The 144179-nt window shown below is 40.8% G+C and overlaps 6 protein-coding genes across 13 annotated transcripts; 4 read left to right on the forward strand and 2 right to left on the reverse strand.

Moving 5' to 3' along the window:
- The first annotated feature begins 11912 nt into the window (after window positions 1-11912).
- Window positions 11913-26646, forward strand: LOC308333004 (testicular acid phosphatase homolog). Its single transcript, XM_080789165.1, has 12 exons — window positions 11913-12021; window positions 12558-12686; window positions 13543-13638; window positions 15061-15147; window positions 18069-18227; window positions 18655-18753; window positions 20190-20285; window positions 22013-22145; window positions 22833-22915; window positions 23122-23228; window positions 24894-25075; window positions 26075-26646. Exons 2-12 carry the CDS (start codon window positions 12597-12599, stop codon window positions 26182-26184), a joined length of 1242 nt encoding a protein of 413 aa, XP_080645291.1. The 5' UTR covers window positions 11913-12021; window positions 12558-12596; the 3' UTR covers window positions 26185-26646.
- Window positions 26647-26990: 344 nt separating this feature from the next.
- Window positions 26991-69581, reverse strand: LOC308333003 (myosin-binding protein C, fast-type-like). 8 transcript variants are annotated; one of them, XM_080789157.1, is made up of 32 exons: window positions 69470-69581; window positions 60863-60880; window positions 60697-60714; window positions 56539-56562; window positions 52786-52809; window positions 52666-52686; window positions 45992-46057; window positions 45467-45615; window positions 45156-45273; window positions 45012-45063; window positions 44573-44632; window positions 43894-44057; window positions 43340-43472; window positions 42123-42247; window positions 40864-40969; window positions 39243-39406; window positions 38196-38361; window positions 37865-37971; window positions 37747-37776; window positions 36739-36881; window positions 35772-35931; window positions 35341-35445; window positions 33823-34011; window positions 32956-33090; window positions 32583-32750; window positions 31879-31967; window positions 31176-31371; window positions 29886-30025; window positions 29526-29685; window positions 29118-29254; window positions 28706-28892; window positions 26991-27176 (listed from the first exon to the last, which is right to left on the reverse strand). In XM_080789157.1, exons 1-32 carry the CDS (start codon window positions 69489-69491, stop codon window positions 27139-27141), a joined length of 3414 nt encoding a protein of 1137 aa, XP_080645283.1. In that variant the 5' UTR covers window positions 69492-69581; the 3' UTR covers window positions 26991-27138. The 8 variants fall into 8 exon arrangements, with proteins under 8 accessions (XP_080645283.1, XP_080645285.1, XP_080645284.1 ...); XM_080789159.1 differs by lacking the exons at window positions 52786-52809; window positions 56539-56562 and adding an exon at window positions 47693-47710; XM_080789158.1 differs by lacking the exons at window positions 52786-52809; window positions 56539-56562 and adding an exon at window positions 50657-50680.
- A 13933-nt stretch (window positions 69582-83514) lies between these two features.
- Window positions 83515-87581, reverse strand: LOC308333588 (tripartite motif-containing protein 16-like protein; the record flags this gene model as incomplete). The annotated part of the gene is made up of 7 exons (XM_080790047.1): window positions 83515-84231; window positions 84476-84618; window positions 84753-84815; window positions 85031-85174; window positions 85291-85353; window positions 86387-86470; window positions 87542-87581. 7 exons carry the CDS (start codon window positions 87579-87581, stop codon window positions 83809-83811), a joined length of 960 nt encoding a protein of 319 aa, XP_080646173.1. The 3' UTR covers window positions 83515-83808.
- Window positions 87582-87641: 60 nt separating this feature from the next.
- Window positions 87642-92615, forward strand: LOC308332727 (stonustoxin subunit beta-like). The gene is made up of 6 exons (XM_080788763.1): window positions 87642-87778; window positions 87865-88031; window positions 90543-90575; window positions 90665-90727; window positions 90799-90941; window positions 91983-92615. Exons 2-6 carry the CDS (start codon window positions 87989-87991, stop codon window positions 92403-92405), a joined length of 705 nt encoding a protein of 234 aa, XP_080644889.1. The 5' UTR covers window positions 87642-87778; window positions 87865-87988; the 3' UTR covers window positions 92406-92615.
- Window positions 92616-100517: 7902 nt separating this feature from the next.
- On the forward strand, window positions 100518-106597 carry LOC308332988 (tripartite motif-containing protein 16-like protein). Its single transcript, XM_080789142.1, has 5 exons — window positions 100518-100696; window positions 101277-101318; window positions 101403-101465; window positions 101559-101698; window positions 105421-106597. The coding sequence occupies exons 1-5, from the start codon at window positions 100651-100653 to the stop codon at window positions 105862-105864; spliced, it is 735 nt and encodes a 244-aa protein (XP_080645268.1). The 5' UTR covers window positions 100518-100650; the 3' UTR covers window positions 105865-106597.
- Window positions 106598-120009: 13412 nt separating this feature from the next.
- plekha4 (pleckstrin homology domain containing A4) lies at window positions 120010-143823 on the forward strand. Its single transcript, XM_080789526.1, has 25 exons — window positions 120010-120242; window positions 120625-120681; window positions 123648-123714; window positions 124547-124645; window positions 124925-124997; window positions 125608-125708; window positions 125800-125918; window positions 126258-126467; window positions 127092-127407; window positions 127614-127673; window positions 129934-130083; window positions 131302-131361; window positions 131582-131662; window positions 132093-132245; window positions 132849-132947; window positions 133304-133412; window positions 133588-133673; window positions 134312-134419; window positions 135443-135536; window positions 136392-136447; window positions 137138-137278; window positions 137889-138254; window positions 138932-139053; window positions 139526-139647; window positions 141055-143823. The coding sequence occupies exons 1-25, from the start codon at window positions 120202-120204 to the stop codon at window positions 142314-142316; spliced, it is 4152 nt and encodes a 1383-aa protein (XP_080645652.1). The 5' UTR covers window positions 120010-120201; the 3' UTR covers window positions 142317-143823.
- Window positions 143824-144179: the final 356 nt, after the last annotated feature.

Genomic DNA, 144179 nt, shown 5'->3' on the forward strand with positions numbered 1-144179 from the left:
ACTGCCTTCAAAAGCATACAGTACCGTCCAACTTTTGTCCTTGTGTTGTGATTTCATCCAGAACTCCACTATTAACTAAAAGAGAAATGGGTTAAAAAGTAAAAAAAAAAGTATGTTTCACATAAGTTATTGCGTGACATTTTTATAAAACAAGTGAAAAAGACATCAATACAATAATTGTGTTTTTGTTGCATTCTGTTTTTTAATTTCATTTTTATTTGAATGAATATAGTGAGACTGACATACACACACTATACTATACTGTATAATGTGTTGACTGTGTACCTTAAAATCGTTATGTCAAAGTTACATTAATGAAAATACTAAACAAATATTCTGTATAGTGGATACATGTATTAATATTAATTATAGAGAATAATGCCCAAAAATGCAGAAACGTGAACATTATATAACAAAATCTTTCTCACTTTACGGTGAAATTAATTCATAATATTGTCATTAGATGGGGTTTAATTTCAATCATATTAGGTCATATTCATGATTTGTTTAATGCCAGAGTTGGGCACAGAAATAAGTCATACAACATGGAATAAATTTAAACTAACTTATTGACCTAAAATATATAGTTACATGAGGATCAAAAGTTTAAAAACATTAATTATGAATAGCTTACAAATTTACTAATTACTAATTGACTAAGAGGAGGCATTTATACAGTAACATAATAAATTCACAATCCCTTGATTACATCCTCTAATCGGCAACAAAGCGGTAACAGCCTAAATACATTTTCCCAGTCACTTTACATTAGTGCAATTTTACCACAAATTTGCTATGGCATGTTTGATTATCCATAGCTTGTGCGCTGCACAAAAACAAGCAAAGGGTGAAAAAAGAGGTCTGTTTGTATCCCAGGTTACTAAACATCTCCAATGCACATAGTGTCAATCCATCTCCCTGTGAAGTTGGGTCAGTTATTGGAGGTTTTGTCTACAATGTCATTCAGTCAGGAGATTTCGACATAGTAAAGAATAGTACCTCAATAACATCTACACCATAATCCTCTATGGTCAACTCTGAGGCTGGTTGCACCAACACAGATTCATATTTAACCTGGATTTACTTTAAGCCATAAATCACTACTCCACTACTTTAAATTAACTGTAGGTCAAGGTTTTAATCACACGTTAATGTTTTGTCACTGGTAAAGGTTTTGTAAAGCAACGCTTAAAATGTAATGGTGCAATGCAACTGGAATCAGATTAAACCCTAGATCAACAAATCCTTAATAGGCACTAAGCTATGTTTAATTTAATTCTGTTGGTGCAACTCACCCTCCGTGTGACTGTGTAACTAACTGTGCACAGATTAAATGGGCTACAGTTACAAGACGATGACATGGAACAGATAACAGCTTTCTGAATCATTATTCCCACTCTGCATATAGTTTCCTTTCTTTTCTTTTGTGTGTGTTATTTATATTTTTATGTCGTTGTTCAGTCTATCCGTTTATTGTCATGGATGCCACTTGACATCTTATTTGCTTCATATATTTTAAACAACGCAATAGTTTTAACTGCCACACATAATCTTTATTATAGTATCCTGTCACAGATGTCCACTGCTTGCTATACACGTCCGATTTACAGCACATCGCAAGCCAGCAGCCTCAGGGGACTCATGTAATAACAAATGCATCAAGCATGCAGCTACAGTAGATGAATTTGAATTATTTGTTAGATGAAGTGTTAAGGCAATAAAGGGCAGATATTGTACATTCACAGAGTCTTAGGGGACACGACACAGCCTAATTTCCTCAAGTATCATTGTGCTTGGCTGTCCATTTCGGTCTCCAGAGGTCTTTCTGGTCCCTTTGAGATACACTGGAGGTATTGCTAAAGGGGCTGCAAAACGAAATGGCTACACACACAGACGACAGCTGCATTGTAGTCACAAGTTGAGCTGCCAAGGATTGTTTTCTGAAGAGCAGAACCTGGAGCCAAGGAATGACATGAAAGCAATTGTACCAAAACACCTTGAGGCTACTCTAAGTTTCAACATGTATTCACAAAATGTGTATGCTTTGAAATGCTGTTATTTAGCCTACTGTATAGAGAGTGCAAACATATGGTAAAATGTAAAAAAGAAAAAGAGAAACTACTTGCATCTTTCTTATGTAATAGCTGTCTTTGAAGTTGAAGAGAATGGGAATATTTCAACATTTTAAATTGTAATACCCATAGAGAGAGGTCATAAAAGTGAACAAAGAGTGTACAATGCAGCATGAAGGAATTCATTTAACATACATATTCATCAAGGCAGAAAGTGAAATGCTTGAATGCAAATGCGATTAGAACAGCAAATGATCTTCATGTGAACATATGTGATGGAGCAATGTGACGAGACGGGGAGTAGAAAAAACCCCATCTCCAGGCCTGGCAGCAAAAGACAATCATCCACTGCATTTACCTCCCGGCATAAATCCCATTGATTTAAACTGATCCATCAAACAAAAAAGAAAGAAAGAGCTATTGTGTGTGAGTTTGAAAGATTGCTTCCTTGGTGGGATTATGGTGCAGTCATTTTCTAGCAACTCACTGTGCCTGCACTAACCCCCCCACCCCGCCCCCTCTATGCTGTCTCTTTCCTTCAAATTCAATAACCTCCCAGTAGTGTGTTTCTCCAGGGAATCCCCCTAGTTCCCTTGGCCCACAGACAGACTGAGAAGCTCTGCGGGGAAACTGACACAACATGAACTCCACTATGAAGTAGAGATGTCACAGTCTCTAGGCTGCATCTCAGATGATTGAGGCAACATGAAAATGTTGTGCTTCTTTCTTTCTTTCTTTCTTTCTTTCTTTCTTTCTTTCTTTCGCTCTTTACATGCGGTGAAGAATATATATTACAAATTAATAATACATTCTAATGTAGCAAGACTCTGAACCCCTAATTGCTCCCGATGAGCAGCTTAGTGCCTTGCATGGTTTCCTCCGCTATCGGTATATGAATGTGTGGGTGAATGTAATGAATTCACAATCTATGTAAAGCGCCTTGGATAGGCACTATATAAATGCACCAGTTACCATTTACCATATACATGTGAAACACATCATTTTTATTTTCTGTCTGCAATACCAGTTAGGATTAAATGCATATAGGACAAATTCCACAAATGTATGCCTGTGCAAATACTGTGACAAAAATACCCCTTTCCCTTTTCCCAGATCTGGTAGTTAAATTGTTCTCCATCTCTTATGTGCATCCAGTTCCATAGGGTATTCCCTTGTGGCTCACGTCAGTCATAACATGCAGAGTTGTACTAGGCATACTGTACTAGTATGTCAGTGTTCTAACATTTTCTTGACGTTACTCAATGTATTATACATTCCAGTTACACATGGGAATGGCGTACGTGGGTCCAATGTGGGTCCTATGTGGGTCCTGCCGCTGTTCAGTAGGGAATGAGGAAGGATATAGTGCTGTTCCTCAACATGGATGTTTTCCCGGTGAAACTCCTCACTGGCACATAAAAAGTTGTGGCTGGCAGCAACATATACCGTATATGGATACATATACATAAGGGAGACATATTGGTTGTCCACCCTCCCCTTCGACCGTAGCGGGCAGCAGTGACAGGGACGAGCCTTAGAGGGGGGATTTAATTGGGAATAGTCATAATGAGATGAAAGAATTCCAGTATATTGGTCTCGTTCCCCCTCAGTCTTGGTATCACTCCCGACCCCCCATTTGTCTCAGTCTTGAATCGTTCTCTCCCACCTCTGCGGGCTCACCCGGGTCCCCCATGGTCTCCAAAACAGCACTACTAAACTTCATGCTGGCATTAGAAACACCACAATGAAACAGTAGTCCCATAATTAATGTATCACCTTCAGTTGAGTTTACATCTAAGATATGACAAAATGTCCTCTGTAAAAAGGATCCATGCAAGAGTGGCAAGTTATAGGAAAAGGAAAGCTGTTTGTGTGAAGAACCCGGCTTAACCCATATCCATCCAGTTTATGCTTCCCAATAGACCTTGTAACTACAGGCAGATCTTCACCTCATGTGAAGGGGCTTATATGAGGCCTGTTTGTTGCTTCCTAAATATTTCAGCAATTTACAATTTGCGTGCGTGCGTGCGTGCGTACACGCTCGCGCTTAATTGGTTCATGCCTGTCTGTGTGATGTGTACATGCTTTTTCATCAAAATAATAAATAATTGGGTAGGCCTGATTAATATTAGGAATGAACTAAGGGGAGGTTCCTGGACTTAATCAAGAACAACATCAGAATTGTCGGTCTTCGCCCCTGTGTGTGTGTGTGTGTGTGTGTGTGTGTGTGTGTGTGTGTGTGTGTGTGTGTGTGTGTGTGTGTGTGTGTGTGTGTGTGTGTGTGTGTGTGTGTGTGTGCGCGTGTGTGTGTGTGTGTTTCCATGTGCATGTGATGTGCCTCTGCACACAGCTGATCTCAAGGCCGATCAGCATCAAACTTTGCATGCCTCAAATCCATGGAGGGGTGCCCTGCAGGGTGCAGCCATTACTGAGGTGTACCAGTGGCCTAAAGGGCACTGCTCCATGGCCCTGGGTGTAACTAACAGTGGTGGAAAGTAACTAAGTACTTTTAATTGAGTACTGTACTTGTATTACCTCTTGTAATTTTGAGGTATTTGTACTTTACTTGATTATTTCCAATTCCAAAATTTGTACTTTTACTTCACTACAATTATTTTTAAACTTTAGTTACTAGTTACTTTGGCGATTAAAATTTGGATTAGAAAACATTTTGGCCATTTGAAAAGCTGATCTACAAGCTTGTAGATCGGCTATTTTCAATAGATTTTCTACACATTTTTAACTTGAAATGAAATGAAAATGAAATGGGACATTCTGCAATATGAATACTTTTACTTTTAGCTTTAAATACATTTTGATGCCGATACTTTTGTACTTTTACTCAAGTAGGCCTACATTTTCAATTCCAGTACTTGGCGTAGGTGTAGGGCAACGGAAATGGTGGACATTTTATTTTGAAGTTTTAGCTTCAAACGCTGGCTCTGAGGTTTCTGAACCAATCAGAGCGTCGCATCCCTCCAAGCTATGGGGTCTCAAAGTCTGTGACTTCCTGCACATGAATTTAGTTTGTAAACAAAGTGACAGGGAGACATATAGGACAAGTCAGGATTATTTCTAACCTATACACAACCTATACATATTTTAGCGTGATGATTAAGTTTAAAACAAGTAATACACTGATGTCATCTTGAAAAATGGAGTAGGCCTAGTTCTTTAATCAAAACCAGCTGTGTGGAGGAGGACAAGAAGCATGGGAAACAAACTGGTGAGCTTCATTTTTATTGGCTTTTATCGATGTGTATCTCTACACGTCTGCTAAATGCCTAAATTGTTGTAAATTGTACACGTCATCACGCAACACGTTTTGGTTTTCGGGAAGTAATTAAAAAAATATTTTATGGACTTTTGATATAAAAACACACAAATGAGAATTTGCTAATTTTTTTGCCATCCATTGTTAGGTATGCCCATATGATGACCACGGATATGGTCTAAAAGTGTGAAAAACATTTTTTTCCCCCTACGCCTTTAGTTACTATGTTTACCCAGGGAACTTGTTTACAGCCAGGCCCTGCTCATAGAACATTTCATGGTAGGAGTTCAATGCCTTGCTCAAGGGCACTTCTCAGTACAGCTCAGTAATGGTTGCGCCCAGGGCACCCCTCTGTGGATTTCATCTATACAGGTCACTTTACATTTTGGCCTAGAGTGCATCTCCATGGTCCTTTCTCTGGACACAAATGCAAACAGGTGAACCGTATTAAATGTTATTCCTCGCGTCCTGCCAACTGCAAACACTGAATTATGTAAACTAACGTTGGACACTATAAACACACAGTACAAAATGCATTTTACTCTGTCTGTTACTGGTAGTGCAAGTATTTTATGTTTTGGAATAATAGTGTTCCAGCTCCAATTTTGCCTGCTAATTTCTTTGTGTCACTACTTGTTTATCCTGTATGAGTTAGCTATCTTTTGATTGGATAACATTTTATTTACAAAAGAGCTGGAGAGACAGGGAGATGCCTATTACTGAGCAAACACTCTATCGCAATGATTACTATCAGAATATAGAGCTATATTGAACATGTTTTGTTAATCACTTACTGCACCTTTTAATAGAAGACATTAATGTAGTTGAAAAGACTCTTAATCTGCAGCAATGGGTCAAAGACAAAAATATCTTTTCCAGGCGCTGAATCCTCAACACGTTCTAAAATAGCTCATGCATTTCAAATGCACCCGTGCATTACTCGCTCATTTATAATGCATCTAACCATGTTAGATGTTACCAATACAGAAACTCTACAAGCAGTTGGCCCATGAATATCTCACAGCTTCATGTTGTATAAAATGACACTTAATCCTTCAGAATGTAACTCTGGAGACTGGAACTCACTCCGTGAAGATGTCGATCATTCTGCAGCCACTCTGATTTCCCAGACAAAAAATACAGCATACAATCACAATGTTGATGTGGTTATGGTAATACTAAAATCACAATGTTGATGTGGTTATGGTATTACTTGACTGACAAGATACCCAACGCATACATGTCGTCCTACTGTGTTCCTTGTTCTACAATCATGGCTTGGAAATTGATTAAAAAAGAAAAGAAAAAAAAGATTAAGAGTCATGTCCCACTAATGGCCCCAAGCTGTACAGCTTGTTAGGGTTAATCCTTTTTTTAATTGTATTCCTTTTCAACTTTTTCCAAACATTTCTCTGTTGTTCCTGCTGTTGGATCCTATACCGACTCACCTCCCAGTGAGGATCCCCCAAAGGGAGGACTATACTCCTCCCGCCCTGCTGACAGATGCTGCCACAGCCCGTAGCGGGAATGCACTATCCATGCAGTGATACGTTTAACACCCTCCATACGCCGGCTTCCCTCCCCTGAACACGGGCCAATTGTGTTCATAATAGACACTCGACAAAGCCGGATGCACCACAGTGGATTCGAACCCACAAGGGACTTTACCACCATGCGCCACCCGAGCACCCCGTTAAGGTTAATCCTGCAATCAAGATTATGGGAAATGTTGACATTTTGGTGTAATGGTGTCGCTAGAGGAAAGGCCATGGGGTCACCAGAACCAGTTGGGCTCATCCTCAGGGGAGCATGACTGCTCTTAGCAAGTGTCATATGACAAGTCACCCATTAGATTTTCAGATATTCTGTGCGTGAGTGGAAAAGTGGGCCTATAATAATGTTTCTTCTACGTACATTTTGCTATATCCCCCCCTCCCCCCAATCAAGGTCAGAACAAGACAAATAAAACAAACAAAGACAAACAGTACAAGACAGTAAAAGTAATTAGTAAACTAGTATTGAAAGTACTAATGAACATATAATAGTAAGAAAAAAAAATAAGAAAAAAATAAAATGTGTTTTAAGTTACCCACTTAAAACTTATATATCAGATATTTGAAAACATTCGATCTGCAACGCATTGCATCTTGACGCATTATTAAAAGCAGATTACCTGTCTAATCTTTCTCTCTGTCACCAGTCTGTAGATGTTGTTCTGTTCAGAAGGGGAGGAGCGTATCGCTGGCTACTGTATGCAGGGGACAGCAAGCGAAGAGTCAAGGTAAGTCACAGGGAATTCTTCCTGTGGCTGATACTGTATGCACAACATGCTGAGATATGAAGTCAGAACAAACCCATCGCTCTTTGTCTTTCGTTGTCGTGCTTTCTTTCATCTCTCATGCATTCTCTATTTGTCCTAAAGAAGGACATTTCTGTCCCATGGGGGGACAACGGTATTGATGTCGAGAGATGAGATATTGATTGAGAAAGGAGGCTAGCAGGACAGTTGACATGCAGGAGGCTATGCAGGGCGATACACCACCATCCATCCATCCATGTATGCGCCATGCATAAGAGAATATAAAATATGGCCATATACTGTACTTGTGAGTACACACACGCACGCACGCACGCCCGCACGGACACACACATACTGTTGCACACGCACACACATGGATAGATATATTCTTGTCTGTGAAGTACCACATGGGCTTTGGAGCTATAGCTCCACGTCTTTACTAGTTAGTAAAACCGACGTGATGCAGCTTTGTTCTACGGACTCCGAATATTTACAGATAATGAGACTGCATTCTGTCCCGATAGAAGGGGATGATGACATCAGTATGAAATAGCTCAGACCTTCGCAGGTCTTCCTGGTGTATCTCATTTACTGGATTCATCTTCTTGTCAAGTGGGGGCCTCCGAGTCTCCAACCTGCCCTGGTTTGCACTGATTGAATGAAAAAGAAATAGGCACCCTCCCCAATTCAGCCTCTAATAAATCCCCACGGTGCAAATATACTGCATGACCGTGGCCTTATGTATTTCCTTAGGAAAAAGAGCCTATGTATCCAGTTGAGGGAGACATCAATAAAGCATCACCAGGGGTCACCAATACAGTGTCTTGGTCTTGTCTGTGTTAGATTATTTTTTTGGACACAATTATAATGTTCGTATTTTGATCACAAGACCCAATTACTGAATGTCAGTCTCCAGGTTTTCTTCAGAATATGTATGACACATTAACTCTCATTAACTCTGAGAGGGTACAAATGGAACCAAATGGACCCTCATTTGAACACTCAGAGTTACAGACCTGCTATGGTCATTCAGGGCTATATATCTTTATAAGTTTCTGGTTATTGTCCACTCATTTTGTATGTCCATGATAAAAAAAAATGAAAAAAATGTCCACCACAAGCCAACATGTCGATGACCCCTGACTCTGAGTATACTGTCAGATGATATTTATTTCTTGTTTTTATACATCAATGCCATTGTTCACACTTTACGTCTGTGGGTTTACAAGTTTAATTACTTAAAAAGCTAAAAGAGCAAATCTACATGCTCACCACACCATGGAATATAACGTGTTGTGAGCATGCTTGAAACTATTTGAAAAGTTTCACCTATAGTAATGACATATCCAAAAGAATAATACTTTAATTGGTCCAATGAAAAGCATTAGAGCTTGACTGAATCTCACAATCACAACAATCATTTCTTTTTTTCTTTTCGCGAAAATGAATGTTACATAGCCTATAGGCCTACAAGGTTGCCACCAGACAGCTATGCGATATTCTATATTCGCATCAACAATTATGCAAATCCTGGGTGGGATGTGGAGGGTGACGAGAGGGGAATTCGCCATCGGTCAGGTTGCTTCACGCCGCTAACATTAGCATTAGCATTGTTCACACATCCCCTCATCTTCTTAGGCCTATTCTGCCCCTCCCCCTCTTCTCTCTCCCCCTCTCTTCTCTCTCTCCCTCCCCTATCTCTCCTTTTTCTCTCTCCCTCTCTCCACTTCTCCTCCTCCTCCTCCTCCTTCGCCTCCCCCTCCCCCTCTTCCTCCTCCTACCCAGCCTGCGTCCTCCCTTTCTTTTTCTCGCTGCAGTGTTGCTATAGCAACGGAGAAATGTGGGAATACCTCCGTCCTTCAGAGAGGGGGAGAGATGGGGAGAAAGCATAAGAGAGACAGAGAGAGAGAGAGAGACACAGCGAGACAGAGAGACATGAGAGAGAGAGAGGCAGAAGGAGGATGGGGGGTTTGTGGAAGCGTCGAAAAGACTGTTAATTAAAAGACGTGGCGCGAGTGGCTGTGATTCACTGACTGAATGGACACCATTGCTTGTCACTTAGCCCCCTGACTCCCAGCATTTGTCCCTTTGCTAAAGGCATTGATATTCAGTCTATGTGAAAGACACCGGCGTAGTGCAGTGGACGTGTTGGGGGACGGACGGACGGATGTTGGGGGGTGGGGCCCGTGGCAGTGGCGCTGGTGTTTGCGGGGTTAATCCGGCTGATGGCTGGTTCATATAGCCTACTGGTACTTCATCTGGTTCATATAGGCTACTGGTACTTCAGGCTACTGGTTCATATAGCCTACTGGTATACTTCATTGCGCTGAAAGCTATACAGATTCTGGAGTGGGGGAAAAAAACTGTTCTTTGGGGGGCGAGCGATCTGTACGGCGAAGCAGGGGCCCGGCGCGGCACCACACACACGGCCCTACACACACGGCCCTACACACACGCCCCTACACACACGCCCCTACGCACGCCATTTGTTTGTCGATCCATGTGGGTTCTGGATGTCTCCATTTGTAGTGAGGCTGCTGTTTCCATGACAACGCCCGGCCTAAAATAGCACCGCGCTTCTTTCTCTCTCTCTCTCTCTCTATCTCTCTCTCTCTCTCTGTCTTTCTCTCTCTCGTCTCTCCATCGCTCTCCCTCGCTCTCTCGCGCTATACACAACATAGCCCAGTTCCCTGTCCATCTCGGGCCGCGCTCTATCAGGCTGAGATGTCCCGAGCTGTCTGCTAATCGCCATTCATCATATGGATCACACTATCTGTTGTACATCCCCCCCATCCCAACACATGCACACGTGCAGACATATACGCATGGACGTGAATACACACACACACACACACACACACGCACACCCTCTCCTCCCACCCTCTTATCATCCATTTTCAGTCTCTCAGTCGCCCTGCAACAGATTCTGTCAACATGCATCAACCTCCACGTTGCCATGACGACGGTCGCAAAAATCACGGCAATTATTTCAACAAAGACAAAAACACTAAAGCCATTGGATGGGGGGGGGGGGGGGGTGGCTCTCCTTCCTCCTTGCAGTCCTTTTTGGTGTGTGTGTATGTGTGTATGTTTAGTCAGGCATCAGTGAACCGGTGTTTAGGAAATGTGTTAGTGTGATTATAGGAGATTACAATGAAGTGCTGAGTACATCTCTGCATCGCAACCACATGCAGGTGACTGGCTGGACTGACTGGTTTCTAAAAGTGCATATCCTTTCAAACGTGGCCTGCGTGTGTGTGCGTGTGTGTGTGTGTGTGTGTGTGTGTGTGTGTGTGTGCGAAAAAATAAATATCCAATCTACAAGCTCACAAAGTGTATAGCGCAACAATGCAGTGTGAACGTCTAGATCAGCTCAGTTTGGCTTTAGCTTTAGGGTTAAATCAAATGGCAAAAAGAAAAACACGCGCGTGCTCCGTGCGTACACGTATTGAGTGGCAGAGGTATCCTGCGGAACAGAGGGAGAAGAAAGAAAGAGAAGGTAAAAATATAAAGAAAAACGAGAGCTCCAGCGAGAATGCGAGAGGGAGCGAGACTTCTGCATGATGTCCATTCAACCAATAGACATGACCTTGGTTTTGTGTGTGCATGCGTGTGTCTGTGTTTGTGCCCACGCAATTACCCAGATGTGGTTGTCTTAAAAAATATTTGAAAAGAAGGCATTGGTGAGTTTCATGTTATAAATATTACACTCAAAGTCTGGGGGGGGGGGGGGGGGGGAGAGTAGGCTACTGCTTTTATCATGTATGGTGATGTCAACACTGAACAGCTCTGAATCTTGGCACGTGCTAATCCAGTTGTATCCCATTAAGCTGCTTTGATTCCAACAGATACTTACACATGTGCCGAGTCAGGGAAAACACACCAGGCCCTGTAATTGTGGGCCCAAACCCATGGTGAATGACATAGCAAGTTATAATGAGTGTTTGTGGCCCACATTCTCTGTGTGTGTGTGTGTGTGTGTGTGTGTGTGTGTGTGTGTGTGTGTGTGTGTGTGTGTGTGTTGTTTGTGTGTGTGTGTGTGTGTGTGTGTGTGCGTGCGTGTGTGTGCGCGTGACTGTGCGTGTGTGTGCGCTCGCGCGCGTGTGTGTGTTTGTGTGTGCGCGCGTGTGCGTGCGTGTGCGTGCGTGCGTGCGCTTAACCAGCTTTGTTGTTATACTCTCAAAGTTATGGCACCATGGGTTTTTAAATGGAGTTACCCACCATGAGGGGCCAAACAGGCACGCCAATGATCTGCCGAGAAGGGCTGTCAAATCAGCGAACAGACAGGAATTGACAGCGACAGTGATTTGGTATGTGGTTGGCCATGGAGTAGACTGGGACCAGCAATCCCTGGGGGACGGAGAGGCATACGTCAGGTAGGTTGGACTATAAAAGCCATGTACTTTAGTGGTACATGCACTTAATGTCAAATCACATCTGGTCATGGCAGAAGACATGGGATTCACTGCCGAATGCCACTCTCTTACATTCATTTGACTAAAACAGCAAAATGTGTGCTGAGGTAAGTGAGCATGTTTAATTTCCTGATCTGGAACAATTTTGACAGGTCACAATTTATTTGAGCTTTATTGCATGTGTTAGTATTCATGAATCCTTATCAAGTATTTAATTTGACCTAAATCCTGGTGTAAATATTACAGGACTTTGCCAAATGGATTGATGACACAGCATGCATATTTCATGAGGAACAATGACCTATTTATGAGTTAAAATGATGTGATCTGAAAGATCAATAATTGTGGTGCTACTTTTTGCTCTCAATATGTTATGATGGAACTTGCAAGTCCAAAAGAAGATATAATAATCCATATTTATTTTACGTTTATTTATAGATGTACAATAATAAACTGTTGATGCTAATTAGTGAACATTCCTTTTTGTTGATATTAAGGGAATTGTGTGAAGGAAGCGACGACGGACAACTGAAAACATGTGGAAGTTGAAGAAGAGTTTAGCATACCTGCTCCTTCTCTGTTGCTACTCGCTGACTGAAGCCCGTCTACTGAAGTTTGTTGTGGCTGTGAGTCTTGCCAAGTCTTTCCTTTTCCTCACAAATCGATGATGTTTTTTTGTCATTATGTCAAAAGAAAGAAAGCGTTCACTTTCGAGGTGATGCCATAACAATATTGATTATTGAGTTGATGAGTGTGAACTGTGAAATGCTGTAGTCTCGGATTTCATCTGGATTGCCATGTCAACCCATCTGGGATTATGTTGCTGCACTGCTCTTTTTAAACGAGTATTTACTTGCTCAAGGAGCATTATGTTCACACTTTATACAATAAAGAACTATAGGAGACTAAACAGACAGTTTCTTTTATAAACCTCTTTGCTTATCTGAGTACTACTGCTAGTTCAACAAAATAATTTATATAATATTTGGCATAGGCAGAATATTTTTTTGTTTTGTTTATTGGCCCTATTTTCTTGTTTTAAACAATATTTGTTAAACAAGGCACCAAAGAACAAAGGTTCTAATCTGTGATTCAGTGAAGAGACAAAACTAAACCTGGAGCTGCTCCAGTGACAATGAATAGAATACTGTCTTTGTGGGCTAGTCCTTTTTGAACTCTTACACCCAAATGATCTTAAAGCCATTGTAGTTCAACTTCCAGCACGAATGGACCGGAAAATGGGCCATTATCCCCATCTAATCACCCTGGGTGCCACCCAATGACTGCGTGTGCCACCACAGTGTGAGCTACGTCAGTCCTCTATTTAATGTCCCTGGACCAACTCTGGAAATGCCACAAAGCATGAAGGCCTCACATCTTGGAGACGTCATCAAAACATGTTTTTGAATTGAGCGTGAAGACTGTAATAGCTCTGTTACATCACTGCATGACATAAGTTGTTGTTGTTGTGCATTGTGTAAGGTATTCCGTCATGGGGATCGATCTCCCATTGAGTCGTATCCGAGGGATCCTCATGGAGAAGAGGTGTGGGCTCAAGGATTTGGACAGCTGACTGAGGTACTGCCCAGGATGGAACCTGGAGTTGAGCTACAGTATATTTTTGTGTGTCTGCCTATTTCAAGATATCATCAGCAATAGTGCACAGCACTGTAGAATCCTATATTCCAAATAAAACAAATTAATAGATCTTTATTTAACCTTTATAGTGCCTACTGTATTTGGTCTACAGTGGTGTTCAAACATTTTGTGACCAATTTGCAAGAAAAAATTTCAAGAAACATTCATTGCGGAAATTGATCATCAAAATAGAGATGCCGGGTTGAAAGTAGTTAAAATATATATTTTCAGTGTATGGAATGTGTCTCTGTATTAGGACAAGTGCACACAAAGTAGTAGTAGATTAAAAACAAATTCATAACATTTTGTATGAAATGGTTGCTGTAATAATAATGTTTGGTTGTCACACAATCCCAAGGCAAACCTGGATGTGTGTTCTGTTGTAAGTAAATCTAGCATAGGGGTCTTTATATTAAAAGTCCACCAATAAAAGGCACTTTGTGCCTGAATGTCGAGGTGTAGTAGTATAGCTTAGGTGGAATTTGTCATTTTGATGGATGTTACAGCATAAAAACAGGACGACTCACACATTGCTGATCAGCATGTGAGAAGGCCTAAGGCACAGGGATATTTTCTCAACTAAGTTGTTGTTTTTCTTGTGCGAGTTAAAATCAAACACCTTCCCTGCGGCTGTAAGAGCTCCTGTTCCTGCGTCACTATCAATCTTCCTATAGTCCTAGTTTCTATCCATACTATATTTTCTTCATATTACTAAATAATAATAATAAAAAACAAAATGTTGGAACCAAAAAATAAAGGGACCCATGAAAATGCATCCGCGACCCACAAATGGGTCCCGACTCTGCAGTGTAAATGTTTAACGTGTTGGGACCAGCAGAGTAAACGGGTCCATGTCCTGGTCTCTTCCTATGTTCTGGGTAAATGTTTAACGTGTTGGGACCAGCAGAGTAAACAGGTCCATGTCCTGGTCTCTTCCTATGTTCTGGGTAAATGTTTAACGTGTTGGGACCAGCAGAGTAAACAGGTCCATGTCCTGGTCTCTTCCTATGTTCTGGGTAAATGTTTAACGTGTTGGGACCAGCAGAGTAAACGGGTCCATGTCCTGGTCTCTTCCTATGTTCTGGGTAAATGTTTAACGTGTTGGGACCAGCAGAGTAAACAGGTCCATGTCCTGGTCTCTTCCTATGTTCTGGGTAAATGTTTAACGTGTTGGGACCAGCAGAGTAAACGGGTCCATGTCCTGGTCTCTTCCTATGTTCTGGGTAAATGTTTAACGTGTTGGGACCAGCAGAGTAAACAGGTCCATGTCCTGGTCTCTTCCTATGTTCTGGGTATGTTTAACGTGTTGGGACCAGCAGAGTAAACGGGTCCATGTCCTGGTCTCTTCCTATGTTCTCTCAGCTGGGCATGAGGCAGCAGCATGACCTGGGCAGGTTCCTGAGGAGACGCTATGGACACATTCTCAGTCAGGAATACAATAACAAAGAGGTATGTGTACAGTATGTGCGTGTGCGTGTGCGTGTGCGCGTGTGAGTGATGGAGGAAGAAGTATATCCTACAATTTTTCAAGTCAAATTCCGGAATTCAAAAGTGCAATTAAAGTACAAATTGTAGAATACTGTATACTCATATGCATTGCAGAAAGTCACATTTCACAAGTTTTTAAATATGAAACTCTTTTGAAAATAGCAGATCTACATGCTCACAGATCTACATGCTCACAGATCTACATGCTCACAGATCTACATGCTCACAGATCTACATGCTCACAGATCTACATGCTCACAGATCTACATGCTCACAGCGTTGCATATCCACACATTTCAAATAATTGTAGTGGCGTAAAAGTACAATATTTTCCTCTGAGATGTACTTAAAATTGGAAAAACTCCAGTAAAGTAAAAATATCTAAAAGTTGTACTTAAGTACAGTACTTGAGTAAATGTAATTTGTTACATTACACCACTGTGTGTGTGTGTGTGTGTGTGTGTGCGTGCTCGCGCATGTGTGTGCTTATGTACAGTACATACACATGTATTCCGTATGTCTGAATGTATTTTTACAGTGTGATTGCCAAATTTCTTCGCCCACGCTGCCAGTAGGCAAGGAGTAAATCCCGTAATTTCTTCCCTCACATATTCACAATGCATTAACATTTTGTGAATTCATAAGCTCAGATGCCACTGTCCCACCACTTCGCCAGTCAGTCCTGCCCAAATATGGAGTTACACAGTAACATCATCATAATCATCATCATCATAACCTTTATTTCAACTCAGAGTACAGTTGAGGCCCCTCATGTTCAATGTAACCAAGATACAGAACACAATAATGGTACAATACAGGTATTGGATGCATTCATAGCATGAATCAGAAGACACCCAAAATTGAACAAAGCAGTTACAATCTTGGCCGCAAGTGTTTGAAAGTTGAAACCATTGCCTGAATTGAACCAAAGAAGGAGGTGAACCGATTTTCCAGGACCTCTGGACTGGAGCTCATTCCAAGCAGATGGAGCACTGACAGAGAATGCTCCATCAGGAAGTCACTCGAGCGTGTCTGGTATAGGGACTATAAAGGTTCTTCTGATCTAACAGAATCATCAACATGACATAGATCCACAGGGTCTCTGTCCACTTTATATGTGTGTGTATGCAACATACTGTATGGTATATACGGTATATCAGTTTTTCCCATACCCGAGGCGGGGTTGACAAAAGGGCCTTTCTGTGTGGAGTTTGCATGTTCTCCACGTGTTCCCTAGGGTAGGTACCCTCACAAAAAACATGCAGTAATCCTGGTCTCTAAACTACCTCCCCCTGGCCAGCCTGATGGAGGGGAATGGAACCCACCAGGTTGGCAGAGGAAGTGTAGCGCCCAGGATTACATTAGATAATTGACACTGGGTGAAAAGAATGGGATGCGAAATCGTGGGATAAAAATGATATATATATAAAAAAAAAAGCATGATTGTACTTTTGGCTATTTGATTACTTTCCATCTTCAATGGCTATGACCTTTTACACGCGTGTATGACATGTGTGAATGAGAATGCATGTGTACAATACATACAGTAGGCCTATACTATGCACGTGCAGTGTAGCTGAACTTTCGCGTGAGCCTGCATGTTTGTGTGCATTATGTGATGTGTGTGTGGGTAGAATTCATGACTGTGAGTAGATGTATATTTACTATATCGTTGCTGTCGGGCAGAAACCAAGTTGTAACTCCATATTTCAACAGATAGTGTCACACAAAAGTTGTGAAAATGTGCTGCTGTTGTGAGCTTGTAGATGGTTCGGGAATGGTTTTTGACATACAGTACAAGGCAACTGCGTGTGTGTGTGTGTGTGTGTGTGTGTGTGTGTGTGTGTGTGTGTGTGTGTGTGTGTGTGTGCGCGTGTGTGCGTGCGTGCGTGCGTGCGTGCGTGCGTGTGTGTGCGTGCGTGCGTGCGTGCGTGTTTGTGTATATGCTGTGATCTACACTATCCTACAGTATGTCTTCTCTTCTCTTCTCCCTCGAATGCCTAACGTCACATCTTTGTTCACGTGTGGCCAGTTTGCTGTCTGTAATGGCTGTAAATACATAGGTTAATGAACATGACTCACGTTGATGATATCGCCTCCATGGCCTTGTAATATGATGTAACACGCAGGCTAATCTGGCCCTGGAGGCCCTTGTACAGTGGAGTAGGGCTGCATGCATGTTGGCTCAGTGCGCCCCAGGGCAACATGCTCAGCCCACTGTGATTATGAAGATCAGATTTTCCTTCTTCTATTCCTGTCTGCCCGCTTTCTCCACTCAAGTGCTTTTCCTTTTCTTCACCCTTTGTTCTCCTCTAGTCTCTTCAAATGTGTTTGTGTTCCTAATCTCTCTCTCTCTCTCTCTCTCTCTCTCTCTCTCTCTCTCTCTCTCGCCGTCACTTAAATAACATGCAATTACCACGGAAATAACAACGTTCCTAAATGGCTGTCACTGGCAATTTGTCGTCAGAGGCCGCAGTCAACTTGTGCCTGTGCATCTACCTACCTGCGCTGTCATGTTGGCTTCAATTTAGAAAAGGAAAGAAAGAGAACATTCTTCAGCATCACATCACAGATCCAACCTTATCACTGTGATTTATTTTACGGCACACAAAAACCTGACACGGGGTGACAGAGAGATATACAGTAGACGAGCAAAGGCTGATGTCAGAAAAGATCACAGCGAGACGGATCTCTCTCTCATCCTTCCTCTCATCCATTCGATTCTCTGCAGACTCTTCATGTTGTGCGAGCACCTCAGTTGACTCAAAGATAAATACCACTTACTTGTGATACATTACTGCATTAGCACTGGCTCCATTTATTTTGAGCATTGCATCCTCAGACATCCTCAGTCTAAAGTAATTCTCCCCGACCCGGCACAGGTTTACGTGCGGAGCACCGACTACGACCGCACACTGATGAGTGCTCAGGCCTGCTTGGCTGGCATGTTCCCCCCAAGCGGCAGACGGCCCCCGCCCATAAACCCCCAATTACTCTGGCGACCCATTCCGGTCCATACCGTCCCCCGGGCACAGGACAGGGTAGGTGCCTCTGATCCATGCAAGAAAACTGCATCTCCTTTACTTAATATCACATTCAACATCTTGGAAATATCCTGCTGGTCAGGGCGGGGGTAATCTACCTTCTGTCAGAATTCTGTATAATGCATACATACTAGTTACAGTAGATGTTATAGAATGTGTGCTATTAGAAATATTAGTCTTGTATTTATGCTGTATGAAAAGGCCTATACCCACTAAGGGTGCTACCTAAACCTAACCTTTGGCTTAACCCATGTCTAACCAATGACGAGTCTAAACTAAGTAGCCTATGCACCCCCCCACTAATTGACATGTGAATACTTTCCATATGAATGCACATTTTAGCTGTGCAGAATTCACAATACAGAATGTGTTTTACACATTAAAAGTTGTGTGTTTATCTTTATTATTATATTTTGGTGTCAAGCTGTTGAGGTCCCCGGGGAAGGATTGCCCCAAGTTCAGAGAGCTGATGACTCAGACCTTTGACAGTGAACCGTACCAGAGGTTCATCAGGTCTAACCAGGTAAGAAGCACCAGTACTGTACACTGTACTGTACCTCTTGCATTATGGTCAACAGTTTGATATAAATCATTAGCGGTAGCCCTCAAAAATGACCGTATGTAAAAAAGAACCTGCCAGATGCAGAAAATGCATTGGTTCATATATTGAAAAAATAAAAACATCATTGCCTTTTGCGTTGATATCAAAAGTACAATATTGCGGAGAATACTCTAATACTGCAGACATTTTAATTAACATTGAAACACGTGAGTAAGTGAGTTGAAATACATACTTCACAGTTATCTGTGCTTCAGTGTCCCTGTTAGTTCTCCTGGAAGACATGTCCTCTCAACTTTATATTTTCTCAGGCATGGGTGGCTCCAGCGCCTCCAAATCGCTGCTCGCAGTGCAATTTCTCTCACATTCTTTGCAACACTAATTAACAGCAGGATTGAATTAGATCGAGAATTACAATGAAAAGGTTTTAATTAAACTCAGTCCCTCGCTGCCTATTAAGGAGGTGATTGACATCAACCAGCAGCCTCCTACATTGAATTTGATCACCCTCTACTGGTGATTTTGAACCAGGAAGTGAAATGCAGGAAAGCAAAATGGTGGCATGAGCTAGCTTTGTCCTGTGACTGTCCTGTTTTTTGACCACAGGTGACAGAGTTCCACTGGTAAAAGAACGTAAGTTAATGGTCTGTCCTCACAATGTGACTTGTACAAAAGTATTGGTATAAAAATATAGACCTACTACTTACTTACAGTACCAAAGTAAAAAACTAAAATGTTTCAGAATTAGGTTCTTCTTAAAAAATAGCAGCTCTACAAGCTCAGTCACAATGCGACGCACATGAATAGCCGAAGCATTAAAAAGGACCTCAGTTGATGGCCAGAGCATGTTCTTTCCCACTGTCCGGTTTCCTATGTCTCAGATTGGGCCAAGAATGTACAACACTGACCTGACATTTTGTTCTTCCACATAATCCCCTTGGCCTTCGACCAAGATAGATAAATCTGACTATTTCTTCACTGCAGCACTTGCTCAACATTAAAATATTTTGAAATCACATCACAAAGCCAGCTGTTCCCAGGCCAGCTAAGTCACATACAGTAGCAAGTACTACAAAAGAGTAGTAGGCTACCGGCTACGTAGTTACTTACAACACGTACTGCAGAGTCCCCTCCCTCCTTCAAAGGACATTTATGGTTCATAACTATAACTACGCCCACATGCAATGTAGAACAGAAGGAAGGATTGAATATTTATTTCGGTTCTGTTATAAAGCATAAATTGTATGCTTTATTAGTATACAGTACCTGGAGAAAGTGTCTATGCTGGCCAAATGTCAAACAAAGTTTATAATATATTCTATTCATTCATTACTTCAAAATGTATCACTTAAAGTGAGGAGGAGATTAACATCTGTAATATCATTCTTTTCACCATACAGTATTTTGTGGAGGAGCTTTCCAACAACACTGGCTACCCCGTGTCACGACTTGTTGGGAGAAAGATATGGCGTGTTTATGACACCCTGACCTGTCAGGTACAGTATGCTCCTCACTGTGTTTATGACACCCTGACCTGTCGGGTATGCACCTCACCGTATGACACCCTGACCTGTCGGGTATGCACCTCACCGTATGACACCCTGACCTGTCGGGTATGCACCTCACCGTATGACACCCTGACCTGTCGGGTATGCACCTCACCGTATGACACCCTGACCTGTCGGGTATGCACCTCACCGTATGACACCCTGACCTGTCGGGTATGCACCTCACCGTATGACACCCTGACCTGTCGGGTATGCACCTCACCGTATGACACCCTGACCTGTCGGGTATGCACCTCACCGTATGACACCCTGACCTGTCGGGTATGCACCTCACCGTATGACACCCTGACCTGTCGGGTATGCACCTCACCGTATGACACCCTGACCTGTCGGGTATGCACCTCACCGTATGACACCCTGACCTGTCGGGTATGCACCTCACCGTATGACACCCTGACCTGTCGGGTATGCACCTCACCGTATGACACCCTGACCTGTCGGGTATGCACCTCACCGTATGACACCCTGACCTGTCGGGTATGCACCTCACCGTATGACACCCTGACCTGTCGGGTATGCACCTCACCGTATGACACCCTGACCTGTCGGGTATGCACCTCACCGTATGACACCCTGACCTGTCGGGTATGCACCTCACCGTATGACACCCTGACCTGTCGGGTATGCACCTCACCGTATGACACCCTGACCTGTCAGGTATGCTCCTCACCGTGTTTATGACACCCTGACCTGTCGGGTATGCTCCTCACCGTGTTTATGACACCCTGACCTGTCGGGTATGCACCTCACCGTATGACACCCTGACCTGTCGGGTATGCACCTCACCGTATGACACCCTGACCTGTCGGGTATGCACCTCACCGTATGACACCCTGACCTGTCGGGTATGCACCTCACCGTATGACACCCTGACCTGTCGGGTATGCACCTCACCGTATGACACCCTGACCTGTCGGGTATGCACCTCACCGTATGACACCCTGACCTGTCAGGTATGCACCTCACCGTATGACACCCTGACCTGTCGGGTATGCACCTCACCGTATGACACCCTGACCTGTCGGGTATGCACCTCACCGTATGACACCCTGACCTGTCAGGTATGCACCTCACCGTGGCAACCATGCACACAAACTGTGACGACAATTGGGCCCAAGTAGTGACACCTGCATACTGTACAGTGTGTACACCATCTGTACAAAATGGAGAGAGAGAGAGAGAGAGATAGAGAGAGAGAGAGAGGGGGGGGGGGGAGGGAGGGAGGGAGGGGGAGAGAGAGAGAGGGGGGGGGGGGGGGGGGGGGGGGGGGGGGGGGGGAGGGAGGGAGGGAGGGAGGGGAGGGAGGGGGGAGAGAGAGAGAGAGAGAGACACAGAGAGACACAGAGAGACAGCAGAGAGACAGATGAGCAGGGAGAGGATTATTGTAAATATATCACAACACAGTGAAGTGATAATTGAGGCAGATAGGTGCATTCTGGCCCAGGTTGCATACACCCCCATTTACACATAAGCAAAAATGAGCATCTGTTATTTTCAAACACATACCAAAAATAGTCGGCGAAAAAAGAGCAATTTAAATTCAGCTGCTTTTCCAAATTGTGACTCATGTGTTTGTGCAATGTGGTTATCTATTATGAGAGTGATCACTGATGCGGTGTAATGAACGTTGTTCTCTCTCTCTCTCTCTCTTCTAGATGATCCACAATCTGACCCTGCCGCGCTGGGCCAATCAGGACGTGCTCAACACCCTGAGGAGGATTGCATCTTTTGAGGTCATGTATAGCATCCTGAGTCATAGGAGGAAAGAGAAGGCAAGGCTCTCAGGGGGTGAGAAGTCAAGATTCACAGGTTTTATCGTGGCACGTGCTTAGCTTACTGCTCATATATGTGTACTTTACTATTGTTACTGTACGTACTGTGTGTGCAGAGAAATGTCAAACATGGAGGATGGGTGTGGGAGCTTTATTACAGTAATAATGATAGAAAATGAATTTAAACACTTTCACCCTCATCTTCATAATTGTGCCTCACTAAACATTATACATATTTCTGTCTCAGAGGTGGGCTGTACAGTTCAGAAACCTGCCTACCAATAACATAATTGGTCTTGCCATTGATCTGTGCACACGGCTATTAGTTAAATAAACTTAAATAAATATAATGGAAGTACAGTAAATGGGACTTGGATCGGCTGCATGAAACCTTGCCCAAATTCAGGTATGACTGTCACATGCAGGCTGGTCACATGAAATCTGTCATAACACATTGGAGCCACACTGCTTTGATTCTGTTTTTCTAAACTGTTCTTAGTGACGGTCAGCTACAGGTTTTACTCATGCTCATGCTGTGGTGTAGGCCTATAGTCTTCGGCTCCAAAAGCACAATAGAGCTTCTAAAAAGCTAGTGTGAAACTCCTCCACCATGTTCATTGCTCGCTAATGTGTAAGTGCCATGTTGATTCGCGTCAGCAAGCAAAATGTTATTTCGACTGCTGATACAGTGTTTATTTACCAGGGTTACTGCTGAATGCAATCCTGAGGAATTTCTCTAAGGCCATGGAGCAAGGGAGCACTCTCAAATTCATCATGTATTCGGCTGTAAGTTCAGTGCTTGGACGAGTGACAAAAGTACACACAGAAGAACACACGAACCTTTGTCATATACATGTATTATACAAAGCCCTTCTGCGTATTTCCTCACTCGTACATTATCCATCCACATACTGTAAGTACACATGTAAGCGCACGCTTGCCGTTGATGCAGTGCTATTGTATTTGATAGAACGTGTGCTTTCTCCTTCCAGCATGACTCAACACTCATCACCCTGCAGGCTGCACTCGATGTGTACAACGGCCTTCTTCCGCCTTACGCTGCCTGTCAGCTCTTCGAGTTCTACCAGGAATATGATGGGTACAGCGCTAATTCTATTGTCCCTGCATGCACATTTCTGTTTGCATATTTAGCCCATTTAGACCTGAGGACGATTCTACAAATGTCTTCTAAATCCTGACAGTTTTCCTGACAGTTCTCAAACATTTTCATGTCAAAGACCCCCAAAAATATATGTAATTGGCCGCCGACCCCCAAATGAAAATATGTTGTTCCAGGGACCCCACAGAAGCAAGGCTTTGAGTTAAAAACGTTCGCTCTGAAAGAATATATTCAAAGATTTGTGCCACATTTTGGCGATTTTTAGATTTTTCGTAGCGCGGCACTGTGCTATGATCTGGTAGATCTGCTATTTTTCAATAGCTAAAGTATAACATACTGCTTAAAACAAAAGGGGTTCCCGCCCAGAATTGGTTAGAGTGGGTGATCCTCTCCCCCTGTGTTGTCGTCGTTGCTGAGACAGATTAGTAGGGATGCAGCGAGGTAGGCGGCATTAAAAAGACAGAGGACGGAATGCTGTAGCAACCGGTGGTGGAAAGTAACAAATTACATTTACTATAGTACTATATTTAGATATTGAGGTCATTTCACTTTACTTGAGTGTTTCCTATTTTATATGTGGGCTGTTTGAAGATAGATGATCTACAAGCATACGACAGTCACACCGCGACACACTGTGAGCTTGTAGATCTGCTATTTTCAAAGCATTTTTGCTCAATGAAAATCTGGTACTTTAAATATATTTTGATGCCAATACTTTTATACTTTTACTCAAGTTTGATTACAGGGCTTTTACTTGTAACAGCTGAGTCTATAATGTGTCATTGATGCTTTTGTAGATACTCTTGAAGAATGAAGAAGTTAAGAATGACGGACAAGTTGTATTTGAGTTTGTTGCCGTTTATTTCACACAGAAGCGACCCATGGCCATGGGCATAATTAGCTAAAGCTTAAGTCTCATGAACAGCGTCATGTATTTTATCCACAGTAGTTTCCCCACCTTTCTTCTAGAACATAGTTTGTCTGACCAATCGAGGATAAGCCTATCCTTAGCAATGTGTCAACTCATTATTAACACACTTCATCGGTTCTTTCCCACTGTCCGGTTTCTTATGTCTCAGATTGGGCCTAGAATGTACAACTCTGACTTGACACTTAGTTCTCCCACATGATTCCCTTTCGGCCTTCGACCCAGATAGATAAATCTGACTATTTCTTCACTGCAGCACTTTATATTGCTTAACCTTAAAGATGTTGAAATCACATCAAAGCCAGCTGTTCCCAGGCCTGCTAAGTCACACACGATAGCAGTATTGCATGGAATATCAGTTTTAACAATGTCCGGTTTACTATGCCTCGGATTGGGCCAAGAATGGACCACTCGGGCGTAGCATTTAGTTTTCCCACATGATCCCCTTCGACCAAGATAGATAACCATTACACTGTCCCTCTGGCTGGTCAGTCCCAACCCTGCAGTGTGGAGTGTTCATCTCACATGTCACCATATCAACACTTTTATACGACACACCAAACACAATCCCACACTTCCTCTTTTCAATCAATTACATCGGGAAACCTGGCGCCAAGCCAGGGCTGCAAATGAGCAATTAACTGAGCTATACAAAGCTGTTTATATAACACTGTGCAGGAATGTGTGTCAGCTCATTGTTCCCCATAATTCCCCAGATCCTATTCTCTGGAGCTGTATTACCGCAACGACACCTGGCGCGAACCTTTCGCTACCCCTGTGCCAGGCTGCAACGGGCTGAGCCCCTGCCCTCTGAACCTGGTCAAGGACCTGGTGAAGGGCGTGGTGTCGGACGACTGGGAATGGGAGTGTGGCCTCAAAGGAAGAATGTCAAGTGCAGGTAGGCAGGTTGCTGGTCTGACTATGTGCCATGCTGTGTTGACATGCTTGCTTTGTATTGTACAGTGGTGGAAAGTATCTTTGTCTGTACTTAAAGGATACTTCACCCTCCTCACTATAATGCTCATGATGATATGGTACCATTTCTGTGTGTGTCTGTGTCTCAGAGGAGGGCTTTGGAGAGTTCAGAAACCCTGCTTACCAGTGACATCATCGTTTTAAAATATATATACTGTATATTTAAAAAACATTATATAATATAATGGCTTCCATTATAGCATGCTAACTTTACAGGAATTGAAAGCCTGTCGTTTGTTAGCTTGGATTCCCCATCGATGATGTGACTGGTACGTAGGCAGGTTTCTGAACTGTCTGCAGCCCTCCTCAGACCGAGTAGACAAAATGGTACCATATTATCATGAGCATTAGTGAGTTCAATATGACGATAGGTTGAAAATGGCTGAAGTTGTACAATTGTGAGGTAGCCTACTTTTATTTCACCGATACTTTCATTTACTCCACTACAATTATTTGAAACATTTAGTTACCGTACTAGGAAAAACATTCTTTAACCAGTTATTTGAAAATTGCAGATCGAAAATTCTAGATCTATTTAATGTGTTGTGAGCTTTTAGATCTGCTTAGAAAATACAATTTGAAAGAATTTGTGAAACAAAATATTCTGTATGTATTTCTGCACAAGTAGCCTACTTTTACTTTGATATTGTTATGCCAACACATTGTACTTTTACTCAAGTCAAATGGTGAATACAGGCCTTTTACTTTTTGTATTGTATTTACTTTTACTTCAGTACTTGGGTAAAGTACTTCTTTCACCACTGGTATTGTATTTGACCTTGCTTTAGCATGGTTACAATTCTTCTGACTTCTCTGTGGTGTACTATATACTTGTACAGTGATCTTTGCAAAATGTGACACTCACTACTCAACGAATGATGACTGCTGAATACCCTGTAATTAAACCACTCTCTTCCCACAGGTATCATAGTGACTCTTGCAGTAGCTGTTGCTTTCCTGGGGGTGGCGCTGTTGATTGCAGCAGCAGTGGTATGCATCAGGAGACGAGCACACTACTCCAGGGAGGTGTAGTGCAGAAGACAGTCAACACACACCAATCATCTGGAATATGGTGCTTCACAGTGATAGTGTGCTTACAGTCAGTGTGATGCAGTGGTTCTCAAACTTTGTCATGTCAATTAAGGACCCCCAAATCGGCGGCCCGCGGACCCCCATCAAAAACTATTTGGTGCCAGCAGGGACCCCCGTTCAAGATTTGAAAGGTTCCCAAAATATTCTTTAAAAATTTGCATGATTTCTTTTTAAAAAACAGCCGAATCTACAAGATATTTTCGAATAGCCGATGTATAGTTTTAAAGTGATTAAACTGAATTTAATGCAATATTATTTAATCTATCTAGGGATCCACTGATACCCCCTAAAGGCCTAAACCAGGGGTTCTCAACATGGGGGTCGCAACCCCTCTGTGGTTGCCAAATTATTTTGGGGGGTCCACAGATCTTTTTTTCATTTTGTTTTTGCAACTGAATGGCTGGAAAATGGTGAATTTTGTCTATTTTTAAGTTTATTGTAGCGGTCAATTTGTATTGGGGTGAGGACCTATAGGGGTCCCCGGACCCCTCTTTGAGAACCACTGGTATAATGTGTATGTGTTTTTATTATTATATATATTTTGTTGTTGTATTGTACTTTGTAGCTCTTCTTAGCAACTGGGTGCTGTTTTTTTTTACTGGCTCTTCGAATTTAATACATTTGATTTATGTAAGGCTATTTAAGATGTAATACCTACATTTAAATGGTTACATGTATATTGTTTAGAAATAGTACTATAACTAGGAAGCAGATTTGAAAATAAATAATAAACATTTGCATCAATCAACACTTCAAGGTATTTTTATTTGACTATAACACGTGTCAAGTTTCATTCGGTATACATAATATATGTATGTATAGTCTATAGTATCTAGTCTATAGTATCTAGTAACATATGTATCTATAGTTTGACATTCAATGCTGTTGGGCTTCTCACTGCTCCTTCTCCTCGTCACCCGGCTCTTTGGGAACTAGACAGAGGAGAGAGTTTGTGTTATGAAGGGTAACATAGCAAAGTCACACAAACAATGTACCTTATTATTAGGTAGTTAGGTAAAGGTCTCTGGTGGCTCCAAACATGTTTAAACTTTGACTGTTTGGTTATTGCTGTGGAATTAAATTATAGGTCGTTCTCAAGCTGTGGAATGACCCTCTGTTGGTCAGCAGGGCAGAGTCACTCCTGAGTCCCCACCTTCCACTGCAGTCCATCTTCAGATTCCAACTCATCGCCTACTGTAGTTGTCAAGGTATGTGTCTCAACCATAGAATGACCATGTTTATTAAGGTAATACAGTCTAGGTGAAGTTGCAGGCCCAAATACATGGACCTCTATGGAGCTATGGGGTTTTTTGGGCCCAATGACAGCGCCACAACAGGACATTATATGAACTTTCAGGAAGTCTGGATTTCCTACTGGCTTGGCTTCAATGCCCCCCTGGTCTCCACAGACACTTCAGCCACTCCCACTTCCCATTGCAGCTCTGCTAGTTACACACCTGGTTCCACTCTCTTGAGCCCAGCCCTTTACAAACCTGTGGACGCTACGATCAGAAGAGTTTGCATTCTTGGACTTCCTGATTTGTGCTTCATGCTTCTGAAAGGTTTTGCATTCTTGGATTTCCTGCTTCGTGCATCTGTAAGGTTTTTTCTTTTTGGACTTGTTTATTGCTTTGCAACTGCTACTTATTTTGTGAGCTTGACTTTCTGTTTAAGAAACCAGTTAAATTGACCTTTCTGCTTGTGGCTCATGCATTTGAGTTCAGTCCTTGACTAGTGACTAGTAGCCTACATTTTTACATCTGCATTTTATGCTCATTGACAATTTCGATTTATGTCATTTGGACGAAGAAATTGCCTAATTCTTATCCTGTTTACTTTGTAGTACACTCTACTTTTTAATTAGCCCCTTTCTCAAATATGAATATGATGTGAGTGGCATCCTGCCCCTGCCCCCCACTGTTTTCTGTAAATCTATTGCAATTACTGTTTAATATGATATGTAATGCATTGTCTATCATGATGATGACTTGAGGTCACAGGTCTCCGCCAGGTCAGGTAGGTTATTGTGGTGGTGCTATAGTAGGCCAATGTGCCATTTCCTCCTCTGCCTTTCACAACAATCGGTTCATGAGGCATTTTGTTAAAAGAAAATGTTTTGCAAAAAATGTCCCGGCTGTTGGTGCTATAACAGGCCAATGTGGGAATGTGTGTGCAAAGTTTTAATGAAATCGTATACTGCGTTCATGGTTCGTTCAAAACGAGACACTTGTGCAAACTTTAGATGGCAATCTTGAATATGAAACATCGTACACCTGGTGGCTCTATAACGGCCCAAACTGCACACACACTCCCTGGATGCGTGCACAGCTTCCATCGGGCTAACGGTGCCGTAGATTATCTGTTCACAGGCGGACGGACGGATAGGGGCAAAATGGTTTTGCCTGGCGGAGAATAAAATACAATTACATTCATTTAAACACTACCAACTACTGCTCCCCACCTCGAATCTCAATCTTGCACTCTACTTCATCGGTACCCAGGTCGTTGACAGCCCTGCAGACGTAACAGCCCCCGTCCCACTGGCTGGGCTTACGGATGTTGAGGGTCAATACCCCCTGGTTGTTGAACATCATGTACTTGGGGTTGTCAGCAAGGATCATTTTGTTCCTCAGCCAGACGATTTTCGGCTGGAAGAGGAAATGTGTGGGGGGGGGGGGGGGGGGGGGTTACAAGTTAATTCTGTTTGTTACCTCCACTGATATAGTTGAGCAGGGGTTATCAGTCAGTTTTCATTCTATAGTTGGTTTTTAAAAAGGTAAATGACACTCATGTGTGGACAGTGGACACATTCAAGTTTGTGTTCTACGCTAGACAGTCTTATTTTACTTACTTAGCCAGGCATGCGCACATACCTTGGGAAAGCCTCGGACTGAGCAGCTAATAGTCGTGGTGTAGCCGGCAACCAAAGATCTGTCCACCAGAGGCTGGGTAAACTTTGGCTGGCAGGCCGGGTCCTTCTCCTTAAAGTTAGGGGGCTTGTACTCCAGGGCTAGCAGCAGGAGGGAGGGCAAGGTTTGTCAAACACCGTAAATCAGGCGCTGGTTTGGACGGCATGTCACACTTGATATCTTGATTTTGCAACACATGAGTTGGGGAGCATGTTTCCCTGAGTGTAGTGTAGTTAAACCACCATGAGTACGAAGAAATCAATATCACAGCTATAATAATAATCACCTTCGTGGATATGTATAGCCTACATTTTACACACACACACACACACACACACACACACACACACACACACACACACACACACACACCTGTCTTGGTAATTAGGGCTGTGTTCTGGCTGAGGCCAGGATCATCACTCGAGCCACAGAGGTTTTCGCTGTAGACACGGAACACATACTCGTTGCCCATGATCAGGTCTGAGGCTGTGCAGTTTGTCCGTCTGTTGTGCTCATAAACCGTGAACCACTCCTAGAGATGTAAACAATGGGAGAGTGAGAAGGAGACAGAGTAAGACTGAGAGAGACCAAAGATAATTGCATGCTGGGAAAACAAATGCATTCCAAAATATTCTTTGTTAAATACAGTACACTTATGTCTGGCACTGTTAGAATACTAGACACAGGCAGGCAGGCACTCTGAGCTAGTTCTTTCCATCCTTCCACCCTCACCATGGTCTTCTTGTCTGCCTTCTGGATAGTGTATCCGGTGATCTCACTGTTGCCATCATCTGTGGGAGGTTCCCACTCCAGTGCTGCGTTGAAGCCCCAGACTTCCACCACATTCACCTTGATAGGAGGCCCAGGTTTCTCTTATTGGATTTAAAAAAGAAGAAAACAAATATGATGGTTTCATCCACTGTTACTCTCAACTGTGTGGATAAATTTCATACTAAATACTCTTGTTTACAAAGAGGTATAGGTGGTCGGTTTCGTCCTTGCACAAGGCAATGACAAATCTTTTACCTTCCTACTCCTTTTCACACTAGATCAGAACATTTAAGTCATTTCATTCCAAAATCTTCATTACAGACCAGGGTATGGGCATTTTCCTCAATGCATACTGTCACGGGGCAACCCGTGCCCTATAGACACTAGAAGACTCCACAATATAAAACTGGTCATGACAAACACACACTGCACAGATGCTTCCATTAATTGACTGTCATCAAGCTCCTTGGAGAGGTGGCCATGTGTAGCATCATATACCCTTATCTGTGTTGCCTAATTCTATTGTAATTGTTTTGTGTGAGGTGATGCCTTGGAAAACATTCAGACTCTAAATGTGTAATTGTATAGTTGGTCTAACTCATGGGTCATGGTTTACCTGGTTTGAGTAGATTGGTCCAATTACTAATCATTGTGGGTGGGGTCTCACCTGGTACATAAGGGAGGCTTGTGGAAATGTTTGGGAGGGAATCAGTTTAGCTTGAGACTAACAAAGGAGACAACTCCAGGGGAGAGCTGGCAGGGCCAGGAAGGCATAGCCTGTTGTTTTGTTGTTTTTCCTTAGTTGAGTTGTCAAGTGTTTTCTTACTTTCTGTTATTTGAAAGTGTATTGTAAGTCTTTATTCGTGAAGTATTATTTTTGCCTGCACAGTCAAATCCAGCCTGGGTCGGTCACTCTGTGTTTTGAGGTAAATAAAATACCAAAAAAGATCTACATTCTTGGCCTGTCGATTCTTGGAGCCTTGGCCGTTCGGGCAACTTCACACATACAATAGTTGTCATTCATTCTCCTCAAAGGCATCATCACTTGCATGAATAATGCCGCTATCTCTGTGGTCGTTTTCTGCACTTACTTTGTTCATTGTTCATCACATGTTTTTACATACTTTGTTCACTGTGATCAATCATGAATTATACGTTGAACCATGTTTTGTTTATTTTCTCCAGTTTATTTTCTTATTTTTCTTCAGTTGAGGCTTGAACTTGAACGCTGTGTAAGCACTGGTTTCTTACCAATAATTCTGATGTCGATGTTGGCCCTGTCTTCCATGTTCTCAATCTTTAGAACCAGCTCATACTTTCCAGAGTGATCTCTCTCTGCTGAGCGGATGAAGAGGATGGAGTCCACGAATGAGTTCCGGACGCCCACCTTCTTCTCATCAACGGGCTCGCCATCCTTGAACCATGTGGCAACAGGGCGTGGCTTACCCTAAGAGGGCAGGTAATGAAGGAACACATATAACACCATTCAGGAGACAACAGAGCATTTTAAGTGTAATTATGTCCCCCCCATTGTAATCATGTGGATGTTGGGATATACTGTATTTAGCACTCACTAATGCTCATTATAAGATCATCTATATAAGATGGTACCATTGTGCCTTTAGAAACAAAATAACCGAGGAAGCATGAGGTCAGTCCGCTGCCCCCCCCAGGTTGGCAGAGGAAGTGTAGCGCCCAGGATTACAATAGATAATTGACACTGGGTGAAAAAATGGGTTGCAAACTCAAAAATATAAGAAAAAAAAATAAACCAAATAACCAATGACATGGGCAGTTATTATTATTATATATATTTTTTTTAAGAAGACATAAAGACATAGTGGAGGTATTTCTGTGACCTACTGTCATATAAAGTTTGGCACTGATGGGTCCAGTGGTTTGTGAGATTATAGCTCTGGACAAGTTGAGTTGGGAAATGGATCACGTTACAAACCTGGAAGGGGATGGTCAGGTTGAGCTTCTCTCCAACTCTTCTGATGTACTTGGTCCTCAACTCACGCGGCAGGCGGATCTTGGGCAGTTCTAAGGGAGGATTCTCATTTTAACTTCTTCAATACTTATTTAATACTTTAATACTTAATTTAATATTTAAACTTTACCAGAGTTGGCTTTGTACTTAGTCCACTGTTGTTTCCCTCTATACCATCTCTTTGCTGAAAATGTGAGCTTGTGTTGTATGCTTGTAGATCGGCTATTTTGTGAGTGTACCCACAGAATAGGGATGTGGTTATAAATAAATGTGTTATTAGGATGGAATCACTACTTCATGGGTTCACAATCATGGAGCACGGAAGCAACAGATGAAAATCACTTATAGTATAAGGCCAGCCCAACGTTTAAAATGACTTTGCCCATATATGTGGGGTTTACTATGACGATTAGGAATGTAGACAAAACAGTATGACTTTTTGTCTAAATTGACTTTCCTTTCAATGGCTTGGGGGAAGGCACAACATATGCTGCACAGGATTGGACACAGCAGAGTGAGTGAGCGAGTGAGTGAGGAACTAAGTACGTCTAAACTACTGTACATGTTTCAAATGTCTTGGAAAAAACAATTGGTAATCGTCATCCACAAGGGCATAAATGTATTTTAAAATGCTGTTTTACTCATACATCTCAGCCTAGATAACTCACCCATGATCTCGCGAATGGTGACAGGCTGGGCCAATGTCGCAGGGGGGCTGGCTCCGGCCATGTTCTTGGCTATTACCCTGAAGTTCATCTTCTCTCCAACAGGAAGATCGCGCACCTTGTAGTTCTGCTTCTCACAAAGTTCAGCGTTGGCCACCACCCACTCTGTGTCTGCAGTAACATAATTAAACAGTGAGAATACGGGATTTCACTCCTGCAGCGTTTCCCATTTTGGCTATTAATTCTGGTTAATTCTTCATTCTTTTAAGCTGCCCGCGGGACAGCGCCCACTCTGTCTCTGCACTTGATGGGAATTAAATGATGTGTCAAAGTAAGACTGTGAATGTGGTCTTTCCACCATGGCTAAGTTCTTTACCTCCTTCCTTGCAATATTCAATAACGTAGCCGTCCAGGCCTCCAGCTCCTATCTTCTCTGGGGGAAGCCACTTCAGAGTGCATGTAGTGTCTGTCACGTCATGCACCCTCAGACTTGAGGGCTCGCTAGTTGGGGCTGCCGGGGAGAAAAAAGAAGAGCAGCACCACTAATTATTAACACTTTTTTATAACGGGGGAGGTAAGAGAATCACTGGGCTGCATTGACAAAGGCCAGCGGGAGAGAGAGATGGAAAATTATAGAAATAACAAGAAAATATATAGTTTATAATGTCTCTACAGTCATTATTTTGGCATAATGTATCATTATGCCACAATTATGAGTGTAGACATACTCACAGATTCCTCAAAGATGGTGGCCCCATCTTTTGTAACATACTGTAGCATGCTCTGTGTTATTTATGGTGCCACATTTGCAGTGCTGCAGTACTTTCCATTGAGTGTGAGCTGTCTCAGCTGATGGACAAAGTAATCACAAAGGACTTATCCAGGCAGACAAGGACGAAAGGAAACAGGATTTTGGGGTGTGCTCTGGCTATAGATGTCAGACAGCGTCAGACTGATTTGTGCATTGCTGTATGTTATACGAGTGTTAAATGTTTGTTTTCCACACCTACCTACAGTACAGTACGTGTTTATCAGAGCGAGATTATATACATTTCTATTACAATCTTGTTTGTCATGGCAATAAACAAACCGCGTGTTGAATGTGGCTGAGTTATGGGTTCATTTATACACACCGGAAATAGCCAATGTACATGCTCACAACGTATCAGATTGTGAGCTTGTAAATGTGCCATTTTCGGCATGCAACATATTGCTGTCGTAGGGAGTATAAATCAGGCTTTACCGATGGGCATGAAAGGCTTGGAGGTGGCACTGGGCCCTGACATGCCAATGCTGTTGATAGCGAACACCCTCATCTCGTAGAGCACGCCTTCAATCATCCTCTTGGCTTCGTACGTGGTCGACTCATACACGTCAAAGTTGAGCTTTGTCCATCGGGAGGAACCCTTCTTCCTTCTCTCCATGAGATAACCTGATGGATGGATGGAAAAGTATGTATTTAGGAAACATCTCATGGTGCAAAAACATCAATATAAAGAAAAGAACAAAGATACATTGGAAGAGAGGGGCATTGTTTTTGAGCAGTACCAATACGCAGCTGTGTGTGTGTGTGTGTCCATTTCAGCACGGACAGCAGAGTTCTGCAACGGGTCGGATACCCACGGAAACCCTGTGGGTACCCGAGTTGACGTGTGAAAATGGGTGGGAAAATATACTTTTATAAGTTAACGGGTGCAGGGACAGGTGGAACGCAACGAAACGCTGGTGGGTGACCTTTTTAATCGGAATGCACAACATAAACAGCAGCTGGATGCTTCTCAACAGCGGAGACAAGTTAAGTCTGTCACATGCCCAAGGAATCGCCAGTGATGTCACATCACTGCCGATTCCTTCATAATGGCGTTCTGTTTCTGCTGCTGTGCTTAGTGTCCTACTTCCTTGTTGCATAGAAGTGACATCACGGCCGAATCCTTGCTTCCTTATCGTAGCATTTCATGTGTGGTGTTTATTTATTACCAAAACTATCATCGATCTGACCATTATAAAAGCGGAGGTGAACAGCTAGTGCTATGGTTGTTTTGGTACCATGCCGGTACCATGCCGTTTACTGTATACATTTCAAAGTATAGATTAAATGTTATTTTTGATTAAATGCTTGATTGTGTTCCATAACTGTAATATCCAGTCAAATTTGGTGACATTCTGATAATTATTTCCAATGATACTGTAGTGTCTCTCTGTCTCTTCTCAATTTTTCTCTCTTGGTTGGTTCCAATTATCTATGCTGACTCCTGTTTGGTTTTCCAGCAGTGTCAAGTCTGGGCCCCGTCATTGTGATGGTTGCCATCTGAGGAGGGAGTAGCTTTCTATTTCCGTCTTGGTCTAAATCTGCTCCTACAGAGTGGCAGGATAATAACCAGGAAGCAATGTTGAAGTTCTATAATTTCTTTGATGAGTGGAGTTTATGCTTGATGAAACTCAGTGTGAGTTTAGCTATGGCAGACAGTGAAATCGATACACCAGGGACACATTCTGGAAATGTGTCCCTGGTCCCTGGGGTCTGGAAATCAGAAGGCCACCTGTTTGCCTCCCGGTCAAAGTGTCCCTGAGCAGGACACTTAACCCCTAACTGCTCCCCCGCAATCACATCATAAACACATCACTAAGGTGGACCAGCTTAGTGAAGCTGAAAACCAAATGTAATTTGTGTGTGTGCGTGTGCGTGCGCACATGGTGGTTGAAGTAAAATGTAGGGAGGACCCACTTAATTTTTCTGTTCAGGATACAGCCCATGTCTTACCTTTGATTGGCGCACCACCATCAAATGTGGGTGGCTCCCAGACAATGTCGGCAGTCTCCTCTCCCACTCCGGTGCATTTGACATTCTCAGGGGGGTCAGGCACATCTAAGGAAAAAACAAAAACACTCAAGTCATTGCATACAAGGAAAACATTTCACAAATCCTGAGATTGCAATATGTTTTGGGCCCTATTAAAATTCCATCATAAATGTAACCCATCATCATGGCAGTGCCATTGGCCAATATCTTGTCTCTTTGAGCTATATAGTGTTCATTATTAGCAAAGGTTCTTGTGTTTTATCCTTTTCATAGATATGTACAAATGTATGGTAAAGTAAACGAATCCATCAATCAATCAATCATACTCAACATCCATTGTAGCTTCAGTCACCCATCAATCCATACACTATATTTGGAGCTCTGACACTCACCCACAATCTTGACAAACAGCTTAGCCGTGTCTGTTCCAGCGGGGTTGGTGACAACGAGGGTGTAGTTCCCCTCATCCTCCCTCTCAGCTCCCTCTATGACGAAGCAGCTCAAGTCTTTTCTCGCCTCTACTCTCACGCGGCCTTCAGCATCAGTGATTGGCTGTGGGACAAGACAGGACGAGTAAAGTTCAGTGAAATCTGGCTCTGCAAATAGTAATTATACCGCCACCAGTGGATGCTATTGTACAAAAAGTCCACCATTTCCTCTCAAGAACTTACTAATGCAGACAGTAATACATACTGTTTGGGTATACTAAAGGACACGTGGACATGTTATCTTACGTTAGTAAGAGTAATAATGATCCTGTGGAATTCAAAGGGTACATCATGCCACTAAGACGTGCCTGTCTGATACCATAAGTATCTATTATGAGCCAGGTCTTTTCAACCTGGAATTTATAACTGTGTTTTTGATTTTGTGTGAGAAATAACTAATAAGCAACCAGGTCAGCGACTATAGGTCACATGAGCACTTTAAACCTATATGCATTAGATATTTGAAAATAGCCAAGCTAACTCACACGAAGTGTGAGCTCGTAGATCACTGGTTTAAACAAGCCCAAATAAACAACTACATTTTACAAACGAGCCGAAAACGTGCAATTCGCAACTACTGATAATTTTCAAGCAACTTTACAGAAACACAAGCCCAAGTCAATTATAGTCAATTATATTAAGCAAACATGGAAAAAAATACATTAATTTCGGGGTCCTTGACATGAAAATGTGTCCACTGGTTTAAACAACTTTAGTAAACGACCCCAAATAAGCAATAAACAAGCCCGAGAACCTGCAAACCCGCATCTACCGATAATTTACCAACAAGACTATACTTTAAGAGCCCAAAGTCGCTTATAATAAGCAGACATATGGCAACGCTGGTTTAGGCGTATCCATTCTTCCGTACTGTGTCTCCCTTTGACCACACGACCGTGGGCGGTGGCTCCCCTGAGATCTCAACGTCCAGACGCAGCTTGTTGCCTGCCACCACAATGATGGTGTTCTGCGAGACCATGTTGCCAGTGGTGTCCAGGTGGATCTTGGGAGGATCTTGGATCGAGATCGGACAAATGGAGGGAGTCAATCATACAGTATCAGTGGTGGAAAAGTACTTGCGTTTTTTATTTGCAAAAAATATTTATATTAATGATGTTTAGAAGATTTAGAACACTTTCCTGGGGGTCTTTATGTGTGTAATATGTGGTTTCACTGTAGATATTTTACATTTTAGCCCAGTGTCCATGACATCAGAGACACTGGGCTCACTGCTAAAATCTAAAATATCTAAAACCACATATTACACACACAGACCCCCAGGAAACTGTTCTAAATCTTCTAAACGTCATTAGCGTATCTTTTTTGCAAAAAGGGTGAAGTGCCCCTTTAAGTAAAAGTACAATACTGCAATATAGAAATTCTCTGTTACAAGTAAAAGTCCGGAATTCAAAATGTACTTGAGTAAAAGTACAAAAGTATCAGCATCAAAATGTACTTGATGTACCAAAGTAGAAAGTACTTATTGTACGTAATGTCCCATTTCAAGTTTTCAAATGTATACAAATCTTTTGAAAATGGCACAATACAAGCTCACAATGTGTGGCATCGCGACACATTGTGAGCTTGCAGATGGGCTATCTTCAAATGGCCAAAATGTATAGGGTTGAAATGGTTACTGTATGTTTTGTCATAATAATCAAAATCGTGTGTTCAAATAATTGTAGTGTAGTAAAGTACAATATTTGCATCTAAGATGTAGTGGAGTATAAGTAAAAGTACTGAAAATTGGAAATACTCAAGTAAAGTACAAATACCTCAAAATTGAACTTAAGTACAGTACTTTAGTAAATGTACTTTCCACCACTGACAGTAGTAGACAGTGCATGAACTGTTTGATGTAGTTTGTCAGCTACTGTACCTTGTCTGGGTACGTAGTCAATCTTGATCTCTAGTTTGGGAAATAAAATGTGAGTGTTAGAAAAATTATCAACGGAATTTCAATGCATCCGATATTCTTTGCCATCCGTTTCTCTCACCCAAGAAGTTGAGTTTGGCAGAGAGCGACAGGGCATAACCCTCGGGAACAAAAGTGTAATCGCCAGCGTCTGCAGGCAATACATCATCGATGACCAGCTTATGTATCCTGAGAGGATGGGGCAAAAAAATTGTAAATATTCCACCTTCCTGTTGACAGCATTGTACAGCCCTGTGGATTCAGTTTGTTCAACATTAATGTTCTTTTCATTAATGTCCCCCAGATATATTCTTGTTTCAGAATCTTACAGTTAAACCTGTGCAATCATCTGCAATTCTGCGATAACTGATTCTATAGGGCAGCACCCATATTACACATGCTTCGTACGGTACCTTCCAATGTGGGTCATTTTGATACGTTCACTTGGCAGGACCTCCACGCCATCCTTGAACCACTTCCCTGTCACCTTATCGTCCGACACCTCACACTTGAACACAGCCTGGTCTGTTGCTTTGACAGTCAGGTCAGCGATGTCTTGTAACACCTCCAGTTCCTTTTCTGAAGGAGATCACATTGGGGGCAACGGTAAGGGGAATTCAAGGAAGAGACAATAAGACAAAACATGTTAAGTTCATATCATGTTGCATCTACAGTAGTCCTGGTCCAGTGCGTTAGCGAGTTCTCTCTAACGGTCCAGGAACGCCTCTGCTTCACAACAACAAAAACAATCCACTGCTATGCGAGGGGTCTGACTTTAGTAAAAAAAATAACTAAACTACTTTGCTACTCACCGAAACAAAGACTGTTTTGTGACCCCAGCTTCTCTGTATAATATACTGGGGCATAAACAAAAATCATTTTATTTAGTGCGCCCTCTACAGATCTGGTCAATGGGTAATTTGCATTGACCAGATCTGTAGAGGGTGCTCTAGATAAAATGTCTGGCGGACATTTTACTTTCTGCCCTCAAAAAGTATATTATCCAGAGAAGCTGTGGTCCTGAGAGGCTTGCCAGTCTAGAGAATAGACTTTCAACAACAACACAAAGTAGTCTTCGTTTCGGTGAACAGCAAAGTAGTTTTGTTTATTTTGTACTAATGTCGGACACCTTGAATGGCAGTGGAATTGTGTTGGTGTGCACTGCAACAGAGGTGTTCCTGTGTTGGTGTGCACTGCAACAGAGGTGTTCCTGTGTTGGTGTGCACTGCAACAGAGGTGTTCCTGTGTTGGTGTGCACTGCAACAGAGGTGTTCCTGTGTTGGTGTGCACTGCAACAGAGGTGTTCTGAATTGTGTTGGTGTGCACTGCAACAGAGGTGTTCTTGGCAGGGCGTAAGAACACACTGGAACAGGGCTACACAGTACAGTAGAGTTGTACACTCTCAGAGTTAAATCAACATTGAGGATTTTACTGTGTAGCTGTGGCTTATAATGTGGTACCTTCCACCTCCAGCTCTCCTTTGGTATGACCCCCGTTTGTCCAGGCGTGGTACATTCCAATGTCATCTAAGGTAGCCTCCAGAATAGTGAGAGTGTGCTTCTTTCCATCTTTCTTAATGCGAATCTTTTCTGTATTTTTTGTTAGCTCCACGTCCTCAAAATACCTGGATGAAAAGAAAAACAAATCCAGCGATCATTGAGACACGGAAGGCAGAAGATTTAATATATAATCCCCTCTCTCCATGTCAACTCCCCTCACTCTCATTCGCTGCCAGCTAAGTCACTCACGACTACATTCAATCAGGTGTTTTTTTAAGCAGTCACCCTGTCCTCAGTCTTCTTGCTAGCTGACTCTGTCTCTGTTGTTCAGATGTCAGCGTTCAAATTTTCTCCACCTCCCCAGCCTCCTCCCTGTAGCAATAGTTCTGTAATGGGTGATTCTGTGATTATACATGTGATGTATGGATTGTACCACATGTGGTATCTAGTTCTGTTATGGGTATCTGTGATTATTATGTGTTTTATGGAATCTATTATGATCATGTGATATATTCAGTATCTATATACAGTATGGAATGCATTGAAGTTATGCTGTTGATGTAGCCTAATGTCTTTGTTATTATGCTCTGCTCTGGGGGTTTGTTGTTGATATCACAGCTGTGTCTCAGTGCACAGATAATCTGAGATATCAAATGTGATATGATATTAGATATCAGATCTGTGTCTCGATGCACAGATAATCTGAGATATCAGATGAGCAAAGCCACACCACCATACTAAATGCAATAGCTTTGCAATAAATGGTTAATGATCATTCTAAGCTGAAGTGTTTCAAATAATTGAAACTAGAAAAAGTGCCCCTCGGGGCACAGGTCTCCACCAGGCCAGGTCGGGTTGTGGCCTCCTGGTGGCGCTATAATAGGCTAATGTGACGCCTTTGATGGTAATTGGATGATTTGAGGCATTTTGTTCCAAACATTTGTTTTGCAAAAATCCAACTGTTGGTGGCACTACAACTAGAAAGTGGGTGAAAGATTTCACGTAAATTGCACACTGCATGCGTTCATGATGTAAGGCCTTTTGTCCAATCCTGCAAACTTTGAAAGCCAATGTTAGCCAATTAGGATTGAATATGAAATATCAGACAGATCCATCTTGAGCACATGATTATAGAGATACTATGTAATGATTTGCGGACAGAATCTGGAGGAGTAATATAAAAAAATGCAACGTGCAACGTTTCACTCAGATCTGTGCAGTCGTAGGTAAAAAAGGGGAAGAGGAGATCGGTGAACCAATATTCTCCAGCGGTTGCTCCATGCGCGCCCGCCCCTCTAGACAAGAAAGCATGCTGGCTGGGTCAGGCTAGCAGTAATGCAATACAGTGAGGACATGGATAACAGCAAAGAATTTAAAAGATCAACTAAAAGCAATAGTGTAGAAGTATAGGTCTGGCTGCTGCATTTTGGACAAAGTTGTGATCTGCCAGTTATTTTCTTTGGCAGTCCAGAATAAAGTGCCTTGCAGCCAGTAATCAAGCCGTGAAAAAACGAATGATATGAAATGTATTGAGCATTATATAACAGACACCACTGCGTAATGGGGAGGGATATTTTCTGACCACATCACATGAGCGCCTTCTTCCGACACCTCGATCTCGAACTCCACCCGCTCCCCCACCACCACATGGTAGTCATCCATCAGCATCACCATGGTCACAGGGGGCTCTGTTCAGAAACATGTCATATTGGTCAGAACTTAAAGCTATACATTCTGTGAATTGATCTAGTTTATAGCCAAATGTCCGGAGATTGTTCGCCGTATCGATGATGCGTCATGTGATATCAAAATGTAGAGGTTCAAATGTGTTCAGTGGCATCATTTGAGGTTCCATGCTTTCTCATTTAAAGGTTTCATAACATTTTCATTTTTCGTTTTTCTTTTGGGTTTTATGACCTCAATTACACCCACACAACCTGAACCTTTTTTCTCTGTGTTCTGAAGTATTTTGAGCTGCAATGAAAACAGGCAAATTCTTATGTCATATATGGGATTTGTGGACCCTTACCTCACAGTCCACAGGCAAATCAGAGCACTTGTTTGAGCCAGAAAACCCCAGACCACAGAAAATCTACTGAATTTTTAAAGTTCCGATTTTTTTGGGTGCAACTGAGCTCAGAAAACCAACAAAATAAATAAAAAAAATTACTTTTTTTAAAGATGGAGTACCACCATTTTTTTTCCACCCTAAAACATGATCATCAGGTATTATTACAATATAAGGGGTAAGAACTTTTTCCAAAAAGTGTACAGTATTTGTTAAAATTATGCTTTTATGTTGACACGCCCACCAGTTCATTAAGTATGCCTGGTTTGCCTGGTGGGTGGTGATGGGTGCAGCCGCACCCACAGCTGTAGTTGTATGATAAAGTGTTAGGGGAGGGGCTGATAGTGTGGTGTCACTATACTGTTTACTTCATTGGCCCGTTTGACTGTCAAGGGTTCAGCCTCCAGGAAGAAACCCTAAATACAAAGTTAATACACCATTGCACATAAAAACAACTCCAAGGTGTCTAATGAAGTACTGTCACCTCATAGACACATGAAAAACTGGAAAAATACAAAAATTGTGGCACTCCATCTTTAATGTCACGATCCCTTTAACCTAAAAACTCAATGCGAAGCCGGTGTCACGATGGCACTTCAAAGCAGTGGGTGTATGTTTGGTAGCAGAATGTTTCTCTACTGTTCAAGCCAAATTGTGATTTCCCCAGACGTATTGGTTGGTAATATGTCTGGTTACCCGAGAGCCGAGTAGTACTGTAGTAGCAATACAAAAAGCTAGTGCTATAATCTGGATTTGGAACTGCTTCTGCTTACCTTTCACAAACACCTCAGTGAAACACTTCTCCTCGCCAACCACACACTCGTATGCAGCATCGTCAGCCAGGGTTGTCCTGTTGATGGTCAGAGTCCTGACGTTTCCAACTGACTCCATGACATACCTGGCAAAGTGACAAGACGGGAGTGTGAAAAAACACAAAAATATGCTCATTTTATCTCTCGCTTTGGTTGGATATAAGGGGAATTCTAGACTGAAGGAAGGATAATGGAGTTCCTGAGTGAGCACTGCCATCATGCATGAAGTAAACTTAATGTGGCTGCAAATTGGTCATCAAATCTATCAATTTGTGTATGTGACACGTTCAACCAATCACTTATTGACATACAGTACGTATATGTACGTGTGTGGAGCATATCACTTTCAAATCTGGTGCTGTCTGCACAGAGATTGAATTCAGACCAGCTCTTTGAGGTGGTCTGACCTTTTCTGGACCCCCACCCAGGATGCAAAACACCTTTCACTTGACCAAACATCAGGGCAACTTCCCTCAGGTCTGGAAAAAAAACCCTGCAGAAACACCCGTAACAGGATTTGGGCTGAATTTTAACAATATGCTTTAGAAAGAAGAGGGCATAGAAACGGCATGGACGACTGGCGTGGGGACGCATTAGCACCACACGTAGCTTCAATGCAGCCAGATAACATCAGTCAGTCTTTCTGACATGATAACATAAAATAAAATAAAATAATAATAATAATAATAATGAAAACATTTTTTTTTGTGACCCTGTTTTTTGGCCCACCCATAATTCAATGAGAACTTCATACATTATTACTTTCTAAATGCAGTTTATACTGCCAAACACTACATGATAGTACATACGTTTGATCTCAAAAGTACTGTAATAAATAATAGGTCAAAGTGACCAGTCAGACCTTAGAGATCTTTGACCATGAAGGCCCATGAGACGTCTTAGCAATGTGCAACTAAGTATCCATGAGGCTAATTACAACCTCCTATAAATACAAAGTGTTGATGGAAGTGTCATCTGAAAATATGACGTTGTTGTGGCATGGATAATTTTAGCTCGCTATTTTTCCACAGTCAGCTACTGCCATCTTAGTAAAGGAGGGAAAAAGATATGGGCTAACTGTCTAAATAATCAAATCTTAGTGTAGTAAAAAAGTACCCTATTAAAGGTGTGTGTGTGTGTGTGTGTGTGTGTGTGTGTGTGTGTGTGTGTGTGTGTACTTGGCTGAGCCTTTGATCTCCTGGCCGTTCTTCAACCATTTGACTTGGACATTGGGATCAACCACCTCGCAGGTCAAAACAATCTTCTTGCCCTTCTCCACCGAGTAGCAAGATTCAAGCCTCTTCAGGAACGCTGAGGGTGCACACAGATAGCACAAAATAGATAGCATCTTGTGTCCTTCACACATGGCAAAATCTGTGTTGTTTTAGTTAGTTGAACCAACTCTAACTCTCAGTGTAGCTGCCATGAGTCAGATAGAATCAGTGTCTGGGGCTTTGTCAGCGTACCCGTTGTGAATTAATATGTGTTGTATTTGTTTTGTGTTCTTCTCACAGCATTTTTATGGCATTAAGGCATTGGTTTTAAATGTCTGTAGCAAAAAGAGTAGCTTGTGTCCGTGATTGTTGACCAAGGGGAGCTTTTCTCAGAGTAACTTGACCTCTCAGAGTTAAATGATTATTTGTATTTCCTTTTATAAATGGCCATTTCATTCTCCTTCTTTCCTGTCTTGTATTCTACATTGTTATTTTTCCCAAAACCCACGTCACCCTACCCTCCATTGGCTTGATTTCAACAGTTTTCATCTTCTTCAGACGTTTGAGCATGCCCCTCAGGTCGGTGATGCCATACTCAAAGGCAATCTTCTCATAGTCGTTGGGATGGGCAGTCTTAAGCAGTTCCCACACATCAATCTTTTCCGGTTCAGGTCTCTTCTTCCTGTTTGTTAAGGAAAAGAGGTCTTGAATGCGGGGGTTTACAAAGTGTTGCCAAGCATACAGCTGTGGATAAGACAATGCTTAAAGATGGAGTTTTTCTATGAGGTGATAGTACTTCATTAGACACCCTGGAGTCGTTTTTATGTGCAATGATGTATTCCCTTTGTATTTAGGGTTTCTTCCTGGAGGCTGAACTCTTGACAGTCAAACGTGCCAATGAAAAAAACAGTAATATAGTGACATCACATTATCAGCCCCTCCCCTAACCCCTCCCCCTTTGTCATACAACTACAGCTGTGGGTGCGGCTTAAGTTCAGGTGGATCACCACCCATCACCACCCACCAGGCAAACCAGGCATACTTAATAAACTGGTGGGGGTGCCAACATAAAAACGACATTTTAACAAATACTGTACACTTTTTTGAAAACCTTCTTCTTCCTTATAAGACCTGATGATCATGTTTTAGGGTGGAAAAAAATCATGGCACACATCTTTAATACTTTTGTAACCTCACTTCTTGGCAGCTTTCAGCAAAGCGCTGAAATCCAGATCTCCGTCGTCCTCCCCAGCACCTCTGTGTTTGGAAACAGACAGGGTGTCGGGTGTAGCTTAATGGATATCAAACATACAGTATCTGCTGCACATGAGACAGTGCCAAGGACAGTAACGTATCATATCCCACATGTGCTGAAAGATACAACCACACACATGCACTTGACACACTAAACGGAGGCACATTCACACATGTCTGTTGTGGTGAAACAGTTACTGTAATTAAACAATCGTCAGAAGATTTATCTGACTTAATATCGAATAATTGTTTTTTGTAAAACACCCTAAACTCAGTGCACTGCCACTGGCCCGGACCACTGGCCTTGTGGTCCTGGCACCTATAGGCTCCAAAGGAACCTGACAGTGCATTGCGGGTTCTCAGTTCAACTCGGTGCACTTACGACCTCTTGAAGGCAGCCAAATCATCCACCGGTGCCTGCTCTTGCGCTGCAGCTGGAATGAGAGAGTTTGAACACATGATAAGGCTAAATGGGTTGAAGAGAACTCTCCCCCCGAGACAGCACCCAGTGTTTGCTCCCACTCACCATTCACGGTGATCTCGAAGGTAAAGCTGTCACACTTGTCTTTGGCTGTCACCTCACACCTGTAGCCCCCGGCGTCACCAGGGACCAATTTGATCATCTTCATCTCATAAGTATAGATCTTTGAGTGGGATTAAGTTAGTTTAATATTAGCAGCTGTTAACATAATGCACACTTTTACACACTTGAGATTGTGAACAGTCCGTCTGTCACACACACACACACACACACACACACACACACACACACACGCGTGCGCACACACAGTGCGCACACACACACACACACACACACACACACACACACACACACACCTTAGTGTTTCTGTCGTAGGTTTCCTTGAATTGGAAATGTTTCCCGGCCTTGCTGCAAAGGTCCATCCACTTCCCCTTCAGCCACTTCATTGTAGGCTTTCTTACCAGAGTGGTCGAGTCCACCTTGATTGTGATCGTCACATCCTGGCCTGTTGCCCACAAACGCATATGATAGACCGGTAACTACATAATCAATCACTAGCATGATGAATCAAAGTTCCAGATCAATGTCATCTTAATATGTTATATAAGGAATCCACTGCTGGGTTGTCTGTCTAATTTAGATTAGATGTGATACAATTTACAATTTAGGCATTTAGCAGACGCTCTTAATCCAGAGCGATTTACATTAAGCAAGAACAAAAGCATGGGAATACATCACATAATACACTTATGTCATGCTTACATGACATATATACATTTATTAAATATACACCACAATTAAAACACCCAGCAAAGTACTTCAATTCTGTAAGCTAATTCTACATTTAAAAGGGTCTTTAAAAGAAAGTGTCTGTTTCTCACCTGCAACACCTGTTATGTTTGCTTCGGGTTTGTCCACGAAGATCCCTGAAAGCTCAGTCGCTCCGTCTGAAAGGTGGAACAGAAGCTGTAATCTCAGTCATTCTCTTATGGAAGATGGCCCTGCCCATTAGACCACATGTAGAAACATGCTCACATATTGCATGACAAGTCATACTGTAGTAATGGACAAAACAAAAAATACTCTTAAAGTTGTCATTGAGAGTACATGGACGATTCAACACTAGAACATATAGGAATGAACAATCCTTCGTCAAACGTATGCAGACATACATTATCAAACATTGGAACAACCAAACAAAGAACCAACCACAGCTTTAACTAGTGAGAAGGATATCAGGCAATTAAATACAAACATGACCATGTGCTTCAAAACCAACCAGGTTGGAGAGATGCTTCAGCAGGGACCATAATCTCACTAGCTATTGTGACTCATTTGTCTCGGAGAGAATCTTTAAAATATGTAAAGAATGATAAAATCGCGGGTTCATGTACATTTGTATTTGCATTGTACCGTAATCCCCATAGGGGGATTTTAGATCGCCTCATATAAGAATTGTGTTTGAAAAATAAACAAATCATCCTGGCCGTTTCACTGACAGAGAGAAAAGGCAAATGTTACTGCTGCCGAATTAGTTAAATTTTCGCTAGAAACGGACAATATGATCAAATATCATATGTCATGAATGACTATCATAAACAATACAGAGATACCTCCCTGACAATATCGCCTGGATAGTTTGTTTATTTCTGTACCACAATTCACAACACAATGAACACAACATATGAGACGATTTTAAGATGACCCCTTGTTATTCTCCATAGAGAAATTACTTCCGTGAACCAGGGGTTCAGGACTTCGGCGCTCTAAAAGAACGTGATCGGGAGGAAGTGTCCTATAAAAAATATATATATATCGGATCGGGAAAATCGGTATCGGCAGATACTCACAATCACATCTCTACAAAAAAATGTTACAATCTTAGGTTAAACAACTTTTTAGGTTAAGGGTTTTGCTATCTTATTCAAATGTGAGCTGATGAGAATGCGCTTCTATCATAGCTATCACTTTTACTCATTTGTGGCCATTAAGACTTTAGGTCACCACAAATCTACATACATATACTGTGGGGTAGGTCGTTCATCACAGAGAATTGTGAGAATCAATTACATTACTTTCTTCCCAAGGTACTGTAAACCAGAATGAGACGCATTTATTACACAATGAGACATTTATGTCAACAGCAAACTTCTCCATGTCCTTGGCTCAAAGCACAAAAATAAACAATGGAACGCAATCATGCATCAACAAAAACAACTGGATAGGAAAGTAGTGTGCTGTTGGCATAACAAGGTGGTTCCAAGGAAATTCACAAAAAAAAAGTATTATTCCCAAATAAAGTAGTCTTTGAGAATCTTGGTCTTTCAGTTATGTACTGTACAGTACAAAAAACTGGTGTAATGATTAAACACGTTTAATCATTCAACACACAGGCAAACACAAATAGACCTTGTCAATTCACATCAACCTAACATCCACGATAAAATAAACATCAGACCAATCCAAACAACAAATGTTACATTATTTCAATTGTCATCTACATATAGAAACTGCATTTCATAACATTTAATCTCCATGCAATTCATAATCATATCCCCACACTGTCTCCAGCTATCTCTTACCATACTGTTGAGGACAAGCTGAAAAATACAACCCCAGTTCAACATATGGAAGGATAGCAATGCATTGTTATACTCTGTCAGTGTAAATTAGATAAAACAAAGGAATAATAAAAACAATAAATAATTATATCAACGTAATCAGAAAAAAAGCCTGTACAATGAAAATAATCAGACTTGTCTGAAGTGAGTGGTGCAACAGCGCCCCCTGTTGGTACCCTACATACATGGGAACGGACGGACGGACAATGCTGGTTTTTGAGTGGTTGCACCACAAATTATTATTCTTTTTACAGTGGGGGAAAGGTGACAAAGGAGTAGTTCACCCCAAATCAATTATACACCCTGAACACATGCAGCCTTGCATTTGTGGAGATTTTTTGTCACATTCCTAAAGCCAATAATTTGATAACCGGTGAAGTCGACTTGCACAGTCTCACTCCATTGAGTCTCCTGCATGAGACTCTGCTGGTCATCAAAACGATTGACTTAGGAATGCAAGAAAAACTTCACGGGGTGTGTAAGTCATTTTTTGCTTTTCCTTTAAGTGAAACAAGTCTACATTTCTCAGACCACCATCTCATGGTGGTCTGATAACCAAATACTTTATCCCTACTATTTCTGATTACGTTGGCCTATTATTCTGGCCTCTTGTACCTGCAGTCCACACCTTAGTATAAGATTAAGCTTTATATATGATTTAATTATTATCACACATGACAATATCATATCACAGAAGTTATGCGGGAACTCCTGAGTGGCAAAAACCTATTAGATTGCATTAAACGACGTTAAACAATGTTAAATAAATTAAAACTCACTTTGCCACTCAATTTGCCACTCACTTTATGCATGCGCATAACCTCGCTATACTTTCAAAATGGTTTTTACTTATTGTAGAAGTAAGAACACAACTGTTAAAAAAGAAAAAGTTATACAATCTTCTGATTACTGTATTTTCCATTATCAGACATAGGACAAAGTATTTGCAAAGCTTCTGCTGGACTGAATTGTGTTTGGTCCAAAGGAACCAATCTACCCCATACAGTGACCAATCTCTACCATGGTATGCTGAATCTTTTTATTGGTTTTGCACAGATGGATATATCCACATGTTTCCATCATTGTCAATATTGCTTACAACCAATTCTGGTGTAGAAAATGAATGGCATTAATTTAGTTAATGCCAACTAAGTAAATTAGTTGCTGTTGGGCTGAAACAGTGTATGTCCAAAACGGTTACTTTTCAGAACTTGTGTTCCAATGGATGCAATGTAGTAATTGTTTTGTCACAACTAAGAAGTTCAATAATGTAAAATTGTTAAACTGTATTACTTAAGTTAACTTCATTTACAAGAAGTCTAGATCGACAATTAGAGAATGTAGAGTAGTTATTTTGATCAACGTTTGCCTATATCTCTCCTAATGGTACCAACATCAATACAGCATGGAATTGTGGATGCGATCTATCCAACGAACGTGGTTCAAATGCCAATTGAATAGTGGGCCTTGAGTCCTTTACATGAAAAAGGTTGAAAACCACTAATTTAAAGGAACATCATATCCCTTTCATTACAATATGTCAGCAGTATAAAATGGCAAACTGCCTCCAGTTGTTTTCAGCTGGAATTTACGGTATAAATATGTCTATCTAATTGGATTTAATGGTAAAACTCTTGTTGTTGTGAATTTGGCAATATCATGGCTTTTTGTGTTAAGGACATTTAAAAAAAAAACTGTCTTTGTCTTGGTACTGATGCCATTTTAATGAAAATAAAACGGCTCAAAATGATTTACTGTAGATGGCTGTTGGTTGTGACATCACAAAGGTTGTGTTGTACAAACAACCTGACCTTGACTTGAGTACAATGTGAACATACCTCGTATCTCCATATTTCAACTTTTTCTTTTTGTACATTAATGCCCTAAGAACTAATCTACAAGCTTGCAGATATCCGTTTCTTTCTTTTTAGGGGGGGGGATGTGTCAGTCAATTTTATAAATATTTAACTGGTGAAAAGTAGGTAAAAGAGCTTGTGACTAATAATAACTACCTTTCATCCATTGGAATACAGCTTTTCGGACATACTAGGTTTTCACCAGGCAGCGATGACATGCACATAATGTATGTATGTATGTATGTATGTATGTATGTAAGTACTCTACACTTTAAAATGGTCATATCATGGGTAACTTGGCCTGCAGTAGCAGCAGCAGCAGCTGTTCTTCCTTTAGGCATGCTACACATAACCACAGCTGTGGTTCAAGGCAAGCCTCTTTGTTCTATATAGCTACCCGAGGGACAGAAACAAAAACGGTAGAGTCTCATAGCTCGCATGCATGTTGGGCAGCACTCTGTCTATGGAAAAGCAAATTCCTGTTCGTTCAAGGCTGGGCATGATTTGTCGCTGTCACATATCGCACGTAGCCTATAGAAGTTCAAATTTGCTGACAGTGAGTGACTCTTGGACATTGAGACACGGTACCAATATACTGTAAATAAATATTTATCTTGCATAGCATACAGTAGTTAATGTACCGTTATATTATCTGTATATATTTGTCAAATCTTTCTCTCCTATTTCTTTACATTTGGCAGAGGAAATGTTTAGACAGAGTCAAACACATAACATAATATAATGGTAGTGAAGTACAGAGTTCAGTATCCCAGTCAATTAAGTGTGAATTAAGAGTTCCTTTCATGTATGAATCAAGTGTTAAGTGTTATACCTTATGAGGCTTAAATGAAGCCTGATTCATGAAACTTGAATCTTGGTCAACACAAGGTCCAGTCAAACATTGAGCAGTCAGAAGCACTGCAGATAGAAATTGCCCCAGGTCTGCAAAATTATTTTTATATTATTTGACATCCTGTCCAACTCAGAATACCACATTTAAACATGAAGTAAGACGTTAAGAGACACGCAGGCCATGCTCTCGTTGGAGAACACTAGCTATTTCTCTTACCATACTCGTCACTGTCTGAATATGCTGCGGACAAGCAAGGAAGCAAATGAACTGGAAAAAGCAGCTTGACAGACATACGGTATGACTTTGCACAGACAGGACATACATATATATACAGTAACAATGGAGCTTGATAACAAACATAAGCATGCCACCACACACAAAGACAAAAAACAACAACCAGCTGTTGTTGCACGTATTAGGTCAACCATTGTCTTAATTGTGTAGTGCTATTACATGCAAAATAAATTAATGAATTTAAAAAATAATTATAATAAATAAAAATAACACAAATTGAACACACTGTATTATCGTTGTAGCCTTGGAAGTACAACAGTAAAGTGAAGTTTCAGGACAAAAACACATTGATTAAATGTTTGGTTCAAACATATATTAAATATGATATATCCATGAGTTTGATTAAAAAAACAGCATAAGGCACTCAAGTGTTAAATCAGGAAATAACAATATTTGTGTTTGCTAACATTAAGCCTACAGTACATAGCCTACTCTTTTGATTGCACCAGCTACAACTCCCAATGACATCCAGCACATTGTGAACCACTTCTCAGTATCCTGTAGGTGCTTTGGCCAGACTATAAGCCTGGGGAAGACAGAGGACATGTTTCAACCAACTCCATCAGCTCAGAATCTTGCTCTACTGTTCCCCACACCACCAGTGGCCAATAGCCCAATACGGACCTCAAGACCGTGAAGAAGTTCTGTTACCTAGATGGCACCATCGCTAGAAATGGACGACGAGATATCACTGCGCACCTCCAAAGCCAGCTCATCCTTTGGAAGACTGACAAAGAGGCTGTGGCAAAACCATAGTATAAAGCTGCACACAAAAACTGCTGTCTACAGAGCAGTATAGTCTTGAGTACTACGGTTTCACCAGAGGTGCCTATGCTCAATATGCAACATCAAGTGGCAGGACAAGGTGTCAAATTTTGAGGTCCTGCAAAAGTGAGGTCTACCCCAGCGGTGAAAGCCCGATCATCAAGGCCCAGCTCCGGTGGGCAGGTCATGTTGTCCGAATGCCTGAAAGCCGCATGCCAAAGATGCTGCTCTACGGTCAGCTGAGGGACAGCATAGCCTTGGTAGACCCCTTCTCCGCTTCAGAGACACCCTGAAGGCCAACCTCAAGAGCTGCAACATTGATGCAGCAAACTGGGAGGATACAGCTTGAATTTACAATGTGTTTGTATAGGAAGGGAGTGGTGGAGCTAAAATGAATATCAAACATCTAAATACTGAATCGAGCAACTTAAACTGTCTGGGGTGTTCACATAAGACTGAGTAGAAAAGTGGACTATGATAGACTATAATGTGACTGAAATTTGGGCCAGGTTTCAGCCTGCTCAGCCCTTGGCTTCCAACATAAAATTATAGTCCATTTAAAAAGTGGATGTACTTCTGTGGCAAACGGGTAGTGTGCCCAAGAATGTTGGTCAGTTGTGTGATCAGTTCCAGACACACATAGACTGACCATTTTGTAGACGCCTAGACACCACTGCAGAGTGACACCATAACATTTTTAAATTGTGCTGCTGGTGATAAAAGGTATTGTAGCATCTATGACAAGTTTGACAACATCATCTTAGCCTACGATGCTGCAATTAGCTTACTTGGACAAGTCTTGTTGGGTTTAAATACCTATGGCCCACATAATAATGAATAGAGAGGAACTAATTAAGTCCCCTTCTTCCATAGATTCAGCATATCTTGCTGGAGGACCCCATGACACTTATTGCCATGGTGATTACAAACACATCAACTGAGATGAACTGAGACTTTGATACAGCCCGAGCCTACAGTACACTAGACAAACCCGTATACTGTTGAAGACCAACTTTAAATATATTCTGAATTGAAATGTTTAAAACGTATACATGCACAGATATCAGTTTCACACATTCTCGAACATGTATACACGTCACTCTGTGAATACATTTAGTATAAAAATAGATAAAATCCAGTCCAGTAGGCATACAACTCCATCTTACCTTCGTCTGCAGTTCCATCAGCTAAAGAAAATGAGTGACAATTTCAGTTCTAAATTATGTCCCAGATAAATCTGCATACAGTACAGCATTTATTTCCTCACACTAAAAGAGGGCCCTTACCCTTTGTTGCTGCAGGGCCTTCAGCTGAGCAAATAAATATAATTATTAACTGGATGGATAGAGAAGGATAATGTGATGCCAACTTTCACCGTGCTTAAATCACACAGACAAAACCTTGGCAGATAAACCAAAATACAAAGTACAATCCCCACCACATCACATGCCTACAGCACATCATAAAAACATAATGGTAACAATAACAAAAAGGTTATTTCAGTTTTTGAAATTGCATCCATCAGCAATTGTGGCAGGTTAACAAGGTATAAACTAAACCTTTCCATACAGAAGTCATGAACATACAGTATATTATGATAATATCGCATATACACATGAGCACTCAGCACACCAAACATGCCAATATAAATACATTCATTGTCTATCCATCAGCAGTCAACATAAAATGTGAAAGAAACACGGATACTATTCGACACATATAATATGCAGACAAGCACATAATACGTATCTTATGAAGCCGTTCACTTGAGTTATTTTCCATCATAGTCGCATCAGATAACTCCCAATGCAACAGACAGTAACACATTAATGGGCTCTATTTTGTAAGTACCAGGTCTTATGACCTTGTGTTGGAGCCAACGCTGTTTGGCCACTCAAAATAGCTAAACAGCATTGGCCACACCTCCAGGTCTTAAGTTAAGTAATAAGACCTATTACTTATGACACACAAAATACGGCCCATTATTTCTTACCCTCTTCCGTAGGTGCTTTTTCAGCTAAAATAATTAATGTAAACTTTAAGATGGCCAAGACTAATCCCATACCTGGATTCTTATTAAATATTGAATCTGTTCAATCTGTAGTAAAGCCATTTTAAGATAAACTGTCCAAACTCCTTCAACATCACCAAAAAACACACACGCAATACCACACGAGAAAAACTGTGATACACGTAAACTAGACCAAAAAGTCACCAAAACACAACAAGTGCCCTTACCCGGCTTGGCGTTCACCTCTGCAACTTCTGTAGCTAAAATTATGGTGGATTTGAATTGTAAACAACTAATGAAAAACTACAAACGCACACTTAATACCATACGTCACACCAGTACGCTATGAATGCATACTTCTGCAACAACATTCTTTTTTTAAACAACTAATGGAGAAGGGAAAAAAGCACACTCAATACCACACTTGCAAACCGAATCTGACCAAGTCAGACAAGAACACAAGTCTCGGCTTTCACTTCTGGAACTTCTGCAACTAAAATTATTGTGTATTTTCAAAGTAAACTAAAGCAGAAGAAAAAAGCACACTCATACCACACAAGTATGTAACGCTGAATCTGACCAAGTCACACCAAAACAGACAAGTGGCCTTACCAGCCTCTGCTTTCCCTTCTGCAACTTCTGCAACTAAATTAATAGTGCATTTTAATTGTAAACTAATGGTGATGGTGATCAAACGCACACAATACCACACATCACACAGCTAACACTGTGTGACACTTCTGCAACTAATTTTATAGTGCATGTTAATTGTAAACTAATGGTGATGGTGATCAAACGCACACAATACCACACACATCACACAGCTAACACTGTGTGACACTTCTGCAACTAATTTTATAGTGCATGTTAATTGTAAACTAATGGTGATGGTGATCAAACGCACACTCAATACCACGTGTGAAATTATACACACTTCTGCAACTAAAATTATAGTGTATTTTAATCATAAACAACTAATAGAAAATGCACACTCAATACCACACAGGTAACCCTAAAGCTGACACCAAAACAGAATACGTGTCCTTACCCCCCTCGGCTTTCACTTCTGCAACTTCTGCAACTAAATTTATAGTGTATTTTAATTGTAAACTAATGGTGATGGTGATCAAACGCACACAATACCACACAACACACAGCTAACACTGTGTGACACTTCTGCAACTACATTTATAGTGCATGTTAATTGTAAACTAATGGTGATGGTGATCAAACGCACACTCAATATCACGTGTGAAATTATACACACTTCTGCAACTAAAATTAAAGTGTATTTTAATCATAAACAAATAATAGAAAATGCACACTCAATACCACACAGGTAACCCTAAAGCTGACACCAAAACAGAATACGTGTCCTTACCCGCCTCGGCTTTCACTTCTGCAACTTCTGCAACTAAAATGATTGTGCATATTTAATTGTAAACTAATGGTGATGGTGATCAAACGCACACAATACCACACATCACACAGCTAACACTGTGTGACACTTCTGCAACTAAATGTATAGTGCATGTTCATTCATTGTAAACTAATGGTGAAGGTAATCAAAGACACACTCAATACCACATGTTTGAAAGAATACACACTTCTGCAACTAAAATTATAGTGTAATTTAATCATAAACAACTAATAGAAAATGCACACTCAATACCACACAGGTAACCCTAAATCTGACACCAAAACAGAATACGTGTCCTTACCCCCCTCGGCTTTCACTTCTGCATCTTCTGCAACTTCTGCAACTAAAATGATTGTGCATATTTAATTGTAAACTGATGCTGAAGAAAAAAGCACACCCAATACCACACAAGTAACACTGTATGGATAATAAATACACACTTCTGCAGCTACAAATACGTATAGTGATCGCAAACAACTAGTGAAAAAAAGCACACTCAATACTACACGTCACACGGCTAATACTGTGTGAAAGAATAAACACTTTTGCAACAAAAAGTATAGTGTATTTTAATCAAACAACTAATTGAAAATGCACATACCTTAAGTAACCCTAAATCTGACACCGGTACGTGTCCTTACCCGCCTCAGGTTTCACTTCTACAACTTCTGCAACTACATTTTATAGTGCAAAATGTAAACTAATGGTGATCCAACGCACTCTCAATAACACACAAAACGCTGAATCTGACCAAGTCACACCAAAATGCACACTCAATACCACACGAGTAGCCCTAAATCTGACACCAAAACAGAATACGTGCCCTTACCAGCCTCTGCTTTCTCTTCTGCAACTTCTGCAACTAAATTTATAGTGCAATTTAATTGTAAACTAATGGTGATCAAATGCACACAATACCACACATCACATGGCTAAAACTGTGTGAAAAAACAAACTTCTGCAACAACATTTATAGTGTATTTTAATCATAAACAACTAATATAAAAGAAAATGCACACTCAATACCACACAAGTAAACCCTAAATCTGACACCAAAACAGAGGACGTGTCCTTACCCGCCTCAGCTTTCACTTCTGCAACTTCTGCAACTAAAATTATAGTGGTTGTGATTATTGTAAACAACTAATGAAGGAGGACAATGAACAATGTTTATTGAATTCCATGATGCCTTCCATGAACAAATATTCTGAATATATCACATACTCATGAGCACATCATACATTCTGAATAATTCATGCTGAAGAAATCCATTAATCCGCAGTCAATGATAAACATTTAAGAAACACAATTCCATAGAATGCTACTGTATGACAGACATTATGCAGACGGGTCATACTAACTTGAGAGAGGCAAAGTCAAATACACATGAACACACCTGAAACCAAATGCATGCCTAAGAAATCCATTCAATCTATTCATCAGCAGTCGACAACAAAGGTGAAACACAAATCCATACAAAACTGTGACACACTATGCAGACAAGCCCATAATAAGTTTCATACAATTACAAAGGTGATTCACTTGTGTTATTTTCATCATAATGCCATCCGAAAACCATAATAATTATCAAATAATTGTTTCTCTTACCCTCTTCTGTAGGTGCTCCTTCAGCTAAAACAAGTGAATTATACAATAAGCTGGCCAATAAATATTATCCACAGTTTACCAACGATAAACTATAATTTTATTTAGTGTTGATAAAGCTACACTATGTAACTTTCATGTTCTATTCCAGATTCAAACCCTGGTCCCCACTCAAGTGTTGACCCTTTTACCACTGAGCCAATAGAACCGGTTTACTTGCTCAGGGGAGAAATTAAGTAGTGGTCAAACCAGACTATAGGAAATGCATATACATTTCTCAATGGTGGTGGTGTTTACCACCACCCCAATTGTGTAATATTATATTACATACATTAACATGGGCTCGTGGTATACAAGGGCTAGGGAGCCCCTAATATAATACATAATATATAGAATAGGAAGCTTACATAGTGCAACTTTAATTTGGACAGTATATTATACTGTCCAAATTAAAGTTGCACTATGTAAGCTTCCTATTCTACCCTGGACATGCACCTGCAGATCTCCTGATCAAGTTCTTACATTTTTACCTGAGCTAGTAGAACCTGCCTGAGAAATTAAATTTTGACCTTGCAGGTAACATTTATGTCAACCTAGACACATGACGTGTCAAAGGTTGTGTCCAACCTAGACATATGCAAGAACAAAATAAGTCTGACTCAATAGAGCAGGGAGACTAAATACAACCACAGCGATTGTATCATGTATTAACATACTCTACATACAAATTGGGGACATTTTTTATTTAATTCACACAAAACACCCTGACATACAGTAATAGAGCTTTAACTCCTTCAACAAACTGAAAGGCACACTCAATACCACACTGTAACACTGAATGAAGACACTGAATGAGACCAAGACACACCAAAACACAACAAGGGCCCTTACCCGGCTCAGCTATGACTTCTGCAACTTCTGCAACTAAAATTATAGCGGCTTTAAATTGTAATCAACTAATGAAGAAGAACAAACGCACACACTATATCACACAAGTAAAGTAACACTGAATGAAACCACTGATTCAGAGCAAGTCACATCAAAGTAGAATAAGTGACCTTACCCTCCTCGGCTTTCTCCTCTGCAACTTCTGCAACTAAAGTGATTGGATTATATGTTGGCAACTAATAAGACGAACAATAAATGAACACTGTTTTAAATGATATAGAGAAGAATTCCATGGACATGCTATAAAAATATCATATACACATGTCATACATGCTGATCCAAGAAATCCAACGACAAAAATCTAAGAAACATATAATGCTGTGACAAACTTACATAAAATAGGCTTTGAGAGCCCCTGTATTATAATATAATAAATATTACTGTCCAAATTAAAGTTGCACTATGTAAGTTTCCTATATCCTACCCTGGACTTGAACCTCCAGGTCTCTTGCTCAGGTTCTTACATTTTACCACTGAGCTAACAGAACCTGCCTGTTTGTTCAGGGGAGAAATTGACTTTTGACCTTCAGGTCAACATTTTGTGTCAAACCAGAAATGGATCGTGTCAAAGTCTGTGTCCAACCTAGACACAAGATCTGAATGACTCAATAGAAGAGCAGGGAGGGAGACCAAATGCAACCACACCAATTACGTTATATTGTATTAACATACTCTACAATACAGATTAGCAAAATTATCCTTTTATTCACGACAATAATGACATAATGGAGCTTTAACTCAAACGCACACGAGTAACACTGTGAATGAAGACACTGAATAAGACCAAGACACACCAAAACACAACAAGCTCTCTTACCCGGCTCAGCTATAATTTCTGCAACTTCTGCAACTAAAACGATGGTGGATTTTAACTAATGCAACAATGCACACTCAATACCACAAAAGTAATGGATGCATTCCATGAAAACATGACAATATCACGTACAAGCAAGCACACATTTCTTTACTGTAAAACCATACAGGCTGAATAAATCCATTAATATCATGTCATAATGTAATAAAATTATTTTTCCCAATTTCACCAAAAATGTCCCTATAAAAATGGGCGGTATAAATTATTTTTGTGAACCCCTGTATTAAGTTCTTATTACTGTCCAAATCAACATCACCTTAAACTCAAACACACACTAGAGTACCACACGAACGAATACACTGAATAACACCAAGTCACATCAAAACACAACAAGCAGCGAATTTCCCTTACCCGGCTCAGCTATAACTTCTGCAACTTCTGCAACTAAAATTTTAATTGTAAACAACTAATGCAACAATGCACACTCAATACCACACAAGTAATGGATGCATTCCATGAAAACATGACAATATCACGTACAAGCAAGCACACATTTCTTTACTGTAAAACCAAACCATACAGGCTGAATAAATCCATTCATAGTTTGTCATAACGTAATAACATAACACACGCACGCAAGCACGCACGCGCACACTATTTAAAAAATACTTTTGAGAACCCCTGTATTAAGATCTTATTACTGTCCAAATGAACTCCTTCAACATCACCTTAAACTCAAACTCATACTCATACCACACGAGTGAACGAATACACTGAATAAGACCAAGTCACGTCAAAACACAACAAGCAGCGAATTTCCCTTACCCGGCTCAGCTATAACTTCTGCAACTTCTGCAACTAAAATTATAGTAGAATTTAATTGTAAATAACTAATGAATGCAACTAAAGTGATTGTTTTTTAATCGTAAACAACTAATAAACGATGGACGATAAACAAACTTTTTGAATTCCACACAAATGCATTCCATGAACATATTGTATGAGACGATACACACAGGCACACCCTGTAATCTTTACATTCTAAATCCATACATGCTAAAGGAATCCATTCATAGTATGTCAGTAGTCGACAACAATGTGAAAGAAAGTCAATAATGCTGTGACACAAGACAAGACACTATATGTACATAAAGCTTTCAATATACTCCCATCAGATTTCCTCTTACCCTCTTCTCTATAGGTGCTTCTTCAGATAAAATAATTTAAGTAGCCTATATTTTAAGCTGGCCAAGACCCATTACACAACATTCTACCACTGACAGTCTTTTGTTTTGATGCATATTACTGCAAGTGAATGATTTATATTTTCCCCACCTGGATTGTAATACAACCACAACCTTTACTACAACAATTATTACCTGTAGCAATGGCACTTGTTCCATTTTTTATTAAGAATAAACATTTATAACCTTCCACTCAATACCACGTTAAACTGTGTGAATGAATTGAATACACACAGAATGAGATCAAGTTACACCACAAAAGAACAAGTGTCCCTACAAGCCTCAGCTTTCACTCTGTAAATTCTGCAACTAAAATTAGTGGATTTTAATTATAAACACTAATGAAAAAGAACACTGTTTTGCTCATTAGAACATGTATATTTAAACACAGATCAACAGCTGAACATGTATGTCGTCAGTTACAGGCAACATATAAAACCCGGTGCAGACACAGTACGACCACACATGAGCATGGCATTGTAGACATCACAGTACATTGCACCAAATATTTTCCCAGAACAGCTGAGTAAGACTGCATCTAACCACATGAACCCTCGCGTAACTCCTATTCTGGGCATGTCATAATAGGCGAAAAAAGAAAGAAAGAAAGTTACTATGTTTACCCAGGGTAACTGGACTAAGCTCAAGAACTTGTTTACAGCCAGGCCCTGCTCATAGAATATTTCATGGTATGCCTTGTTCAAGGGCACTTCAACGGTGGTAATTTTAACGTGCCGGTCCGGGGATACGAACTAACGACCTTCCGATATCAAGACCGCTCCGCAAACCGTTCGGCCACCGCTGCCCATGAACATTGGGCAAAAATAGCAAGCTCACAGCATGTGAATAACATGTTGTGAGCTTATATGGGCTATTTTCATGAAAACATTTGCTGTGGAGGGGAAACAGGAGTGGAGCAAGTATAGACCCTGGGGGACCCCAGATTATATGTAGGGTTTAAGTGGTTAAACAGCTGATGGACCAATATTTGACAAGGCTACACAGTACATTTATTTTATCAAACCTTTATACAAATGCAAATGTGTATTTGTGAAAACACACATTTCTGAGCACACTATATATGGCATGCTGGCATAAAAGTCACAGTACACAATTCGAGTTTAGGGATTGATTTGGCACATGCTCATTACACACCATCAGGGGGCGGTGCGTCTGTTGTAGGACACGGCCAGTCGACATGGATATGTGAACACACGTGAGAAGGTGACAACCATAATCAAGTTACTGTGGGACAACAATGTACTGTACGGGTGAAGAGAAAAGGTCAGAAGGCTATAGTGTTATAATGAAGGTGACTTACCCCCTCCCTCTGGGGCAGCTGAAAAAGATTGAAAGAAAGAAAACAAAATTAACAGGAATTACAGATTTTATGTTTTCTTATAGTGTCATAAGCACATTAATAATTAATTCAAACAGTGTCATATTATACCTCTTGATGTTGTTTAAAGATTTATTTATACACTGACATTTACAGAAAAATATGGAGCACATCATATCACTATGCAGATAATTATACCAAATAGGTATTTTATTTATACCGGGCCAAATTCCTGAAGGGCAAATGTTTTCTAGTCTTTCCTCATTTGAAAACCAATGCATAAACATGTTCCCCCTCCAGCCCTACTTTATTATATTTATTCAGCTGTTGCTCTGCAACAGCTGAACATCCTTAATATTAAGAACATCCTTAATATTTATTATTGGCCATTTCAGATATGTTTGCTTAAGAGTACGTATATCTGATTTCATAGTGCAGCTAGTCATCTTGGACGGTAAATCAAGAACTCAAGCTGCCAAGTAAGAAGACACAAATGGCCAAGGTAGGAAACTGTGTGACAGTGCACAAACCACACCTCACAACCCACTTTGAAATTGATCTCGGGGTTCTTTGATCGTCCAGTTATTTAAGGAATGGAGAGGCTATATTTCTTGTTTACCAAGTTTTGTTTTGTGGACGAGGTGGAAGCAAGGTCTCAGTTTGTGAGTATTCAGTCAGTTTGTTTGTTGTGGCCCAATGTTGGTAAAAGAAAAGTGAAACGCTCATCTGAAATAGATGAATAGTATATCCTACTCCCCAGCCATGCAGGGCTTACTACATTACTGTAATGCCAGGGAAAGGCCAGAGAAGGTGTCTTGTGACATGATGAAGTCACGCAGTTCCTCTTGGTTGTCTGCTGTTGCCTTGAATGGTTTGACTCAACCTCTGTTTTACTATACTAGAGTTGCTCTCTTTATGTTTGATTTAAGGTGCTGTTTATTTTGTTAAAACAATGAGTGTTTAGTTAAAAAGTTAAAATTCTATATTCTGATGTTTATCATTGCTATAGTTTGTTCAGTGACAGGCGTCTCCCATCTCTCCAGCTCTTTAGAAAACCGGCGGGACACCAATTTCATCCAGTCAGTAGAGAATAACCAATGTATCGGCTTCGATTTTATATACAGTACAGGAACGTCCAGTTCCAATTTTGTCTGACAATTTTCTGTTTTTGTTTCATTTGCTCTAATTTCACTTGTTTATCGTCCAATTCTAACCTGCGTGAGTTCTCTCTCCTGATTGGATGAAATTCGTGTCATGGCATTCATTTTCTGCTAGTAAGAACCAGAGTGACGAGAAGTCCTCTGTTACTGCATGAACTTAATGATTACTATAGGAATACAGTTATTTAACACTTATTTTACTGAACTTAATGATTACTATAGGAATACAGAGTTATTTAACACTTAGTCTAACAAAACAAACAAAACTAATTTAGAATACAGTAGGCCTATCACTTAGACCACCTTTAAATTATATTTATTTGACTATTACATGATATGTATTGTTCATTAAAATGTAGTGGTCTGTCTAAATAAACAAATAAAGTAAAATATATCATGAACATGGCTGTTTCCTGCAAAAAAATTATCCTGTAAAATGTATCAAAGTCTTTATCCAAGTATGTAAGTGACAAGTCTCTCATTGTGTTTGTTTCTATGGGTGAGACTGGTTGGGTCAGCTGTAGCTCTGGTCCATAGCTCTAATGCCTTCATTAGAGCTATGTTACTCTTCTCTTCCTGCGCTCGCATGAAATGTAGACCAGCCTCTCGTCTGTAGCGAAAATATAAAGAAGGTTTTTGCTACTCAATAATACAAAGGCGGCTTGCCTACTTTCGCCTATACTGGACACATTCGGAGCCTCCCACAACACTTATAACCACACTTGTGGGACAGAAAGGGATTTATTTTTCACCAGAAGGAAAAATCTTGTCTATGAGGTTTTCCCTTGGCAATATCAGTAGAGGGCGCAGTGGAGTAACTAAAAGTATTTTTTTTCTGTGGAAACAAATCCCTTTCTGGCCAAAACGTGCATTTTATGGGGGGGGGCTCAGTGTGTAAGGAAAGTAGGCTTTTAATGACACAAACCGTCTTTGTATTGGTGAGTAGGTAAAATGGTAAATGGTAAATGGTGCATTTATATAGCGCCTTTATCAAGAATCATTCGCCCCACCGACTTCAAATTCGAAACACGCATTCCACGTCGCCCCATGGGGTTCAGTGCCCAGTGTGGAGTCGGGCAGACCCACGGCTGTGGAGTTGGCCTGTTCTGGCATCATTCTGAGGTCAGACCCACGGTTGTGGAGTTGGCCTGTTCTGGCATCATTCTGAGGTCAGACCCACGGTTGTGGAGTTGGCCTGTTCTGGCATCATTCTGACGTCTGCATAGACTCCATAATAGGGCATGCCTGACAAGGAACTCCATATATGGGCATAAAAGGGACACAGACATAATATCTGGGTGGGGCATGCATGCATTTCCAACTTGCATTGTTCCAAGTAGGCCAGTGCCGAACGGGCACTGCTGTAGAGGCTCCAACGCATAATATCTGGGCAGGGCATGCATTTCCAACTTGCATCGTTGATCGTTCCAAGTAAGACATAAAAACTGGACTTTTGATGTCAGTATTTTCTAATCAAAATGTTGTTGTCGATTAAAGCAAACAGGAAAAGGGGTACTGAAGCCCAAAAAGTTTGAGAACCACTGGTATAGCGTTCCTTAGTAAGCCAAGGTCACTAAGGACCAAAGATAAGGTTACTGTACTTTAGACCCTGCTGACTACATCCAGAAATCTATCTGGTCAGACTGTTATGTAACATCTGCTCGAGTTAAAAAACCTTTCAATTGATTATTAGGCAACATTTTTTTTTACAATTTTGAAATAGCAAAAATATCAGATCTACAAGCTCACAATGAGTCACATTGTCAACCTTTGTGAACCTCTAGCTTCTTGTTTTACTGTGACTAGTAAACTGCCGGATGTGTGTAATTGATACATGTTTGGCAAGGCTAGTATAACCAGTGCCACATGTACTTGGATTCTGCTTCCAGACACATTCCAATCAACACCTACCGTATTGATATATACCGACCTACTCTAACTGACATCCTTACCCACTTAGGTTTTGCTGAGTTTCTGTACTATAAAAAGATGACTTCTTAAAGGTTCTTCAATACTACAATGCATTTGTTTTTATGTTTTTGTTCTCAAGGCATTAAGGCAATGATTGGAGAATTTAGAGGGGAGGTTTACATACCTATGCATATAAAAACAAAAGGCAGAGGAGAGGAGTCGCAAATGACAGCTCAGCTTTATTTATGACCTGTTTTATGTCCCCCATTGACAGATGTCAAGTGGTCACCTGACCTTGTCAAACGTCAATGAATCACCAGTTCTCTCATTGTCAAAGTTGATATACAGTCCTAGACGTTTGGCACGTGTGGCATATACATATTGAACAGTTATCTATGGTACAGTATATCTACAGCATGATATACTGTAAAAACCATCAAGGTCATTCCATTGTTGTATAGTATTGATATGCTATTAGTCTTGGTCAATTGGATACACAGGACCGCAATGGGAACAAGCCCGCAGGGGCATTTCTGTGATCCTTTTAGCATTATTGTATAATAACTGTAGGCCTACATCTGTACTTTTTGCAAACTGTTAAAGGGTTAGGATTATCAATCAATCAATACATTTCCACACGGATATCATTGGTTAGGAGTAGGCCTACCAAATGCATACACCAGAACTTTTAGACAGCCACAGTGTTTCAACACTTTTTCTGAATGGTCCTGAAACGCCACACTTTCAGTGGTGTGATATATATCTTCGTATACTGGTCCTCAGTAATGCTCATGGTAAATATGGTATACATTTTGTCTACTCTGTCTGTGTCTCAGAGGAGGGCTGTGGACAGTTCAGAAACCCCTCTACCGGTGAGGTAGGTGGGTTCTAAAAATGGGCGAAGTCTTCCTTTAACTGTGAAGTATTCAGCTGAAAAGTCTGCAAATGATTTAACAAGCTAACATGTTAATCACTGCATGGATCTAAAAAACAAACATGATGCAGTAGAATTAAAGCCCAAATGGTAACACCTCATCATGTTGCCTAAGTTAGCAATGAGACTGACTAGCAATTTTAAAAGTAAACAACACGATATTCTAATAATGGCAGCTCCACCAATTAGCAGAAATCGCGCCGCAATGCATTGTAGATGGCATTTCAGCTTTGCACAGAGAAACTAGTATATTTAGTTGTAGGCTTTCTATATTTAGAGGGCAACATGTGATCCAGCACTGATGTAACATGACCATACACAGTAACCTTTCAAAGGAGTCTTATAAGGCTACATCTGGGGGCCTCAGGGTAATTATACAGTAAATTACGGTATTGTTGATTACATTTATTCACAGCAAATTAAGTCATGCTCTTATTTCTATGCTTGGTATGGTATTGAAAGCCTCATGGGGCTTACAGAGCCGTCCTCATCACGTAGTCAGTGTTGGAGAGTTAAACATTGGAGACGTGTAACAAACAGGGTCTGGCACTCATCCATGTGAAAAGCAAAATTGCCATATTCATGCACTGTGAAAGAGGAACAAGTGGCACCTCTCACAGTTTCCAATACTGTAGGTGTGTCACTCTGTGACATTGATTGGATTTCCAAGTATTTATAGCTTGAAACAGATGAGCACTTGGACAGGACCAGGGGAACTTCAGAGAGTGTCTGTACTTTAATGTACCCTCATAATGTGTCATCAAGACACAACGCTGAAAGGATTTATTACCATGAAATATAGCATCGTTCCATTTAGGTCCTTTCCTCACACCCGTTGACTAGCCTGCTGAAGCCTAATTTATATGTACAGTATGCTTAGGTGGAAATGTGTTGAACTTGAGACGTGACGAAATTACGAATTTTCAAGTCATTTGTTTTAGTCGAAAATGTTGTATAGCGAGTTGTCACACTTTTTAACTGAAGCATAAATGATGCTTCTAAGGTGATGTATTTTAGTACATATGTTGGAGCTACAGTATATCTGTTTTGTCAGAGAGCAACCACGTGGTCAGAACTTTCTAGAACGCGGTGAGGGATTACATCATGATTTAGCACAGTTAAGAGATGCCAGTGGGATATCATACGACTCACAAAACTTGATATGCTGCTGGAAAACCATGGAAGAGAAAAGTTCAGGGGTTATGGGGTTTGAGGCGGTATTTTTAACACTTGGCAGAGGGAGGACTGCAACAGAGGTTGAAAGAAGGAAATGAGAGGAGGAATGGTTGTCAGACTATGGTCCATCTTCTAAGTAAAACGAGGATACTGTAGGTACTAGGTAGGTACGTATCTACTGTAGATAGATAGATAAACATAGAATACACACACACACACACACACACACACACACCACAAACAGGGTCTGCTCATAATTCCACCATCCTTAAGAATAGGGTTAATTATGAGGGGGCCAGTCAGACCAACATACACACACAGTAAACACACACACACACACACACACACACACACACACACACACACATTATGCAACTAAATTCTTATTCAGAATATTTTATAACTCATTAAATCTGCATTTACTTTCCTAGATTTCACAAGCTCTGGAGCTCTGTTTCCTCTCCAACAAATATTGCATTGAAAGCAAAGTAGTGGAGCTCATGAATTTGAAACATACACAGTATTTGAGCCCTGCTGCCAAAGGCAGAGTGCAAACATGATCAAAGTGAGATCATAATATAGTGCCAAATTCCGCATCCTGTGAGAGCTAGTGTAAAAATGGACTCAGGATTTTGAGGTGTATCTGTGTTAAGCCTAATTTATGCTTTGTCGCACAACAGTGTCGCACTCACACGCTGGAAATAGCTGACCTACAATCTCCCAAACAATCGTGGATGTATGAATCGGGCTTCACACGGAGGGAAAAACAACAACTCGCATTCTGTGTATATGGCTGTTAGAACTAGAGTCTGGTTATTTTGTACAGCCAAAATTTGAAAAAAAAACACACTCGGAAATACATTATAGCTCACAGTCGCGCCGCGATGCATTGTGTGATTGTAGATTGGCTGTTTTCACATAGAGTTGGTGTTGGCTAGACCTCACTCTCGCAGTAACTATATATAGGTCCATAGTGGTTAAATAATGATGAGGACCAGGACAGATGAGTATGGAAATACCATGACAACCAACTACCAATGACCATACCAGAGCCCAATCAGTTTAATTCAAGTCCACTGCAGCCTGGGCCTCAATCACGCCATGTGTGTGAGGCGTTCTGTTTTGCAGTAACATGACCTTGGTGCTAGTAAAAAATAACGGCTAACATTCTCACTCTATATGTCATCCTCTCCATCACTTATCAGAGGTTACACAATCATGGCAGTGACAGACAGACGGCTCACCAGAGAGGACAACTAAGACGAGCCATAATTATACCCCAAACGACCAGCTCTTCCTAAACTGAGCCATGGTGTAAAATGTCATGACAATGCTCCCCATTAGCTCCATCTTTTACTTCCGCAGAGTGATTGAATATACGTAGTTCTTTTTCACTTCATGTCAATTCTGTTTGATAACGATGCAGTCAAATGTCAGCGCTTGTTGGATTGCAGTACATCATTCAACATACAGTATATGTCAATAAATTATGTAATTTTCTTGGTGTTTTGATGCATAGCTAACATTTTGGGCTTTTGGGTCTATTCTCTTGGGCTTTGAAAGCACACACAAGTCCCTCAAGACCTTGAGTGGTAGGGTTAGTGTAAGCTCAAGCTGCCATAATCTTTTGATAGGTTCAAATTCAACCAGCATTATCACAATATAGCGGCCTCCTGGGTTGATGACACAGTACCTGCTCAACAATGTACGGCATTCAAAGGTCAATCAACATGTGCCGTTGTCACTTGGCAAGTGGTTTCCCGGAAACCACTTGCCATACAGTATAGTGTTGCACTGTAGGAGTGGTCAGATGACGTTTCCTAATATTTTGGCGTGATATTTATTTATATTGTGTGTAATTGCACTAAAAGAAGCAAATGTTGCGATGGTATACAATGGTATACAACTTATTCGCTTATAATGAGAGACCGGGTGCATGTTCAACTGTTGTTTGTTGTTTTTCCAATAGCCTAAACTATTAGTGCTCGCTGATGCATCAGTCAGAGGTTATCTTAATCGGCTGTCTCCTCTTTAGCACTACCGCCTTGCAGTAATTATTAACTAGGTCACAGTAGAAGTTTAAATGACAAATGTAACACAGCTCTGAGTTTGGTCCTCCTGGAGTTCAATAGTGCAGTGCTTCCTCAGCAGGCAAGAGTCCCAGTTGGGCGTTTATAAACCAGTCCACTTCCATCAGTACTTTACACAGGCTTTACCACCTGTTCGTGTGTCCATATCTTTGCACTGATTCACAGTATGAACGGCCATGCTCTTCCCTGCAGTTCTCTTTTAGGGCCTTCTCTTGCTCTCAAGTGTTTATATCCAGCCTTTGGATGTCTGTCCACATCTTTGTCCTACACAAACATTACATTCCCATTGACAATGAATGGATAATTTTACGTCATAGTGTCTGAGCAAATAGACATACGCTATGATGATAATAAGACCGCCCCTCAACTTTATAGGGACGGTAGAAATAGTCATACTTGATTGATTAGCTAATTACAATTAAGGTTTCAACATGACTCGCTTGATGATATATTTTGGATATAATAATCAAATATAAAGTACTGCCGCAGGATGCATTGCTGCATCATGCATTTTTTTTGCCATTGGCTTTCAACTACGCGCCCCTATCGGTCGGGGGGAGTGTGGCACTCTGCAACACTGGGTGTGTTCGATATAGGCACGCTGATCGCATGACTGTCATGATTATGACAGTCATGTTTCAGGCCTAGCTGCGATCATAAGTAAGCGAGTAAGTGAATTGCTTTTAACAAATGTATTTTTATTGCATTGCACCATATCAAACATTTTGGGCTTTGCAGCATCCAAAGATGTGTTTTTGCTGAATTTAAACCATATCAGTACCAGCAATACTGTAATGCTACAGCTGTAATTACTGTACTTTCAACATATCCATTCAGAGTAACACTTTAAAAACTACCCATTCACTAATCAATCAATCAGAGTAACCCTTTAAAAACATTACCCATTCACTAATCAATCAATCAGAGTAACCCTTTAACCAATTTTGGCCGGGAACCCCTTTTTGATGTTAGCATTATGTTATGCTTTAGCTATTGAAAAATAGCAGATCTACAAGCTCATAGCACGCCACCGAGTGGCGCGCTACGAGCTTGTAGGTCTGCTATTTTTGAAAAATCGAAGAACGACTGACATATGAAACATAGCTTTTTCAGAAAACTGTCAGGATGTAGAATACATTTTTAGAATCTGATCTCAGGTCAAAATGGGTTAAAAACATCTACCCATTCACCAATCAATCAATCAGTCAATCAACCAATCAATCAACCAATCAATCATTTTTACACCTAGAATCCTGTCATCAGATGAATCACCATAAAAGATATTTTCTACAAATGTAAAATGATGTGCCTACTGTACCTGCATCAGTAGGCTCGCTCATGTTTATCCCACTGTCTTCCCTTCACAGCTAGAAGAGTGAGGTCTTGTGGGGCTTATTCCTTTTTATTTCTATCCCACTGTTATTCAAAGCTCTCTTGGCACTCAAGTCACCCACACCCACCAGTGAGCAAGGAACGGAGAGGGTGCAAGAGAGAGGGAGGAGAGGCAGTCACTTGAAACTCTCCAAGAGCAGAGGGACATTAAGCACTGCAGAGTGACTTGGGTGTGAGAAGGTACGAGAGACAAGAGCTAGGAAGTGGTGCTGAAATAGGTTTTATCCGTTTAACGATGAGATTGATGGACTGACTAAACCTGTTGAGTTGCTCTCACGTTTGGGACCGAACTACTGTGTGCCATGATGAGATGACCAGAATCTAACCGCATCTCTGACACTTTATTATCACCACATACCCCAAAACGTAGAATTTGTCGCCTCTCAAAACCGGATTAAGGCCAGATCAGGATCAAGTAGTATTCACAAATAGTTGTTTTATTTTGACCTCATACTGCACTTGACTCACAGTAGATGCAGATGGGTGCTGCCAGCTATTACAATCAACCCCAGAAAGTTTAGATATACGTAATCACATTACCAGTTATCTGAAAATGTCTACATTTTCCTGGTAGTAAACTCACCCGACTTGGAGCTCCAAGTTGGTTAAAACAACTTTTTAGCATTCTTTACAGCTGCTATTTGACCCATAGCCAGGTATAGCCATGATTGATGAGCATGGCATAAGCATAACTCTCAGTATTAAAGTATAAATCAAGTTCATCACTGTTTTTAATAACATCCTCCCGTATAATATTAATCTAATATTAAAAATGATCACATCAAAGCATTGTATGCTTCTGCACAGCATGGTGTATTTGCAACTGTACATTATTGTGTGTTATAGTTGACTAATTTATTAATCGATGGCACAAAGACCTATAGAATACACAGGTTTTCTGAACAGTGTACTCTGCGTCTGAGGAGTGCCAACATTCAGCTGGCCCGAGCCAGGCTGCATAGTGACTCATTCTAAGGTTACCTCAACCAGCAGTGGCTGGCTCCATATTCAGTGACATCTTGTGGTGAAAATGCATGTGCGGGGAATGTCTTCATTACTGCTCGTCACTCTCGCCCACACCCACCACCCCCTCAGCAAAGGAGAAATGTGCATGTCTCAACAGCCGACTCTGTGGAGACAAGTGCTCTACTGATCAGGTCTGGTGTAAATCTGTGAAAGTTCCATGAGGACATGCCCCCCGCACGAGACCACCAAAGGATAGAGTTTCAGCTGATGTGACGGAAATTGCTGTGGACAATGAAGGATTAGAAGGTGGCCTTACGAATCGGAGCTTCTAGATAACATGCGTAGGCTGAAGGCATCCCTCATTTCCATTTCACACTCTCATGCCACCCCAATACTGAACTGCTCTCTTGCTAATTGGGGAAATTCTTATTTTTTTAAAATACTTTTTATCCCACGATTTTGCAACCCATTTCTTTTTCACCCAGTGTCAATTAGCGAATGTAATCCTGGGCCAAGCCGCTTCTTTTCACCTGACAGTGGGGAGTTTCCCCGGCCGGACGTAACGCGAGGAAGGAACACGTTATTCTGACCAGTTCCTTTCCCCTCCATCTGGCTAGGGGGATCTAGTTTAGAGAATACTGCAAGTTTTTTGTGAGGGTACCTACCCTGGGGGACACGGGGAGTACATGCAAATTCCACACAGAAAGGCCCTTTCGCCAACCCCAGCCTCGCACTGATGACACGGAGGAGAGAACATGCGCCCACAGCATCCCCAGCGGGAATCGAACCCAGGACCTTTAGCTGTGAGGCGACAACACTACCAACTGTGCCACCGTGCCCATTTTGGAGAAATTCTTAAGATTGAGACTGATGTCAAGAGTGTGTAAGGGCCGAGGTAAAATAGAATGTGCACGGCCTTTCAAAGAAAGAATTACTGGATTTCACTGTAATTGAAATAGGCCTACTATAATTATCTATTCAGAAATTAGGCAAATGTGGCACTATAGAGTGAAACGATTTGCTTGTTCGGTACTTACATTACCTATATATTATGAACTACCTTAAGTCTGAAGCAGGTCGAGATCAGGAGCGAGCTCAGGTGAGAGAGTCGCTGTGCCGAACGTTGCGAAGTCCACTTCATCCGACTCGGCTCCGCAAGTTACGACCTCACTGGGACAGGATAGAATAATTAGTCACCATTATTGAATTATCTATTTTTACTATAAAACAGCCAAATGTTGCACTTAACTGAACAAATACGTGTACCTGTTCTTAAAGTGATGACATATAACTGTGGCATTCTGGTGTGCAAATTCGTCCTGCCATGCCATTACAATATTATCATATTCTTACCAAATAGTACACTGTAATGCCAAATTTTTTGCCATCTGCACAATATTCTTAACAATATCTTTCTTCACCAATGTGTTCATAAAGGTGTCCCTCAATTACTCCCAAACCAACTACTCTGGGATACTTTGTGGGAGCCAAGACCTGGTGTGAATACTGAATACAGTTCAGTCAGACAACACATGAATAGATTTAACCAATATTTATTAAGAATGAGAATAGTGTGCATATGATATTTATCTTGGCGTTCGGCTCTGCTGCATTTTCTCCCTACTCGGCACGATTAAACACCATTATCATGAAACTTAAAGAGCAGGGAGATAGATATACAATAAAAAAACCCATGGGGAACATAAATACAGAGACCACCAGTGGTGCTGGGGTGGTGGTGGGAGCAAACCTCACATAACAACCAGGAACGATATGCAGAGGAAGGCAGGAAGAGCATGCAGTCTAGTGATTTTATGTAGCCCACCCAATTGGTCAGCTGACTGCCACACCAGCGAATGACGTGTGGGTCTTGCACACACTTAATACACCCACGTAGTAATGCAGCATATTAACCCCTTGAGTATGTGTATGTGCCCTTGAGCACGGCATGAAACCCCTCGAGTATATCTGACTGAACTAACTCCGCAAGCTACGTATCATTTACTGGAAAGATATAAACGGCCAATATGAGTTTGTGTGATTCGATGGTACCATCATAGCTGAGGAGTCAGGACACCAACCTACTTCATCATTGTGTGGGGAACAAGAAACGGTAACCGCCTAGCTCTGGTCCATAGCCTAATGCACTTTGCTGCCGTCACATGAAATGCAGATCAGCCTCTCCTCTGTAGCGAAAATATTAAGAACGTTTTACCTACTCACCAATACAAAGGCGGCTTGTGTAATTAGAAGAAAGTCTACTTTCCTTAGTGGACGCACTCTGAGCCCCCGTATAAAATGTACTTTTCTTTCACTGGTAGGAAAAATCTTGTCTATGAGGTTGTCTCTTGGCAAGTGAAGTAACAAAGTATTTTTTTTTTCCGAAGAAAAAACAATCCCTTTCTGGCCAAAAAGTAAATTTTATACGTGTGGTCGTGGGGGGCTTAGAGTGCGTCCACTAAGGAAAGTAGGCTTTCTAATTACACAAGCCGCCTTTGTATAGGTAAAACGCTCTGAATATTTTCGCTAGAGAGGCTGGTCTGCATTTCATGCGATGGCAGGACGAGAACAGTCCCATAGCCTAAATGCAACGGCAGCAAAGTGCATTAGGCTATGGACCAGAGCTAGTAACCGCCTAGCAGCCCAAACTCTATGCGAGGGCCACATAGCGGGCCTAGTGGCAAATTATTATGTTTATACAGTGAAATAAAATCTATGGTAGGCTACTCAGCAGTTATAGCTCTCAACATTTTTAGCTTTTATTTTTAGCATTATTGACCAGTGGACCTGTGGATCGGGGTCCCCCTGCAGAAAGGCCCCGCTCTACAGAAACGGCACAGAAGCACATCAGAAAAGCATAGTTTTCCCTGTTCTCCCCCTATGGTTCTCCCCTCTACAACCACCTCCAGGCTGATTTATACTTGCGTGCCAGTGTCATACACGAAAATAGCCAATCTACAAGCTCAGAAGCTGTCAAATATGACTGAACTTTAACTGGTTTACATTTTTTCATTTACAGCCCGTCCACACGAATGAATCTTTCCATTTAGCACGCCAGATCAAAATGTAGGCAAAGTGATTTATAGCAAAGTGATATAAGTGATGACTTAATTTGACTCCCTGAATACATTTGTTTATAATGTAACATGAACTTCTCCGCCACTCATGTGTTTTGCCTGGGGTGAATGGTGGCAACAGCTGCAATGGAACTCATCTCCAGCTGATGTCTGTTTCTCTGTCTTTATGAAATATTTTTACAAACATATTATTAAATGTAAAATATATGGTAGGCCAAGGTACCATAGGCCGAATACATATTACATTCCCCCTGTGGACCACTTGAGGAAGAAGTGCACTATAGTAGGGCTACTATAATTTAAACTGACAAAGTATAAAGGAAAGGCAATGGGGTTAACCTATTCTGCCAAGATATATACAGGTATATCTAAAGAGATGGAGTTTTCAATGGGCTAAATCGTGGTGCAAAGCATTCAGTCTGATATAGGAACCGACTGCCGAGTTAGGTTACTCTTGCAATATGATTGATGAAATCAATCACTTTGCCAGTTGCATCCACATTATAATTCATGAAAGTCCTTATAAATATGTATTTGATTACAAAACACTACTGCTATTCTCTGACTCCTTTCCTATAATGAAACACTGGGGAATCTTGTCTTACTATATACTGTAGCACCATCTTGTGGAAAAGACTTACAGTACGTGTGTGTGTGTGTGTGTGTTCAAAGGCACTTTGAATTGCCTTTTTATATGCAATGTGCTATACCAAAACAATAAGCCAACAACTGATTTTAGAACCGCTAAAGGGCGTTGTTAGCCGTTACCCTTTGCTGTTCTAAACGTCACTGTAAATATACTGTAGATCTAGATTGTGCAGGCAGTGCAGTCGCAGTGGGGCCCGTGGTATGGATGAGTCCTCAAGAGTACTTCTGTGTTAATGGCGATGCGATGCGAGAGTGTGGACTAGTGAACACCAACTTGAATGGCTGCCCTCCACCCCCTCCTGTCTAGCAACAGGGTCTTGAGCTCTGCAGTGTTGTTGCTCCACTGTCGCGTGTCTACGTACTGGTCGGGGGGGTAGGACCAAGGGATTTGGGATTTGTTTATAAACATTTTGGTATTTGTTTATAAACATTTGTGATTTGTTTATAAACATTTGTGATTTATTTATAAACATTTTGGGATTTGTTTATAAACATTTGGGATTTGTTTACAAACATTTGGGATTTGTTTATAAACATTTGGGATTTGTAAGTCTCATGGGGGGGGTAGGACCACTACCAGTAGACCTGTAGTAAGTCTCATGGTCGGGGGGGTAGGACCAAGGGATTTGGGATTTGTTTATAAACATTTTGGTATTTGTTTATAAACATTTGTGATTTGTTTATAAACATATGTGGCCCCCACCTAGCTTCTTAATTTTGATCTCAAAGTGCACCAGATTGAAGCATTTTCATGGCAAATTTACAATTTTTATCCGGCGTGGCAAAGCAGGAGGGGGGGGCTCTGTATAATATGTTGCCTAGGGCCTCAAAAGGCCTAGAACCGGCACTGCTACGTAGGACGTAGGTGGTGCACCTCTTTCCTTTCCTATATGTGTCCTGGGTTGGCTCCCGCTATGTCAGTTTGCTTGACACCACTTCCGGGTGCATGACACATGTGCCCAGGCAGCCAGCCTCATCCTTCTTTGTCTGACCTTGTCTGTGACCCATGACAGGTCCCTGTAGAGGTCTATATTTCTGGTGTGGTCTGTCCATGTGACACTAGTGCCATTTGTAGCATTCGTGTGTAAACAGGGCCCTTTCCTGCTATGCTGTGAGCGTCAATTTCTACCCATACAGCACTACTGACTCCACTGTGGCTATGAACTCTTGAGGTCGGCTGAGCTCGGCTCCCATGTCAGATTTCTACACTCCTCATCCCATGCAGGGCATTCCAGGCAAGTGCCCTCTGGACCTTCAGATCCTGTTCAGTTGCAGCAATCCAAAGAATAACTCACATTAACCATTTGTTTATTTGTAAGGATCCCCATTAGCTGGCCAGTACATAATTCATTCTATATGTTCATCTGACCCCCCATGCCAAAGTGTCAGTGCTGTCTGCCGTCACCAAGGCGGATGCGTGCACACAACCTCGCCCTCAGGGCGTCTTACTGGTATTAAAAAGGTCCACTGTCATCTGGGGATCCTTCCCAAAATCATGTGGAGAGCGACCCACGGGTTGAGAAGCACAGCTAGGGCTCCACATATATAAAAACAATTATACATTTGAAAAACAACACATAAGTATAAAAGAATAATCTAGTACATCCTGCCATACATATTTTATAACCAGTGGTGTAAAGTAGCTAAGTACATTTACTTAAGTATATAATGTACTTAAGTAGGCTACACCCGATCTACAGTAGTAGATCTGCTATTTCCAAAAGATGTATACATTTTGAACTTGGGACATTCTGCAATATGAGTACTTTTACTTTCAGACAGTACTTTAAGTATATTTTGAGGCCGATACTTTTGTACTTTTACTCAAGTACATTTTGAATTCCGGACTTTTACTTGTAACAAAGTATTTCTACATTGCAGTATTGATACTTTTATTTAAGTAAAAAACGTCAGTACTTTTTCCACCAGTGGTTATAACATGTATTACTAAAAACCACACCCATGTGAAGTGAGGGGCGCTGTTATCATCACACATCATCTTATTCTGGCCAATCACAATTTGCGTCCTCACCTTCGTCTTCAATGTTTGTAATAGTATTTACAAACACTCAAAACTGGCCATTCATTGTCAACGGCATTCAATGTTTGTGTTAAGACAATGTTTGTGTTTACACAAACCCTCAAAGCTGGACATAGGAGTGGCTAGCACCCCTCAAAAACTCAATAAAACCATTGCAATAATAAAGAAAATGGTGATATTTTATTGTTTTTCCTCTAAATAGAAACGCATGTGGTTTCGGAGGTGATTTGAAAAGTAATAAAACTACAGTTACAGCAGTGATGATGTAATGATATAATGATGATGTCACTGGTAGGCGGGTGTCCACAGCCCTCCTATGAGACACAGACCGAGTAGGATTTTATTTTACCATTATTATCATGAGCATTAGTGAGGACCAATTATATGAAGATAAGATATAGAAATGGATGAAGTCGTCCTTTAAACGAATAATTTCCCATTCCTTTCACAGCAATTTGGAGCCCTTGCAGCCTCTCACCCTCAAGCACTTACAGCTGACGTCACTAAAGTCAATGAGGGTTCAGGGCTCAGGGCTTGAGGGAGGCAAAGGGATTGGGCCATATTGGCGGCAGCACTACTGCTGCGCCATCTAGTGGCGATTCCAAATATTTGAGGACTGATCGCCTCTTTATATAGAATCTCTTTGATTGACCTTATGCACACCGCTGCCATCTTACCAGCAAGGTGCAACTATGGTGCAATTTCCCATTGACAGCCCATCCATCCAAACAGAAAAGTCCTATCTGTTTCTGATTGTATAATTAAACAAGGTTAACTGGTTAAGCTCACCAACATTGCAGTACGAAAAGCTTGAATTATCCTCTTTCTATCTGCAAAGTGTTTGTTTCATAAAAATCCACATATACATGTTTTGAGCAACTTCCTGTCAATAAAATCCTTGCAGATGATTATTTATCTAAGTAGAGTTTGGAGGCGCTCGTTATCAGTAGGCTAAAGCAACCTCCTGCTGCCTCCTGCATTATGTGCAAATTCAAAACGGGTGGTACGCATGGGCCGTAATTGAGTGATATTGAACGACCTTCCAAATTCCTTGACAGGAAGTAGAGCTCTCATAAAATGTCTACAGTGGATTTTTGAGGGGCCCTCCTATATAGGTTTAATGTTTGATTTTAGTTCAATGTTTGTTTTAAAAACAACAAATTTGACAATAAAGAGATGTTTTGTCTCAATGTTTTTTTTACATCATGTTGTAAGATCGAGCGCCCCTCACTTCACACGGGTGTGATTTTTTTTATAAAACAAACGCTTTGCAGATACTGTAGAAAGAGAGCTTTCCGTACAGCTGCAAATGTTGGTGAGTTTGACTTTGTTTAATACAATCAGTTAGGACTTTTCTATTTGGATGAGGATTCAGGAAATGGGAAATTGCACCTAGATAGCGCCTTAATTGCTGGCAAGATGGCAGCCGTGTGCATAAGGTAAATTTCGAAACAGGAAGTGCAGGCATGCATGCAGCATGCAGGACCTTTAGTGAGTTTCCAATGAGTGCTTCCAAAACTATATGGAAAAAGTAGCACCTACACGGAATGTATCAATCAAGGAATAGCTCGATCATACCAGAGACCGCCTGGCTCATACCTAGCCCAACATTTAGGCCTATATTGATATCGTCAGAATCGAAGAAAACTCTACGAGAGTCTAAATGTTGGACTAGCTCATACCATGTCTACGTGGATCTTATGAAACAAACTGTGCAGATATGGATAATCCAAGCTATCCGTACATCTGCAGGTTGGTGAGTTGTTTAATCACAATCAGAATCTTGTAGCGCCTAGAATGTCTGTGATCATTCACATATACTTTCGTATATTCTGTATATGTGAAATACGTGTAATGCATGTAACAATTAGACATTATAGGGCTGGATGTATGGGCTCAATTTAGCTCTGGTCCATAGCCTAGCATTAGCCCACATTTTTAGATTCTCGTAAAAATTTGGGCTAGCCTAGCATTAAGGCTATATGGACCAGAGCTAGGCTCAATTGGGCTGTCAAAGGTTGAGTATTAAAAATCTTTCTTAGAGTTGCTTAGCCTTTAAAACGAGTAGCACTAGTAGAAATCAAACTGCTTTGATCACGAAGTGGTTTAGCCGCAATTTGCAACGCTAGATTTTTTTTATAATGGGATGAATCTGAGTTGCAATACCCTCCATTGACTCCCCACTCATCCAATGATTTGCGATCTGCTTGTCTTAAACGACGTTAAACTCACCAACATTGCAGCTGTAGTCCAAGCTTGAATTATCCTCTTTCAATCTGCCGAGTTTGTTTTTCATACAAATCCACCGTAGAGATGTTATGAGCTACTTTCTGTCAAGACATCCTCTGCAGGTGATTATTTTTCTAAGTGTTGCAGTTTGGAAGCACTCGTTTTATCAACGGGTCGCGCTGCTGCATCCTGCATTATGTGCAAATTCGAAACAGGTGGAACGCAGGGCCGTTCAGCACAGAAGCACAGAGTTTCTTGACAGAAAGTAGCTCATAACATGCAGTCTACGGTGGACTCGGCAGATTGAAAGAGCATAATTCAAGCTTGGACTACAGCTGCAATGTTTCTGAGTTTAACGTCGTGTAAGACAAGCAGATCGCAAACCAAATTGGATGAGTGGGGAGTCAATGGAGGGTACTAGATTAAAAATCTAGAGTTGCAAATTGCGGCTAGAAGTGGTTATAGCCTATGTTGTTGCACTACATTTTTGCAGCCGCTGTGATGATTACATAATAAAAGTCCTACTGCCTACTGTTAGTACATTTAACTCTCCAAGTAAAATGAACCACAAGCTACATGAATTAGATAAGAAGTTATAATAATAGGCTAATAATTTATTATTATTTTCATTATTATTAGGCCTATTTTTTCCAACTTATCTGACTATGTTTTAGGGAGGATCAGGATCCTCTTCCAGAATACTTGAACCTAATGTAAAATGAAAAGTTACAAGTCTACATCTACAGTACACTATTAGCCTCAGCCTGTGGGGGGAGACAAAGATGAAGTAAAGAATCATTACTCTGAATGTGCGCTTGAATCACATCACAGCCAGATGGCAGGCAAACTCCTTTCTACTAAAATAATAAAATGTCACAATATGGTAAGTAAGTATTATTCTGTGTACTGATTATGCAATTTCCAGTTGACTTGATTAGTGTAATGCACAGTGCACTCATTTCTAGACTGATACAATGGGGACAGTTTATTCATAAAGCTGCTGTAGCCAGAGGACATGAACTAAAACCCAAAACCTTTTGAACACATCAATCATATTTGAATTGAACTTATCTCTAGGCCTACTGGCTGCCAGTAAAACAAATAATTGACTTTATAGGCTGCTACTTGTTTTTAAATCTGTGAATGGCCAGCTAGCTCCTGTATGTACTGTCGACATGCTCACTGACCACACGCAGTACACGGTGGATAGATCCAGATTATCACACGGCTATCACTGCACCTACAGTAGATTAAATGAAATCAGTTCCTTCAGACATTATGGTTCTGGAATTCTCTACCACATGAACTATGGTCTGCTACAGTGATGTCTTTTAAAAAAGGTTTTATTTTAGTTTCTAGTTTATGGTTAATTCCCTATATTCCCTATATCTTATATATCCCTATAATAATGACACTAATACTACTAATAATAATTAACTTTTTATTCATTTGTATTTTAGAAATTCAGTTCAGCACCACAGTAATGCGGTGTGTGTGTGTGTGTGTGTGTGTGTGTGTGTGTGTGTGTGTGTGTGTGTGTGTGTGTGTGTGTGTGTGTGTGTGTGTGTGTGTGTGTGTGTGTGTGTGTGTGTGTGTGTGTGTGTGTGTGTGTGTGTGTGTGTGTGTGTGTGTGTGTGTGTGTGTGTGTAAATAAAACCTTATTTTATTCTTATTCTCATCGGTATTTGCCACCCATGTGTGATCTTTGCATTTCCTTTGGAACGGTCACCACCAGGTATTCCTAAACCTAACCACAGTAAAACTAGGACTAAACCTAGCCTTATTCCTAAACGTATCGTCAGTAAAACGAATACAAGAACTGCTGGGGGCAAGAGGTCTGTGGAAAAAAAGGGGCAGAGTGTGTTCTGGGGTGAGTGATGAGCGTTCCAGTCACCATAACATGCACCCCAACATGTAACTATCAATAACGACCCAGGGGTCCAGAGGTAAGAGAGACATTCTGTACTGTATCTCTCACAGACAAGAGGTCACAGAAGTCATCCCCAAATATAGCCTCTTGTTTAGTCCAGTGGCTTAAGGCCATTACCACTATGAAGCAGATAAAATCGCCACATTTTTCGTGAGGCTTTTTTAGGACCTACTGATGGATTCTAGCTTAGGGGCCCAAAATAAATATAGCCTAATTAAAAAGCGGGTTGATTCACTTTTTGGCCTATAACTTTAGAAGCGGAGGTCATACCATCAAAATATTTTTCCCTGAGCCGCTTTGTATGCGTTTTGGACAAAATCTGTTTGAGTACCGGTAGTAGCAAAATATGTGTTTCAAAAATGAAAGCAGAAATGGACAGGGCCTTTATGTTTTTTTTAACCGAATGGGATATTAAAATGTGTTGATTGTCTTATCAATGAAATAACAAATGACCTTTCCTGTCCCCTCACAAACTCTTGTAGAGTCATTCTCATTCATCAGCCTGGTTTGCTCTTTGCACATGCTTCCTTGTTGACATCTTCCTTGCATATCTTTTTTCGTGTCACCTGCCCAATCCCGTGGCTCTGTCTGTTTGTGTTAACAGGTCCAGGTGAAGAATGAAAGGGTCAGAGCAGCTGAAAGGATGGCAGAGTATGAGTTCTTCCAACTTGACATTGATGGTTATCTCATACCCCCTTCTTTGCAGCCAACTTTTATTTATAGCTGATGATTCAACAGCTTGGGGTAAGGCACAGCAATATAGTCTTTCTCCTCTTAAATTCTTAAATTGCCTGTTTCCAGATATGAAAGAGATTATTTAATTATGAATTATTATTTTTGAGTGGTGCAACCACAAACACACATGCACATATTAACTGTATATATGGTGATTTCGGGTGTGCCAGTACAGTGACAGTACAGTACAGTAGAGGGTACAGTAGAGGGACCCCCACACGGTAACTCTGTCATTTCTCAACCGTTTCGGACGTGGGACGGCTCGCCGTAATCGGGCCGGCACCCTGGGTGTGTTCCTGTGGGTCTGGAACACCCCCCCCCCCCACACCCCCCCCCCCCCCCCACATTCCTGCAGTGGTTCCTAACCTGTGGGTCGGGACCCCCAGGTGCATTGTGAAGTGATAATTTAAGGACCTTTAAGACCTTTTAAAGCCTCAACAAGAAAGCAGGAAAGAAAATTTATGAGATAATTTCTGCATAAAAAAAACAAAACTATACTATAAAAACTAGTGAAACATTGGCCAATTGTCAAAGTTGCACAATGTTTTTGAAGTTGCAAGGCGCTGTGAGCTTCAGCTTGTAGATCTGCTATTTTCACAATATTTATCTGTTGAACCGAGTAAAACTAGTAATGCCTCAACTCCTACAATTCCAAGTGCTTGTCAGGGTCAAGTATATTTATATTATTATAATATGGATGATCCTTTCTTTATAAAGCGACTTTGGGTACTTAGAAAAGCACTATAAATCTGAGCTATTATTATTATGTTCATATAGTATAATGTCTGTATTTTTATGAGTTGCACCCATTACACATAGTCAGTGGTGGACAAAGCGGGTATGCTTTTAGCGTGCAGGCAATCATATTTTACAGCTATGCTCAAGTTACGAGCAATGACAACTTTCATAGAAAACATAGTGTCTTGTCTTCAGTTATCGTAAAAAACATACAAACGTGTTGAGGAAAAGAGACTAAATCCAAGTTTGCTGATGTGCTTTGCAATTTACAATATGGAAGAAAAAAAACTTTTAATGCAAGGTAAAACTTACAAGAAATGAAAAAACACAGAAATATAGATTATTAAACTTAATGCAAATATTACAGAATTATGAAGTAAATTAGTAAATGTTTATCTAGATACTGTACATACAGATTCCTGAAATGGAAATGATAAATGCCACAAATTTTACAATTTGCTTTGTCCCGAAATTACTAATACTGTTTTAAAATGTTGATGTTCTACCCTCCACAGTGTTAATATAACACACTGTCTCCACTATAAAAATCAAGTTACGGTAGAAATAATACATTTTTATACCTGGCTATGCAATTGGGATATCACTGCAAATCAACTACAGTGTAACATTTCACAAGTTTTATTCCCGTCTTTAGTCTTTACTGTCCTTCCTTAACTATCAAGCACGATGACTTCTGTCCCAAACAGAAAGCAGGCAGGCATCAATGTATGTATCCTTGAAGGAGCTCTTGTGCAGAAACTCGACCTCCTTCATAAATGTGCCGTCATCTCCCTCTTCCACTTCTTTAACCCCGTAGAAGTTATGCCACGAGGCTGGTCAATATATTCCCAGTCTGGGAAAATGCTGAACGTTTACACCCAGTCAGTGGTAGACAAAGTACACAAAGTCAAAGATGCTCCCGGTCAAAAAAATGCTTTAGTTAAAGTACTTGATTACTTGCTATTTAAAGTATTTAAGTATTGCGAAGTATTAAAAATAAATAAATAAATTAAAAACAATCCATTGCTCTATTTATTTTTCACAGACCATGGGTGCTCTGTTGGCGTGCATACCTTATTACCTTCCCTTGTCATCATTACTACTGCAGGGTAAGTACTTGGAAACTGATATGCTTGTGCTTGTTTCACGGAGCTGGATGACTCCTTTTCTGCTTTTACACCAAATCCAGCTGAGAGCTGCTACTGGTACTGTGATTGGTTTCTTTTAGCGTGCAGCCAATCGTATTTTAGACGGCTATGCTCAAGTTACAAGCAATGAAAACATTCATAGAAAAATATAGTGGAGTGAAAAGTTTTCAGTTATCAATATTGTAAAAAGCCACATAAACGTTGAGGTGCAATGCATGGGCAATAAATATGTGACAATGATATTTTACCCCTCATTCTTCCTCAGATAACTATACAGTTGGTGAGAAATTAATGGTAAAAAAAAATGGCAGAAAAAATAAATCATTTAAAATAAATTATTTATTCAAAGTATTTAGAAAAGAGAAAATCCAAGTTTATTTTATATTTACTGATGTGTTTAGCAATTTACAATATGGGGAAAAATAACTTGAATGCAAGGTAAACAAGAAATGCAAAAAACAGAAATATAGATTATTTTACTTAATGTAAATATTACAGAATAATGAGGTAAATCAGCAAATGTTAATCTAGATACAGATTCCTAAAATGGAAATTACAAATGCCACAAATATTGCTTTGTCCCGAAATAACTAATACTGTTTGATGTCCTATACCCTCCAGTATTAATATAATCAGTCTCCACTATAATTACGGTATAAATAATAAATCTTTATCAGGCTATGCATTTGGGATATCACTGCAAATCGACTACAGTATGTAACGTCTCACAAGTTATATTCCCGTCTTTAGCCTTTACTGTCCTTCCTTAACTATCAAGCACGATGACTTCTGTCCCAACCAGAAACCAGGCATCAATGTATCCTTGAAGGAGTTCTTCGTCCTGTGCAGAAACTCAACCTCCTTCATAACTGTGCCGTCATCTCCCCCTTCTTTAACCCCGTAGAAGTTAATAATGCCACGAGGCTGGTCAATATATATTCCCAGTCTGGGAAAATGTGGACTGTGGATATCTTTGCTGTCACCGGAGTCGAACCAGGCCTGGTAGATGGATCCTCCCCAGCCAAAGCCCCAGGATTTGTCGTTCTCTCCCAGGCCACACAGTCCATCACCTGCCCTCCTTCCTGCTGTTGGGTAAGCCGCCCCGACCACCGTCCACCCAGAGCACTCTACCTCAAAGTAGCCTCGGAAGCCCAATATTCCATCCTTGCACAGAACCTTAAAAAGAAGAAAAATACCATGGGCTCAGTGGAATAATGGTTTCATCTGGTTTGTTAAGCCAAATGTCAATTGGCTCCGTCGCACAACAGCATAGCTTGTCGAAAACAACTAATTATTCAAGCTAATGACTGTGTTGCTTTGTAAGTTTGAGATTTATTATCAACAAGCTACACCATTATTAACTTAATCATTAGCATTAATTAGGCCTAGGCTGTGCTATCTCTGTCAAACAAAAACCTACCTGTGGCGCATGCTCATATCTCTGTGGACTGTCCAGTATGGGACACAGGACATCATCTGTCATGCGAGACACCTTGGTTCCACCCTCTGTGATCCACAGCATTTTATTGGCTGTTCTGTCATCTAGAACGAGGTCGATCCAATCTGGAGCACATGGGGAAAATGATCCTTAGTGTTGGTCGGGATGTGAGAAGGATCAATTGCTGTTTTTTAGAGAGAAAAATAAATTAGGCTGAAAATGTGAATAGGATCTGGTGGCAAGCTGTCTTTATGCTTACGTTTGAGAAGGTCAGCTCTGCATGTGGGCTCAGGGATGTTCGGCACGTATTCTGGGGTCTTTTCTGGGTGGTGAGAAAATAGTACAAAGCTTTTAGATTACGTCTCTCCTTTAGGGGCCTGCACTTTAGGCGTTGTTCCTATTAAGACAAATTGTTATTCCTACCTCCGAGATTCTATAACACTGCAAAAATGAGCTAGAGAGTAAAAGCATAATGCTTTTGTTCAAATGTCTCAAAGAAATAAAACGTTAATTTAAGGAAGGAAGGATTTCTCTCACTCTGTTGTGCAGGTATACTATCTTTCCTAGTTGAGGGTCTGGTTGGCATCTTGAAGCTATCTCTTGTGTCTTGGTTCTCTGGGTGTTGCTTGGGTCTGCTGGTGGCTACTGCCGTGACTCTCCAAGCACGCTGCTTTATATACCCTTGGGATATAGGGTATTAAAGGTTTTGGGGCCCCAGTGAGCTATAAAATAAATGTTTTGGTCAGCTATGTACAGTCATGAGCTCACTGATCTATATGTGCAACTGGAAACCATGCCTGATTGCATGCCACCGCCTATAGAGAGCTTGATCCACTGACCCACATACATGTCCATGACCCCTGTCAGATGTTATACAATATAATCTACACAATATATACTCTCGTTGCAAACAAGAGGACATGTTGGTTATACATACTGGCTGGCCCTCAATATGTAGGACAAGTAGGACAAGATCTTGTTGTAGTGACTCTTAGTTCCAATATTGTGAAGAGTAGATCATTGATTTAACTTTCTCTTGTGGCTGTTGATATTGAAAATTGCAGTGCAACTTCAGAATAATGGATGTGAAGAATTATGCACGGTAACGTAAAAAAAAATCTGTTCTTTTAAATATAGAGTGCATTTCTACCCACTTTTTACATTATTTATGTGGTGTGTTGTGACAATTGGTTTGTTATGTGGACAGTGTATTACGCTAGCTTTGACTGTAGCAATTGATGAGCCTTTTTAACTTTTGTGTTTTGTCTGAAAATGTACGATTTAAAAGATAGGGCAAGAGATAAGAGACAACTTCAGATATTTACATACTGGTCCCTATCTAGACTATATCAGTTGCTTTTGAAAAATCTAAATTACTTAAAATGAGAAAAAGCAGCTGTCCGGTTATGAAGAATGACATGAGTGGAGGAAGTTGTACATTGACAGTGTATTGACTGTAGCCTACTTGGTGTAGTATTGGCCATTAAATGTACATTATTAATAATTCACGAATTAATTATTATGATGATCATAATACAATGATGTGATAGTCACTAATTATACCCTAATAATAATCAAATCATATTGAGTTGAATTAGATTGAATATAATATGTCATGTTTTCATACAATCACTTGATCAATGAATTCAAGCAGTATATAAGGTATTCAATGTTAAAATCGTGACCTTCACATTTAGGATCACAGCCCAGTCCGTTGGCTTGAGATCAGTGTCACTTTCTGTCGGCAGCCATTTCAAAGGCTCTGTGTCCTTTGTGATTGCGCTGGGTGAACAACAGTGGAACCTTACAGGTACAGGACAGCCTGTTATCCCCTGTATACCGCAAGCCCTCGTCTTATTTTAAATAGATCCCGTTGACAAGTCTAGGACAGACCTACATTCCCCTTGAAGTACAGGGGTGGGGGAGAGACTATAGAGGTTCCAAAGTCACTCATCTGCATGCTGGGGCTGGCACGAACTGAAGGAGGACAACAGGGTGCAGCCTTGGCAAGAAGGGGCCTTGGCAGGGTGCCAAGCTTGTAAACACCTCACATGTAGCCCACCCGTGAAGAGCAGGTTGCACGAATGGATGCACGACCGGATGAATACTTTCTTTCTCAACTTGAGCCATGTGCATTAAGGCTTTTAGTGTGTGGCAAATAGCAAATAGCATGGTGCTAATGTGGGTCAAAAGCCTGGTGGATTGGAGCCTGCATGGACCTCAAAATCAAGTGACTCTGACTAGCATGAATAGTGTTATATTAAAAGTTATCAATTTTTGTGTATTAGCCTTTCTCACATATACAGTACATTCAGCAGATCAGCAGAGCTTATTTTAAATATATATTTTTACTTACATTAAAATGAAACCTAAGGTTTTTTGACCCCCAGGGGTTAACTGGGGACAGGGAGGAACTCCTTATATGATCAGCACACTCTATAGTAGGGAGGTTTATCACAACAAAACAGAAATGAATATACCTTTAAACAGTGCAATAGTTCCACTTTTTTTATTTCATCATCCAGACCATTCCACAGAGTCACTCCACCAAATTAAATACTCATTTATACGCCCAAAACGTTTCTCAAAATATTTTTTTCCTCTTAAATTATTGCTTTGTACATTATTTGAGCAGTTTTGAACTGACCAGATCCATAAACTTAAGACACTTGGAATTCAGAAATAGTATATTCGTATGGTCCCTGTACCCAACATGGTGTACAAATTCTCAATGCTTTTGGAGTATACATAATGGTTGTAAAGTTGTTAAGCATTACCCCAAACCTCCACACAGTAAGTCAAATACGGCACTATAAGTGAACAATATAAAAATGTCACATTTATTTATTTTACAATTTAGACATTTGGGAGACGCTATCACAATTTTACTCAATGTTGGGTATCAAGAAAGTAAAAAAAAATCTGAATTAACATCAAATACCAAATAAAATAGAAAAGAGAATAATGCATATGCATTATTCTTCCCTTTTGTGTTTTACCATCAAAGTTACCTGACATAATTCATTACAAAGCTCAAGTTGGCCTCACCATGACCAATTCCAAGTGCTTCAAGAGTATTGTTCTTCATGACCTCTGCATGCTAGACCTCACCCAACCCCCACTGCGAAGTTTGCCAAGTTTGAGTCGACGCAATCATCCCTTCATTCATCAGGGCAGTGAGTGCGCAATATCCGTTCAGCTGTGGGAGGGGTTCGAGGTGGGTTTCCCCGAAAAACATCCCAACCATCCATCCTATAAGCTTTTTAAGGAAAAACACAGGCATAGGTAAGAGCTTCTGCCCCCTCCCCTTTAAATCACCACCTTTTGTCCCTCTGGCCCTTAATGTTCCCCCACTTTATCCCATCTGAAAGATATATAAGAGTGGTACAAACTAAGCAGTCACACTAAGGACCCAGACTTACCCTTGCGATGAAGAAACGGGAGTAATGGGAACCAGCTGAGAAATGTTCATTTCTACAGACTGTCTGCGTTAAGATGCCTACAACTGCAGGAAGCATGACTGAGACCAGAAAGCCAGGTAACTATGATGTTTAAATGTTTTGATCATGGTACTTAGTGGATTTACTTCTCCTGCATTTTAGCTAAACACCTGATATATGAGACTTGATTGTTTCTTTTGTCCTTTGGTCAAATTAGTATACTACTGCATTGTGCATATGGTACAGTAATTCTGTCAATTATAGTATTTTGATAGCTTATTTGTCTGCATAATTATACTTAGTAATATACAAGTAAATACATCTCCCACATACTAATAATCAAAGGTGGTGACCTGCAGAGAGACCCCTGTTCCTGAACAAATAGCAATGATTTGATTATAAAGCTTGAACATTTAAACAATAATGATTTTGGAATATAGAGCCATTTAAACACTTATTTTAACACAATACAATAATTTACACAAACTTTAGTAATGCTTTTAGTAACCTGCCTCAGCATTTTAGCTGTAATTAGCACTGCTGTTATGTCAGCGCTGTTGACGGGTCACAGATTTTACGACTTGTCTGTGTAAAGGCAGTGACACAGAGCTATAACTCAATGGCAAGCCGTAGTCCTTATGAGGGAGATAATGTATACACTGACGTCCCAACGTGCAAAAATAACTTCCTTTGAAAGATATGTGATAGTGCTTTGGTGGTTTGACATTGAGATAGTCATTTCGCTCCAAAAAACCCGCTAGAAATGCTTCCGAAGGTGTCTAGTCCATCGGGTCTCCCCAGGCACTGCACACACAGTAGCTGTTGGCTTCCCCCGGCTATCCCAATAAAATCGAGGAGGAAAGTCAAAAAGAAAAATGGGCTGTGTATAAAGAGCTCCTGCTCTTGAACTTGAAACTGAACTGAATTTGTTTGTGCCTTTATTTTAAATTATCTGGTGAAAAATGATAATTGAGCCCATTTCAACAAAGGAAATCTATGGGTATTCATCCACCCATCAGCAACATATACATAATTTGTGGTAGATTTTAGTCACTACATAGTACGTTGTATGTGTACTGTATCCACAGTGTCCTCTTGTAATGTTGCCAGACAATGATGTCACGTGTAGCTGAAGATTCCTGTGAGGCAGAGCTTGTTGGCTTTGACACTTGGGGCTCTATTTTCGTCAGCGCTAAAGCCCTTGCTAACTACTTTGCCTTTTTTTTTACTATTTTGAAAAACATTTTTGGAATAGTTAAAATACAAATCTACAAGCTCACAACGTGTTGATGTAGATTGGTTATTTTAACTATTCAAAAATGTTTTTCAAAATAGTAAAAAAAAGCCAAAGTAGTTCATGGATATAATTTTTGGGGTTTAGCAAGGATGACAATTAGTCATGTGCACTACTGTGGAGGGAAAACAAACTGGATGAATGAATTAAACATTTTATGTAATTAAAAGCAGCACAGATCTTACTGTTGAGACATAATTGCATTATTGCACATTTCTGGAGTTTTTGTAACATTTAGTTTAACATGTACAGTAAATCATGGCATTATAATTGAAGCCTATTTAATGATACAAATTGCCAACGTAAACTGTTACACTAGAGAGGATTTTAATGTATGAAGAAATAGTTCGTTTATTTTGAAAGGGTTCACTTGATACCCCAAATGCTTTACACTGTATTTTGGCAGACACCAACATAGTACCGTAGTAATGTTACAGGGATTAACTGTATTTTACTACTTCTCCACAGTGTTCTTACCAGACATTCAGAAAGTGCAAGGCTATACGTCATTCAAAAGTATTAGTTACAGGATCTGTTTTCCGGTGTTAGAGTGGTAGCTATGATTTATTTTAGTAAGTATCATTTAGGCAGATTTGGTCTTTTCCCATAATTAATTATCATTATTTGCAAGCCATTTTAGTATCCTATAATTCATATAATATGGTCATCGTATCAGCATAATGTATTATTATGATCTAGCTAAGCCTAGGAAGTAAAAGTGGACAGTATGCATTCTTGCTTTTAGGAGTCATCCGCAATACTGGTTAATGGTTATTCACTGGAAAAGCTTTATTGGGCACACACATCTCCACTTATTTGATTCATGCCAGAGGATTGTGTCTTTTTATATGCAGGGTTTGATACTGCACGTGTTTAGTCACTCTAGAGTTGAGAATAATTGGCTGAGGCCAAGGCTGCAACGTACAAGGTTCTTTGGTAATTCCAACCACCTGGCACAAATCAACCACTGGCTCCAGCTAGCATGTGTGATGTGTGAAGTGATGATCTGACAGAGGCAGATGGTTTTCTAAGTATATGCCACTTTGACCTATGGCTCAATTCATCACTAGTTCCGACATAGCGATACATACTTAGGGTATGTGTGACGTCTTTAAGTTGGATATTTGGTTCTAATATAGTAGCTTAGCACAGAATGGAGAAAATACCCTTCAAGGGCTTCTGCCAGAAATTTGGGGAGGGGAAGCCTACTGGGTTTGGCTTCTGCATGCAAGAGGTTTTGCTGTTATGTCTGGGAGACATTGAGGGGTGATATACAGTAGCTTAGACTGAACCCTTTTTTCTTTTCTTCTTGTAGCAAAGAAAACCAAAGTTGGAAATGCATTAATAGGTAAGACACATGAAACTGGAATTGTTGTATTCTGGGCCATCTTTTATCATTTTCTTTATTAATGTTTTATACTTTCTCTTTACTTTTAGAAAAGATCCCAGTCTATGAGCCGAATATACCGGAGCCCACTTGCCGGGCGGATCTCATCAAATGTAAGCAATTGTTTTCATCTTTTCTGTCTGTGTGCATGACAAAAACACACAATCTCATGTTTTCCTCTCAGATTGGTTCAACCTCTCTCTGGATGACAAGACGGCCCATAAGTCACTGTGGATCACAGAAGCTGGAGCCAAAGTGGCTCACATGACAGACGAGCTCCTGTGTCCTGTACTAGATCACCCAAAGCGATATGAGCATTCCCCACAGGTATTTACTATAATCCCTGTGACATCTGCAATATGAGAACTTACTTAACTGAGTGACATGCAGTGTAACACACACACATATGCACACACACAAATATAATAATTTATATGAACGTTTTGGCTGTAGGCCAATATGTGTAGTGCAGTCAACAGGGTTTGTCAGAATGTCTGTCCTCTCAAAGGTAGACCAATAACAGGATCATGAATTACAAAACAGAAGCACCTCCATCCATAAATAAACACAGCATGACACAACCAGGAAATGCCTGGCCATATTTTGCGAGTCAAATACTCTTGAAGAGTGTTTTATCATACAGTAGTTGATAAATATACACTATGTATTTACTGAGCAAACTGCTTTATTCACAAACTGCATTCATAGTAACTTGCTTGAACTGCAGTAGCTAAAAGGATTGGTAGGCCATGCCTTTATATAATGTAACTGAATTGTATTATTCTGACATCACCACTCCTGTTGTGGGAGGGGTTTGGCTTTCTGAGCTTCTTGGAACTTTCTTATAATTATAGAGTTACACGTACACATTTGATTGTTGTTCCTGTTGCTTTGTACATCTGCACATGGTTACTTTGCACATTTTGTTTGTTTATTTATTTGATATGGACATCACAATTACTGCTCAATTGTAGAATGTGTAGATGCATTGCTTACAGTGTGTTAGCACACTGTAAGTGCTCATTTTCACCACCTGTCCACCTGTCCATTTGGGTGAACAATGCTGTTTTTGATCAGAAATTTACTGCACACGGAACACAGCTTCTAATTTTAAGTTACTGTGCCTGTGTATGACAAGCCCCTGAGTATTAGTGTATAGCCCTATCGCTGTAGTGTATATTTGTACAGTATATCATTTTTATTGCCGTCCTATTCTTTTTGTTTTATTTAATATATCTTTCATTATATGTAGCACAATCTCCAGGTCCCATTCGCCAACATTTCGCTGCTTATGTAAGTCGGGCACAAATAAAAGCTTCTTGAATCTGAATCCCACTTTCACACAGTCTCTCATCCACTGTCTCAAAGGTTCTCACCAAGGAGGGCATAAAGGGCTTCCGAGGCTACTGGGAGCTGGAGTATTCAGGATGGTTGGTGGCAGGAGCTGCCTATGAAGGAGCAGCAAGGAGGGCCGCCGATGGCCCTTGCGGGCTGGGAGAGAATGATCAATCCTGGGGATTTGGCTGGAGTGGTTCCTGCTATCAAGCTTGGCACAATGGCCAGAATAAGGATTTGAAGGATAAGGCAAGGTGCTCCGTTTTGGGGACATATCTAGACCAACCTGCTGGTATCCTCAATGTGTATTCAGTGGAGGAGGTGAAGGAGGGAGACGACAGTAAAAAGGAGGTTGTGCTTTTGCATCAGTTTAAGGCTGACTTCCAAGACACCATGTTCCCGGGTTTCTGGTTGGGGACAGACACTTACTGCATGCTTAAAAAAAGAGAGGAGTGATGGATATAAATGACAAACTTTAAAAAACCTTTTTCAAAAGCTATTTTCATCTGGCTTTATGTAACTGAGATTAATGAAATATTTATTCTATTTATAAAATATTTATTCTTCTTGATTTGTAAAGTTTGTATATGTTGTAATGTTGACTTGAGTATGAATATCCTGTATTTTAAGTGTTCAAAATGTCAAATAAAATTAGTCGCACATACATTCTTGGTGTCTTGTTGTCTCGCAAAAGTAGAGTAGGTTAGCAAAAACAATGTAACAAAGTTCATTTCAAATTCTGATGTGTTGATATTGCGCACCAGGGGTGTACTGCCATTTTTATGTGTGGGGGAGCGTGCAGGATGTAATATGAGAGATCAAACGGACCCGTCTTGATCACATGACTATAGAGATCATGTGTACCGGGTTGCGTGAGATTTGCACTCTGCGTTCATGATTTGAGGTAATTTGTTCATAACGCCAATCCAGCAAACTTTGATAGGCAATCTTAGCCAATGGAGATTGAATATGGGGAAGCAGACAGGTCCGTATTGATCACATGACTATAGAGATAGTGTATACTGATTTGCATGATGTATGGTTAAATTGTGTACGAGTAATGTAAAGTAATGTGTTTCGCAAAAGTCGGCCTCGTGGTGGCGCTATAACAGGCCGCTGTTGAAAAAATGGCAGGGGTTCGTCGTTGGCATCTATGGAGTGTGTGTGCACACTGCACAGTTTGGTATCTTCTGGGCCAACGATGCTGGCAGTGCCGTATCCAGGGAATAATCAGCAGGGGGGCATTCATATTTCCAAGGGGGGCACTTGATTTTTCAAGTTCACATCCATATATAGCAATTAAGCTCTCACATTGGGCTATACAATAAAACAACACAAAAGGCTTGGAGAAGGGCTACAAGTATAGGTTCCAATTATACACCAAAACAAATAATATAGCCTAATTATTGTAGCCAACAGAACAAACAAACAAACATAGCCTATATACTGTCATGTGGAAACACGATCGCATCGCACCAACAACACAATGAACACAATGAGCATCTCCACGGCGGGAGGAAAGTAGAAAAAAAAGACTATAGCCTATGCACCAACCATTAATCACCAACAAATAGTTGAGCATTTAGGCTTATAGTGTCTTTTATATGTCGCCATCTCCACGGTAGGGGAATATGAGTAAAAGTTTATGCACCAACCAAAAACAACAAGTCTATATAGTGTATTTATGTCGGGAGGCAAAGGGGGGGGATCTGCGCGTCTGCAGATTGCGCGTTTGCCATTATGAAGGCTACTTGGGTATTTGTCCCGTTTTACCTGATTCGGTGACGGTGTGCCAGAACCAAGAACCTCTGGTGGAGAAGCATGCAGCCCTCTGCCTCACTGGAATAATGCTATCCGACACTCGCGAACCCCCAGTAATGTGATCCGACGACCGAATTTCGTTGTGCATTTAGTAGTGCTCGGTGCTTTAACGACTCCCCGCAATATTAACAACAGGCGACATGGTGTTGGTTTCAGTATCGTCATCAGTCTGCCTTTCTGAAGGTGCTGGTGGGTTTATAGAGTTTGGTGTTTTGGCTTTGAGCCAGTTCCTAATATCCATGATTCAATTTTACCGGTTTGGGTTTGTTTTCACTGTGACTGAATGACGTAGCTTTTGGTGCGCTGCATCAAAACGAATCCGACTAGGTGCACCGACTAGGTGCCAGTGTACTTTTTATTATTGCATTTCTATTACTATGAATTAATTAGAAAATGTAAATTTATTATAAACACAAAGAACATGAAAATAACACATTATATATATTTTAAACCTGTAAAACATTAAAAATAATGGTGGGGTAGGGTTCTGGACTGGGGGGGCACAAAGTCTATCTGGGGGGGCAGTGCCCCCTAGTGCCCCCCCGTAGAAACGGCACTGGATGCTGGAGATTAGCTGTACACACACGGACGGACGGACACAAGGACACGCAGACGGAGTGCAAAACATACTCTCCCATGACTATGGCTCACCAAACTGACTTCTAAGCATGATATTTGTCAAGAATGATAAAGACATAGATTGACAGAGCACAATTACTTACTACTCATCTACCCTACTTGTCTCCCATTGTACTGGTCGTACAATGGGTCAGAGATGTTGTATGGATGATGTACTGTATTTTTGTAGACCAACCTGGAAGTTAGAATTGCCTTGGTTCTATCAACAACAAGCCAATGGGATTTTGCCCTTGTATTGCACAGCTATAGCGACTACAAATGTCTTTAGTGAGGTGCAGAGAACTCAATAACACTAACCAGGGGATACCCTGGTTAGGTTATGCAATTAATCCTGTACTGGTTCCAATTCTAAAAAGAATGGTTAAGATAGCACTCAAAAGCCTATATAATCTAATGTGATTCTTATCTTTTTTTTTATTAAATCAGAAGTGATTACTCCTAATGGAAAATGTCACAGAATATGGTTCAGTCAGGAACACAAAAAATGACGGGAGAGCACTTTATCGTGCTTTTCCATTAGGAACACTCGCATCACAAATTGATTTACCATTTATTGCAACAAATGGAATACAGTAAGAATTTATGTAATGGCTCTGTTCTTAAGATGTTCCCTAATTTTAGCTAAGTAAGCACCCCCCTTATATCTTGCAAACTTGAATTTAAGTTTAAGTTTAGAGCCATGAAAACATTGCATTTCTGTTTGCTTTAGTTAGAGCTATGCACACCTGAATTCCAATTTAATCTAACATTTAGTTTAACTTTTGATCCATGCAAGATTCCAAATAGAAGATGGAGGCTGGGATGATGGAGGCAAGCTTTGACAGTGTTGGTGGCATTTGAATAGCAGAGATCCAGTGTAGGAGGGAGCTATAATCTAAATGGACCATCTTGTTGTGGGAATGAGCTATAGCAGAAAGGCATGGTATAGCTTGATGACAATCAGCAGATCCATGGTTGGCATGTAGAAAATATGACGACAGCTGCTCTTATTACTCCTGTTTCTTGCATCTTCTAATGATGCTGCAAATGTATGACATACTGGTATAGTAGATACAGACTAGTACCAGTCAGATCAACATATGGAATGTCAGAACAGGTCAGCTCCATATATGGAGATCTAAGGGTGGCAGTAGGGGCAGTGTCTTGAGTGTACAGGGTTTTATGAGGACCCAGGTAGGGCCAGGCCTTAATTTCCGGGCCTGTTAGTACTAGTTTTTGCCGGCTGCCGGGCGCGGCTGAACTAATAACGTTGGGGCAGAACTGAAGAGGAAGGATGGATGGGGAAGGATCAACATGGAATGTCAGAACAGGTCAGCTCCATATATGGACATCTAAGCGTTTGAGGTCAGATGTAGAATTGCTGGCCAATATTGATGACATCAGGGATCTATATGAGCATTCCCATATGTGCGCTTAATATTGATGACATCAGGGATCTCCATCCCTGATTGATTGATTGTCACGTGATGTCACGTCCTGGGGTGACGGACTTAACGAACTGATGGGAAATGCAAGTTTTTATAGTATAGGCTAAATGCGACCTGCCGTCGCAACAAAACACCTAGTTTTCCTTCTGGTAATGTTACTCATACTGAAATTGTGCCAGAATTGGAATAATTACACAGACATTTTGAAACCTTTTATTGTGGAAATAAAGGTAGCAAGGGGTCCAATTCTTAATTATGGGGTCAGACAAGTGTGTTGCTCACTCTTTAATGAAATAATTTGACTCAAGAATTCCTTGGACAGACCATCCATCATGGACAGACACAACCTTTGTTTTCTTTGGGGTGGCACACCAAACCCTTCATAGGATGTGGGGATTTACATGAATTTAAAAGAAATAACACTAATGTTCAAACACCTCACATGCTGACGAGATCGGTACTGGTTACTGTGTTGCCCATCCTTGACCCTGGATTGATATGAGGGGGCTGAAACGATGGGTCCAATGTTGTACCAAGGCATCAGCGACCGTGCTGGCCCTCTGGTCATTTTGCTGCATCAGTTAAAATAAGAATCTCTCTCTCATTAGCAGTCTTAAATAATGTAAATATATTGACAGTATACCGTGGACCCCTTGTCAATTCCTCGTTGGCAAGGGCTCACCTCTTGTATTATTCTCTACATCAAGACTCAATGTCTTATGCCATCACTGGCCAATAGTAACATGCCCCTACCAGTTTCAGACCTCTTTCAACACCTTGGTATCTATGATCGTTAATGAGGGCACTCAGGGTAACACTAGCTGAAGGTTCACATTTCCTCCAATGATGTGGTAGTTCTTTGGCACGTTCACTCAGTGTATGCTTTTCAGCTGGCTTTCTGAGCTGCCAATATATCAAGAGTGGTCCAATCACTGGGCCCTGCTTCTGTACAGCCTCCAATTAAGCCTTGCTGAGCCATATGAGGCCCATAGGGCCTCTCCTGTTTCTGTAGTGTGAGGCAGCTTGATGTACAAGTACACCCCCTGGACATATGCATGGCGACAGTATGTCGCAGGGACTTACCCCCAATCCAACTCCAACCCTTGATGCTGAGTGCCAAGCAGGGAGGCACTGGTCCCATTTTTCGGTATGACCCGGCCGGAATCGAACCCCGACCTTCCAGTCTCAGGGCGAACACTCTAACCACAAGTCCACTGAGCTAGTCAAGGATATCAGTTGTCTCATCAGAGTAGACACTAGTCCAGTAACCAGTATCTCACTGGACAGCTCATCGTCTGGTTGCATACTTACTAGATAGGGCATCAGCATTTCCATTTCTGGACCCAGGTCGATACTTACGTACTGGAGATCAAATACAGCCAAATTGGCGGCCCAGCGATATTCCAGAGCCCACAGGTTTGCTGTATTTATAACATAAAGGTATTATTGTCAATATAGACAATACACCATGAACCCAACAAATACTCCCTGGAATTCTCTGCCAATATATGACTACGGACCGGTAGATATTCAAGCTTCATGGAACTGTAATGTTATTTTCAGCAGGATTGACTAGAGGCTTGACATCTCTGACCCATTGTACGACCAGTACAATGGGAGACAAGTAGGGTAGATGAGTAGTAAGTAATTGTGCTCTGTCAATCTATGTCTTTGTCATTCTTGACAAATATCATGCTGTATTTGAGATTTCTAACCTGCACATAATCCATTTTGCGAAGACTAATTATAATTGCACCAGGTGTCCACAAAAGTCTACAATTGCATTGCTTTACCATTTGCAAAGCTTGCACTACACTACACTACACTACACTTTCTGTTGACATTTAACCTGCACATTTGTGCGCCTCTCTCTCTGCTGTTATCAACAGGTAATAACGCTGAATGAGGTCGGGTGAGCAACACCTCACTACCACTGATGGCCTGTACACACCAAACATATTTCTACCACAGGCATTTATGATGAACGACCCTTGGTGTGTAGCACCTTTTTACAATTTGGGTGTAATTTAGTGATCGAATGTTAGTCCAACAGCCACTTGTGTTTTGAAAGGTGTCAAGCTAATCTTACTTACATTAAATTGGATTAATCAAAAAGTAGGAATTAAAACATTTCCAAAAAGGTAGCACATCCATAATTTCAAATAAACACACAAAGTAAACGCTTTGTGAGCCTTCATCATGTGTATACAACTCATCCAATGTAAAGCTATAAGATAAATACAATGTTCGATTGTGCCTCATACAGGCAGATTGATACTCCAATATTAAATTACTCAAATGAGGATCAGAGACAAAGAAATCTACCTTTATGCAAAACATCTTTATTTTAAGTTATAAGTTATTCTTGTCAAACTCAACAAGTAATAGATTGTTATCTATGAATCGATATTGACCTATACGTCAAAGTAACTCCAAATGCATTTGCAGGCTCCACAGGGGGTGTTTGTTTTTCTCTGGCACAGCTCAAGTTGCTACAGCACCAATAGAAGGAGTGAGTGATCTGTGGTCAAAGCCTGAGGTCACATGGGTTAGGTATTTTTACTGTATGTATACCTATGCCATGGTGAGCTGGTGTGGGGCATTTCAGAGGGATTTGTGTAATTTAAGAACACTGTCCTCTAGGCATGTTATGATTCGTATCACGATATGAGGTTCGCGATACTTTTTATCACGATATTTTAAACAAATATTTTCCAGAATAATTACCATTAAAAAAAAAAAAAAAGTATATAATTTATCTTCCCCCCCCCCCAAGCTTTTTTCACGTTTTTTATTTAACTACATTGCAAAAGAAGTAGCATTACTTTTGACAGTGCAGAAACATAATTGCCTTCCTTGATGAGCATCAACAACCATCATCAGTTGGTGCACAGACCACCTGCGATTTGTGAGGGCCCAAGGTTGAATCTTGCATGCCTCCTTTCTCTGGCCTCAGTTTCCTGTCTCTAGTCTCTACATCATTTGACCATGTTATAAAGCAAAATAATTATAATCTAAAGAAACTGAACATTATCTGATAATATGTTTGCACCAGTCTACAATACATTGACCTTCTGGTCCATGTTCACACAACTATCACAAATATATGGTCCTGCTTCAGATGCATCTGTCTCTCAGAAAGGCTTTTGGTTTCCATCATCAAATGCCACCTGAGTATAATGTGTCGTTTCTTAGGGCTTGATATACTTTGTTGCATGTGTTGGCATGCCCCCAAAATACCAGTTCTAAGCTCACAACACGTCCCAGTGAGCTTGTAGATCAGCTATTTTCAGGATTAATCCAGTTTAAGATTCTTTGGAGTCCGGCCAAAGAAGACAGAGCACGATTAGCTGGTGCCGCTGAGGTCCATAACTCGTTCCATTTCCAACATTCATCAAGTCTCTTAACCATTCTCCCCTTTCACCTTTCCATCTTGTATCTCACTTTAATGTTTCTATACCGTACATTCCTTTTGAAACAGTTTGAGTTGTCCCTCTACTGACAATGCAGCAGAATGCATTTATTCTGGTTCTGAGTTCTGGTCAAGAAAACACAATTAATTACATTTCAGTTTGAAGGAAGTTTTGTATTTTCTAGAAATCAAATTGATCTTTCAACAAAAAAGAGCACAAATTGGAGACAAGACAACTTGAGCCCAACCCAAACAGAAATTATGATTCTTATAGGAATTGTGATTGTGTCATTGTGATACTTGAGGATGCTATAATCTCTTTGTTTTTAGTAATTTTAGTAATTGAAATCTGAAGTATCATACAGTAACAAAATATAACTTTAATTTCAGAATTATTGACATTAATATCTAACAATTTGTAATTGTTATCGGTTGCTTTGTTTTTGTTGGTTCAATTAATGATAAACAGTGATGGTAGACAATGTTTGTAGAACAGATCATTTAATATCTTTATTGCAATGTGGCAAGGCTTTAACTAATATCATTTAATGACAAATCCATTTAGACAAGACTTACCTCCTGGCAAAGTTTGTAGCATTCAGAAAGGCATTGGCCAATCACCTTAGTCCCTATAGCATCACGCCTCCAATCCATCCACATGGTCATCCTTACTCCAAATTGCAGAATGAATGAGCTCCCATAATGTACTGGTAATGGTGAGTGAAGTGGCAGATTCCTGAAAACTGTCATTACACATTTGTCCTCGTTGAACTGCTTGTGAAAGATTTTTCCAAACATTCCTTGCCTCTAACCAAAATGCTGTATGGTTTATTATGTATCCCATTTTCTGCTGTTCCTGTTTGTGTCTTGTCCATCATCTTGTAGACCTAGACAACTGTGTTGAGGAATGTTAGAATTACTCATTCATCAAGTCTCTTAAAGACGTATTTAGGTCACAGTGTTACTTATCAGGTTCTGCATCACATTCTGTAGGTCTTTATTTGGCTTGGGTCAACCCCCTATATGTTGTATGGCTCCGTTTCTGTCGCCCCGGCCTACTCCTCTGGCGTTGACAATATGGGGAAGCTAAGGCCCTGAACCCCACATTCCAGGGAAGATTGCAGTCGTCCTTGCTTTTGCTTTTCTGAACGGACTCCTAATGTTACAGGAGTTTCAAGTGTCCATATTAGTACCACTCCTATCTGTATGTCAAACTCCAGATCCCCCTGTAGAGAAATCCCTTTGGAATGACTTCACCCACTGTACGGGGGAAGTTCAAGGCCAACGCGACCCCGCCCATCTCATCTTAAGGGTATAAGAGACGAGTCAAGGGTGATACTGTGGAGAATCTCAATTTTTTAACATCCCTGAAGTGCACAGGCACACTTACCACAGCCTCAAGATGCCTGGACCCATAGCCACAAATATCATGGGGACAGATAAACCAGGTAGGATACCTTTCTAAAGCATCACAACATTTTAAAATGTTCCTGTTATTTCTAAACTGTTCTTATGCTCTTTCCATCACTGAGGTTGGTCAAAACATCCATTGCTGGGTTTGCCCATGCTATTGGTTGAAATCCAGTCGAGGGTTATCTGTTTGAATCTGTTTATACACTAGTGACAGAGAAACTGGCAGCGTGAGCCAGAAAAAGATTCCTTGTGCGTTTGGCATTATTCCTCAGCTCTCCTCTGTGGTTCCAATTCATTTCAACAGATCTTATTCACGTGGTGTTTGCTTGCTAATTTATTGACAGAGTTAGCAATTAGCATAGTTACCAATTACCATATAGGCCTATAAGAGTAACATTGACATAAGACCAATGACCACTCTTGTGGCAGTGTCCTGCTGAATGTGGATGTTACCTGGATAAATAAATTAAGCTGTCTATAGACTATTTTTTACTTACTTACTTTTTTTTAAAGATTTCTGCACAACAAATGAGTGTTTTAAGGAATAAGCCATAAAAAATTGTCCGTTGTATAGCCTTTTAATAATATTCACCTTCTTCCCCTTTGTCTTTCTAGTAAAGAAATCCACAAAAGCCAAAAAGGAAATTAAAAAAGAAGGTACTGTACTAACTTGATAGAATGTCATAAGCACTCTATTTGTAATACAGCAAACGTCACATAAACAATGTCCTGTCTTTTCAGAAAAAGCACCTGTTTACATACCCGGCATCCCAGAGCCAACCAACAGAACTGAGCTGTTGCAGCGTAAGAACAGCCTCTGAATGCTGAATAATATATATATTTTATCCTCATATCTGGCAGTATGTTAAAACAATCTTGTTTCATTTTGCACTCCAGACTGGATTAACCTGACTTTGGATGATAAAACAGCCAATAAGATGCTGTGGATATCAGATGCCGGGTCCAAGGTCTCTCGTAAAAAGGAGGAAGTTTGCCCAGTTCTGGACGGACCAGGCAGATATGAGTACTCACCACAGGTAACGTAAATATAAATAAATGTAATGGCAAACTGTTTACTAGTTAATCCACCTTTTCAGTGTGCACTATGTTCAGTGAGTGCACATAGTAAACTATATCCAATCCAGTAGGATACATACTGTCAGTAGACGGTAGAATATAGCTAGTGATATCAATATATTACTTAATTTTTATTCTCAATAGCACAAAGCTGTCCCTTGTCAAAAAAGTGTGGATCTACAGTATAAGCTATGGGTCGCGACACCATTTTAGCTTGCCTTGTAGATATGTTATTTTTGGCAAGTGACACTGCCTTCCTATTAATTAAGTTTTGCCAATGCAGTGTATAATTTATGTTGTGTTGAGCGTGTGTTTGGCTTGGAGGTATATCTGCCATATTTTTACTTTGTTGCCTGCCGGTGTTGTGCACCAAAAATGGCAGCCGGAATCTGATCTTGCAGAAATAGCAGATAAATCACACAAGTTTGCTATTTGAGAATAGCACTGAGGTGCGTGTTTGAGTGACACCTGCACTCAACCAAGTATAAACTAAACATTAAAGTTTATCACCAAGGTATGGCACATGCTTTGAATTTGTTGAACTATGCAGCATCCACAGTGTCCTCATTGCCCCACATCTTCCAAACTTTACATTTTTGATTTAATGGTGTGCTGTAAAAAGTGTTGGCTTCTTTCTTTACCTGGCAGTACTGTTGTAGACATTGTCAGTGTCAGTGCATTAGTTCTGTGTGTATTGCACAGATGATTAGTTAAAACATTTTTAAATGATTATGAACAATAAGTAAGTGATTTACTAATGGCTAGTTAAGCATTTAATAGTTAATATATGTTATTCAGACATTATTACAAAGTTGCAACAATTCCTCATTTACTCATGTTAATAAATGAACAGTTGTCATATTAGTATAACGTCCCAATAGCATAGGCCTATATTAACTAGTAACAAATAAAGTTCATGCTAGTAAATGAGGAATAGTTGCAACTTTAGAATAACGTCCCAATAGTATTTGGTACTGGTATTAACAAATACTTAACTCATGTTGGTAAATGAGGAATAGTTGCAACGTATACCTTTTACGGATCGGAAATGGGTGGTACAGAAATTACTTTTTAATATTACTTTTTTGTATTAACCTTGTTCCACCCATTAGCTTTTCTGGATGCTATATTTTACAAAAGAAATGCCACAGATGAAACTGGGAACATTTTCTTTTTTTATTCAATATATCAATAAAGAAATGCAAAAGCCGTAGGCTATACAGTACATAATATGTAATTATGCCACAGGCATTTCTGATGAGCATTACTTAGATACACAGAACAGAACACAATGAACATGGCATGCACTCAAAATACACAAATACATTAAAAAAAGGGGGGGAAAAAAACCTGAGACCGACGTACAAGCTCACAGCAAGACACATTGCGATGTTCAAAAATGTGTGTGGCTCTTATAATGAATTCAGTTCAGTTCAACCTTCAATCCTCACCATCTGGTGTGGTGTCATATGTGTGTGCTGTCTTCCACTGCTACAGACATGGAGAGGAATCCATCTTGTCCAAACTTTTCCAGAAAATTCTTCCTTTGATTGTCTTCAATTGTCACAAAGTTCGTTTTTGACTCAAAACACTTTTTGACTCAAACTTAGCTAAATCTTCAAATCTTAGCTAAATCTTCTTCAAACACTCAAAGTATTGCCGCCAGCATTAAATTGCGCATTGCCAAGGTTTTATCGCGCGTAACACTTATTTTGAAGAGCCAAATATCTGTTATAATGACAAAATGCTGTGTGTGGTGTCCTGACCGGTTGTTGCTCTCTCGCTCGGTGCAGAAAAAACCCGACCACGAGTATCACAGCGTCTGCTGTCGGCCGTTGAAAAACCTTGTTCTCACCAGGAAACGACATTCATTGCGCCGATTTGGAGATACAGGCATTTGAACACGGACCAGTGAATGCGCGCACATCTTCAAAATGACTGTTGTGCTAACGAACGGTGGCTAACGATACGATCGGATCAAAACATGGATTAAATAATATAAACTCCTGGATCACGTAGCTAAGTTTCTGGCAGGCTAGACGATTAATTTAACACTGTTACGTTCTCTGCAGTAACGACTAGATAAAGTGCCCCTCAGGCACAGGTCTCCACCAGGGCAGGTCAGGTTGTGGCCTCCTGGTGGTGCTATAATAGGCCAATGTGAAAAGGGTGCCATTTCTTCTTGCCTTGGATGGCAATTGGATGATTTGATGCATTTTGTTCCAAAAATGTGTTTTGCAAAAATCCACCTGTTGGTTGCGCTATAACAGGCCAATGTGAAAAGGGTGGGATATATTCCTCAGCCTAGTATTTCGCGTAAATTACACGCTGCGTTCATGATTTGAGGCTTTTTGTTCAAAACGGGCCAATCCTGCAAACTTTTAATGCCAATTAATGTGGATTTTTGGACAGAATCTGGAGGAGTAATATAAAAAAAATGTTTTTCAAAGGTGGCGCTATAACAGGCCGTTCTGGAAATGTTTGGGCAGAGGTTCATCGTTGGCATCCAGGGAGTGGGTTAACGGTGCCGGAGATTAGCGGTACACAGACAGACACATGGACTCACACACGGACAGGGTGCAAAACATACTCTCTCCCCATGCCTTCGGCCTGGTGGAAACAATGACAGATCTCCAAGCTCACAGCACATCGCAATGTGTCTTGCTGTGAGTTTGTACATCTGCCATTTTTGGCAAAGACATCTTGTGTACAGATCGGGTCGGTCTCAGTTTTTTCTCTTTTTTTTTTAAATTCCAGTTGTACGAGTGTATGCCATGCGAGGGTTCATTGTGTTCTGCTCTGTGTAGCTAAGTAATGCTCATCAGAAATGCCTGTGGCATAATTACATATTATGTAGCCTACAACGGCTTTTGCACCTCTTTATTGATATATTGAATAATATTAAAAGAAAATGTTCCCCTTTTCATCTGTGGTATTTCTTTTGTAAAATATAGCATCCAGAAAAGATAATGGGTGGAACAAAGTTGAGATACAAAAAAGTGATATTATTTCCAAAAGTAATTTCTGAAGCACCCATTTCCGATCTGTACCTGTTAGGTATATGTTGCAGCAACCATTCCTCATTTACCAACATGAGTTAAGTATTTGTTAATAGTTAATATATGCTATTGGGACGTTATTCTGAACTTGAAACTATTCCTCATTTACTAACATGAGTTAAGTATCTGTTACTAGTTAATTTCAGTATTTTGGGACGTTATTCTAAAGTTGCGACAACTGCTCATTTATTAACATGAGTAAATGAGGAATTGTTGCAACTTTAATAATAACGTCTGAATAATATATATGAACTATTGATAAATGCTTAACTAGCCATTAATAAGTTATCTAAATGAATCATTAAATATTTATAACAGTTATAAATGATTATCATGCAGTTGATAAGTTCACTAATAGTTTGGGATAACTACCAGGCATGGTTATATAACTCCTTAACTAACCGTTAACAAATATTTAACAAGACATTGATAACTCTTTAACTAATGCTTTATGAATGATTTATTAACTAGTTATAACGGATAGTTATTCTAAAGTGTTTCTTATCCAAAAAATGGCAAAAGAAAACAAACAATGTACACTGAAATGAACATTATACTCCTTTCTGAAACACACAATAATGTGAAGTGACTTAAATCGTTTTGTCTTTGTTTTGTCTTCTAAGGTGGTATGCAAAGAAGGAATTTGGAACATGAGGGCGTACTTTGAGGTGAAAATATCCGGATGGGTGGTAGTTGGCATCACATACGCAGATTCCGGCCGGAGAGCCAACTCCGGTTCCCCCAGTGGCCTGGGAGAGAACGACGAGTCCTGGGGTATGTGTTGGGATGGAAACCGCTACCAAATCTGGTATGACGGGCAGAACACTGACATCCTGGATGTCCCCTATAGCACCACCCTCGGACTATATGTTGACCAGCCTGCAGGCATTATCTGTTTCTATACTGTGAATGGTGAGGGGGCCGAAAGGGAGGTTACGCTGTTGCACAGGATGCAGTCGACTATTTCGCGAAAGCTTCTCCCAGGGTTCTGGGTTGGGATCATGTCTGAGTGTGTGTTACTGAGACCAGAGAGTGATGACTGTGGTGTTGCCAGTGGTGCCTTGTGATTTTGTGACGACCACACATTATTGCAATATATATATAATATTATATATATATATATAACTATATATAACTTTACAAACTGTTATGATTTTTTTATGAAAAAATATCAGTACTTTCAAAATACAAAGGCAATTTCTACTTTACCACTTTCAACTCTACCACTTTTCAACTCAAAATAATAATTATTGTTATTCCTACACATTTTCAAAAGATACCACTTCTAGAAGCTCACAACGTGTCGCGATGTGACACGTTGTGAACTTGTAGATCGGCTATTTTATTTTTCACTATGGATATAAGTGTGCCTTGAGATGTTGACATGCCCATATCGGTGTGCCAATATTGTCAGGCACAAAATATTTGAAAAGCACAGCAGTGGCATGTCTGCTTAACAGGAAGCTGACAGGTTTAGACAGGTGGTAGCTGCAAATGAAGTGCCAGTTCCTTATTAAGCCCCTTTGACTTCAGCTGAAAGGAGTGAAAATGCACCCTTGTATACACTATACCGTATGAGCACAAGTACGGTTTATTCATCTTTACGACAACTGATTCAGTGAAGACATATTTTTATATTCGTCTTAACCATATTTTGTTTCACTGTCAGCTGACGCTGCTGTGTCTTGTATTCTTCAGTGATGTGTCTCCGTTTTTTCACTTTTTTTTTACTGTGTTCTTGCTGTTTTTCTGTGTTTTAGCTACAGTGTATTTTGTTTAGATTTTTCTGTACAGCACAAACGCTGAGTTGTAAAATGTGCTATATAAATAAAGTGGATTGGATTATTCTAAAAGTGTGGTTCAAGTTTGTTTTGTATTAATGTGTTAACAATATACTTTGATCTGTTACAATGCGAATGGCAACTGGAAGAAGCTCACTGTGACACTGTTATAAAGAATCAAGATTAACAAAGAACAACTAACAACTATTCATTTCTCCACTGTCTGTTTATTGCCAGTCGCTAGAGATAACTCCTTATCACCGACAGCCATTTTGTATCACCAATCACCCAATGGGTCAAAGTCATTGTGCTCTGGCAAGGTTGCGAGTGTTGAGTCTTTGCACCGTTTGATATGTAACAATGTTGCAGGTTGGAAGAGGTGAGAATCACCTTCCTACTGGGTTCACAAGGATCAGTGGGATATTTGAGAGGGCGTAACCTAGAATATACAGATCAATTTTCTACTTTGACAGGTGGGGCCCAATTCACACTGACTTAACACCTCCAGCATGAGCTTTACTGGAACTAAAAGTGGGGCAGAGCCACAAACATAAGAACATAGACAGTTCTAGAGGCCATACATGCATCTATCGCACAAACACAGCAAGCACCACAAGCAGCATTGGTGCAAATACTGCAATTTAAGAGTGTGTGTGTGTGTGTGTGTGTGTGTGTGTGTGCGCACGTGCGAGAGGGAGACAGAGCATGGTTTATACGTTTTTTTTTCTTCTTTTTTTTAATAAGTGAACACATTTTGGTTGTGATTTATTTTATTTTGCTTTGTATACTGTTTTTTACCAACATTTACAACATTCGGTAACGCATTATTATAGTAGGCTGTGTACATTTCTGATGCGTTTGAAATGTATTCCATTTCCACTTTTTGATTGACTCCTATCTTTCTTTTGCAAGTACACTGAATGGTGTGCATTGCACTAACATGTCCGCCATATCGTAAATAATTACGAAGTGAATATAATTATCACCAACGGATATCCCCACCAACACATCCTAATGGTCTCATAGCACACTGTAGACCCAGGCATGATTCATGCGCTTGTTGGTATTAGTGAGAATTTACAGTCAACTAAATGTGATATCCAAAGTTGAACCCATATGACAGGTATAAACATCAATCGTTGGCAAAGCGAAACAAAATTGGAAACCATGATCCAAGAATAATCGTGCAGAGAGCTCAAGTGGCCTGCATGTGTGTGTGAATGAGCTTATGCCAGGCATGTGAGCGGTAACTCTAAGCTCACTTCATGAGGCCACCAGTATAAGCCATATAGCTCATACATGTGGCATGACATATCTCCACTTGTAGTGCTGCACATAAATGGCTAAATGGCAGGAACTGGGGGGAGAGGGGGTACTTCAAAGGCCCACATCACATTTAGTCTTTAGTGTACTGTACTTGGCACACAATAAATGTGGTAAATACAGCTCTGTGGCGCATTACGATCATGTGTACCAAATATCCCTCTATCAGCAACTCATACTGTATAAGACATATCAAGGTTTCCCACTTTGATGTTTGCCGATGCATGTGAATATGCATTGTGGAAGTGAAAAGATGGCAGTAGTTTTGAGAAATGAGCTCGCTGTCTTCGCCCCCTATAGTTATCATGTTCAGTATGCTTACACAGCTCCATGTCTCGGGTCCACTGCCTTGTTTCACATTCCAGCCGTTTAATTTGTTCCCCTGATAATATTCATACTATTCATTCACTTTATAACGCATTTGTTCTTACTCTATTGGCCCCAGTAGGTTTACTTGTCATGTACTGGAACAACTGGCCCACATGCACAACGGGGGCCCGTCCTCTCCACTTCCTTATGTAACCTATAGAAGTGACTGCGTCTGCATCTGTTGCCATTTCTCCTTCTCACTTTGTCTGTCTCCCACTCTCCCTTCTCTTTCTCTGTGTCTCATTCCTACTCCAGAGCCCAGTTTATTCTCTTTTTCTTTTCTTTTCATTTTTCCTTCCTTCCTTACCTCCTTACCTCCTTAGGCTTCCATCCATCCATCACTGAACCCGTCCCCTATATTCCCCAAATGCGACATCAGTCTCACAGCTTTGCTATGTCTGTGGCACTGCCAACTATGCATTACAGTACAGTGAGTGCACATGCCATAATAGTTGACACAAGACTTGTTGTGGCTACCAACCTGTCTCATGTGGCAACAGTTTATTTGTCCCTGATGTTGAGACAATGGCCATGTAAAGGCTGATTTTGTTTTTAACTGTTTGGCTACCATGGTTTCAAAACTGTACACTGTAATATAGATTGTAGAGGTTTGAAAGGCATGGTGGACTTTTATGTTCCAGTCTTTTGGCTCCAACCACTGCCCATATGAGGAATTGCATTTTCCAAGCGGAGGCCTCACCCACACGGTGTGGGTGAGGCACCGTGGTGAGGCACCTGGATCCAGTTAGTAATTAGGTAGGTCAACCGAGAGTCAACTGAGGGTTTAAGTGCTGCTGCCATAGTTAAGCCAGCTCATAAGTCGCATGACGGTGTGTCGCTTCGAAAATAGCCTACTACGGATTGTGAGCTTGTACTATTTTTTTACGTACGACACTGTCATGTGACAAAGCATACAGTAAATTAGGCTTTAGTAGAGAGGCGAGAAGCACACCCAAACCATCATCTCTTGACTGAGAAATTAAGTTTTGCCACCCAGAGAGGGAGTTGGTTTCTGTTTATCTATTGTTTATTAATTGCTCCTGGCTATTGGCCACCAACACTATGAGCTTTGTCTAAACATAGTGGTTCACACGTTTGTACTTCACGAGCAACGCGTCATGGCGCAACTTAAGCCTGTTTTTGGTGGCTGCTACATTTACAGAGCAAACGTGCACATAAACGTTCAGATTTCAAATGCCACACCTGTAGCACTGTTGAGGTGTTATGGAAGCCAAGAGTCAACAGAGCCATCTATCAGGATATTTTAGAGCACTTTCTGCTTCAGTATGTTGACAAGCTTTATGGACATGCTGATTTTCCTTTCCAGCTCTATTTGGCACCTGCCCACAGTGCCAAAACTACTAGTAACTGGTGTACTGACCATGGCATGTACTGTATTACTGTGCTTAACTGACCAGCCAACTGGCTGGTATCAAAGCAAATCTGGGCTTCCATAACACCTTAAGAGTGCCACACCCCATTGTCACACCCCATTGATGAAAGAATTTGTTCAAAAGTATAGTGCATACAAAATATGCTTTTCAGATGGTCAGCATTTCTCGATATTTTATTTTTTATTTTAGTCTCATAAAATATTCTAATATTTTGAGATAGGATTTTTTTATTTTCATGAGCTGTATGCCACAATAATCAAGATAAAACAAAAATGGTTTAAATACTTCACTTTAGCACAATTAACTTTTTGAATCATTAAGGAAGAAAAAAATATATATATATTTTTTGCTTTTCTGCCTTTATTGATAGTTTCAAGTGGAGACTGACAGGAAAGTGGGAGAGACATGCAGCGTGCGTCTGTCCGTCCGTCCGTTACCAGCTAATCTCCGGCACCGTTAATACCGAATTTTGCACACACACTCCCTGGATGCCAACATGAATCTGCCCCAAATCTTCCAGAACGGCCTGTTCTAGCGCTACCAGGAGGCCGACTTTTGAAAAACATATTTATTTTATATTACTCATCCAGATTCTGTCCAAAGACCCTGCAAATCGTTACACAGTATCTCTATAGTCATGTGTTCAAGACGGATCTTTGCCCCGACATTAACTTTTAAATTATCTATTTTGTTTGTTTTGCACTTGGTCATGTACCCTAATTTCAAAAGATTGTTTTCAAGAGTCTCCCATAAGAGAACATTTGTGTTAAATAAAAAAATATTCAAGATTTCAAACCTGCCTTTTATACGCCACGAGCAAATCTGTACACATAATCTTTATAGTCATGTGATCAAGACAAACCGATGTGATTTCTTTAATATTCTCTTGTGGTTTGCTAAGATTGACATCTAAAGTTTGCAGTTGTGGCCTGTTTTGAACAAAATGCCTCAAATCATGAATGCAGCATTGCTGTGAAACAGCTACGTTGAGGAAAATGCCACCGTTTTAACATTCGCCATATACACAATACCATTGTTTTACAATATAACCAGGAGAAGCACAGAATAATGCATACAATCCATTGTGACAGAATACTATTCACACATTGCTCTAAATGCAGGAATGGAATTTTTTATGGAAATGTGTATTAAAAGATTTTGCGATACAGGGATAAGATACTGTAGATCAAATACTATAGTTAAAAAGATAAAAATAAAAGGCCCTGTCACTAAACTATTCTTCTGATTCTTAGTAACTTAATATAATTTAGATGGGTGTCTGACAGGCCCTTCTCGACCATGACAGCCTTCCGCTATTCTGGCTTGAATAGCCGGAGAGCTGCGGGTTCATAAATCGTCACAGTTCCCAAACTGTCGACAAGCCATAGCTCATTTAAAGTCATAATAATACTATAGCATTGAACGTTTAAACTTTAAAACTTTAAAGGTTACTGCGCTGTGCTCACCATGCCCCCCCATCACCATGCCCTTGAACCCAATATCATGGTTAAAGGTTACAGTTCACTGTGCCAACATGATGACCAACATACTATAGGTGATGTCGGACTCCACATGTTCCAATTCCAGAGCTCTCGTAATGTTTGCGAATATCTGCCATTGTTCATAACATAGCTTCCCTAGCAGAAAACATAGCTTACACAGTTAACACCGTAGCTGTGGTCTCACACATTCAGATCAGACTGTTATCTCCTGTGCTATAATAGGAACATCTAATCTTAAAGAGTGCTTCTAACTTCAGCAGTAACACATATTTAGTTTCTACTATAAATGCATTACATTGTAATTAAGGTCAATACACATTATAACACAGATTCTACTAGAATGCTTTACATCTATAATCAGTCACAGTACACATAATCATAAAGAAAATAATCAATGTAGATCACACATGCATCACGTTATTGAGTGTAGGCAGTAGGCAGCAGTTGTCTTGTATTTGAACACCATTTCCACTATCTATATGCCACCTCACAAAATAGCCAATCTACAGTCCAGTGTGAAAGTAGCTAAACTAAGCTAAAGTAGACAATCTAAAAGTACAAGCTGACGAAGAAATAGCTGTGTGAAAATAGCCGATCTACAAGCTAAGAAACCAACTTGGGGAAAAGAGATAATAATTATCGCTGCTGGTCGACAAAAATGCACCATTTATCAGAATATAGGGCATCAGTCTTCGACAGTCAATAACAGTATAAAAGTAAACTTCAGGGGACCCGATTGCCAAATGGTGCATACAGTATGGGCTCTAATGCCTGACAGCAAGTCTCCGGTTCGACTTGCCGCCAGCCGGACTTGCTGCTCTCGGGCTGTAATTTCATTAAATCATTATCGGTGACATGTGAACCACAACAGATGAAAACCATTGTTGGTGACGGCCAACCATGATGACACAGATAGACAACATTGCTAAGACCTGATGAACACAAAAACAAGTTCAATTGTTTATTATTCGATGAATACAGTAAATAGAAAGATGCTGTACTTGCATCATAGGTGCACTTCCACTCTTTTCACGGTGCAAAATCAAAGATCTAATCCTTAAGGTCCAGCTGGCATGAGCAGGCATTCTCTTTAGAGAATATGGAATGTCGCGGAAGACAAGTTTCATGGAACTTCTCTTCACGAACAAGCAATATGTTATGACTCGAATGTACTTAACTTAAAAGGGTCCGATTACAATGTTAAGAGGCTCACACTCGAGGTCCTCACACTTTTCATCTGCATCACCTTAAGTTTCATCTTATAGCTCGAGCTACAGTAGGTGAATAAGTTTCACCTACCTACTTCCATAACACCTTAAGAGTGCCACACCCCATTGCCACACCCCATTGATGAAAGAATTTGTTCAAAAGTAGCCTAGACCATGTATTGACCGCATAGTGCATACAAATTATGCTTTTCAGATGGTCAGCATTTCTCGATTTTAATTTTTTATTTTATCCTCATAAAATATTCTAATATTTTGAGATAGGATTTTTTTATTTTCATGAGCTGTATGCCACAATCATCACGATTAAAACAAAAATGGTTTAAATACTTCACTTTATGCACAATTAACTTTTTGAATCATTAAGGAAGAAAAGAAAAGAAAAAGTGGGAGAGACATGCAGCGTCCGTCCGTCCGTCCGTCCGTTACCAGCTAATCTCCGGCACCGTTAATGTCAAATTTTGCACACACACTCCCTGGATGCCAATGATGAACCTCTGCCCCAAATCTTCCAGAACGGCCTGTTATAGCGCCACCAGGAGGCCGACCTTTGAAAAGCACATTTATTTTATATTACTCTAGATACTGTCCAAAGATCCTGAAAATCGTTACACACTATCTCTATATATGTGTTCAAGACGGATTCCCCCGACGGGAACTTTTAAAGTATATATTTTGTTTGTTTTGTACTTGGTCATGTACCCTAAGATTTTTTTCAAGAGTCTCCCATAAGAGAACATTTGTGTTAAATAAAAAAATATTCAAGATTTCAAGATTTTCAAAAACAGCATTTTTCAAACCTGCCTTTTATACGCCACCAGCAAATCTGTACACATAATCTTTATAGTCATGTGATCAAGACAGACCCGTGTGATTTCTTTAATATTCTCTTGTGGTTGGCTAAGATTGACATCTAAAGTTTGCAGTTGTGGCCTGTTTTGAACAAAATGCCTCAAATCATGAATGCAGCATTGCTGTGAAACAGCTACGTTGAGGAAAATGCCACCGTTTTAACATTCGCCATATACACAATACCATTGTTTTACAATATAACCAGGAGAAGCACAGAATAATGCATACAATCCATTGTGACAGAATACTATTCACACATTGGAATATGTATGGAAATATGTATTAAAAGATTTTGCGATACAGGGATAAGATAGATCAAATACTATAGTTAAAAAGATAAAAATAAAAGGCCCTGTCACTAAACTATTCTTCTGATTCTTAGTAACTTAATATAATTTAGATGGGTGTCTGACAGGCCCTTCTCGACCATGACAGCCTTCCGCTATTCTGGCTTGAATAGCCGGAGAGCTGGGGGTAACTTAAATCGTCACAGTTCCCAAACTGTCGACAAGCCATAGCTCATTTAAAGTCATAATAATACTATAGCATTGAACGTTTAAACTTTCAAACTTTAAAGGTTACTGCGCTATGCTCACCATGCCCCCCATCACCATGCCCTTGAACACAATATCATGGTTAAAGGTTACAGTTCACTGTGCCAACATGATGACCAACATACTATAGGTGATGTCGGACTCCACATGTTCCAATTCCAGAGCTCTCGTCATAACAATGTTTGCGAATATCTGCCATTGTTCATAACATAGCTTCCCTAGCAGAAAACGTAGCTTACACAGTTAACACCGTAGCTGTGGTCTCACACATTCAGATCAGACTGTTTCTCCTGTGCTATAATAGGAACATCTAATCTTAAAGAGTGCTTCTAACTTCAGCAGTAACACATATTTAGTTTCTACTATAAATGCATTACATTGTAATTAGTGTCAATACACATTTTAACACAGATTCTACTAGAATGCTTTACATCTATAATCAGTCACAGTACACATAATCATAAAGAAAATAATCAATGTAGATCACACATGCATCACGTTATTGAGTGTAGGCAGTAGGCAGCAGTTGTCTTGTATTTGAACACCATTTCCACTATCTATATGCCACCTCACAAAATAGCCAATCTACAGTCCAGTGTGAAAGTAGCTAAACTAAGCTAAAGTAGACAATCTAAAAGTACAAGCTGACGAAGAAATAGCTGTGCGAAAATAGCCGATCTAACTTCATCAACTTGGGAAAAAGAGATAATAATTATCGCTGCTGGTCGACAAAAATGCACCATTTATCAGAATATAGGCCTATAGAGCATGAGTCTTCGACAGTCAATAACAGTATAAAAGTAAACTTCAGGGGACCCGATTGCCAAATGGTTAGGGTGCATACAGTATGGGCTCTAATGCCTGACAGCAAGTCTCCGGTTCGACTTGCCGCCAGCCGGACTTGCTGCTCTCGGGCTGTAATTTCATTAAATCATTATCGGTGAAATGTGAACCACAACAGATGAAAACCATTGTTGGTGACGGCCAACCATGATGACACAGATAGACAACATTGCTAAGACCTGATGAACACAAAAACAAGTTCAATTGTTTATTATTCGATGAATACAGTAAATAGAAAGATGCTGTACTTACATAGGTTCATAGGTGCACTTTCCAGTCTTTTCACGGTGCAAAATCAAAGATCTAATCCTTAAGGTCCAGCTGGCATGAGTAGGCATTCTCTTTAGAGAATATGGAATGTCGCGGTAGACAAGTTTCATGGAACTTCTCTTCACGAACAAGCAATATGTTATGACTCGAATGTACTTAACTTAAAAGGGTCCGATTACAATGTTAAGAGGCTCACACTTGAGGTCCTCACACTTTTCACCTTAAGTTTCATTTTATAGCTCCAGCTACAATAGGTGAATAAGTTCACTGACAACACGATTGTGATAGGCCTGATCACAGACAACAACTAGGCGGCCTACAGGAGAGAGGTCGACAATGTGACTCGGTGGTGCCAGGAGAACAACCCCTCTCTCAACATCGATAAGAACAACCAACTGAACTGGGCTGGCCGATTGGTCCAGGCACCTAGGCTGGTAATCCAGCCTGACAGTGTGTCGTGGGTTCGAGTCCCGATCTTTGCTGCGTGTCTTCCCCCGCATCTCTCTTCTCCCTTTCCTGTCAAACTACTGCAATCTAAAAATGTGAAGTGAGTGGTGCAACTCCGTCGGGGGGTCCCTGTAAGTTCCAGACCCACAGGACCATGACCAGGGTGCCGGCCCGGTTCCCGGCAAGCCGCCCCAGGCTTACCAACCATAATTGATCACCTTAAAGGGCCACTTCACCCCTTTTGCAACCAGATCTTATTTTAATGATGTTTAGGAGAAACACTTTACAGGGATTTGTGTGTGCAATGTGTTTTTAGATATTTTAGTCATGACGCCAAGTTCATGACCAAAATATGTCATGAAAATGTGGTCTAACTTCCTTCCTGGACTACAAGTCACACCTCCACGCAGTCTCTCCCCGCCCCACAAGGAGGGGAAGTGCACCATAGTAGTCTTCATTATTTTTCTGGCCATAGAGTGCAAATGTCCAAAATCCAATTAACATTGAGTGACTGCAGTTTCTTCCAGCGGTGAAATGACTCTTTAAGACAATAACTCAAGTGGAACGTCCAAGGGAAAAGAAAGAGTGGATGATGATTACAAAATACCTGGCACGAGACTGGGAAGCAGATGCTGCGAGGATGGACCACACCTGTGGACAGCTGGAGAGGTTGGCTCCGGACCAGGATCCTTGGGGAACCCTTGTTGATATCCTAACCCCCAGGAGGGTTAATAGGTAAGTAACCAGGCTTATGAACAATGGACACTAACAGCCACACACACGCTCGCACACAATGAATTTGAAATTACACCGTTAGATTCTAATATTTTTCAACTGGACAGATGGACACATACACAGACAGACATACCTACAGACAGACAGATACAAACATTCATGGATTTTCGCTTCTGGTGCGGCAGTGCCATAGTAATTTATTTTCGTCAGTGCCTCGCTCCTTATACTTAAACTTCTTTGCCTTTTTTTCTGTTTTGAAAAGCATTTTAGAATACCGGTAGTTCAAATGGCCGATTTACAAGCTCACAATATGTTGAAGTAGATTGTCTAGTTGAACAATTTTAAAATGTTTTTCAAAATAGTGAAAAAGGCAAAGACGGATTTAGGGATAAGGGGTAATTCACTGACGAAAATAATTGGCCCCACGCCCCCCACGTCTCTCACACACACACACACACACACACACACAGATATTTTATGATTTATTATTATTAACAAAATCCTTATCTGCAAATGTTCTTTTACGCCACACCATCTCATCACAGTAACCACAGTGTGTGTTGTAACAGTATAACAACATGCAATGTGGCTTTGATGTGAGAAGTGGATGCTGTATTTGTAATAAAATGATCAACTGGCCCCATCTGCTGGGCTCTGACAGTAACTGTGTCCGTTATCAAACAGGTTGCCCATCTCATTGCTGCAACTATAATATTTCACATATTTCCTATATTTCCTCTCACATAATGTTTCTCTCCTATGTGGGCGAAGATAATGTTTTTCTTTCTTTTTTTTGTTTATGCTTTTTGCTTTGAAGGAATCTGAACTTTTGTCAAGTGATTTCTGTATTTTAAACAATTGCAATTGAGTGCAATTGCCATTACATTTCCAGCATATAATGTGGTTGATTTGCAACCGAATGCAGATTAATTAAATCCTGTTGTCAGGTCATCTGTTATGGCCCCATGCATGCACACTGCTGGTGAGTAATGTTGGCACATGCTCAAAGGACACTGTCCTTAGAGCTGGATCTGGTCCCTGGGTACTGCTTAGTGGCTACACTGCTCCTAATATTCAATTTCTGGTCTATATTAGTTTCCAATGAAGACTGACAGGATTATTTGGCTGTTCTGTATAAAGTTACCCACGTCATCGTATGTCCTAATCCGATCTGTAAAATCGGGACTGGAGGAAATCAAAGCATATTTTAAATATATTTTTAAATCCAGATCCTTTGTGTATTTTACCCCGTTGTGACTGGGTACTGTCTCGGGAATTCAAGCCAAATTTGACCAGGACCTTATTCTCCCAGTTTTCCAGGGATCGACTCTGAGAAAAATCCAAATGTTTCCATTTAGAGTTCTGACTATCTAAGATCTTACTATGCAAAATACTAAAGTAAGGTCCAAAATACTGTAAAGCCCAGAGATGTGTTGAAATATTTGAATTAGCGACATGTGTTTTAGAACTTCCAAGTCCAAATAATGGTAATAACATATTTTGGATCTAAAAAAAATTATTCCAAAAATGACTGTCAATCCACAGGTTTTGTTGCAATTGTAGAAATATTAGGTGTTAAATGTTCAAAATGATTATACATGAAAAGAAAGGGGCCTGTTGTACCATGATGTCAGTTGTCTCTAAGACCTGATATCTATGCTGTATGACTGCACATCTGAGCAAAGTTTGAGCCTGATCCAAGCCCTATATTGATTTACATTAGGCTATAAGATTTAAGATAAATATTTCAAAAAGCATAAAACATGTGAATAAAGTGGAAATACTTATTTGGCGTACTAGTTGCAAACAACCATTGAATTGAACCAATTTAATCACTTGGGTGGCCTTGCGTCAACATGCACCACCATGCACCGGAGTGCATCAGGACATATCACACCGCTGGGACACACAGCTAAAACAGTTTTGTTGCATCTCGACTCATTGGTGATGTTTGGGCTATTGAATTGGTTTTTAATAACTAATATAGAATGTGCACTGCAGACTGCTGTATTATCTAGGAAGAATATCCCTAGATTCTAGAAATATATATTGTTTTATTACGTGAACAGTACAATCCACACAATGTCAACTTACAAAACAAAACTACATCTCCCATAAGCCATATGGCCATTTTTTGCTTCATGGGAGGTCAGTGAGTAATAGGAGATAATGACTAGCCACGCAGCTGCCTGTCATCAGGGCTAGTTGGGGGAGCCCTTTAACTGTGAGCAGTATGCTAAAAGTGAGGAGCAAATATCTGGAAACACACCGATTGGCCCCTTGTGAGAATCAGGGTCTCAACCTTCTGCTCAGGGGAAAAGGTTGAGTAATATGAGATACTAATTATATGCAATTACCATCCGTCAACTGGGCTTTGTATCTGGCCTACTTGGATGTCCATATTGCTGGATTGCTAATCATTCCCTATTTGAATGGCTGAAGATTTTCTCTAATGACTAATGAGCCATGGTGTGGTGTTTCCTCAAACAAACCCACATGGCTAAATTACTTTTATAACGCTGATATTGGGTTTCCAGAAACCACATTGGGCGTTTGTTTTCCGCCAACACCCAAATAGAAGGTCGACAGACTCGACACACATTTAAATATTGTGCCTGTGCAGTGCTGTGAGGGTAATTTTAGACAGGACTTTTCTCTTATCTCCCTTGCTCTTATCAAACAGCAGTGCTAAAAATAGTGTTGATATCTTTCTGTTGTATAATAATAATGGCAGCCCTCCTGAGGCATCTGTAGTGGTACATAATCTGCTCTCCCCTTTTCCAGTGACAAGAATTATTTTTGGTCACATTATTCATGATTGGGAATTATCCTATTTATCTTGCCCTGGAGGGATAGTAGCTGTACAACTATTATAAAACATCTGGATTAGCTGTGTGTAATGAAATATTGTATGTGAAGGTTTGGGTTCAGTTAGATTCTTCTAAATGCAGTGTGCTGATTAACCACTTTTACGTTCAACCGTATCGGGAGTTTTGTCAAGAAATTTGTGGGCACAGTGGCGCAGTCGGAAGTGCTGTCAAGGTCCTCGGTTCGATTCCTGCTGTGGCCGCTGGTGGCATGTTCTCTCCTCTGCGTCATCAGTGCCCATACCCTGGGTGGGGTTGACAAAAGGGCCTTTCTGTGTGGATTTGTCATGTTCTCCCCGTGTCCCCTAGGTACCCTCAGAAAAACATGCAGTAATCCTGGTCTCTAAATTGCCTCCCCCTGGCCAGCCGGGGCATCTGATGGAGGGGAAAGGAAGTTAAGGAACTAAACGTGTTCCTTCCATGCGCTACGTCCAACCGGGTGAACTCCCCCTATCAGGTGAAAAGAAGCGGCTTGGACTACTCATGCATAGAAGGAAGTACGAGGTCAGTCCGTTGCTCTCCCCGGGTTGGCAGAGGCAATATAGATAATATATAATAATAATATATTTAAAAAATAATTCTACAAGTTGCTGACTATAGTGCAAGAATAACCTGAATCTGTTGCCACTAAGTTATACTATTTTATCAGTTGATTTCTATAATAATTAATTTAATAATTTCCAGATTTTAAACTCTAAACTTACATCTTTGAGTTTTTGAGAAGAAAAAGAAAACTTGGAAATATGTGATTGCTTGTATAGCAGCTGCATGGCTGACACTCAAACTTGCAAATGGAAAAATGTGAGCATATATGATAATCAAAAACGTGATGAAGGGCAGGAGAATGTAGATTCACACTCCTTGAGTGTGCCAAGGGACGGGGTGAGAGGGAGGGACAGAAGCAGGGAAGGAGAGAGAGGGAGAGAGAGAGAGTGAGAGAGAGAGAGAGAGAGAGAGAGAGGGGAAGAAAGGGAGCACAGAGAGTGTACTGTTATAGGGTAGAAAGACAGATTGAGTGTCAACGGCCAGCGTAGGTAGATCACCGAACAATCATCGCTGATAGACGTCAGAAGAACGGGGGGCGGGAGAGAGAGCGAGAAAGGCACATTAACACATGCGAGAAGAGGAGCAGCGTAGCAGGAAAGTGTTGTTATTGCATATGGACAACAGGAGAGTTGCTGGTAGCCAGGGAGAGAGAGCAGCCAACACTGAGGAGATGCTGTGAGGAACTGTGCCAAGTGATGGAGCATGAAGGTGTCAGCAGGCGGCCACGATTAGTCAGGTACAGCAATATGGCATCTTTACATTCCATGAACACATGACAAAGTATCCTGGTGGTCAGTGTTTAAAGTATTTGCTAGAGATCATTTCAAATCAACTTTTGTATTAATAGTTTTCAGTCTATGCTAATGTTGCTTGCTACTGTTGCAATACATTTTATTGCACTTTTGATGTTTATTTACTGTTTACTGTATGGTGTTTATGTTTTGGGCCACATACGGTACTTACTTATAATAGGCCTATAGTAAGTAATATAAGTAAGTTATATGTTATGTTTTAGATGCAATTGCAAACAAATCATACTGTAGTTTTCCCCAGTTTTATCTCTTATTTTCTCCCTGTTATACCATTCATCCGTTTAATTTACCACTCTATATCAACAGGAAAAGTCTGTTCCTGGATGATGCTACTCAATCTGGCGTCCCAGGGTTAACAGGACTGTATGTACGGCTGGCCCTGTGTGACTCGTTGTCTGCGGTTGAAATAGGACACTCATGCAGGGGCTTATTCACAGCTTGGTCAAGCTTTGACATTGCACTTTTACATTTCCCAAATCCCAGCATCACTGTCCTGTGATATAAAATAAAACGTTTAGGATGCGTGTCCGAATTTCCCATTTCCTCATCAGGAAATCTACCCACTGGGTAATGTGGTGGCCTGCGTCACTACTTAACCCATCGAGGTTAAATGTATAGTGGTGGCTTTGTTGACTTTTGAAGACATGCAAATGTTATCATTGTGGTCCTGTGTTTAGATGCAGATGGTTGATATTTGGCGGTGTGATGTATTCAGACGCTCTGTGTCGACCTTCACATGATGCTCCAGGGTCGCTGGTCGCCACAAAGCACACTCTGTGTGGTGCACAAACCCACCATTTGTCCTCAGCTCTAACGCTCTTTAGCATTTCAACTCGTCTCCTCCCTGAGCAAGTGACTCCCACTGATTAAGGAGGAGATTTTCCAAATATTTCACAACACCCACGAAACCCCCATTGGCTGTGAGTCTTTAGCTCTCATCTTGGACAAAGGCTTGTTTGTTGTCTCCCTTTTATTCCAGTGTCTTACTGTTAGCCGATTGTTGTGGATTGGAATAGATTTCCTTATGTTAACCATGTAAAATTGCCCCGTCACCCACGAGTGCTTGCGGTGGCTGTGTTTCAGAAGTTTCTCATGAATCTTCCTCCGCTATGCTCCCGTTGCTGTGTGTGATCGGAATACAATAGCTTTATAGTATACAGTACATGTAGAATGGCACATTTACAGTAGTTGTAGTGAGTATACGGTAATTAACAGCTGGATTTGCCAGTCAAGGCCCTTACCTTCAGCCTTCAGGATACGATACACCCCTACAGTACAGCCCTTCCAGCACAGTTAGATCAGCTAACAAACCTCCCTTCTCTACGACACTCTGGCCAGTGGCCACTCTTCTCTCAGTCTCCTGGCTCCCAACTTGCCTCAAGCATCACCTCCGAACTCCTGCCCTCAGTCAGGACTGCAGACTCACTCCTTAATTTCTGTTGCAGTCTGAAAACTTGCCTCTTCACTCTACCTCATCCCCTACCTAGCACTCCTCATTAATTTTCTTGCACTCTATTTACAGTTCATGATGATCCTTTGTTGATAAGGGTTCATACCCCTTACTCAGGATCTCAGATCTTGCATTTTGTTGCGTCGATAAGAGCGTCTTCTAAATGCTTAAATTATAATGGTCTCTTATTTGTTATGACCAACATGAAGGAACGTGATTCATGTTACAAGCGTTGACAACATTAATTTTTTAAAGAATGATTTAACACATCGTCATAGAATTATAAAATGTTATTTGTCACAATGTGTTGTGAGGTTGCAGGTCACTGTTACTATTTTTTTAATAAATAGATACATTTTGAAATTATATGAAAATGTGCCCAAAATAGGAATGCCAGTGTTAATGTGGTTACCATACTTTTTTTTATTAAAATGCTAAATGCTAAATTAGTATATTACCATATCATAAATATCAAACATCAGAAAGTATACACTTCACAAAATAATTTCCTTTTGTATGTTTTGCATACATGTATTTAATTCAGTCTGACCAGAAGCAGGGAATAATAAAATAGCAATAGGCAATATCAATAAAAACAAGAGGGGGGGGGGAGCAGAGTTATTCCCCATCAGCAAATCATACCCTGCATTTCCCCTCGACATGCGACCTAACTTCTCCAACACCAGTCTTTTATTTAGGCTTTCTGCCCTCAAGCAGTCTAGTTCAGTCCAGTCTGCTGTGTGCACTTTGGGACCCATTCCCAGGCATGTCTTTCATACCAGCCCCTCGCCTGCTGCCAGATTGGTTTTCACACACTCGCAGGCCCCTCCCTGCTACCAGGGCGATGCAGCTGTCACCTGTCCGTTTCGTGGCGGGGATGCGCGATGGCCTGTTATGGCCCAGAATAGAATTCTGGGAGAGGGGTGCTGCTGGTCTCTCTGTTTAGAATGAACAGTTGACTGGGGGAAAATCCTCTACTATATGGAGGGTTGTGTGTACAATACATGCTAGGAGGACACCTGGGTTGTGTGTACATCCTAGGAGGACACAGAGTGGTGCTGGTATAGGATTAATTGGACTGCAGAAACATAGAGGAACCAGGGTTAGTACTTTGTTTTTTTCGTTAATATTAGCATTAGTCGTGTCTGTTACTGGTGAGGCACCACTCACTTCTCATTCAGCTCATTCAAATGTATAGTAGGCAGACTGCTAGGGTCATAGTTACGTTGGTTATGTTTTTATGTCCTGATATTTTCTGCATATTACTTTGCTCAGTGTTTGTTGGTGTAAGAGATCAGACGTGTATAAGGGCCTTTCATTTCTGATGTCTCTTTTTTCTTTAACGCAATTAAATTCTTTCTAATTAGCTGTTTTACTCTTAAGTAAATTAGTATAGTATATTCATGTATGTTCACCAATTATATATGGTAAGTAGTTATCTCTGATATAAATAAATGGATCTTGTGACCTTACTCTTTATACCCAACTTGGCCATGTGGTTGCAGTGAGAGTTAGACTTAGGTTGCAGTACAGCTCTAAAGTTCAAATGCAGTTCTGCTATTGGTCTAACTGCCGGATCAGTCACAAAGGAGAAACGTTTCTATTGGTCCATTAATTTTGAAAAGGAAATAAATGTGAGTGATGCCTTCCTGGTCCCGTCATTAAAATAAATCACACAACCTTATTTATATTTGTATTTATTTACCATACTACATTCAATACATTCCAGTCATTGGTTTTCTTGATGATGATGGTTTTGTATTACCATACATATCCTCTTCACCGCATTTTCTTTACCTTCTCTTTAAGACCATTTTATGATTTGTTATCTTCAATGGTGGCCTATAATAACAAAATAAACGTTCTGTTTACTTTGCAGAATGGAGGACCAGGACAGAGTAAGCCAAGCATCCAGTGTGGCTACCATATCCTTCCCTGTCCAAAAAGTTTGTTATTAGCTTGCATGGCTATCCTTGTACAATGAGAACAAATGTGTCGATGCCTTTTTGTTATAGAGCCCGACCGATTGGCCATTATTTGACTTGACAACGGCATCTTCAATTATGTTGCCGATGTGTCCCAATCATTAATCAGAAATAGATGAAAACGCGTTGCACTGATGCGTTGTGAGCTTGTAGATCAGTGATTGTTTTATATACATATTTTGATACAGGCACCATAAGTGGGTGCCTTTCCGGGTTTGTGTGAACACAAACATTGGCTTGTGATTGGCTGATCACCCCATAGCGATGATTTGATTGGCTGAGCAAAGTACATATTGAAGCTAAAAGTGCGGGCAGAAAAGTGAAGGTGGAAAAGTGAGGACGCAAATTGTGATTGGCCAGAATGAGATGACGTGGTGTGTGATTTTTATTTATTTATTTGCTTCTTAGTTAATTCTTCTATTTGGATCAAACCTAACTTGCTCAAATTGATTCGAACATTTTAGCAATCTCTGACAAAATATTGTTCAAAACATCAGTAATCCGTAGTCTGGGACTAAAAATTGGGATTGGCATTCGACCCAAAAATCTGCCATGGGTCAGGCTCTACTTTTTGTAAGGCATGTTGTAAGGCTGCTAGTTTACAGAAATGGAATGCTGCTTTTTTTTTTTCTTCAATGTTTTTTTATTGAGGTTCTGAGATGTTCAGTTGCAGTTTAGTGCGTATAGAACCACCCATTTCTTTCCACAATACAAACAGACATTACATTAACCTTGTTTTTATATGACATAACAAATATCTGCATTTATTAAATATTCTCTCCTCCTCTACCAGGGCAGTGGAGACAGGGTGCAGGCATTTGGGAAAAGATGTAGGGCTGCCAAAAGAGACCCCAACTGTCCTGTGGTCATCAGAGGATGGCTCTGTAAAAAAGTACTGTTACACCACTTTTCTCCACACACAATAGTTTTGCTGCTTCTACAGTACATGTACAGTACAAATGTAAAGCAACCTCTGTGATGTTTACGTAAGGGACAGTTTGTACAACTAACTGGATCATTCTTAAATTACCAGTACTATTAATGCAATTCTTGGAAAGAAAGAGATTTATGCCATACATTATATGAAACATAACTAAGATTAAAAAGTATAACCAAGTACAGTACTTTTTCCATTATTGGCGTCACGTGATCATTCTGTTTCCTTCTATAGGATAGCAGTGGCTTGAAGCTATGGAAGAGAAGATGGTTCGTCCTCTCAAACTACTGTCTGTTTTACTACAAAGGTAAGCCCCAGTCCAACGATATATTATGTTATTATTTAATATTTACTATAGATGTTTTGCAGATTAAACCTTTTCATAGATTGCATAGGCGCCGTTCACACCTGAGAGACAGCTGTCTCCTCTGTGTCTCCTCTCTTCTGTGTGTCTCACGACTCGCAATACACTTTCAATGGGAGTCACGTGGTTTGACAGGAAAAGCTTGCTCCCTGGTTGTCTTCTGCCCTCCTTCCCCCATGTTTGTCTCGTCAAACCACGTGACTCCCATTGGAAATGCATTGCGAGCCGTGCAACACACAGAAGAGACTGGAGACACAGCACTATCATCAGTGTTGTGTACTGTAATGTGTTTTGAATTTTCTTCAATGGGAGCACTGCGTATTATATGCGAGAAATACCAGCAGTGTTACGAGGCGCTGAGCATCTATTCTGGTATTTTTATCTGGCTGCAAAGAGTTGAAAACTATTCAACTTTGGGTATTTGGATGAGCGTTTTAGAAGAGCACCTTGCATTTTCAGCTTGGCCCTAAATATCAGTCTAGGAACCATGCAACATAATTTCTAGAAAGGGCTCATTCATCTCATTTTGGAATTATGTTATGTTCCTTTTCAGACAGCAGAGAAGAATCTGTACTGGGCAGCATCCCGCTTCCTAGCTACAACATTCTCTTCTGCTCACCGCGAGAGTGCAAGAACAGGAAGTACACCTTCAAGGTACAAACTACAAACATGTAATTTAAGTGAATTTACTCCTTTTGTCAAGACTGATGACATGCTGCTGAATGAACATTATCCTCTCCTATAGGTGGTGCATCAGGGAATGCGTTCATACTTCTTCAGTGCAGACACTCAGGAGGACATGCTTGGTTGGGTCCGAGCTCTGACTCAGTCTGCTGTCATGGAGTCTGACAGCTCCCTCAGCAGGTGCAGTACAATGCTAGTCAGTGGGGAAATCATGCATATGTTATACACTGCATGAACACTACATACAAACATATAATCATCGTTGGAAATGTTCAACATGATCAGTTCTTTTTAAAGCTGCCCTCGTCTCCTCCTTTACCGAAGTGTTACCACTTTGCACCTCATATACTGTACATAGTACTGTATAGCTGACAATGTTTTAGTTTTTTTTTTACTGTTTGATTTTTCTCCTTGCTATCTCTTTCTGAAAACAACAAAAAATTCACCCAGATGTTTTACACCTACAGTATAATCCTGCGATGTGATGTGACAGCAGAGTTGCTTCTGATTATTTTCCAGACGTTGCTCGAGCTATCACGATTTCACACAGATAGGTGGCAGCAGTGAATCGATGGAGCAGCTTCGTCCGTCCTCCTCCATTGGAGACGGGCTCTCTCAAAAAGCAAGGCATGTCAGCAGGACGCTGAGTGAACCGAGTCACCTCACCGGGGGGAGGATGGCGATGCAGCATGCAGAGAGGGAGAGAGGGAGACGCGGCATGCGGGAAAGGTAGACATGGTATTAAGACATCGATCCCATCAAGCGAACCTGTGAACTTTTACAAAACAGGGTGTTTATTTCAATGATTCTCAGAGAGCGGTCCAGGGACCCCCAGGGGTCCTTTAGGGGGTTCCAGGGGGTCCCCAGCTAAATTAGTTAATAGATTAGCGGTTTAACCGCTTTAACACAATTTTATACTTTTATAACACTTCTATTCTTTTTTTATTGATAAAAATATATTGTTTAGGCTTTTTGCCTTTATTGATAGAGTAAGTGGAGACAGACCGGAGAGAAACAAAGAGAGAACAAAGAGAGAGCAAAGTTCGTCAGCATTAGGAGACTGGGTGCCCGGGCCGCTAGGCCAGCCCGGGCCTAGATAAGCTATTTTCAAGAAATTACATTTTTTGAAAAGGTTTGAATAATTATGGAAGATTTTAACGCAAATCTTCTCTTATGACGTTCCAGCTGGCACAAACTTTTCAAAAGGGGGGTCCTTGACATGAAATGGTTTGAGAACCACTGGTTTATTTAAGATGAAATTGACTGAGAGACCATTATTTTCTTTCTCTCTCTTTCTTTCTCTCTCTCTCTCTCTCTCTCTCTCTCTCTCTCTCTTACCCTGTGTTTGATTAGCCCGTCCCCCACCACACCCAGTCCCCCTGAATTTAGCAGAAGACGAGGCTGTGGTCCAACATCCCATGATGAGGACTCTTACCCCTACGCCTCCGGCTACCGCACGCCACCTGAATTTATGGGAACCGGCTCTTTGACCCCGAGAGGTCATCTGGGGTCGCGACCTCACACACCAGTGGGGCGGGTCGACATCCGACCCCAGGATGACCCGTCGATGATGCCCCAGACTCTGTGCTATGTTCCTGGCTCGCCCAAGCTGGAGTTCAAATCCACCCCGCACACCCCCGGCACAGAGAGGTGGCAAAACCTCAGCAAGGTCAGAGGTCCTCTTTGTGATCACCTTGAAAGAATCCATACAACAAAACAATAAACTGATTTCACAAGAATAAAAGACTTGACACATTAATACATCATTATGAGAAACAAGATTCTGTCTCTGATAAGACCATTCTAAATTATATCATTTCTATATATTCTGTATACAGTTTTTAGTTATGTACTTATTTATTTTATTCTCCATAGCCTACACCTACCTATACCTCCATTCTTCATGTGCCAAGTGGGCGAAGAGCTTTGGGAAAGGTAGGCATACTGTGCACGCTAAACACACAGCCAATCAGCAATACACAGTACAATATTGATCACGACAATTATCTTACAATAAATGCACCACGTCTTTGTGTGTACGTGTGTACTTATGTATAATCCACCTACCTCGAGAACCCTTTGCCCCACCGACTTCAAATTTGACCCACGCCACCCACATCCCCACAGGGAGTGCAGTGGCCGGCCTTGCGTCGGTTGTCAAGAACCGCCACAAAAGGCAATAGACCTAATGAGCCTAAGTCCTCTCACCTGTAGAATTCCCAGCCCCTGCCTCAGCCAATTGATTGCCATGGCAACCGCACACCTGCCATTTTATTACCCATTCTGGGCGGGAGCCCCTATTGGTATCTTACCTCCTCAGGCCGGGAACCCATATTTGGGTTCTGTACAGTATGTACAGTATTCAAAAATGTAAACATTTTGATGCTGCTATATAAATATTTGAAGTTTTTCAGAAACCTTAGGTCAGGATTTAGAGGCGTTTTTAGAATCTGCCTTAGGCCTAAATGGGTTAACCAGTCCACTTTTCATAGTCAGTTTGCACTCTTCAGACACCAGTGTGGGTAACGTTACTTTCTAAAGTAACTTCGTTAGGTTACTGGATTACTGCCATTAAAAATAATCCTATTACGTTACAAGATTACCTTCTAAGAAAAGTAATTTGTTAGATTATTTTTGCGTACCACTCTCGAGAAAAACAGAAAAAGAAACTGCTGCATCCCAGTGTTGTGGAGCTGCCCTCCTTTACTCAATAAATGTGTGAATACTTCCTCAGCTTTACTAAAGGATAAACTCTACGTCTTCTCTAAATCTCACGTCATTCCTCACACGTGTTGGCAACGGAATGTGTAAACAAGAGCCGTGGTGTCACACCAGTAGTGGTGTCCTATTGAATCCAGTACATTACAATAATTATGCAATCACCACAGACGGCAAAGCATAATGAGTGACTGATTTCCGTGTAACATCTGCGGCCGACTGGGCCGAGACGGTGTCACTGCTTGCAGCAGCCTATGTCTCTGTTGACAGAGCTCATTCATTCAGGAGAATGGATTATTTTTCCTTTGTGGCAACAGAAAAAACAGAGCAATAGGTCTTAAATGTAACTAGTAGTAGTATTGTTTTTGGAAGAGGTAACTAGGTAACGGATTACTTACTCTAATTGCAAATATAACTTGTTAGGTTACTCCGTTACCCCAAAAGTATTTTCGTTATATAACGCCGTTATTTATAATGCCGTTACACCCAACCCTGTCAGACACAGGCAGACAGACAGATACGGAGATCTCAGAGACTCCGGCGTTTACACTATGGGCACAAAAGGGACACGGGCAGATGGTTAAAACGGGTGCTATGACAACAGGTATTGCATACTAGGTTCCCAACTTGCATTGTTCGGCCGGTTGCCGACGGGCACAGGTCTAGTTTAGTAAAACTAGAGCGGACAGACAAGTACAGTATTCATTTCCTGTATTTATGGGGGGGGTTTTGTATTTTTATGTATTTATTGTGTTTTTATTCCCCCCGACTATAGTCATTTTTTAGCCTGGTTAACCACTCCCCCTTTCAAAGGGGGAGTGGTTAACCAGGTTAGTCATTTTCGACAATCCTACAATACTCTTAAAGGGTAAGACCACTTTTGCAGAGGTTTGGGTTGTGTAGTTACCTTGACACCTAACTCCAAATGTGGACAAGAAATAAAAAAAGATTGCTCCAGTGATTAGAAATTGATAATTCAAAATATGCTCCTCATTGAGCTCTCAAAGTCACTATTTTAGTACGTAAACGAACCGAACCAAACTAAGTTGATTCAGACAATGTAGAGCATCACCAAAACTCATGTGGTAATATTTTTTTTATTAAAAATAGTTGATTTTACTATTTGAAGATCTGGATCTGGATCCATAGATTCAGTCCGGATTTTCTTCCTAATAAAAATGGACAGATCAACAGGAAGTTAACATTTTTATAAAAAATAAAACCACATGAGTTTTGGTGATGCTCTATAAGTCTATATTGTCTGAATCAACTTTGTTTGTGTTTGTTTACGTCAGCGTACAATGTAAGTCAATGAGGAGCATATGTTTTATTATCAATTTCTAATCACTGGAGCAATTATTTTGTATTTCTTGTCCACATTTGAAGTTACATCATAGCAAGGTAACTACACAACCCAAACCTCTACAAAAGTGGTCTTACCCTTTAACTTGTCATTGAATCCCATGTCTCTCTTCAGAACGGCTCCACAGGGACTCATACAGACTTACTTCCCCCTTTGCACCCATCATCGAGAGCCGCCCAAGCTCCTAACTCACCACAACACCACCACCACCACCACCACCATCACCGCAGCCATTTATCTGTTTGTGTGCTACCGCCGGCTATGGTATTGCCTATCTCAATGTGCTGTTTGTTTGTTTGTTTCATGTTGTTGCAAATCCTGTCCAATGTCTGGTGTTTTACTGTACTCAAAACATCTGTTCTGTCTTGTTTTCTGTCAGAAGCTACTTGTGTGGTCTTGTATGTATTGAAAGTGTGTCAGCTGTGTTGTGGGGCAATGTCTGCATGTAACATGCAATACTGTAATGTAGTACAGTACTGTAATACTATATGTTTTCCAAACATAGTGGCGCCATGACCCATTTTGTGTCCTGGATCTGTTTTTAATGTAAGTAAAGTAAATAGCCTTAGGGATACTGTTCCAGAGCCATATGGCCCATAGATCAGGAGCCTGTCTCCTGTTTCTCCAGCATGAGGCGGCTTGATGTACAAGTACATTCCCCGGCCATGATTTGTACTAGTGCACCCTTAGCTCTTGGTGTTGAGAGTCGAGCACGGCATATTGGATACCATTTTTATAGTTTTTGGATAGCCACTGTCCCAGCCAGAGTATATCGGCGGAAGTGTCGTGTCGGAACATCCGTCAGCGTCAGATGTATTTCCCTAATAAGTAAAACAACTATGCTGTTTGTATTTGTACACTTGGAAACCCATGGTGTTCCGTGTACTCATTTCTAAGCATAAATAGAGCTAATAGAATCCCCTACAGTGATCTTGTCATGTAATGTTTTGTCTTTGTAATAAATGTACAGTTTTGGCACTTATTGTAACTAACCGTGTTAATTTATGTTTTTATTTGTCACTAATAAACAATGTATTGTATGTTGTCTACAATCATGATTGAACACTCATGTATGTCTTTTGCTTAAACTCAATTGATCTAACTAGAAAAAGAAAACGGGCTGTTGAGCTGAAATATGTCATTGGCTGTTATGAAATGAACCTGTAATGATCACTGTAAAATGTATTATCAAACTCATTTGATAATACCTGGATATGCATTAACCAGAAATTCCTGGATAATATAGTTGCTTCGTTGTCTTTGATATTTAGAAGCTAGTGTTGTGTACCTTTTGTAAGAAAATGGCTCACACCTTGCTTTCTGGCAACACACTCAAAACACAACATAAGGTGCTGTGCATATATTGTGAGGTATTCACAATGACAAATAAAAATCAACACGCTATTACGAGAAACACAATAAGGATATGTATAATTATAGTGTTGGTGGTGCGGGAAAAGTAATGAACTTGATACTTTCTAGCCTCCAAAACCTGACCCAAGGGAAACCCCACCAATCAGGCCACTTGAGAGTGACGCAGATGTAAGTATTCATTCATAGAGTAAAATCTCCCGTTTCAATGTAACTTCATGCACAGAGCATGCACAACATTTGTACATTGTCTTAGTTACATATACATTAGCACTGACAGTTTTATTGTGCAGTTTATCTTGTGTCATTTTGTGGCTATCACAATTCACTTGATAAAACTGCAGTTTAGTTATTTTCTGGACCGCAAAATATAATAGGTTTTTTTTTTCAGGCTGTGCTGACCAGGCTGTGTGGGTGTGACAAGCTGCTACAGTCTCTGTCTATCGAGCTGGCCCAGCTACAAGTGGATAAGGTCAGTATCTGGTAATTATAATGCCCTGATATACACAAATATAATATTGTCGCTATAGGGCAGAACCTATCATACTATAATTATTTTTATGTTTATTTAATGCCCTATTTTATCATGCAAAAGTAGCACTTTTTATCTATTTTTTAATTTCCTGAAAAGTATCCATTTTGACATACTGTGTGTAGAAATCTGTCTGGATTGCCATAATTTGGTGTGCACCTTCATGTTCCCGAAGGATGAACCCTACTGAATTAGGTAGCCTCACTCAATTTTTTTTTTTTAGAGTTGTCAAAATGTACCAGAAACATTCCCTAGTAGTTCATTTCCCACACTGTATCCAAACCACAATACACGAGGGTCATTTTTGCATCCACTTTGCCACTTTGGTAAATATTGCTAACCGTTTCCAATTCCGCATTCCCTTCCTCAGGACAGTGTCCAGTGTGCTTTAGAGATGACGAGACTCCAGCTGGAAGAGTGGAGGTGCCAGGGTCTCCGGGCCCAGGAGGGAGCACTGTCCCAAAAGGCTTTGCTCCAGGAGGAGCTGGTCACTATCCGGGCCAGAATGTGTGACGTGTCGTTGGTGCGTGAGATTGGAGCAGTGAACGGCTTTGTCAAAATACAGTTTAACTCTGCTGTGCAGTGAGAGGGGCTTAGTGTACACTGTATGAGAAGGACTACAGAAAACAATGAGATTATGTTTTATTTTGGGTGTGCTTTAGCGCTTGGTTGGCACGGGGGTAAAGTTCCTGCCCACCACTGATGAGTCTAAGGGTTCAAATCCTCTACTGTGTGTCCAGCTTGCCCGGGCGAACACAATTGGCTGTGCTCACAGGAGGGAAGCTGGGCAGGGAGAGTGATCTCTGTGACACTGTCGCTGCATTAGTGACTCCTACAGGTTGTTCAGGGACCTTGTTCAGTGGGGAGCCAAACTGAGAATAAGCGTGAAACACCTCACTGTCAGGTGAGAAGAAGTGGCATGGCGACTTCACATTTATCAGAGGTGACACGTGTTTGTGTCCTACAGTAGTACACCCAACCACCAGAGAATTGACATAAACCACTAAATTGGGAGAAAATGGGAAAAAATAGAATAGAGTTGAAGAAGAAGGAATTTTATTTATTTTTGTTGCTTGTATAGACTCTGTTTCACCTTTAGAAACATGATTTCTTTTTTTGGATTCAGGAAATGGAGCGGGTATGGAGCCAGTATGAGAGGATGGAGAGTGAACTGTCTATTATTCGGTCACAGCTTCAGCACATATGTAACTTTGGAATGCCACAGGTAGGCAAAAGATTACAAACCAAACCAGGGTCATTTCAGCTATGGACCAAGTCTGGTGGTTTGAATTATAGAATAATGAATTCAAAAATGCATTCATGCATTCATTAATTAACCACTTATGCTTTTCATTTAAGGACAAATAGCCAATGTACATGCTCCCAATATCTTGTGGCGCGTTTTGAGATTGTAGATCTATTTTGTTCAAAAATATATTTTTAAATGTAAAATAAAAAATGTTGGGGAATTTGGGGGCATTTGAGAAAATATATTAAATATTAAATATAATATTTAAAAAGAAATGTGCCCAAAATAGGGACACCATGGTTAATATGGGTAACATTTAGTTTATTTGCCAGGAGCAGTCTCAGGCCCAGAGAGAGCTGTGGATGATGGAAGACATCCTTGCAGGCCTCAAGGTTAACCGGGATCACTTCCGTCTCCTTCTAGGACTGCAGAGGCATCTCAGTGAGTCTCATCTCATTCCTAAACATTAGCTATTGACTCTTTTATATTGTGTATGGATAGAACTAGATGGATGGATGGATCAAATTAATTAATGACACGTTGTGAGCATAAACTTATGTTATTCTTAATTCATAAATTGTACGGTCAACATTGAGCTACTGTTGTTGTGTCCAAGTGCCCCCTTCAGCGTTCCAGCTGACGGCCCCCCACCCTGGGTCCCCTGGCTCTCCCACAGACCGGCTACACAGTGGACTGCCAATGGTACTGTAGGTCTTATATACAGACACTGTAGTGTACAGCAGCGATTCTAAACCTTTTTCAATTTCCAGTTTCATATGCATTAGACCCCCATGTGATACCATTGCATTGACTACCACGGATGTATTAATTAATTAATTCGCCCGTGTCTTATTCAAGGCAAAAAAGAATATCCCATGTCCATGAACATGAACCGGAAGTTAAAACCGCCTATGTTAAATCTTTCGCAGGTTTTTTTTAAGTCACCCGAAACATACATTTTGTAATATTTGAAAAGACGGAGATCTCCGTCCATGGCAGTAGACCCCAAGCTATACACATGTAAGATCCTCTTTGTTCATTCAACTCTGATGTTGCGTTCACACGGGCAGACGCAAAGACGCAGTCTACCATTCATTCTCAATGGAAGCCACCATGAACGCACCATGAGAGTTACAGACCCGTACGGGTCAACGTGGATCCCTGATGGTTCCTGGACCTGATGTTGAGAACCAATGCTGTGCAGTAACAGTATGCATTCATTGCACTTGTACATGGGTGCAACAGATGGATCCAGCTGGTGATGGACGGTTGCAATAATGCCATGTTTATCTGAGGTTTTTCTTGCAACAAAGGAGTAAAGTGAATAATTACTTCTGCAGGAGGTGGAGTATGAGCCACCGACCCGACCGCCTTTACCTCAGGAAGTGCAGGAATGCAGCCAGAGCAGGGACCATGCAGGACATGGATGGGCCGACCCCACCTATGAGGTATGGATTAGAGATGCTATTAATTCTATGATTTACTGTATGGCATCAATAAAGGTTATTATTTTAAGTGACCTGTCAAGTTCTGCCTCTGTTTATTGGTGTCTGCAGTGGAAATATTCTGTAGACAGACTCTTTACATTCTGATACCTGACACACACGAGGTTGATTACATTGATAATAATCGTCAAACCAGGAAGTACTTAACCTGACGCTGCCAGATGAGGGCGGTATTGGGGAAACATATTCCCCAATAAGCTGTGAAACAAATTTGTGTAGCAAGCTTTTTGGATCTGGCAGCGTCAGGTTAGGAAGTACTGTCCACATTTGAAAAATCTGATGAAGAGCCATGAGACTCAAAACGTCATGTCCACTATGGTGTAAGGAACCTTAAAATATGTGTAAGCTTTGGAGCTTAATTATTCCAGTGTGGGGCCAGTGCCGGTTCTAGGCCTTTTGAGGCCCTAGGCAACATATTATACAGAGCCCAAAATGTTTATAAACAAATCACAAATGTTTATAAACAAATCACAAATGTTTATAAACAAATCACAAATGTTTATAAACAAATACCAAAATGTTTATAAACAAATCCCAAATCCCTTGGTCCTACCCCCCCGACCATGAGACTTACTACAGGTAAACTGGTAGTGGTCCTACCCCCCCCATGAGACTTACAAATCCCAAATGTTTATAAACAAATCCCAAATGTTTGTAAACAAATCCCAAATGTTTATAAACAAATCCCAAAATGTTTATAAATAAATCACAAATGTTTATAAACAAATCACAAATGTTTATAAACAAATACCAAAATGTTTATAAACAAATACCAAAATGTTTATAAACAAATCCCAAATCCCTTGGTCCTACCCCCCCGACAGTGGGGCCCCTACATTCTTTCTATTATTAACCTCAGACCGGCACCTGGCTTTTAGTGAGTGGATGTGCGTGCTCTGTTGTACTTTTCTATCACATTTGAAAAATACTCATTCACTGCATTGTTTCTCTGCGTCTGCGTTTCAGGGTATCTACGGTGGCCCTGTTGATCCTTTACGCAGAAGAAGAGGGAACAGCCATCCTGATATACTTAGTGAGAGAACACACAGAGACACATATGGTGAGTGAGTACAGATACTCTCAAATAGAATCATTAGAAATCGCCTACTTAACCAGCTCAGTGGCCTTGTGGTTAGAGAGTGGGAGGTCAGGGTTCAATCACTGGTTGAGTAGTATCAAAGACTATAATATAAATGAAATGGTACCCAATCATTCCCTGCTTGGTACTCGGCAGCATCGCATCAAGGTTTGGATTGTGGGTGATGCTGCGTTCAGCATATTTGTATCTTTTTTGTAGCTTTTGCAGCAGCTACAAACATTGGATGTATCTTTGTATCTTCATGTGGCTGGCTTCCATTGAAAATGAATGGTAGCCTGTATCTTTGCATCTGCAAAGGTGGTGTTCACTACGTCAAGCTGCCGCAGTCTAAGGAAACGGATGAAATAGGCCAGATTGATTGAATACTTTAACAGCACAGCAGTATAGTCAAGAAAACTCAAAGGATGACACAAAAAGCCCCGAGGGGCTTGTTTCCATTGTGATCTATTCTCTATGCATTGTACTACATTCATCAGTAAGACCTTCAAATACATAATGATAAAAGCTCCAGTAGCAGAAAAAGATGTATTTACAGAAATATTTACAATACTCGGGAAATGCCAGATCCCAATTCATGCTACTTACCGTACTTACTATTTAATATCAATATAGTAGTATAACTGAATCATCGTGATGATTGTGATGAGGCTTCTGTGACTGGGCTTGATCACGTAATGCTATTTAGTTTTGTACCGCACCCTAATGTGTTCCTCCCTCACCCACATTTCTCTATCTTTCTATCATTCTGCCACTCTCCCCCGCCCACCCCCTCTCCGACTCCTTCTTTCTCATCGCTTCCCGTTACATTTATTTCAGAATCCCAGTCTAGTTCGAGGTGGACCACACCAGATGCCTCCATCCAATCAACCAAGGTTTGATGATCCATTGTCTTCGCTGCGTATTTGGTAACTATATCTGGATGCATGGAATGCAATCCAGCGCGGTCCAAATATAGAAGCAGTCAAGCTGATCCCCCCCTTTGCAATCACAGCCAAATTCCAATTCTTTGATTTCCTCAGCTTCCTTGCAATTAGGGCATGTTGCAATACCCGTTGTAGACAAAAGGGGGAAGTAGAAGCACACTTCTCTGAGGCTCTCTCTTCTATCACCCAACCCCCTCTACTCTTCCCCTTTACATTCCCACACATGCACACAAATGCATGGAAGCGAGATCAAGCACATTCGCACCTATGCACACATATGAATCCACATGCGCACGCAGCGCACGTATTAACACAGACATCCCACCCCCCGCACACACTGGATCTGATGTGGAACTGCAAGCTAGTGCGCTCATTCCAGTCTTGACATTTTCGACGTGTGCACTGCAGAAGGTTGGCACTGCCTAGGTGTGTATTTTGGGTTCATACATGTTTCACATTATGCTTGGTCGTGTGCCGGTGTCACACACCGAAAACAGCTGATCTACGAGCTCACAACACGTGACGCGACATGTTGTGAGCTTGTAGATTGGCTATTTGTGGTGCATGGTTGGTATAGCTGCAATGTATGCAACTAAGTATAAACTCAGGCTTAAGGATTCTCTATGTCTCCTTCCATAGAAAGCAAAGATGAGCGAGGAGGAGCAGATGGAGAGGATGAAGAGAAACCAGGACATCAGGCTGTCCAATCGGAAGAAGCCGCCCCTCCCAAGCCACAGTAACCAGCACGCCCCGGGTCAAAGTTCAGAGCACAGAGAGGAGGTCGGACCAAATCACTAATCAGTATGATTGACTGAATGGCAACAACTACTATCTCTTACTATCAGTGGTGGACAAAGTATTCAACTCCAGTACTTGAGTCAAAGTATAAACACTCCTGGTCAAATATTACTCAACTACAAGTGGAAGTTGCTCTGTCAAATCTTTACTTGAGTTAAAGTACTGGAGAGCCTATTTGCTTTCAAAAGTAAAAATTACATTTTTAAGTACATTTTTAAATGCATTGCAGTAATGGAATTTAGACAGTTCCCCAAAATGTCAGATTTTCCAGAAATGAAATATTAATAATAGTGATATAGGGCTTAATATCATAATGTATTTTCTTCCTTCCTAGAAAGGTAGTCAAACTCAAAAGTACAACATTTGTCTTTGAAATGCAGTGGAGTGAAGCCATCCAAGTATCCAAAAAAGATATATACAAATACTCAAAGTATCGATACATTTATACTTACTCAAGTAAATTAGCTTTTTTTACTGTCCACCACTGCTAATCGGTATGAGTGAGTGACTGCCCATTACGACGTTATCGAATGCAACAATTAGTCTCTTATTGCCAATTACAGTCTTGCTCTAAAGTGTAATTTCCCTATAGACCCCCTTTCCTCTGAGGGTGACGCGTGTCGTCACAGCTGTTCTGCCCTCTTCGCTCATGGCCAGACGGGTTTCTGTGGAAGACCCCCCGGCGGAGCTGGCCACTCCACTGCCTGAGCAAGTCCCACCAGACATGCAGCAGAAGACGGCTGACCAGAGCAAGAAAACACTGAGCAAGCTACTTCGGCAGCCACAGCCAGAGACAACGTGTTATCAAGGCTGGTTCTCGGAAAGAAGTGATCACGTGCGTGGTCCCACTGCAAGTAGGCAGCATCAGAACATGACTAGGCCCCTCAGGGAAGACCACTGGCCTGATGTGAGTGAGGCAGAGCCTACGGAGAGTCCAAGGATCCGGGCCCACGAGCAAGTAGGTTTCAGGACATGGAAGTGTGACTTAAAAATGTTAGGCTAAGAGAAACACTGACTGTGCAAAGAAGTCCCCAAGATGATCCCTAGAGTTGTGCTTGTTCAGTGTCTTATTTTTAGCTCATTTCATCCTTTCAGTGTTTATATCCTATTGTACCTGTGTCTCAAAATTGTAATCATGTGGATCTTTGGAGCCACACAGGAAGGTGGCTCCAATGTGGATCTCAGACTTCATGTGGTCAGCCTGTGAAGTTTGTCTCATGACATACAGACAGTACTGTACTTATGATGTGTGACTCCGAAATAGGGCAATCTAATCAGAGGAGCCCCATTTTATAATTGTCATTATAAAATGTTATAATTGTCGTTATAAAATGTATGTAAGACTTGTAAGTAATGTACAGTATGCCATTGCCATGATGGCACTTTACACAATGTCTCACAATCTGTCTGTCTGTCTCTAGACAGCTCACCTCTGAGGAGCCATGCCGTAAAATGTATATTTTAAATACTCACTACACCATTGCTACTGAATGTATAGTGACGATTTGCATTCCTCTGTGTCATTTTCGCTCTGAGATTGTAAGAATTGAGCCGTAAGTGTTGCGTCACTGTGTACCTTAATACTATTACGTGCAGCATGTCATGGTCAATTGTGTCTAATAACATTTTGAACAGGTAGAAGGAAGGCCCTCTGTCCTCCTGAACCCTGACCTGGACCCTGACCAATGTCTGACCCCAGAGCAACGAGAAGCCAAACTCCGTCGTGTGGAGCGAATACGGGAGAGAGTGATCCGGAGGTGAGATCCATGGAGTGAGGGGGGCGAGTGTGCATGTGTGTATTAGTATACTTGTGTAGGCCAAATAATCCCACAAGTATAGTATAATTTGAGAAATAGACATTGTGCAGACCATTTTTCCTGGTCCTCACAAGCGATATTTTTGAGGAGCGCTAGCTAGCACCTCCTATGCACAGCTTTGTGTGTTTGAGATGATTTAATTGGCTGAGCGCTCAGCTGATTGGCTGAGCATGTTATGATGATAAGAGCATTTTGACACAAAAATGTGTAAAAATGGCATTCATACGTTTATGTCCTAAATGACGACGTAAGACATCATGTGGCTGAAATAAATACAGTGGGCCCTAACCCTAACACTTCACACGAGTGTGATTGTTTTGGGGGGCTATAGAGTGTGCATCTGCATAATAATGTATGTATGGTAGATACCGTCAGTGTCCTCTGTATGTGTCTCTGTCTCTCTCTCCCTCAGTGCAGTCAGAGAGAGTCCTATAGTACCCCGCCACCTGCCAATCAAGAGGGAGAGGCGGGAACTCCCCCAGGGTCCCCCTACCCTAACCAATGACATGCCTAGAAAGAGCAGGCAGACATCAGGTACTCTTTTCACAATAATACCACAGTAAATTATAAAATGCAGTCCAGGGCCCAGGGGCGTGGCAGATTGGTTGACCTGTTGTCTCAATTTAAGCCTTGTTTAGTGCAGTGACAACCCAGGTTGATATGAATTCTGGGCACTCCTCAGATCAGTGGTGTTCAAAGTGGGCATCCACTCCAGGGGTCTTTGAGGGTGTTAAAGGTAAAGTTAACTTTATCAGTTCACTATAATTTACTACAATACAAAATTATTGAGAGTATGAGTCATTATTAAAATGTGCAGTTAATTGTGTTTTTGTTAAATATTGCTATCGTACCAGGGGTCTCCCGTATCTCCTGTCCTTTAGTAATCAGAAGAGATGAAAGTCATTAAACCAGTAAGACAGCCTGAGGGCGAGAAGCGAGCATGCATCCGCCTAGGTGATGGCAGACTGCTGGACGAGTGCTGTCGCTTTGGCATGGGGGTTCAGATCAACATATGGAATTAATTCTGTACTGGCCATATATGGAGCGTGTCTTGAGTGTACAGGGTTTGATGAGGTCAGATCAACATATGGAATGTCAGAACAGGTCAGCTCTATATGGAGATCTAAGGGTGGCAGCAGGGGCATTGTCTTGAGTCTACAGTATTTGATGAGGTCTGGCCATATATGGAGGGTGTCTTGAGTATGGAATGTCAGAACGGGTCATATATGGAGATCTAAGGGTTTGAAGTTTGAGGTCAGATGTAGAGTTGCTGGCCGGCTCCATATATGCAGATCTAGGCGATGGTCCAGTCTTCTCCATGTATGGCTATTCAGGGTTTATTGAGGTCAGTGTCGTGATCTTCATGGAGACGGTCATATATGGTGAGTGTCACGAGGCATGACGGACCGATGACCATATATGGTGGCGTGACATGTCACGAGGCGTGGTGGACTGACGGCCATATATGGTGGTGCTGACTGGGTCACTGACAGGTTTTACAGGTTTTCATAGTAATTTGCAATAAATAAATAAGCAGACACATTTGTTTATTGAACACTACATAAATGTATTCTCTCTCCTGATTGGATGAGATTGGCAATCCACCTGAAAATGTATTTTCTATTTCTGGAGAGATGGGGAGATCCCTGTTACTGAACAACACTATAACAGTAAATATCAAAATATAGCGCTTTATTATTTTAATTTAAAAAAAATGACCAGAAAATATCACTTTTGCAATGTGTGTATAAATTAAACATTGAACCAAAGTATTCATCACAGGGCCAAATTAAAGTAAATTTGGGCGTCCGCTGTATAAAAGATTAAAAAATGTTTATCCAGGTTTTAACCAGGAAACAACAGTATTTGACACTGACTTTCAACTTGTGAGCAAGTAGGCCTATACTTAATTTATGTAACTCTCCTTTCTTTTCTTTTCAGACTCAGAACCTCATGACAGCTATGGAAGCTGTTGTGATAGTGATGGCGGGCCTCAGGAGTATGGCCCTGCAGAGGTTCGCACCTCTAGTGGCACCTCTCACGATGAAGAGGAAGGAGACGGACATGTGAGAAAGCTTAAAAGTCATTTTGGAAACAAAGCGCAACACAGAGGTAACAGTGGGAAGAAAGGGGTTGCCAGACATAAAATCAAACACCCTGACTCACCTTATCATATCTCATCTATGACTGTCCACCAGAGAGATGAAGGCAAAGCATTTAGAATGAGAGACTGTTATAAACAAGAGGAAGAGCACGAAGAAAGCCCAAATGATTGTGATGAAAGCACTTTGTCGTCCGGCAATCTGAGAACCAAGTGGTTTCTCTCCACCAATCAGTGGCATGGGTTCATACCGTTGCAGGACCACAGCAGCGCAGAGCCACTGTGTGATGAGGAGATATCAAACATCAACAGCCAGCTGCCATGCCATGACTCTGTGGCCGATTCAAACGACATCTCATCCATCGTCAGTCAAAGTCTGGAGAAAATGAGAGAGAACCATTCTCTCTTCTACAAGATCGCATGTGACATCAACATCTCAGACTCTGACATAACAAAGAACGACATAAGCTCAAATGTCCCGACACCATCCAAGTTAGAAGGTGAAACAGAGCTGTCGGCCAAGCAATCTGCACCAGAAGAAGAGACCTGTAGCGATATGACACCCTGTGACCTACAGATTCAAGATTCCAACCAACCAATATCCTCTGAAAGTGTAAATGCATCATTGGAGAATGATGGAGACAACCTCTCAAACAGCGACAAATACCAGGATTCAACAATAACATATGAGAACAGACAAGATTCTCCCTCTGCCCAAGCAATGACAAATACCTCAGTCCAGCCAGTGAAAGATCTATGCATTTATGAAGACATCCCTGAATGTGTCGATGACGACAAAAGGCAGGAGAAACTGTTAAAAGTGGAGCAACCCAGTAATGGAGCTTCTGATCAGGACGGTTCTGATCAGGCTTCAGATAAATGCTCAATAACGGGAGAAGACGACAGTGCAGGAACAGTATCAGCAGAGAAGAAAAAGGACAAAGGAAAACCAGAAGAGTTGAAGAAAGCTAGCAGTTTATGTGAGGGCCTCGAGATGATCCAAGAGGGTGACACTCGATCCAATTCTTATGAGGATGAAAGGGTAATCCGGAGTACTTCTTTTGGAAAGACCAGAGTTACAATAATAAGGACAAGTTTGTAGAACAACAGGGATGAGGGTTTATGAAGGCTTGACGCAAAATTTACTTGAGAAGGACAAGAACAAGATAAGTACTTCATAAAGTTGAAAACTAAAAGCCTAAAGTAGCATTGAATGAAATTGGACCAGAATTTGATGGTAAAATGGGATCATATTATTGGAGAGGACCTTGGAAATGTTTGGTATCATTGGCTAACTTGAAAAATTCCAACCGTATTCATAATTATGTGGCTTGTAAGGAATTAGCATAAAACAAACAAAACAAATAGTCTTAAATCTTATTTACCATATGCATAGCCTGCTGTTATCCCACTTTACAGTGGTCAATAATGCAGTCTGATAGCAGTGAAATTTCATACAGTATCTTTCATGTTAACACTTCCATTCCACTCCCATCATACTATCTAACACAAATTATTAATGCTGATAATGCAGTGGAATGTATTATGTTTGGTAGCATAACCCTCGTTATATATTCACTAACAACTATGGATTGTGTTTTGTATCTCAAATGATTAAACATACTATACATGACACGATGTATGTATGACATATACTCAATTCGAACATTTGGCCTCTTTTTATTAGGGAAGCAGATATGAAATGATGCGGGGGACACACACGTGTATAATTTGCTCTCATTTCATCAATAGGATTCTTTCTTCCCATAATGATGGTCCCCTGGACTCCCAACACCCGCGTGCTTAACTCTTCTGTGGCCATGCAGGATTGTACAGATCCTGTAAAAACGCCTTTGTCACTTTAAATCCTTGCTGTGTCTCAGTCGATGACATCATTGTCTGAGAACACATTACATCACCTCTAGCCCGGCTCTCGCTCTTAAAGACAGCACAGCCTTATGTTTACCGATGCTTGCTCACAGTCCTTCCTTATCTGTATGATATCACAAGCAAGAGCCATATAGAAATATCTGTATTTGTACAAATTTAATCACACACAAAGGCTTGAATAAATTCCTATTCAGTGAATGTAATTAGCATGCATGCCAGCACCCACACACAATTCTGCAAATGCATTATAAGCTGCTACCCAACTACATCAATGGCCTTAACATGGAATACTGTACAGATTCTTGCATCATAATTATTTATAATAAATATCATGCCATGCTTTCCCTACTGTACAGAAGGGCACGTGAGAGGAAATATCATAAATATAAAAATACAAATAAAAATCGACATTTTATTCTAATTAAGAGCCTTTTTTATCATTAAGAAAATAATTTAATAAAATCAATACATTTTATTTTGGAGAAAAAAGTATATTTTCAGCAGTATTTTTAATCACTTTTTCCTCACCATTCTAGCCTATTATTCTACTCTTAGAATTGTGCACACTCAGCCCTAAAGATACAGCCCCTCTAACCTTAACCCTGGCACAGACCCACGTTTACAGGCATGTCTATTGTAGACATTATGGACAGTTTGTATATGGTTTATAGATTATAGAAAATGTGCTTGTGTTAACATTTATTAAAATATATTTCCACTAATTAGCCTGCCTAGTGATGAATCTGGGGCTTAGACCACATTGAACCACAATGTTGAGAATAAAATGTCAGAGTGCACTTGTCTCTCACACTCATACTGGTGTATAATTAATCAGGTGTTTGATTGGCCTGCGCGCGCGCGCGCGTGTGTGTGTGTGTGTGTGTGCGCGCGCGCGCGCGCGAGTGTGCGCTTAAATCACAGTGAGATGCGGAGAATGCTGAGAGAATGTTTCTTTAAGAACCATTACCTTCCAATCCGACAGAGAGGGGGGGTGGGGGGTCTGTGGTGGTAAGGTGGTGTAGCGTCGCTCCCCGCGTTTCCCCCGTAATGCCGTTTACATGTGGAAACGACAGAG

The sequence above is a fragment of the Protomyctophum bolini genome (assembly GCF_963924005.1).
Source record: "Protomyctophum bolini genome assembly, chromosome: 18".
NCBI lineage: Eukaryota > Metazoa > Chordata > Actinopteri > Myctophiformes > Myctophidae > Protomyctophum > Protomyctophum bolini.

Coding starts and splice junctions, on each gene's coding strand:
- LOC308333003 (XM_080789157.1), bottom strand. CDS start 69,491: ATGAGCGAGCCTACTGATGCAG. Junction 52,687..52,785: donor AGGCCCTGCAGCAACAAAGG/GTAAGGGCCCTC, acceptor CATTTTCTTTAG/CTGATGGAACTGCAGACGAA. Junction 43,473..43,893: donor TGAAATCAAGCCAATGGAGG/GTAGGGTGACGT, acceptor GTGCACCCTCAG/CGTTCCTGAAGAGGCTTGAA.
- LOC308332988 (XM_080789142.1), top strand. CDS start 100,651: ATGCCTGGACCCATAGCCACAAATATCATGGGGACAGATAAACCAG. Junction 100,697..101,276: donor CATGGGGACAGATAAACCAG/GTAGGATACCTT, acceptor TTGTCTTTCTAG/TAAAGAAATCCACAAAAGCC. Junction 101,699..105,420: donor GATATGAGTACTCACCACAG/GTAACGTAAATA, acceptor TTGTCTTCTAAG/GTGGTATGCAAAGAAGGAAT.
- LOC308332727 (XM_080788763.1), top strand. CDS start 87,989: ATGCCTACAACTGCAGGAAGCATGACTGAGACCAGAAAGCCAG. Junction 90,576..90,664: donor AGTTGGAAATGCATTAATAG/GTAAGACACATG, acceptor CTTTACTTTTAG/AAAAGATCCCAGTCTATGAG. Junction 90,942..91,982: donor GATATGAGCATTCCCCACAG/GTATTTACTATA, acceptor ACTGTCTCAAAG/GTTCTCACCAAGGAGGGCAT.
- LOC308333004 (XM_080789165.1), top strand. CDS start 12,597: ATGTGGAAGTTGAAGAAGAGTTTAGCATACCTGCTCCTTCTCTGTTGC. Junction 12,687..13,542: donor TACTGAAGTTTGTTGTGGCT/GTGAGTCTTGCC, acceptor GCATTGTGTAAG/GTATTCCGTCATGGGGATCG. Junction 13,639..15,060: donor GATTTGGACAGCTGACTGAG/GTACTGCCCAGG, acceptor ATGTTCTCTCAG/CTGGGCATGAGGCAGCAGCA.
- plekha4 (XM_080789526.1), top strand. CDS start 120,202: ATGGAGCATGAAGGTGTCAGCAGGCGGCCACGATTAGTCAG. Junction 130,084..131,301: donor GTGTGCTACCGCCGGCTATG/GTATTGCCTATC, acceptor GATACTTTCTAG/CCTCCAAAACCTGACCCAAG. Junction 132,246..132,848: donor GAATGTGTGACGTGTCGTTG/GTGCGTGAGATT, acceptor TTTTGGATTCAG/GAAATGGAGCGGGTATGGAG.